Source organism: Coffea eugenioides, chromosome 6, assembly GCF_003713205.1.
Source record: "Coffea eugenioides isolate CCC68of chromosome 6, Ceug_1.0, whole genome shotgun sequence".
NCBI lineage: Eukaryota > Viridiplantae > Streptophyta > Magnoliopsida > Gentianales > Rubiaceae > Coffea > Coffea eugenioides.
Window position 1 is genome coordinate 2,100,948 of NC_040040.1, and position 114,840 is coordinate 2,215,787.

Sequence of the window (114,840 nt, forward strand, 5' to 3'; positions counted from 1 at the left end):
TCGGATCAAATAGTTTGCACTACTCACCCGCCTGAATTTTTTAAAGCAAATCCACATTATAATGTGACAATTGGTGGGAGGCAAGCCTTAAAAGCTTGATGGTGACCACCAGTCCAAAGGCTGATGGTTCATCATGTAGGATACTAACAGTAGGAGTGGTATTTTAAAGAACAGAAGAAAATGTTATTGATCACTCTATTCCTTTTTTTTATTACACCTTATTGATCACTAAACTATTCAAAAATGTATACTTTTGATCTATTGATTAAAATTTATTTCAAACAGCCTACTAGACTAAAAAAAGTATATATATGTATGTATACAAGAAAAAGAGAGCCTTGTATTGTCATTTGATCTGAATAAAATATTACTCAAGTAAAGCTATAAATAAATTGAATCGAATCAAATTTTCATTTAATCAAACCGAGTTTTAACTTAATTTTATCAAACTCAAATTCGAAGTACATTGAGAGCTCTTGACTGGAATTCGAACCCACTCGAGTTCAAAAAGTAAAAAAAAAAAAATTATTTTACTTTTTAAAAAATAAATAAAATACTTATATTTCTTAATCAATAATAAAAATATTAGGAATATATAAATTTATTATTAAAATAAATATATACATTTGTATCGATTTACGAATTAATGAGATAAATTTCTCTATATTCGCCTCAAATTTAACCGTTCAATCTGATTGACTTGAACTTGACTCGTGCTGAATGTTGATCGAATCGATTCGTGAACAATTCAATTTGTTTGCAGACATATAGTCAAACTCAAAAGTTACAGTTGTCTATATTTTTTTTGTTGGGTGAAGGGGGGGGGGGGGGAGATTACAGCTACCAGTGCGTTGATCATTTTCTCAACCGCGGTTCATTTCAGTTTTTCATTTTTTTTCCTTTCTGAAACAAACAATAGGTACAGGAGAAATTGCCCATGACATCTATTTTTTTGTATTTTTAGATTGGTCCAAACAACCCTTTTAAGTTTGGTTGCGGGGGAAAGAAAAAGAAAAACAGAAAAGGCTAGCGCAGGCCCGCAATCAGTCGTCCCGTGGAGAGAGAGAGAGAGAGAGAGAGAGAGAGTTTGTGTGTGTGTGAGAGAAGAATAATAGTAAGAGACAAAGGAATGCAAGTAGAGCTCCATCCAACCCAAAAGCTGAAAAGCAACTCTCCCCTCCCTCCTCTCGCCGTCCCGTCCTGACCGTTGAGTTATCGACAAAACTCATACAACCAACAAAATCCCACACATTTGACAAAAAAAAAAAAAAAAGAAATCCCACACATACACACACACACACACTTACGTACTACTAGTAGTAGTCGTATTTTTTTACTACTACAACAACAACATACTTAAGAGAGATTAAAAAAAAAAAGAGAGGATGATACACACCTTAATTAAAACGTATAAATTATCCGGTCCTGTACTCCGTCTCCTAAGTCCTGCCATAAACAACTGTTAATCCCTATTTATTATATCATATACTATATCATATAGAAAGAAAAAAAAGAAGGAATTAATAACTAACTTAAAATTAGCATTATTATTAGAGAATAAATAAAAGACGCAGTGGTCTGGTCTGGGATGAATCCGGAGGAAGAAAACAAGAAGAAGGCCATTTCTCCACAAAAGCATCTGAGCCGTTACCGTACGCCCCCACTGATTGCTTTTAGAAACAAAAAAAAAAAAAAAAAAAAAAAAAAAGGAGCCAACCCAAGGCCATCTGCCCCCCGTCGACCCACCCATTCCTCTCCTCTCCTTCTCTCTCCTCCTCGCCATTTTTGATCCCTGAACACAAGTAGAGTACCATAATTGGTTGAAGAAGTTGTCTAGACTCCTCCCCCACCTACGCTACTGTTCTTTACTCTTCCAGTCATGTGAAACCCTAGCTCAGGTCTTGGACTAGCCTAGGGTTTTTGCTCCACTCACCTCCAATTTCTTCCTATCCCCGGCTCCATTCCATTCCCATGGGAAACTGCTGCAGATCTCCCGCCGCAGTCGCCAGAGAAGACGTCAAGTCCTCCAACTTCTCTGCCCACGATCACGCCCGCAAGGACAAGTCCGGCCCCGGCGCCGGCAACAGCAAGAAGCCCATCACTGTCTTAACTGATTTAAAGAAGGAGAACGTCGAGGAGAAGTACTTGGTGGACAGGGAGTTAGGTCGTGGTGAGTTCGGAGTGACTTATTTGTGCATTGATCGAGATACCAGGGAGCTATTGGCTTGCAAGTCCATTTCCAAAAGGAAGCTTCGGACGGCCGTCGATGTGGACGACGTCAGGCGAGAGGTGGCTATAATGAAGCATCTGCCCAAGAATTCCAGCATTGTTACCTTGAAGGAGGCCTGTGAGGATGACAATGCCGTTCATTTGGTCATGGAGTTGTGCGAGGGTGGTGAGCTTTTTGACAGGATTGTGGCCCGTGGACATTACACCGAGCGAGCTGCCGCCGCGGTCACCAGGACAATCGTCGAGGTCGTGCAACTCTGCCACAAGCATGGAGTGATCCACAGGGACTTGAAGCCAGAAAATTTTCTGTTCGCCAATAAAAAGGAAAATTCGCCTCTCAAAGCAATTGATTTCGGTTTGTCGATATTCTTTAAGCCAGGTAAATGAATTTGCAGTTTTATGCTTTTTATCCAGCTGTTTTTTTGTCCTGAATTTCAAATAGAGCTTTTGGGAGTCTGAGTATGTTGAAAACTGATGCCAGTTTCACAGAAATATTTCCTGTATTTGACTTTTCGTTGGGCTTCCAGATGCACCATCTGTAATAAGCTAGATACTTTTTTTGGGGCAGAATGATTTAGGTGAGTTCAACTTAAACTGGAGAAACTTGACTTGAGGGTGTTTGGAAGGTGCAATTTCTAAAAAACTAGATAACGAGTGAAATTGCTTAGATATGAGAGTCACGCCCTGTTAAGGACTATTTGCAGCTGATGATCTCACCCTGACCTCTCTGGATTCTAACTCCTATTTGCACAACTCAAGAAAAGCTTGTACCGTGTGGTGCTATCTGAGGTAGCTGGAGTAGTGCTTGTTAATCTTTTCTATTGCAGTAATTGAATCAACTTGTCTTTGTTCCCTTTGTGCATTCTGTCGCACAATTATGAAACCTAGAGGCATCTGATTAGGAAGTAATTGGCCTTATTGTTCTGTCCTTGTGACGTTCACAATAAGCAAGACTTGCACTGAACAGTAAGTTACGACGATGTCATGAATGGTAAATTATGATGATGCCATGAATTGTAAGTGATGATGGTTTTTACAGTGATTGACATTATGAAAAGCTGCTTGAAAAATATGGTCTATAAGAACCTATGCTCAACATTTAGCTGTTTATGCAGTTATTGTGAGAGTGGCAACTTATTAGCTATACTTTCTGTTGATTCCATTTGGAATTAACTCTCATGCCTTTCTGTCAATCCTGAAGAAGTTCAGTTCCTCCAAAGCTAATATCTTATGGTTTGAAGAATCTGACATTTAGCTATAGACTCAATTCTACAGAGGTCTATGCGGATATATAATTTATTACTCTTGCTATTTGTTGACAATCATGAGTTAAGCTCTTGTGCTTGTAGATAATATGCTGTAGTGACCTTTTAAATGATACTATAATGTGTCTACCATTTATCCACCAATGGGGTAATTGGTATGTAATGAGCTTCCAATAGTGTCAGTCTACTAGTTGTTAATGTCACTATGTTGTTTAACTACTTATCTAATAAACTTGTAGGTGAGAAGTTTTCTGAGATTGTCGGCAGCCCGTATTACATGGCTCCAGAAGTGCTCAAGCGAAATTATGGGCCAGAAATTGACATATGGAGCGCAGGAGTTATCCTCTACATATTGTTGTGTGGGGTTCCTCCATTTTGGGCTGGTAAATTCCATTACTAATGTGCTCTCTGTATATGTCTGCCTGAATCCCCTAGTCCCAAAGCTCTTCCTTTGCAACTCTTGACAGAAATAATGATTTCCTGATTCCCTCCTGTCTCACCGTGTTTCATTTTATCTCTTTTATTAGTGAATAGTTCTCATTTTCTTACATGATATTTGTTGGTACAGAGTCTGAACAAGGTGTTGCCCAAGCTATATTACGTGGATTAATAGATTTCAAACGAGAACCATGGCCAAGTATTTCAGAGAGTGCCAAGAGTCTTGTACGGCAAATGTTGGAGCCAGATCCTAAACTTCGACTTACTGCAAAGCAAGTTCTTGGTGAGTTGCTTTATGTATTTGCGTGCTTTCCTTTTGAGTTCCTCAAAACAATTTCATTATTGCACTTCTACTATTTGGTTTGTATGTTGACAATGAAAGCAGTCTTTCGACTTTAAAACACAGCTGTGCACTCTTTTTATGTGCTTGAACTGTGTACATTTGAACCCTTTCATACAGAAGTACTTGTAGCTTGAACATGCCCAAGATTTTGTTATAGAATAGTTTCTGGGATGTTAGGATAACTTCTGCCTGGGTATAATGTTATTTTCCATCCTGTAAACACATTGTACCTAATTAGTGGAATGATGGTTGGGTATTAGATAGAGTTGACAACTTTTGGTCCTGGAACTAAATTGGGTCATATGGAAATGAACAGATGAACAGTTTTTTTCCACCTATGCTTCATAATTGAAGAATTTGAAGCTTTTTGGTCCTCTGGGAAAAAAAGGCAATTTATATTGTTGATGCGTTCTGATCTGTCAATTGTATTCTCTATAGATACAAGACTTCTTGGTCACCTCTATTAATGAGATTGCGTAATGTGGTCATGCAGTTCTTGGTATAGAAGAAAGGGTTTTGTAAGACATTGGTGGAGAAAATATAATAAATACTTATTAACTGAGAAAAGTTTATCTAGTCTAGCATTTTAAGGTTGCATACCATGTGATAGTCAAAATACACAACCTGTAGTCATGATGATGGAAGTGGCAGTTGAGAGTGGATCTTCTCTATGCATGTTATCGATTTCTCAAGTCGGCAGGCAAACCTGTTAATGTTCAATTTTCAATGTTGGAAAACTAAACTAATTTTGGTTTACACTTTTTTTGCTAATGCATGTAAAGTTGAGCCTTTAGGTGGCTGGCAATGCGGTTGATTTTTGTAGGTCTTGGTGATTAATTTCGAGCTGCTTTTTTAGGTTCACAGAGGCATTTTTTCACATTTGAGAAGTTGGTTGCTGTGGAAGAAACCACACTTAATTGAGACTAGTGTAACAGAGGTTGTGGGATCAGAAGTGACGTTCAGATTAATAGTGGATGTTTAATTGGTAATTGAACAAGATTTAGGCCCTAACAGCTGTATGGTTTTCGACTAATTCAGTCATGCTAGACTTTCTTCAGGTTTGAGTCACATAAATGTAGTTGTAGCTTGCTGTTATTTTTGGATAAATGACTTGTGCCATTGGCCTTTGCTCGTGTAGCTTAAATGTTTGTGGTTTATTTGCTCACTAATAGCTTTTCTATGACTACAGAACATCCTTGGCTGCAAAATGCAAAAAAGGCTCCAAATGTACCTCTTGGAGATGTTGTGAAGTCCAGGCTCAAGCAGTTCTCGCTGATGAATAGGTTCAAGAGAAAAGCTTTGAGGGTTGGTTCATCAATCTAGACGTTCTAGTCTTAAAAACCCTTTCTTTGAAACATATTTTTGATTTTTTCAAGAATCTTTTGGAACTTTGGATTATACACAGGTCATTGCTGATTTCTTGTCTACTGAAGAAGTTGAGGATATAAAGGATATGTTCAGAAAGATAGACACTGACAATGATGGGATTGTTTCTGTTGAAGAACTAAAAATTGGACTTCAGAGTTCCAATTCAAAGCTGGCTGAATCTGAAATACAGATGCTTATTGAAGCTGTGAGTTTTCTTCCTTGCCTGTCTTGTTGAATAGAAATAGAATATATTATGCATATGGGCATTCGTGAACTGTACTCTTGCTGTCACCTTGACTCTGCTGGCTAGCGGCTAATCGATGATGTTATTTAGAAGTAGTTGCACCTCTCTATAAAAGGTGGTAATGGACATAAAGTCAAACTACAAGTTAGTTCAGTCACATCTGGAAGTGGGTGCTGCGAGTGGATTAGTGAGTTCGAGTTGGGATTAGTTATTCTTGGTGGACAGTCTCTTGTTTGGAGTCAATTTAAAGACCTGCTGATTCAAGAAGACTGCATTGCTGGCCAAGGTTTAAGGAAGGTGATGTGGGTGAGGTGGGTAATTTGTCTTTTCATGATTAATTCAGTGTCATGACTTGTCTGTGAGATACAGAATATATGGGGAGTGAGGACTTGTGGTGGTTATGCATTTTGCCCCAATTTTGTTATGGTGGTGGAGCAGAATGACAAAGGATATATGTTGGTGGAGGAAGTTGATACAAAATACACATAATTAAAAGGAAAATAGATACTAAGGATGAGGATTGAAATTGGAAAGAAGTAATAGAGCAATTTTTCTGTACAGGGCTTGATTTTGAAATCTATATCATTTCATCTGGTGTATCTTTGGAATCTATGTTGATTATGCATACCTGTCTGCATTTCTTTGATCTTTGGTTGCAGCAGCGGTCTGTGCAGCAATTCTTTAACAAGCTAACTTAGGATACATGCTTATTTTGGATAACAGTGTGTTATTTGTCAGCCCTTACCTTTTGAGACGTGTTTTTCTATTTCTTGTTACATTTCTTTGGTTATGCTTTTTTTGTTTTACTTGCGGGAAATTGTTTATTTGCTTTTCTTGTTTTACTTTATCCACAGTTCCCATCTTTTGGGTGTGATTCTTCTCAATCTTTTACCCCCCCATTAAGTCTTAGGTGAAATTTATATTTACTATTTCATTTTGTTGGTCCTTAACTTTCATGGTATCGATACATGAAGAAGAAAAGCATTGTAGTAAATGCTAGTTTTCTTGAGTACTAGCTTTACAAAGAACTTTTGCCGCTTATGTACTTTATTTTTTAAATCTGGCTACAGTTTCCCTCCCCATTGTAAAAGAGACATGAAATGAGCAAAAAACACTTTGGTTTTCACAGGTAGATACAAACGGCAAAGGAAGTTTGGATTATGGAGAATTCCTTGCGGTTTCACTCCATCTACAGAGGATGGCTAACGATGAACATCTCCATAAAGCTTTCTCATATTTTGACAAGGATGGAAATGGTTATATAGAGCCAGATGAACTACGAAATGCCCTAATGGAGGATGGAGTAGATGATTGTACAGATGTAGCTAATGATATATTTCAGGAAGTTGACACAGACAAGGTGAATATTAGATTCAGTACGGTTCATTGGATTAGATGAAGTAGATTTCAACCTCACTAATATTGATAACAAATGCAGGATGGGCGAATCAGCTTTGACGAATTTGTGGCCATGATGAGAACTGGGACCGATTGGAGGAAGGCTTCTAGGCATTACTCGAGAGGGAGATTCAACAGTCTGAGCATAAAATTGATCAAGGATGGTTCTCTTAACTTGGGAAGTGAATAACGAAACACTTAGCTTCGATGTCATTCAGCTACACGGTATCGAGTGAATGCCCATATGTATTTTACTTGATGCATTTTTCATTGTTTGTGGGTTCCATCTAATTGGTGGCTTATGAGGTTCATACTATGGTGGTAAACTCACCAGCCTCATCGAAAACCGAGCAGGGAACTCATAGTCTTTTGGCCTTTTGAGCTGCCATGTATGATTCTACCCTCGCTTCTCTATTATGGTATAGTGTTATTTTTTGTCAGATGTAATTGTGATCTCGGTGTTGTTAATGCGGACATCTGTTAGCATCTCTTGAGCGTGTGGATGGAACTCATATGTTTTAGGGAATTTTTACTTTTGAAAAAGTTTGTCTTCTGTTGCAGAGAAGGTTTCAATTTTCAAACACACAACACACCCTCCCCCTCTCTCTCTCCCCCCTTCCTCGGGGGTGGCCTTTTATCCATATATAGGAGTTGATGTCATATGAGTGCTTTGCATTTATAGATTTTTTATTTCAGCGTTGCACATTTGGCTTTGGTAATCTTTGTTGGCCATAAGTTAGTCAGTAGTCTATGATGTGGATAAGTTGTTGGTAAATTGATGAAGTGTATATCTGGACCCAATTATAATTTCACAATTTTGGTTTTTTCCCTGTGTTTTGGTTTCTTACTGGCTTAGCGCTTGGAGTCGTGCTTGATGTAGAGGTATCAATCACAATCTAATTATGTTGATCCATGCAAATTAGAAACACAATCTAATTATGTTGATCCATGCAAATTCCCTTTCTAATGATCCATCCAAATTCCCTCACTAATAATCCATCCAAATTCGCTAATTAATTTTGAATGGGTGTAAAGGATATTCAATTAAATTCATTTAATTGATCGGCAGTGAGTTGATTCAATTTATTCATTTATATCTATTTAAAAATAATTACAAATATAAATTTAACTTTTAGTTAGTGTTAAGTAAAAAAATTTGAATTTCTTATCAATCTAATAGTAATAAAATACCACTATCTTTTGTCAATAATATGTGAAAAGATAGAAAAAATAAGTAAACTTTTAACTGACTCGTAAATTGATAATTGGGATATATCCATACTTATTTATTAAAGGGTATTTATTTATATCTATTATCCAATTATGACCTGTTCAAATCTATTTGAATCATCTATTTTGACACCTTTAGTTTTATGGCTGCATTCTAGTTTTTCAATGAAATTCGGATTTCTATCCTTTATACCCAGAATTTGGTCAATAGACAGTGATTAATGACACACAAAATGAAAAATTGTTGAAAATGTGTCTCATGTTTTATTAAATGAATTTTTTTGTACTTCATTTTTAAAATATCGATTTTACATCCTTTACAAAAATCAAGTTAGCCAAATTTGGTTTTAAGTTTCTCACACTTTTTTAGCACAAATACAAAAGGTGACCCATATGTCTTTCATATCCATTTTTTCCCTTAGAAAGTGGGATTTGATCTTTTCTACACCTAAAAAGTTCATTATGTATAAATCACGTGGTAAATTCAGACTAAAAAGTGAATGAAAATCCAGATTGGGACTAGATTGACTCACATTATGCATTTACAGCATTGCATTTTTTGAGCATAGAGCTTGGAATTGTTTCTAAATTCTAACTTCTTATCTATCATGCAAATCTAGTGGAACCTAGAGGGTTTCATGACTACTATATTGGCCCCAACAATTGTACTCTTTTGCACTAAAAATGAGGAAATGATTTTCTTTTTATTTTTGTTTTTACAATAGCGGAGGAAGTTGAAATTGAACTAAAAGTGAATCATCAATTTTAACGAAAAGTTGTTCAAAACGTCCTTCGCATTTAGTCAAATAAATTTTTTTGTCCTTTACTTTTAAAATAGTAACCTTTTGTCCTTTACAAAATCAAGTCAGTAAAATTTGGTTCAATCTAGATTTTTGACCATTTTTTACCCTAAATTCATTACATAACTCGCACATGGTCCTTTTTTTAGAGGCAAAAAGGCTAGATCCATATTTATTTTTGTTCCTAAAAAAATAAGATATAAACAGAACCATCACTATTCTTCTGAAAAAAGTCAGATTCGATTCAATTCATATTCATTTTTTGCCACTAAAAAAGTAAGGTCTAAGTTTTCTATACATAAAAAATGATTGCATGTAGTTAAACAAATGGTCTTTTTTTTTTTTTGCAAAAAGGTTAGATCCCATTTGTAGTTAAATAAATTGCCCAATATATATTCATTTTTACTCCTAAAAAAAATAGGATCTAAGTCATACTGTATACATTATTTTTCTAAAAAATTGAAATTTGACCATATTCATATTTATTATTGCTATTAACAAAGTGAGATCTAACCATTTTGTTTATGAAAAAATGATTGCATGTAGGTTATATGGTGATTTTAGGTTAAAAAAAGTGCTAAAAAAATTTAGATTGAGACCAAATTTTACTAACTTGAATTTATAAGAGATATAAAATTAACATTTTAAAATTCAAGAATGAAAAAATTTATTTGACGAAATATGAGGGGTGTTTTTAACAATTTTCTCTAATTTTCTACAAACTACTCTTGCGTTGAAATGCAAATAATAGACGGCCACGAGATCCAAAAACACAAGGTGTTAGCAGCAGACTTTTGGATAGTGAATTATTTGAGGTAATTTTTTTAAAAAATTATTGTAACACTTTTTTGATATGATGTATATGAGATAGAAAGATAGTTGAAAGATGTGTTGATGATGCAGACAAATAAAATTTGGTAAATAATTTACAATCCAAACAAATTTGAAATCCTCCCATTTTTCCAAGGGAATGACTAAATGAGTATAGAACATCTGTGGGTTGAGGGGTGTAAATGAGTCAAGTTTAATCGAATAACTTGCGAACTTGTTCGGTCAAAACCCGAGTTCAAATTTGCATTGACCAAATTCGAACTGCTTGACGAGTCAAGATTGAACTTAATATGTGAAATTTGAAAGGTCGTTGAGTTTAATCCAATTCAATCAAGCTTCACACACACACACATACATATATTAATTTTTATTTATTAGTATGAAATGTCTTTTGTCCCTTGTTTAAAATTGTGTAAAAAAAATATAAATTTATAATTTTTAAAGTTGATTAGATTCGATTAAGTTCAAAATAAACTTAATTGGACTCGTTGGCCATGAATTCGAGTAACGCAAAATAAAATCGAACTCGACCTCAAGCTCGACTTTAAAAAAATCGAGGAGCTCGAGTCCAAATTTTTTAAACTTGACTCGTTATTCGAATTCGACTCGACTCGGCTCAATTACATCTCTACATGTGCTTGCCGAGAAAGACCATCTACATGTGAGCACATATGAGGCCGTCGTTTCAGTGGGTAGTAGCCAATTTGAATGTGAAATCTGACAGAGTGACAATAAGATTTTTCGATTTTTTTATTGGTTCCCGTGGAAAAATGCAAATACTACCCTCTTCTCTCGCTAGTCCAAGTAAAAGATGTCGGTGAAATGATTTAGTCGTCCTCATATTCATTCGCAAATTCTTTTCCATTCCGACTCACATTATTAACAGGAACAGCCCAGGAGCAAAATTTCAAACCAGTTTGTCCTTTTTTTTTTTTTAAAGCAAAATACTGATCATAATCATTTTTTTCTTTTTCCAAAAAGAAAAGCTGGTAAAAGGAGTAAGTTATCCCTGGTCCCGATCGTCTCAGAATATTTTGTGGACAAGCAAATATTTTCCCCCCGAAATTGTTTAATATAGCTGAAGAACTCTTAAAAATTTGAAGCAGAGCACCAATATCGGTTCTGTCTGAACTGTCTAAAGTGAAATTTAAGTATTCTTGTCAACTATATGTATATTCGTGAAGTTACTAAAAGTGCCAAAAAATAATCGTCGTGGATAATTTTTTTTTTTCTTACAGCAACAATCTAGATGGAGGGGAGCCTATGTATAAGGAGTTAGCATCTAGATGGAGGGAAACCTAAAGAGGCTATGTAGGAGGGATTAGTAAGTATAAGAATCTGATTAGATCAAATAAGTGTTCTGGTGTCTCTTTTGAATTTTTTTCACCTCAGATGGGGTTCGAAGTTCGAACTCCCTCTCTATAACCCAAAGAAGGATTTAGTCCATTTTTTGTGGCGGCTGAGCTTGGCTCAGTGGTTTTTTGTTTTGCCGTGGATAATGAGCCGGCTTAATTTGGTGTTGTTAGGCACATGCAAAGGAAAGCTCGAACGTCTCCAGCATGCAGTACCAAATCTTGACCTGAAATCTGCAGGGGCCTCATCTGACTCTGATCACCTCAGCTGTGCGGCATATCATCCATGTGCATTTAATTTTATGATTGATGTGTAACTTGTAGATACCATTCATCACACAGGCATCACTGCTTTGAAAAATCAATGAACAAGTTAAAAACTAGAACAATTTGATTATTTCTTTTTCTTTGTACACCTTATCTGGATCAGAGCGGTGGAAAGACGAGGAGTCCCACTATTAATAGATGATGGACCAGAACGAGTTCCACGCCAAATTAAAAACTGTGTGTGCTTATTATATTTATTTTGAAAACACGGGAAGATCGAAAGGTTTCTCCGTAATGGAGGGAGGCGTGTGCTGGTTGATAATTAAGGTATGGCCACTTTGTCATTGTCAATGCGTCAGAATGGTGGTGGCATCGGCCTGACATTGAAATTTCAAAGCACATTTTACCTGTTGCTTGCTTGATAGCAGCACTTTCTTTATGAAGTCGGCAAGTATGAAATGGTATGAATCACGGCCTCCTTGTCACTGTCAAATTTTGGACAAATACCGGAAAGGGAATCTGCTTTAATTGAAAAAAAAAAGAGAGAGGATACTGGAGTACTATTTACTGTGATCCCGTCAACAAAATGCTGATGAGATAATCATAATACGGGGTTAATTCGAACTTGGGACGAAGTACTGATAATGAAGGGCCAACCAACTCAGTGATTGGTGCATTCCCATTCCCTTTCAGGAAGTGTGGCTGGGAATGGGAAAGTGATAATTTAGCATTGCCCACATGAAAGAGTTGCCCATGATGAAGATGAACATGAAGATGAACTCGATCCAACTCCAACATTGAGATGAGGACACACACCCCTAAGAATCCAGATCGAGGCACGCATGTTAAAAGAGTTGCAGGGCTTTAGCTTTAAGAGAAGTATAGACCATAGCTGAAATGCTTTGACTGCGTGTTTATTCAACATGGCAAAGATGCTGGCTGATTATACCTTAATACTAATAAGCATTGCCGAAGAGGAACTCAATGATTGATGCTTCTGATCAACATGGCAAATAAATGTGTATCTCATCTCTTCACGTGCGACCGACATGGTTACGTGCGCCCTGAATAGAGAGCACGTCTTTTCTGAGCAATTTGTTTTCAGGTTTCCACTAAAGCACCGGACAAACCTCTCCAATTTCTTGAAAAGACAAGAAAGTATTTGCCGGAGAAAGCTTATACTACTGTGTATCCATCAAAGTGCTCTGCCATATGCCTTCAGCATTGCTGGCATTAACTTTTACACAGTAAAAGTAATATTGAAATCTCAACAAATAAGCCAAGGAACAAGAAGGCAATCTAAATATCTATACAATAAACTCAACAAATGGCCTGACCGTGGATAGTGTGACTTTGATCAGTCACGAATGATCGCTTACAAAAGGAAAGATAGAACATGAACTGATAGATCAGGGATCTTTGGTTGGGCAGAAAACAAATAAGGATAATTTCAGAAACCTTCCCAGCAAACGTGAGAGGTTTCACTCCAGTAATACTCTACTCTGATATCAGCAATTCTAGCAGTTACTGCTTAGGATCAAAGGTATAATTAACCCTTCTGACCCTTCTTCTTTTTTTTTTTTTCACTTCCGTTTCCTAATTAGTTTACTATTACAATTAGGGGCAAAAAACCCCGATGGTCCTCGAACTTTTCATTGGCGCACTTTCACTCTTTCAACAAATAAGTGTGTACATTTAGTGGAAAAAAATCGTTCAAAACGTTCTTCACATTTTGCCAAATAACTTTATTCGTCTCTCACTTTTAAAAGTATAATTTTACGTCTTTTACCAACTCACAGTGATCAAATTTGGCCCCTACCTAAGTTTCCGATTAGTTTTTGGTTGGAATCCACCATGCACCTTGCACGTGATTATTTTTGAAGAATAAAATTGTCAAATCAAATTTTATATAATCCGATCCATAGTCCCTCACATTTTACAAAATAAATTTTTTCATCCCTCACATTTTACAAAATAAATTTTTTCGTCCCTCATCGACCATGTATATGAATAGTTTTTTTTTAAAAAAAAAATTCACACATATATCTATTTGATTTGACCTGAATAGTACGAATAGCATGTAATATATCTCTATTTTATTTCATCTAAACAGATTAATTATAATTGTACACATATTATTCAATAGATATATACATAAGTTTAAAACTAACAATTTTATTTTAAACCCACGTATATATCTATTTAATTTTACCATGTGTACTTGTTCAATATTTGTGGCCTTTTTTCTTTTGAAAATAATTTATTTATTGAGTTATATAATAAGATTATCTTATTAATGGTTTCTAGTTCGAATTCTATAGTCATGCTAATAAATTACAATTTAAATCTAAAATTTCTTCTCGCCACTTTTAAGACCAACAGTTGAATTACTTGTCTTGTGATTATATTAAAATTTGAAAGTGCCAATTACTTACTTCTTTTTATCATACTTTTCCTTTGTTTATTTTTTTGTCCAATTTTAATTTGATATAAACACTCGATAATGTTTAGAATTAAATCTCTTCTTTGTTTTCAATTTTTGAGTAACAGGAAATGAACATGAGTGAGAAATTAATAATTTTTTAAAATTCATGTATATATCTATTTAATTTCATCTGAACAATATAAATAGCATGTAATATATATCTATTTGATTTTGTTTAAATAGCTAATTATAGTCGTACACATGCTATTCGTATTGTTTAGATAAAATTCAATAGATACATACATGAGTTTAAAAAAAAAAATGATTCATACACATGATCAATGAGAGATGAAAATTTTATTTTCTAAAATGTGAGAGACGAAAAAATTTATTTTGTAAAATATGAGGGATGGAAAATTTTATTTTATAAAATGTGAAGAACAAAAAAAAATATTTTGTGAAATGTGAGGGACAAAAAAATTTATTTTGTGAAATATGAGAGGCTATAGATCGAATTGTGTAAAGTTTGATTTGAAAATTTTGCCCTTAAAAGATGATTACGTGCAAGGCATGTGGTAAATTTTGATAAAAAAACTAGTCGAAAGTTTAGATATGAACCAAATTTAATTAATGTAAATTTGTAAGGGACGTAAAATTACAGTTTTAAAAGTAAGAGAGGAAAAAAGTCATTTTACAAAATATGAGGGATATTTTGAATGATTTTTCCTATTTAGTGCTCCAACTGATAATATATATGCTAATAATCCTTCTGTCCAATCCTACCGTTAAGATTGACGAACATACATCGCAGACTACTCACGTGATAAATTGAAGGGGTGATTTTGTCAGCATAGAACGAGGAAGAAAAAACCTAAAAGTCTTCAAAATTTTTTGGGAATTTTCCTGCATGAAAAGATAATCATCAAATATAATTATGACCCAAACCCATTATAATGCCATGCGGTTTTGGGTTCTCGAGCTTCTCTGATGGCCTAAAAAGGTACAACAATAGCAAGAGCTTCAACGCTTTGATTTCTCAAGCGAAATGCGTGACGAATTATGTCATAATGAAACATCAATATTGAAGCCACATCAATAATATGCAAATACGCCCTCAAATCATCTATAACCACTAGGGGTCCAGCAGAATACTACCCGGAAGAAGAAGAAGAAGATTCATGAAGAGAATGTTGGAGAGGTCAGGGTTGGGGGAGACGACGTATTTCCCATCAGCTTTTTCCAATTATCCACCAGATCCCGGCATGGCTAAGGTAAGAAAGGAGGCAGAAATTGTGGTTGTTTTTGTCCAACTACATCTCGTTCAAAGATTTTTTGGGTTTCGCTCATCTCTGTACTATGTTGACAAAATTACCCCTTCGATTTGTCCCTTGAACAATTTGTGATGTATTTTCCGTCGACGTTAACAGCAAAATTGGATGAAAGGGTTAAAAAGAAGCACCCAGAATGAAAGAAAATCTTGTGTACGTCGACCGTACTAAGCATTAAAAGTTGATCGGAATCACTTTTCACGTGTTCCTTCTGGAATTTGTTTACCTATTGTCTTTGCCAGCTAGAAGTCAGTTCTGGCCGGAGGAGTGGGGACTGGGGGGAAGATTCCCGAAGAGGGAGTGTGTGGCAGAGGATGAAGCGATCTTAGAATTGTCAGTTGTAATTGCACCGAACTCTGCAGTGGAAGCTACTGGTAGAACAAATATAGACATTGCACTTATAGATATTTGGAATTGTCAGTGATAATTGTACCGTCCAATATACGTAGATAGACATTGCACTTATAGATATTTGGAATTGTCAGTGATAATTGTACCGTCCAATATACGTAGCTACACATAGAACAAATTGCATGTTATAATTTATTAATTTATCAAGTGTACTTACAACTCAAAAAATACTCATTTAAAAATCAACTAAAATTTTATTTTATTTTATAAAAAATATGAATTATTCTATTAATAAAATAAGGCTAAAAGTCTCAAGAATGTAAATTAATCGTATCTACTTGATTTGTAAGAGTAATTTAATTCTATTAATGTTTTCAATGTACATACGTAACTAACATCATATTTCTATTATCAAGAGGTTCCATAAGTGTAGCCAGAAGTCAGCAATTGCCTTTTGGTTGGGCTTATGGGATTAGTTTAGGTCTTAGGAATTGATATTCTGACAAAAAGAGGTTAAAAGACTTAGAAATATTAAATGTTCCATTTCATTAAATAAATACAATAAATCAAATTAACAACATTATGTGTATAAATGACAAAGAAGTCTTCTTATAATAAACAAACATAAAGTCTTCTCGTATATATCTCATTGTTAAAGTATGGCTTTCCATCTCAAAAAGATATTCATAAATCAATGATAGCCTCATAGTTTAGGAAAATATGATATGTAATTTTAGTGAATTATTAATTTATGATATGAATGGAACCAAAGCATTATATAAGATTTTTTTTTAAAAAAATTATTATTATCTTATCATTTTGTTGAAATTATTATCTTACTAATTTATCGCATTGGCCCAAATTGGGACTAGAAGATATATCAAGTACATATCTCATTGGCTATATGTTATTTGATATTATCAAGTATTAATTTGTAGAGATTTTACTAGTTAATATATCAATCAGACATATCCACCATATCACCTATTGAGTATTTTGTACATGACTTCCACTCTCGTACCGAAGAAGTCCAACCCTCCAATGCCCGTTCGTTATCGAGAAGGTGCTGAATCAATTGCCCATTGCTGTTCATTGGAACTGCAAAAAACATGGCATCACTAAAACTAAAAAAGAAAAGAAAACCGTGACGTTCTTGATTTAGATTCTTTAGTTTTATTTCATCCTCAAGTTAAATGCTGATGGCTCCAAAGTCCAAAATATCAAAGCGAAACTTGACATTCATTCACGCTCGTCAAAATTAGAAAAAAGAGATGAGAGTGGGCCTGGTCATCAGTCTCAGTTTCATCATTTTAAAACAGAGGTATCATCATTTTCAAATGCTCCTTCCGTCTCAATTATTTGTTCCTATTTTGAAAATCAAACTTTTTAAATATAGTACTGAGTGTGTTTCGATTGAGATGATTTGAGATAAAATAATTTGTTTCATAAATTTTAATCACTTTTTTATCTTACACACATCACATCATAAAAAGTGTTACCATAATTATCTCAAATAAACTCCTATCCAAACAAATCCAGTGGTTTGATCGTGATATTTGTATTTTTCTTTTTAATTTTATCCCCACAAATTCAAATTTTGAATTTGAATGATAACATGCATATTAGAATGAGGGGTTATATTAGAAAAAGGGACTAAAAAACACTTTGATTTTTTTAATAAGATAAATATTTTGAGACATTTTAAAATGAAAAATAGGACGCTTTCAATGTAATGCAAGTGATAGGGATAAAATCACCGTCCAATCATCTATCAATCTGAGTAACAAACAATTACGGTGTCTAATTTAGAAATTAAGGCATGGAAGAAGACAAGTAGGATAACTAAACCATATATTTGTCTATGACAAGACAAAAAGTCAGCAGCGGAAAGTGCTGGACTACCACCACCGACGCTCCCCTGCGCGATTGGTAATAAAATCCGTGCGATCCTTCGCTGTAGGCACTAGGCAGCAGCATGACAGTTTTGAACGGTGTGAACCAACGACCTCTCGCGTATAGATGATGCGAAATATGAAATGAGATGACGCTTGATTTATGACGTAAGACGCGCATCATTTTTTGGATCTCTGCTTCACTTCGGTCTAGTCCTGCAATTTTGGTACCATAAACTTGCATCATATTGATGTAATTGTAAAATTTGTCCACTCATATAGCTTTTACTTTTAGTGTATAATTTACCAATATTACACAAGAATTATGTGAATTTATATAAAAATTGTGGGAATTAACACCAATTACACTGAACTGGATAGAACCCAAGAGGCCCCTTTCTATCATTTTTCTGGACGTTTCAAACGCGCCCATGGCTTGTGACCTTGTGTTTGCAGTTGCATTATTAGACTAATATGTATGCGTGCATTTAACACACACACATATATATATATATATATATATGTGTGTGTGTGTTAGTAACGCGCGCACGTTACTACGTACTTGCAAATGGGCGAATCTGAGAATTTTGTTTTCAAACACTACAATAATATATATAAAGACTGATGTTGTGTGTGTGTTTTTTTTTTTTATATATATATTTTTTCGTGCTGGTTGTCGGCTGCCAGAGCTTAAAGATAAAATTTGCTGTCCAAATCCAAATTGAGTTGGACAATTGCCGAACTTGCTCGTGGCAGCGTCGACATGACACATTCTAACTGACTGAGTTGCGCCAATCCTTATCCCTACTTGTATTGTTTGTCTCCATATGATTGATTTTTTTTTTTCTTTGTTTATGCACTTAGGCTTCATTTGAGAGTTGAGGATCTGGGCTGAAAAGAAAGGAAAGTAAGGGAAAGTTTGATTTTTCATTGTTTGTGAGTTTTTAGTAAAAAAAGAAAAGAAAAGAAAAAAAATGGAAGGATAAATAATAGGTAAAATTTTTTCTCCTAAATTAAAGAGAAATGGAGAGAAAGTTGGAGGAAACTTGTGAAATTTTTTTAAAATACCTATTTTATCCTTAAAATGATCTTGAACAAATATTCAATAACTTTCATATTCAAAATCATTCCACTAATTCTTAAAATTCTCAAACAACGTACGTAACAATCCCTTTTCTTCTCTCGTAACTTCAGTTTTTTCTCCTTCTCTTTTCTATCCTAAACTGCCAAACTAAGCCTTAAGTTCCCTAGAAAACTGAAAAAAAAATAAAAAAATCCATGAACACTTTTTTCGGGTTTAGTCTATCATTTCGACATAATCTAGTCAGTTGCCTATGTTGCAATGGCTGCGCAAAGTGGGACATGTCCCTTCCTATCCCTTTCCCCTTTTTTTTTTTTTGAGATTTTTATTCTTTTGGGTGCAGACTGCCAAGATAGTATGGTGAACCTGTATATACGCCATACTTCATGCTTCCCACATTGCTATCCTCCAACAGTCCAACGTGAAGTAATGTGCCTAGCTATGTAGATCAATTCTATATCCATATATACTCATCTGTACCAATTGCCTTCTATCCTGCCCAATTCAATTTATGCTTCAAAAATAGGTAGATCCGAAACCGTTTACCCCGATTAGTCCAGTGATTTTGGATCCATTGCACTCTATCGCTTCCTATAATCATATGATTTCGATGATAAGTTCCTGGGTCATCATATGAAGATTTCGCAGTTCCTGGATGCATCTACCAAGATTTGCAATTTGGCCACGTGAAATACTTACGTGGACATATCTTATGACTCCGCCTGTGTAAGAGTTTGAAATTGAAGTCGGCCAAACATTTATCTTAGACCCTTGGGACTGGCATGATGATGAAGCCAACCCCCCTGTTGATCACCACTAAAGATTTAAATTTTGGTGGGATTGAAGATGAGGGGTTTAAGTCTTGTTTTCGATAAACTATACTAGGAATAGGAGTAGAGTAGATGTTGCTGATTGACAAAAATGAATTGACAAGCACATATGTAGAAATTTCACTATGGTAATTGACTAATGTAAATAGTGAGATAGACATGAGTAGTACAAACTTAGGCAAAGCTCACACGATGTTTTAATATGTGTGTCTACATAATATACACTTTGGTTTTATTTTGATAGAAAGATCGAGAGTCATTTCGTTTGTTATGCTATAATCCTCAAATGAATGTGGACGATATCTGGACGATGGAATTAACTACAAGTTTTATTTCCCTTTTAGGAAAACTGGCAAAAAGTTAGATGATCAAGAATGGCTAAAACACTTACTCGTGATTAGGAAGTCCGAAAAGAAACAAGGAGTCAATCGAAGTGCATGCTACGAATTACAAGCAAGCAACAAAGGGATTTGGCGTGCAATCTTCATTCTTCTTCTGGATCAAATATCAGCAATGATCATTATTATGCGTGGGTCTACATCAAACATGGCATAATTAAATTTTGCATCATTCTTCTTCTGTCGATCCACAATCCAGACGCGAGTCTTGGATTCACAATCAGTGTTCTTGTGTGTCCCAGTTATATGTGCATCATCGGCAACAAGAAGGAAATGCGTACAACTTCTGTCATCAAACATGGCATAATTAATTTTGCATCATCTCTACCTTAAACCCGAGAATTAAAATTATTAAAACGTGCAGTATTAAAAATGAAGCTACTTGTATGCCATCAAGTTACAACAGCATGATGGTTTCCTTTCCTAGATATCTTGCTAATAAAACCAAAACCATCCACTTTGGTGTTTGGTCAACGTGACTTTTGGGCTGAATTTCCAAAGATGAAACCAACTACGGTCAGGTTGAGTTCGATAGATAGCTTGAGGAGATCCTTGGCTGGAAAAAGGTTTAGCGTCTGATAATAATAGCCTGGAGGGTATAAATTCAGTTGATATTCAATCAAAGATTTTATTTGTTAAGCGCTCAGGGTTTTCATAGTCCTACTACTGCAATTCGCGAGGACTTCCAAATAATATTCGACAATACAAATCCTTTCCCATGATGATGATACCACAGAATTAAAATGTATCCACATCCAAACCAACAAGGAAGAATGCAAGGAGCAGCTGCTAACCTAAGCTCCCAAGAATTGTAAATTTTTCCTCATAAAATCAAAAATTAAATTGTAAAATTTCCCTCATGCAGATCAAACAAAATATATAATAAGGTCCTTATAAAATTCAAAATTTGCCTTTCCTCCTTCCACAAAGTTTATGGCGTATGTAATGATCACTCGTACACCTGTGACATCCCAGTAAAGTAACCTTACTCTATATTTGGATCTTTTATTAAAATAATTTTAAGGATAATTTTTTCATACGCTAGATTATATCACAACGCATGAATCAAATTTAAAATTTAAATCATATGCATGTAATATACATCTAAAGCTGCTAGTGTAAAAAAAATCACTACACTGTCAGTGTCAGTGCATAAAAATTTTAATCTTAATAACTAATCCTATACCAAGGGCATTCCATTAATAATTGACTACATGTAGATTCCAAGTTGTAGTGAACTTTATAATTTTTCATTCAATTCATTTTTTACAAAATAAAATTGATCAGCAGAACCCACTTTTGATAAATCAAAATTAATCACCGAAAGCACAAACTTGGGAAAAATTCTAACAGTAAGGACATGAGATAACGGTAAGGACACCCTTGTTGCTGTAACACCAGAAACTATGCCCTGTTTGAGGCATAACCGATCATAGTATTAAATAGTAATCAATACCGGCCAACCAAATTAATAATAGGTGCAACCACTTGGATCCATATCAAGAATGAAGTGGTTGGTATAGGCCACAGGGAAGGTAGCGTTAATGTGCCACTAGCATCTAATCCAATCCAAAATTCTCCATCTTAAACATTTATGTGCATGTGCTTGTACTTGTCCCATAGGCAGAGAGCTAGTCAAAACCATCACGGCGCCGGAAATATGAGCTCCACCATTATTCATCTCTCTCTATCTCTCTGTGTGTGTATATATATGAGTGCGTGTCTCATGTAATGTATATCACAGTTCCATCAGCCATCAGTCACCGCACTCAAAACGGATATTGAGCAGGCAGGTAGCCAGCCATCGAGGCACACCATATAACACGAACTTTGTTAGTTTATTAGTTTATGGTTTTGGTCTGTTTCCTCCTCATCGGTCTCTCCAAGGAGCTTTCTTTGCACAGAAAAGCTCACCAACCCTACTTTTACAGCTCGTGTACTTTTCTAATGTTTTTAGTGTTCATGTAACCTCCATCTACTCTTTTAGTTCAGTTCATACTAGCCAGATCCCAAGTTTGCCCTTAGCAACATCGTTAGCATATATCTTCATGCATAAAGGTCCATCAGGAAGTCGATCATTTCCTTCATTACAATGTCCACTAATCATGCATGTATAAGACTAGCTGTATGGTCTGAGTGAGTGGACAAGTACTGGACTGGACTGGACTGTCACTGCCTCCAACTTTTATGCTCTCTATATATAGGTAGTAGTAGTAATACCACCACTACTTCTATTCTAAGTTTAACTCCACACGAATATCACGTTCACTATCTACTGCTGCTACTCTACTTTACTGCTGCTATTTGCATAGATGCTTCCCTTGCCTTTTGGGACTTTTTCAGTCACGTTGAACTCGTTGGTAGTGGTACTAGTTGCTAAAAAGAACGCTTGCACTTGACTCCAAGTCTCAAGAACCATCCGCCTCCCTACCCCTCCACCACCACCGCCACTATACCCACAACTTTTGGTAAATTTATACAAGCACTACTACGCAGAAGAAGCTCTCACTGAGTAGTAGCTTGTACACCAACTAGGTAGCAGCAAGCATGAACTGCTTACAGAGTTGGCCGGAACCAATTGTGAGGGTCCAATCACTGTCGGACAGTGGCATTCGGGCAATCCCCAAACGCTACGTGAAAGGTCCATCCGATAGGCCTTCCCGGCTTATAGAATCCTCTGCAGGCAGCGATGTGCAAATTCCCGTGATTGACCTCCACAGTCTTTTTTCTGGCCTGCCGCAGGATGACTCGCTGCGCCAAGAAACCTTGGACAGCATAGCCACTGCGTGTCGCGAGTGGGGCTTCTTCCAGGTGGTTAACCATGGGGTTAGCCATGAGCTCATGGCCCGCACTCGGGAGGTGTGGCGCGAATTCTTTCACCTTCCCTTGGAGGAGAAGCAGCAATATGCTAATTCCCCGAGCACCTATGAAGGTTACGGCAGCCGGCTCGGGGTGGAGAAAGGAGCAAAGTTGGATTGGAGTGACTACTTCTTTCTTCATTACCTTCCTACTTCCCTGAGGGACCAAAACAAGTGGCCTAAGCTTCCATCTTCATGCAGGTAATTAATGATCGTGTCTCTTATTTTCCACTTGAACCCTCTTCCAATCCGCCAGTTGTTGCGGCATGGATGATGTTTTTGCATGAGAAGTCTATCCAATCCAACCCTCCCCAAATTGATTTCATGTCATATCGTCTTTCGGAGTAATCGACGTGAGATCATCTGATTTGAAGATTGCTTTGACATGCGTACATCTCAATATTGCATGCTCAAAATATGTCACTCGAGAGTTGAGAGTGAGAGATGCACAGCTACTTTCTACCAAATAAGTAAAGTGAGCTTTCCATGTCTAACCTTACTTGTTTAGTAAGGTAAGATATGCTTGCTGATACTCTGATGCATCATATATACCTTCTTGATCATGCAACATCAACTCAATAGTACCACTTCGAGATTATTGCTAGCATGTACCACTTCGTTTAATACTACGTCGTCTCGTAGCTAGACTTCTGCACCACAATAACTTGAAAAGGAACTGCTGTCTTCGGCCATTAAAAATTGATCCACGGTATATATATCTGAGGCATCTTGTTTATTACAAAACGTGCGTTTAGTATTAATACGTACGGTGAAGTTCCTGCATCTGACTTTCAAGCCTTATCATTTTCTCTCTCTTTTGTAAGATTTGAAATCTCCCTTTAAACTTAAAAAAAAAAAAAAAGGAGGTTAAAAAGACGGCGGTGATTTATTTTTACAATTTAAAATTAAGTTTATCATTAGGAATTTGTTTATTCATTCTAACATTAGGAATTTGTTTGGTGTCCGACGCAGGGAATTGGTAGGCAAGTATAACGAGGAACTGGTTAAACTCTGTGGGAAGTTGACGAAGATTTTATCATTGAATCTTGGACTAAAAGAGGAGTACCTTCAGCAAGCTTTCGGAGGTGAGGAAGTGGGCGCATGCTTGAGGATAAATTTTTACCCGAAATGTCCACAACCGGACCTCACACTGGGCCTCTCATCACATTCTGATCCTGGTGGCATGACCCTTCTCCTCCCTGACGAAAATGTCGCCGGCCTCCAAGTCCGCCGTGCCCGTAATTGGATAACGGTCAAACCGGTTCCTAATGCCTTCATTGTCAACATTGGAGATCAAATTCAGGTTTCTTCATCCTGGCTTGCTTCTTCTTCTTCTTCGTCTTCCTCTTCGTCTTCCTCTTCTTCTCTCTCTCTCTATATATATATATATATGTATATATAAAAGAGAAGAAAAACATTACCAAAAGGGGACAAAAGTGGTTACGTTGCTTTTCTAGAAATTCTGCATTATGTTCATCGCTGTCTTTTCTCGAGCCGTAATTAGTCAAAGTATAGAAAATGAATTAAGCACGCGAGGAATTTGCAGGTCCTGAGCAACGCGAGGTACAGAAGCGTGGAGCACCGAGTAATCGTGAATTCGGTCAAAGAGCGAGTGTCGCTGGCATTTTTCTACAATCCAAGGGGTGACTTGCTTATCCAACCTGCGCCGGAGCTGGTCGCGGAGGACTCCCCTGCCCTATATTCGCCCATGACCTACAATGAATACAGAGTTTTCATCAGAACAAGGGGCCCTTGTGGCAAGTCCCAAGTTGAATCCCTCAAATCCCCCAAGTAGATGAATGATCCATTGTATCTTGTATTGTATTCATCTAAGCGCTTGATTATAGTTAATCAATCTCCTTATTTTCCCAGTTTCACATTGCTAGTGCAAGTTTGACTTCCAGAACAAATGCTATAAAATTAATCAACTGGACGGCCAGCATAGTTAATCACACGTGCATATCTGAGCAAATTTAATTTACATGAGACACATGGCAGGATACAATTCCAATTCTCAAACAAAAACTACTACACGTCATTGACAATATTATAATTTAAACATTATGTTTAATTTTAGGCTAATAACTTATGAAGATGATTAAATTGAACAATAACCTAATCATGTAAGGATCAGAGGTCTCACAAGTTGAGTTGTATCCAGTTCAAATTAACTCGTGTAATTTTTTTTTATCACATTTGGTATAAACTCGTATAATTTTGGTGTAATTACCAACTTAGTTGTATGAACATATAATTTTCTTCGATGAAATTGAAGGAAATATATATTCTTTTCTTTTCCCTTTTTTTGGGGGGGGGGGTGGTCATTGAAGGGCTTTAAAGCCCCTACATTCCAAACGCATATTCAATACAAGTTGCGGCAGAGGCTACTTGTTAAATTCAACTGGGTGAGAGTGAATACATGAATTAAAATTTGCAAACTATTTTACACATCGATGCCTCCGTTCAAAATCCAACAAATGCTTTGTATACTCCTACCAGTATGGGGGCTTACGAGAGCGTAGACTCTAGTGATCTTCTTCTGGGCTCGGCCTGATTTGAACAAACCGCTTGTTTTTTGGTCATATAAATAATTTAAGTAAAATTCTATACTAAGCGACCATGAAACTTAATGATAAAATGAAATTAAAAGATAACACGCCTCCTTGATTTTAGGGATTTCACATTAATTTGTGTCTATTGCTAAAAAATGCCGTGATTTTCAATCGATTTGTGCAGGTGGACTCATATAGTTTAATTAGGTTCGGATGAAATAATAAGTTCGAACATCCTCCATTTAGTTTTAGAGAAATTTGAATTCAAGTTTTGTTCATTCCCTCGTTAATAAACATTATTGTGTAAGAAGTATTGTATGTCTCCATTTGGGACCGCCGAACTTTAGAATCAATAGGCTAATCTCCCTCCCTTTTGAGCTTTACTCTTTCTTTCAAAAAAAGAGAGAATTTGGGACCGGTCGACAAATTGGAATTCAAATTTTTTGATTCTTTTAATCCTTTTTGCTTGGATCAAGTGTCTAACTCCTCCCTTCGTGTTTATCTACTACGCACTGCTCCTCGTTCCTGTCTTCGCAATGCTTCGTCATATGCTGCTGCAGTGTCTTTCGAGTAGATAGCTTGAATTAATCGTCCTCAACTCAACTGAGGCGGGGAGAAGTTACCGGTCAAATTGAGAAAGCATAGCGGACCCTTCGATTCATTGAATATCAAGGTCGGAGGCAATAATGTTTGGAGAATTAGTCAGCTTTGAAAAGTAATACTACTGCCTACTCTTATCCCTGTGGATAGTAAATATTGTAGGGCGGGCGGGCTGGCTGGCTATTTGCCACATTCCAGAGGTTAGGCGCTCTGAAAAGAAGCACGTTTTATTGGCATGGTAATATGACAGTCACGGTCATTCACTTTTCAGCCGAGACAGCTAAGTATGAACACCAGAACTATCACCAAAGTCTCTTCTAAATCCCATGGCCAATCGCCTCAAGCCCAATTTTCCTGTTACTCACCAACCAATGCCACGCAAATTTCCTACGACCTGTATTTTCATTCCCTTTTTTTTTTTTGAAAAAAAAACACACACACACGCATATCCGTGACTATCACGGAAGGTTTTGTAGGATAGCCAGAATGTCCATTTAGTCATTAATTGACCATTGCTTAATGCAATTCAATTTTCAAGCATACAAATCTTGGGAAAAAGGAAACACGTAATTGATCATATTCCTTCTCTCTCTCTCTTTCCCCCCTTTTTAAAATACATCAGAAAGAATATCTCATTTGATCAATGTAAGAGCAACACTTGGCTAACACTAGCTTCGACTTTATGTGGTGTTTGGGTGACTTGCTTTCTTGAGGTCGATAACAAGGAAGATGAACTACGTATTCTTTGCTGAATCTAGCATCTGCGGCTATAATTAATAGTACATTGCTACAGTTGTTATTGCATTAGCTAAATACTTCTCCTTATTTCTCCCTTTTTCCAACTTCTTTCTACTTTTTCTCGTTTTCTTAAAGGCCTTCTTCTCCCGTTCTGATGGTCTTCCTCTCATTAATTTTTTTAAAATTATTTTTAAATAGAGTCTCTTATAAGTAACATGCTTAGTGAGAATTTTTTGTTTCTCTTACTAGTTTCTAATAAGAATTTTATGTTCTCCAAGGGCTTCCTATGGAGATTTTTGCATTATTTTTTCTTATTTTGTTGTTAGATCTAAATTTATTTCAAATCTAGTTGTGAAATTTTTTTCGAATCTCGGATCTGTTTCGACAAAATTGATCGTCATTTTGGAGTTTAAAACTATTGATTAGCAGATCTTGTAATTGTAACATGTATAGAAGGGAGTTGCAGCTATTTATCTTATTAGAAGACAGTTTTAAAATTTATTGTATTTTTCAATCCTGTTCATAATTTTTCAGATTTATTGTTTTTGTTAAATTGTAGATTTTTAATTTTTAGTACATGTTTAACCTATCATTACGACACTGACATATACTAAAGCATGTTGGACGATTTTCAATAATTCGTTAATAAAATTTTCTTTTTACCAAAAGAAAAGCTAAACGGTTTTAAATAGAGCAAATTATCCGGGTAGCCACTGAACTTTCGAATAGTCAAGATTTGACCATTCAACTATTAATAGTATATTTTTATCCACTGAACTATCAAAAGTATGTATTTTGAGTCATTCCATCTTATTCCACCGTTTACTCTGTCAAATTTAAGAGTTCACACGATTCACGAGCCATACTATTAATAATTAAATATGACAGAATTCAACGTGAAGATAGACGGAGTGATGCAAAATTTACACTTTTGATAGTTTAGTGAATACAAACATATTATTAATGGTTGAGTGGTCAAAACTCGATTATTCAAAAAAATTTTAGTGACTATCCAAGTAGTTTACTCATTTTAGATAACTCAGTAGGGCACAAAACGACCTCTTTACTTCATCTTGTACGCCCGTGGGATACCTCGTGCCACCAACGACCTGTAACTGAGTTTCAAAGGCCCAAAAGGAATACTAAGGAACAACCCAAATGGAAAAAGCTTGTTTTACAATGAAATTTAGGTAACGATCTGCTTTGTGAGAAGATATTAGCTGGATTATGATACGGTGTATTAAAACCAAGCACCTATCAACGGAAAATGATGACGCGTCATTTTTTGTCCGGTGTCCGTCACCAGACAAGGAGCGACCGATCATAATATTTCATGGCCTTAGATTAGTACTGGCCATTGCTGTTTGATGCAAATGGTTTCCTTTGCTCATGTCCCAGCCATTTCTTGTGAATAAACTCCAAAACGGATTAAAAATATATTTCCAAAAAGAATGAAGAATAAGTTGGGCGAATTGTCTCAGTGGAGCAAGTAAATGTTGGGCTCCTTTGGTACAGTCATATTTTTTGCTTTCCTATTAGATTTCCAGGTGATAAAGATCCCTTGCCCTTTTTCATTTTTGTTCCTTTTTAAGATTCCTGTTGAGCCATGAGTTTGGGGCCCTAAAACGAGCAGATCGAGTATTTGGATCAAGTGGAAATCCCTCGTCGACTGTAAATGTTCTAAGTTCCCTAGGACTCATCTAAAAACTGGACGCTCAATAATGGATTCGGGGCTAAGAAAGTTGACCGTCTAAGACCCAAAGCTTCCCCTCGCAATAGAAAGAAAGTGTCAAAGCCCATTAGGCATTGTCCATATCCGGATTCCCATTTCATTATTTTTCTTTTTAAATTTGCAAAGGCAATTATTCTTAGTCCTACTCCAAAAGGCAAACTAAGTGTATAACTGCATTTTTTATGAACAAATAGGAAGCACCTATGCTTGCTTCTCTTGCGTGATGCACTAAACAGGATTTGAATCCCGTCAACTCTTATGCTATTCTGTAGAAGAGTTTTAAAGAAGTTCTCCCTAATCATTGGATCAATGTCCAATAATTCCCGATGGTTAAGCACAAATTACAGAGTATAAAGTCGTGCTTAATTATCAAGGAGGAGAGTGTTTTTCCCTTTTTTGGATAATATCCGAAACCTCCCCTGAAGTTTTTCTTAATGTCACTTATAAAGTTCTAAAAGTAAGCATTAGGAATATTTTGATTTAACAAAATGAGCAAAAGGGTACTTTAGAATTTTTAAAAACTCTGTTATGCAAATAACAAAAATAAGAGGTGGTAGTAATATTTTTAAAACATTAGGAGTACTAAATGATATTAAGAGAAAACTTGGGATAGATTAAATCAAGTTTATTGTTGTAATCGCCATTATTTGAATTACACACGATCTGATTTGATTGATTCATGACATGTTTGTAACACCTATACCAGTTAAGCCCATTTCCACCTGGTCCAATCCCATGCCATGGACTGATTCTCAGCAGGAAAGGAAAGAGTAAATGCCTATACTTTCCCGCTGCAAATTTATCTTGTCAAAGCTCTAAAATGCTTTTTTCAGTTTAGAGGATCATACAGTGCCGGCAACATGGGAGACTGGGTTGCAACGCCCCATGGATATCCCATTTCATGAGCCCAACACGGGCTGTTCAATCCTCTGAGGAGAAACGGGCTCTGATGGCCGTTGTTGTAGGATTCAAGGTCGCATTTTTGTAGCAAAGCATCGTCATCTTCTATCCTTATCCTCTTTGCTGCTCGAAATTCTGCAGCAGCAGCAACAGCAGGTCGTATTTCGTTTCTGTCTACCTCAGAGTCGGACTCCTCGCACAGAGAAGGCAGGGATGCAGCTGGAGAGTAAGGCTTGCTTGGTTTTGCATTTGCCGCCCTGTTTTTGTGTTCGTTTGCAATTCTCTCTAGAAATCTTCCTTGAGCCTCGATTTTCATCTTCAAACTCCTTTGAACCTGAAATAGGATAAGAAAGGCAGAATGAAATTCCAACTTGATCTTAAGTTCCAACTTGGGGAATAGAATAAGGGGACGATTTGCTTTACTTCAAGCTGATCACTCAGCCGCTTTTGCACTTCTTTTTGCATTTGCAGTGCTTCGTTAAGTTGAGCGCCTCTGTAATAACAGGGAGACAGGGCAAAAAAAAAAAAAAAAAGGTTGGATCCCCCGGCGCGGGGGGGGGGGGGAGGAGAATAGATTTTGTTAATTGGAATCTGACTTGCTGCTATTCATCTGAAAATCAACAGTGATGGCTGCTACTTACGATGTTGCGCTGAAGTTTGGCAATATTTCAGATATGCTTCTCCTTTCAAACCTGTTGCCCCCTGAATATGAATGGATTGAGGAGACCCATCATTCATCAAATCAATATACTAAACTAAACTAAACGAATGGGAATGGCCCTTTCTCTTCCTGTTCCTGGTGGACGTACGGAAACAGAGATCTGAAAGGGAAATGAAAGCCAAATATATATACTTTTTTTTCGAACTGGATAAACTTACTGTTGGGTGATTCTGGGATGAACTTTGACATCCTGTATTTCTGGAATAATAAAAAAGACACATAGAATACAAGCAAATATATTATTATTAAAGCTATGCCTCCAAAATGGTTGCCAAGTCATATGTACTGAAGTTTCTAAAAATCTGAAGTAATCTACAGGACGCCAAGCAAAACGCTTTGGTTAAACAATTATCTCATTTCAATCCTAAAATAGTGCTCTCACTATTTCGGTTTATCTTACAGCACCATTTTAAAGTGAAGTTGGACCTATATATTGCGCCAAATCAAGAAGGCTTAATAATTATTAAGTGCCATTCAGAGATATTTGACAATTACTATTTCTTCACTACTAGTTCTTAACTATATGCTGATCCTGATCGATCTATATGCATGATTTATGGTGCATCTCAGGCGAATATGTGATGATACCGGCTGGCTGACGACGACGACTTGCATATCGGATTTTATTTTTGATGCATAAACGGTAAAAAAGTGCAGACGGGAGGGAAACAGAGAAACTCTTTAGTGACAGAGACGAAAATTTCCCATGATGATCGCGATGGTAGAAAAGAGAGTTTTAACTGCTTCCGATCATAGAAATGCAAGTCCTTCCCTCCCGCACCATTTAATGCATATTCTATCTTGTTTTCTCCGTGTACAGACAGAAGGACAGGGTGGGAGAAGCAGCAGCAAGATTCCAGCCAAAATGTTGGATCAAATTGAACAATCAAAAAATTTGAATGGAGTGGAGTGACTCATGAAGGCAGGGGAGAGCACCTGCAAGTGGCTTTTAACGTGGAAAATAGTGAGTCCAGGAATGCCCATAGCCTTCAAAATACCCTTTGGTGTTGCCCCTGCAGTATAGACATCAAGAGGATGACAAAATCAATCAGCTGCCGCAACACACGAGATTGTGGAGGAGAAACTCGGCAGGCTACGCAGAAGAACATTAATGCATGCACCAAATTGCGCAGAAGAATATCTCAATTGGCTCACTTACTGTCTGGACCACCAAGCTGGTTAACCGCCTTCTCGAAGAGACTGTGAAGTTCTTGGGTCCATTTCAAGCGCTCTTTCGAAGAGCCATCGGAACGACTCGCCCCCATGTTGACCTCACTAGTCTCCCGGGCATGAAAATGTGCAGCAACCCGCCCCTCCGGACTCGGTATTGTCATGCAGGAGATAAAAAGGCACTAAAGGACTTGTTGCCAGTGAAGATGATGTTATGTGGGCGATAGGCACTAAGCGGGCGTGGGGTGGGATGCCGTAGATTGTCTTCAATTTTCGGAACAAACCAAGCCAACGAAAAGAGTCCTATTTTTCTCAAACTCGAGACTTGTTTCTCTAGTTAGCATCACTTGGTGAAGAAATCTATGGATAAAGATCGGAACAAGAACATAAACAGACAAGATACGTTCGTAAGCGTGATCTTCATGCCCAAATCAAATCTACTGCAAATTATATAAAGTTATGACATAGAAGATACGAGAGTCATTTTTTCTTGTCTACACTCTTGTGGCGTTTACCATTTGAGCCTTGACCTGCGAGATCCTAAAAAATTTGCTTACCTTTTACCAATTGGGGCCTCGACAGACTAGATTCTCTGCAAATTTGCTTACATCGACAATGCCAACTTGCTAACGAACAATTCTAAAAGAAGATAATGGTAAGACTCTAAAACATAAACAAGACTTCACAGGATCAGAAGATTTGATCTTGACCCCGTAAATAAATATTTCTTGCGTGGCCTGTTCACATAGTAATGCAACCAAACTGAAGATAGGCGCACCCCTCATTAAATGATGATGTAACAACAAAACCAACCATTGAAATTGTAAGAATATCTATTAAAATGAAGAGATTTCTATATAACAAAGCATCAGAGCAAGGGTTTGGTAGGGAAGCAGCCAAGCTTTTTGTTCCCTAAATTGCAAACAAACATAATATAAGTCCATTAAAGACATTATAAAGTGATATTTCTATACTACTTTTGTCAAAACACCACTGATCCTGAGTTGGCCTTGAGTAGTGACAACTACTGCCTGCCTCGCTTCAAGCTGCAAGATGGACATTTGTATTGCTTTATATTTTCAGCTTTAGCAGGGGTAATTTTCACACACTTCCCATGGAACCACCTCTCACAAATGTCACAACCAATCCAAAACTCATCTGCATTATAATTTCCCCCACAGCTGCCACAAAGTGTTTCGCTGTGTTCATCGTCATCCTCTTCATAACTTTCATCTGCCAATCTTGGATTGCTTTTAGCCGGACCATCATTTGATCTCTGCAAATAAAGATCACACGTCAAGGATGGAAGTGCAAATGTAAATCAAATATAAACCAGAAGAATGTTCAAAAAATTAGTTTCTTCTGTTTCCGTGACTGAGGGTAATCTAGTTGTCTCATGGTATATAAATGACAATGCAGCATATAGTCCTTGGAAGGAGGACACGCAAGGAAAGGGTAATAGACAAATTTGGGTCAGTTGTGCTGGTTCCTTGAAAAAGCCAGTTGCAGAAATCAAACTTCAAATAAAAGTATCTAAAAGTTACACATTGTTATATAAAATGCGCCATTAAGTGCTGGTCATACAATCAGAATTAGAAGATTATCTCCACAGCATAATTCATCAGCCAAAGAAGTCACCCCAATTTAAATGGGAAGAAAGAAATAAATACAATTAGAGAACAAACAACAGCCACTTGAACTTCATTACTATCGACATACCTTTGTGCTGCCACGAGATCTGCTTCCACTATCCACACTGGGCTTTTCTTTTGCAGGTTTCCTGTCTGTCACAACCTCAAAGACAGTTGGAAGATCGTTGATTAAGCTGAATAAACGCTTCCTGTCCAGAAAGCAGCATAAATAGTTTTGGATTAGTAACTTCATACCACAATCTGTTAATCTGGTTCCACACAGACACACAGAAATAATGGAATCATAAACGATTAACTAAATGTTCGAGGATCAAAAAGAGGCGGTCATGCATATCAACACAACACTACATTAGTTCACGTCATAGGCATATGCCAACTTTCACAATAATATCATGCAACTGCTGATTTGATACTTTACCTCTCTGAAAGAGCTCGAATTAGTATAATATCATGCTTGGTCTGCTAGAGAGAGAGAGAGTAAAAACGATGGATTAACAATTGTTTCTAGTAATGTGGCAAGCTCACTACCTTGAAGATAAGTGCACAACCTATGAAATATCAAGGCATCACAGTATACCAGCCAAAACAGCAGATTAGGACATCTTGCATATTGGAAAGAATTTGACTAATTACCATACCTAATTTTGATTTACTGTACAAATTAAGATCAAGCAATATTAAGAAGTCCCAGAACTGAAAGAGCTGGAGTGAGGGAACAGATAACTGGTTTTGAATCAAGGTATACCAGTCAAAACAATGTGTAGGACATCTTGAATCTTTAGAAGAATTTGATTGCACCATAGCAAATTTAAGTTAAATTTTACTTATTGATAACAAGCCATAGTGGCTGAAGGTGAGATCAGGACAAAAGGCTTAGTCATTAATGCCAAAACAAGCCAATTAAGCATCCAAAACCTCGCAACCCAGCTTCCACCCACGCAGCGAGCACCTCCCCCCCCCCCCCCCGAGAGAGAGAGAGAGTGTGTGTGTGTGTGTAAGCATTTACAGAATAATTAGTGATTGATGAACTTGATTGCGTACGAGATATTAGTAACAGCGCTCATATCTAAGCAAAATATGCTTGATCAGATAGACAAACATATCTCTGACCAATTGAAAGTTTCACAAGGATCATTATATTTCCAGGCAAACTGCAAAAGCTTGATGGCACATCAGAAACGTTGCTTAAACTCATAGAAGATATGCTGTTTTGCCTTTGAGTAATTAAGATCGCTTGCAAAAAGGCAAATAAATCTATATACATTACATTTTCTTCACACATCACACACAAAGAAGCAATCTTGAAATAAACGATGCGAATAATGCAGCCATAGAACATTCTTAAGCATGCAACACCAACTTTGGAGACTACCCAATTCAAATGAGGTCATTGTTATCATTGACAGTCTAATCCCGGAATTCCAAAGACAGTGCCTTGAAACAGCTAACCTTTCATTTCGATTAAGCCTAGCACCAAGATAGAAAGCCACAGAGAGCAACCAACAATCGCTGTGCACAGCAACCAACGAGAGCCAATCTCGACGGTTCATTCCATCCCTAGCAAAATTGATCCCGAGTGCAGGCTCTGGAAGCTCTGGAGGTACTTCTTCAGCCGGAAGATTCACTTCCCAGGTCTCATTTGGGTGACCATACAGGCACAAATTTTCCTTCTCTACACAGCCCAGAAAACAGACCGACTTGATCATACCACAAAGAAAGCAAGAACTATAAAGCCAAAAAATCTGAAGCAAAGTTAGAACATGGAAGTCGAACAGAAGGGCCTAGTTTATGCATATTTAAGAAATGAAAAGGAGTATATATCTCAATCGAAGTACTGCAGGTAGGTGCTTTATTCTTTTTGGTTCGATGTATCGCGTAAAACAAAGCATATAATGCAATTCAACTCAGTAGACAGTTCCAACCGTTTATTCAAGGTAAATGACTCTTCTTGCGCAAAGGAATCTTCACTTGCTGACTTTCTGTCTCATATGTTTTCAAGAAAATAAAAATGCTAAAAATAATACTATCATCATGATCAGTCAAAAGTTTTCCCTAATTCTCCCAGGGAACAGCGATACAATCATCTTTTCAAATCTCCAACGTAAAAGTAATTTAAAAGCGTATAGCTCGATATCAAAATATGAATGTTAGAGCGCAAAAAATCAGAGCACCGGCTTTTAAATTGTAGGAATTCCTTGAATTAACAGAGCCCTTTTGATACGAGGATAAATGCAGTTTTATACTACTATAGGATCAATCTTAAATATTTGTACCTTCCTTGAAAAGCAACTGAGTTTAACCAACACGCTCCGATCTACAGTAAACAAAACCGTAAATCTCGTAAAAGCAGAATTTACCTGGATCGCAAAGTCCATAAAAGTCATCCACATCTGATCACACAAAACCCAAAAAAAAAGAGCTTTTTTGAATACCAGGATAAAAAATGGAGAAAAGGCTGATTGCAGCGTGAAATTAAGCAAAATGATAACAATAAATTAGACACTGAATAACTAAGGAAAAGATTAGAATGGATTAAGAAAGGTAGGTAGGGATTGAGTACCGTATGTTAAAGCACGAACTATTCCGGCACGACGAGCGCTGTAATCTTTGAAGATCTCTTCTACAGTTCGGGGGTTTGAGGAAACCGAAGACATTTTAGAAGCTATAAGTCCTCCTCCTAACAACCCCAAATTAACTGATTTTCAACCCGCTCCTTTTTTTTTTTAATTATTCTATTGAGTAGTATTATTTATAAAAAAAAAAAAACCAATTTAATTTTACACCCACAGGCAGGAGGAGGATTGAGAAGACAAGGATTTTATTAATTACAATTACGAGCACAGCTCTAAAAAATTACCTGCCGCTTCACTTTGTGTTTGCGTAGTAATACTGTACTCTCTAGTATTTACTAGCGTATTATTGGATCCATTCCATGCCCAATCCAATACCGCTAAGTTAAATTTTTGAACTTAAAAAGAGGAGACAATAAAGAAGAAGGGGAAGAAGAAAGAGGACGGAATTTGAGAAGTGGGATTAACGCTATCGCTTTTAACTCTTTCCTGCAAGAATCAATTTTGGAGCACCTAATTTTTACTCAAGCCAAGCTTCTTAATTATACTCTCTTTCCTCTCGTGTCACTTTTTTTTAGGTCAAAATAAATGCGGAGTGTGATAAGCAAAAACACTTTTGAGTGTCGTAAGCCAAAAAAAAAACTTTTTTTTTTTGCCAAAGAAAATTTTAAAACAACACTATACTACTTTTCTCTTCTATTATTTGTGGCATAAAAAAAATAATTGACATAATAATAAAAGGGTGATTTGGAAACATATTTGTAATGCATGTTACCGTTTTGGAAAAAAAGAAAACATATTGTAATGCAACAAAAAAATTTTTAAATAATTTGCCATTCAAATACACCAAATTGCATGATCCGTAAAGAATTCACAACACATGCTTTCAATTAACACAAATACTATTTTTTGTATTGAAAAATATCCCTTTATTTCGTGTTAGTTTCTATAAACATTGAAGAGATTTTAAAACTAAGATAATCTTTTTAACCCACGAATGCATTCATGAATTTTTTTTTTAAGTTCCAAAAGAAAAAGAAAAAACCAACTAAATGGAGATGACTCGTCCGCTCGCAACCCACATCAAACCAGGTGCATGAGTTTTTTTTTTTCCCTATAACTGCACATCTAATCATTCCTATCCTATTTCTACTCTTACTCTATCTTGCTCTAAGGGTGGCCCAATTGAGTCGAGAGAACCCATGAAAACTAAATCATCATCGAACCAAACGAGTGCAACACACACCCGTATGTTGATTTGGTTGCTTTAATTTTCTGCCAAATGGACATTCTATCTATGTGCCACTTGAATTTGTTAGTTTATGTTTTTTTTTCTGGTAATAATTGATTTTAATCTTTTTTGCACATCCTTATATATTGTAAATTGTGACCAATCTATTAATGACCTGCCTTTTATACCTTTCATATGTTCATATTAATTATGTTATTATCTCTTACACTCTTTGTGACACCCCCACTTCTTCCAAGGGCGAATCCAAGGGTATTCGCAGGACGCCTGCCCAACTCTCGTTAGGGCTCCAGACAAATCGATTCAATCTTATCGATACTTAACAATTAATACGAGCCAAATAAAGAAAAGTCGCTTCCATAATCAACCATCCAAGACTCACACCACGAGTTCAAAATACATCAGTTATTCAATCCTTACATCAAGTTCCCAAAAGATACATCAGTTCCCCAAACTATACAACAATCACAAGTCCAGCCAAAACATTTGAAACCCTAATACCAAAATACATCAAAAGGGGTTCCTCCGAAGTTCACTTCCTCTATTCCTGTTAAGGAAAACAAACTAATGGGATGAGCCAATACTCAGTGAGGCCAAGAAACACACATGCAAACACATAATCCAAGTAGTAATAACAATTACATTGTAAGTAAAGCTATCAAATTCGAATAATTCACATTTCGATTAGGAAAATTAAACAGAAACAATTCAAGGATACTGTAACTCTCAGGGGCTAAATTCCACGTAGTCAAGTTAAAATCTTGATCACAACTCATGTTGACACTCTGTCAACCATATAAGTATCAAATCCGTAGATACACCACTTTTCTTCGAATCCCGTCACCGTTACACCCCCGTTACCGGGCCCGCTTATCAAAGTTTTGATAATACTCGAATATATCATGGCAATACTACACGAGTAATGCCGAACAAGATCTCTCCAATAGATCATACTCTACGAATATCTCATGGTTTGCTAAGCTTATCGACCAATCTCATGCTGGCTCGATTCGCAAAGTTAACCAACGAGTTTGGGCGTCCCCCAAATACGAATACGAATATAAGTCGATAAGCAACGCTCGAATCGACGATTCCAAATAGGAATTACAAATACGAATCACAAATTTGAATCATATCCACATTACTATGTACAAATCGGATATAAATTCTCATAGCAAAATACGAATATAATTTCATTTAAAAGAGAACGAGTGCGGTAAAGTACACCCTCCTCTCAAAATTTCAAATTCATATAACGGATAAGAAACAGATAACCACTTAACAACAAGTTCATGCACTTGACACTCACCAATCAAAATATGAGAGTGAGTGTGCAATTAAGCCTTTAGGTGGTTCCCTCGAGATCCTCTTGAATGTCTTCTTGAACACCTGAGCAATTAGTAATTGATAATGAACCATCACTCATAAGACCCAACTATCATGAAAGATCGTACACTGGTACAATTTAGAAGATATCGCAAAAACGAGCATTAATTTCTTTGTAAATCGAGTTCAAATGTGGGGTTCAAAAACCCAAGAAAAATCTAACTTTTATCCTTAAAAATCATTGGATGGAAACAAGTAGGTATGAAATCATGTAAATAAATTTTCAGATGAACGATCGAAATCGAAGTGAAGAGGCCACATCACAATCCGGCCAAGAATTTTCGATTTTTGGGGCATTCTTTGAAAAAATCATAACTCACTCCCTGAATGTCCAAAATTGGAAAACTTGGTACCATTGGAAACTACTTTCCAAGTACTAAAAGTTCTTAGAAAACAATTTTTCATGATTCCAAACGGAAGGTATCCAAAAATTAGCTCAAAGTTGCTGTTCTGGGACATTGAAGACAGGTTTAGGTTGATTTTTGGCCAACTTTGAAAATTCGGAAAAATTTACTTGATCCGAACTAACCTCTGAAATTTGGAATTCTATTAGAGTTGCAATCCAAGCTTAAAACAATACAAACGGAACGAGATTCGGAGTTTTGAGCACCAAGATATGGTAGTTCAAAGTTACTAAGATTTCCTTGTTAATCAAGGGTTTTTCCAAACTCAAATCAGGAACTTTGGAAGTTTAGTTGAGCAGCGAAACGGACACGAAATGGTACCAAATTTAGCAGTATAATACTACCATATAGGGACTATTTCTCTGAAAAATTTCGTAGAAAAATACGTACGGGAAGATGGTTAACGAAACCATTAAAGTTCCAAGGCAAATCTGCCTTGGACTTCCGTTTTTCCGTTTTCAAGCATTTGGCTAAGGAAAATTCCTCAAACATGGTTAATTGGTGTAGACAAGGTCTAATAATCATCCAAGATGTGTTTGGTAGGTGATTTACACCAAAACTTTCAAATAGCAAGACCCAAATCAATATTGGTTACAATCTGCCCATAATGAGGGTTTTCGCCTACAGAGTCAGTTTCGAAATCTGGTCATAATTTACTTAATTTAACTTGGAATTGAGCATGGTTGATGGCGTTGGAAAATAGACTCATAAGGCTAGATTTTCTCAGAAGAAATCATTTTCAAAATCTATCCATAACTAGCTCGTTCGTGAGCATCAAGTTACAGCTCATGTGCTGCCTTCCAGGAAGCAACGAAACAGGACAGCTAATTTCAAAAGAATGGTTTGGCATGCTCAAGTGGGACCAGGACAAGAATTTTATACCAACAGAAAGTTGGGAATGTCTAGTTTCCAGTGCCGTAAACGGCACTTGATTCCGACATCGGAGCGATGAGTTATAGCCAAAACAAGATGACTGCCTGGGCAGTGACGGGAACCGATTCCAGATTTCTAAGCTTCCGAAATTCCAACATTTGGGTGACCAAATCAAGTTATTTTTCAATGAAACTTTTTACACACTCAATATAACATGTAAACAACATAAACAAGCTATTAGAACCTCAAAATTTCGCACCAAAGTGCTCGAACAAAGCAGGGGCAAAATGGTCACTTTTGGTTATTGCACCACCTTGAGTTTCTATCAACAACCCAACATTAATCCACTAGTTTAGGCACTAAATAAACATTATTACCAGCAAAACACTACAAATCAGTCCATATATCCAAGGTGGGAGTTCATAGAACCCACACAACCATTTTTCCAACATAAACAAGCTACTCATATGCATGCATGAGTTTAAATGCGGTCTACTACTGCCATAAATCGAGTTTCCAAGGGTTGATCGTTTCTTACTTGTTTAGATGAACCAAGCAGAAATTTCGGTCCAAATGTGCTCAAGAAAAACCACGGACAACAGCTACTTTTCTTAGCTAGATGTAATCTCCAAGTGTTGAGCTAACTACGGTTGAAATTTGAGGTGAAATGATGAAGGTTTAGTGAAGAAATTGAGAAGAAATTGAGGCTGTTTTACTCTTCCTCTTGGTCGGCTAATTGGAGCAGAAAAAGAAGAGCTAATGCTGAAGGTAAGCTTCCGTGAGAAGCTTTATAAGTTGTGGCCAAAAGTTGCTTCAAAGTCAACTAGGAATAGTGCGTGCACGCGCGCGTTTTGTGCTCGATTCCTCTTCAATTTGTTGCACTAGTGCACTAAACCTCTAATGCACTTACATTCATATCATCATTATTCACTCTTAGTAGTTCCAAAATAAAAATCTAAGGTTCTTCAATTAATCGCGCGCGTAGAAACGCGTACTTCCAATTTATACGTGATAGAGCGAAATCTCTAAGAAATTCTTATAACGATAGTATTACTAACTAATAATTGAGCACTTAAGCATAAAAATACCTATTTTGAGACTAATGTACAAGTCTCCAATTTTTCAAGTTTATTGTATCCTCAATTCAATTATTTACTCCAATCGCGTATTCACTATTTTCACTTAGCGAGCCTTCAGAAATTAAATTTTGAAACGAACCACTCTAAAAATATAAGTAAGTCATAGATCAATGTAATTAGGTCTCAAGAGATTAGAAAATAATATTCGGAGTAAATGGCCAAGTAAATAATTAAATGAGCTAGAATTTAGAGTTTAAAATTAGATAAATTTTGTGAGTCATCACGTGAGTCGAGTTTTAACTCCTCAAATCTCAATTTAACTTTTCTTAATTTACTATTGATCATTCTTACTTCTCCAAAATTAATACACTCTCGATTCAAATATAGTCTCGAAAAACGTGTACTCGTTGTTCCGAACTGAACGAGTTTTCGAAAAGTAAATTTTCTAACAAAACGCTTTAAAAACATAAGAGAGGCGTTTTTCCATATAAATGGATTTTAAGTAGTCGAATTAAATAATTCGGAGAAATGAGTGAATAACTATTTAAATAAACCAGTAATATATGACGAAAATAAAAAAATTTTCGGATCCTCACACTCTTGTGTTCCTATTTTGGTTTCTGCCAATTAGATGCTCTTATCTTTTCGTCATGTGTCAATGTTTAAATTTTTTTTAATTTGAATAGCTTTTAAACATTTTATTTTTTGTGACTGTTAATTCTACTTTTATCTTTTCACCTACTTATTCTCTTTGGCTGGCAATACTGTCAGGATGATAATTTATTGTTAGAGCAATTTTTATTCAAATACCAACGGCACCCTCAATTAGTCAATCCCATATATTCTCATTGATTAATTTGTTGGATTCATTATCCACCAATTACTCTTTTTCTTCTCTTTCTAATTAATTGACTAGTTTGTCTTATTATTCTATCTCTCTAATTTATTTATCCATTATCTTTATAACTCAACCATTGAGCTTTGGCTCTGTGGCTACCAAAAAGGGATTAAGTCCCTCTTTGGACTGTAGGTCGAGGGTACGCATTGAAAAAAATCCAAAGGAGGGCCGAATCACCTATTTGGTTTAGTCAGATCTGTATACCTTGTCGAAAAAAAAAATTATCTTCGTAACTCATTGATTTGATTTTGAGTTTTTACCATATTTTTTTCTTATATTGTGTTTTTACCATATTTTTGTTCTTATATTGTAATTCTTTTACTTTGAAGCACTATTATTTTTAATTTTTTAAGTTGTATTTAAAAGTTACTATTTTTTGCAAATACAATAGATTTAACTCAAACAATTAACAATCTAAAACAAAAATAATCAAAAAATATATATAGACGCACCTCCCCTTCAATATTCATGGGATATAGAACATAATGCAATTTAAACATACTTTAATCTAATTATAAGAAAATATGGACACATGTCGAAGTCAATATTTATATAATAATTAGAAAAGTGAAAAAAAATTGTGAAGTTTGTAAACAGATCAACCACACACAAGTACAATAAATAAGCAAAATTCAGAGAAATAAAACGCGTTGCATGTACCATGCAATTGAGTTGACATCACAATAGCAATCACACAATTTTCCCATGGTCTTTAATAAAAAAGCATAGTAGACTCTCAAGATTGTAATTTTATAATACGGAAAAAAGATTATAGTACGGAGGATTAGATGTGACCTAATGGCCTCTCTCTTCTCTTGCTAACGAATATGAGTTTGTCCATTAAAATAACCATTACACCATAACGGTTTAAGTTTAGCTAAAACTGATGAAGTCGTGCAAGAGTAGATAAAGCGCTTGTAATAAGAAGCACCTGGAACATAGAAGGAGTTACAAGCAAATTGATAAAAATTCATCAATTTGTGGTAATGTAATGGTTGCAGGGAAAAAAAATAATGGAATAAAAGGAAAAAAGAAAAAAATTCAAGAAAATCTTTCTAATAGTGATGGAAAAATAGCAAGAGCACATATTGTAGAGGTCTTAAGAAAATGAAAAGAAATTATAAAAAAAGGAAAGATGTAAAGAGATTGAAAGGCGGGAATAGGAGGGTAAATGAGAGAAACAGACAAAACCTCGTTGTGTTAACGAATAAGAGGAAGAAGAAAAAGAGTAATTAGTGGACAATGGATCCCAACATAATCAATGAAGATAAATGAGACTGACTAACTAAGGGTAATGTTGGCATTCAAATTAAAATTGCTCTAATAAGAAAATTATGGTTTTGGCAGTATCTTCAACGATTCTCCTTTCTTTTTACACGTCCTTAAATTTAGCAACTGTCAAAGCTTTTAAGTATTTTAATTTTGGTAATAATCAATTATATCTTTATTTTTTTCACCTACTTATTCTTCCACTTATTCTCTTTTTCTTTTTCACCTCCAACTTTCAATCAATCATTTTAATTTCTCACTTGATATAAGTTTGTATTGATTATGCCCCTCCAAACATATTTATCAATCACCTCATAATTTCTAAACATGTATAGATTCTTATATTTTTTTGTTAAAAAAGTAAACACATACTATTATATTCCTTAATATATCCCTTCCCCTTCCATTTTAGCTTACCAACAGTGATTAGAGCAAGCAAAATTAAAGAAGCTACTCGTGAATTAATAATTTTTATTTTGTTTAACGTCAATAATTTATTCAGTGTTTTAATTCTTTGATATCAATAATGTTTTTGTTTAAAAAAGAAAGAGAAAAAATTTAGAAGATAAAAACTGGTGCACCGGTGGATACGTTTAGAATGCGGAGGCCGTGCCAGCGCTGACTGCCTTAAACAAGTTAAAAGGAGGAGTAAATGAAGTGAGATTTGGTTTCTGACATCATTCCTTTTGCCTTTCTGTCTGTCGCTGTCGTTTCTCCCTGTTCAGTAAGATGCGGACATTCCTTATACGTCGGAGAACATAAATCTTTAGATTACAAGCAGAAGAAAACTTGTTTCTTTAAGCAGCCTGTGACAATCTGTCAAATCTAAAAATCCACAATGGAAAGTCTCAAAAAAAAAAAAAAAAAATCCCCAATGGAAAGGTCACAGAGGTTCCATTTGCACTACTTAGCAAGATTTTATCTGCATCCAAGTTTTGCTAACAGTACTGCTAACCGAAGACAAAAAAATAAGAACAAGAAATATCTTCGATCAGTTTCAATCAGCATCAAGAATTTACTCTAGCCAGTTGAGAGCACCCACGGGCACAGGTTAAATCATGGCAACTGGTCAATAGGTTCCGGGAAAACTCCATTTGTCAACCAAATATAAGCTAAAGAAGCAAAAGCTTTGGTATCACTCCAAGAACCTCAAACCGCTAAATCTGACCATAATGTCTCAAACAGCAGCACCAAAACCCAACAGTTCAGAAATCCCTTCATTTTAAGCATCAGCTGATCCACAACTCCTTAGCTAGACGTATGAACAGCAACAAGTAAATTTCAACCCTTATACTAGCGCATGAGAAAGAGTAAAGCATCTCAAGATACATGAATTTTGTCCATGATCTTCCATAGACAAATGAAATGGAAAACTACTGACTAGTTCAACTGTAACTGTCAAATCTTCTCTCTCATTTGACATGCACACACGCACATAAACACACACAGGAAAGGATACAACATTTCTTCTGTAACGGTAACCCGTTTTTCTCAGCACAGTGCTTTGAAAAATGAAACAAATTGTTTCGCACAAAAATCTCAATTTGAAAGGAGCCACTTCAGTATACAATCGTGTACTTTGATAAAGTAACATTAAATTAATGATAGGCTACTAAGTTACTGTCATGATAAAATTTCTACTTCAGCAACCTCAAAGCGAGACAACAACTACAAAGCTCATATGATCATAATAGGATCTTGGACTGAGTACTCGCTCCTGGAGTGTCAATAATCACTTCAAGCCAGTTTTTTGTGCAGAGGTAAGCCTCGTAGGGAACATGACAGGATCTTGGACTAAGTACTTGCTCCTGGAGATGTCAATAATCGCTTAATGCCAGTTTTTTGTTCAGAGGTAAGCTTTGTAGGGAATTTGATGTTGAACTTAATCCTTAAGTTTCCCTTTTTGCTAGGTTCCTTGGGAATAGGCATACCCTCTCCCTTGATAACTTCTTCATAGGTAGGGCTTATGATGGAGTTAATAGGTATTGTCAAACTTCGACCATCAAGTGTTGTTATCTGAGCAGTATAACCAGTCAAAGCTTCAACTAGCGAAATCTTCTGGGTAACGACAAGGTCATTGCCATCCCTTTTGAAGACACTATGAGGTTTTTCATCGACAATGAAGACAAGGTCTGAGGGTATAAAACCCCGCTGTTCATTTCCTTTCTCCGGAAAAGTAATTTTTGTTCCCTTCTTCCAGCCTGGCCTTATCTCAATTGAAAGAATTTCCTCCATTGTTGTTGGTCTCCTGCACAAGAGTAAACAATGAGCATCAAAGCCCCAGATAGCATATGTAAAAGAAAGCAACTAAATCATCCTGCATGAATCCCACCCCCACCAATCCCATTCCCCCAAACCTCCCAGCACCCCCCTCCCCCCAAAACACAAAAAAAATAAAGAAATTTTAAAAAATCTTTGCATGTCATCATCTATGGAAATCTGATAGCCTGATATTTTGCAGCACAATCAGCCAGGCTGCATTATGGAATAGCACTGGGCAGAATGGCTAAATTCTATGGACATGTAATTATCCAATAATTTAGAGCAATCATGTACACAAAAAAGAAGTTATTTCAGTTCTAAGAAAAACATTGAGCGTAGAAAATTTTAGAATGACAAGTCTACTAAATGATGAAAAATTATCAGGCATGAAATTAATAATTCCATTCAGATGAGGGCCAAGACCAGCTTCAGAAAAAGGACATCACATTTAACCTGACAAGCCAAGCAAAATAAAAAATATTTCCTTAATTCAAAAAGCGTAAATAAAAGGATGGTTGACACTGACTGCCCACACGGCCATGCCAATCAGAAGCTCTTCTATTCCATCTCACTCAGAAATGGTAGAAGAAGAAGAAGAAGGAGAAGAAGGAAGAGCCAAAATTCTAATTCATTTATTGCACGAGCCCAAAGTCCAAAATTATAGTCACTTTCAAAGCTTTTGGTACATTGATAGGCTTGCTAAGGCAATAAAGCATTGGGTTGAGAGAAATACACCTCAGGTCCTTCTCTATTCAAAAATGAGACAAGGGAAACTAAGCAAAACCAGCAACAAAAACAGCTGTAATAACAACCCTCATGCACCAATGTCACTAACCATTGATCCAAAAACTGAGGTGGCAAATCCACACAACTGTATGGAACGTGTAGGATAGACAAGTTACCCAGAGGTCACAGAGGGGATGTGCCCCTGACCACTGTGAAGTCCAAAGAGGAACCAATATCAATCCCAGTGCTGCATCAGTTTCGAGAATACAATCAAAACCAGTATAATCTGAGCAATGTGTACGCCTGACCATCTTCTCTCTTTTTTTTTGGAAGCGATGGAGGGAGGGGGGAGGTTCAATTCACCTACAACTATCCCTCAAAGCTTTGTGCATATCACAGGCCTTGCAACCGTTGTCCAATGAGTTCAAAAAAGCCATCAAGTTCATGCTTTCTTTCTCCAGGGGTGAAGGGAGCATCCAAATACTCACACATTTCAACCAAAAGCAAGGCAAAACGGGTGCAGTCAGTTGCACTGAAATCCTCTTCAAACGCCGTTATCATGATGAGAGCCCCTCTTTTTCTCAGTGAGATAGAGACATTATTACAATGTGCTAGAACAAGAAGAGACTGGACCAGGAAAAGAATCATTTCTAAAATCAAGACCTGTCCAGGGAGAGTGTAACGCTATAGCAACTGTTAGCTTGCTCAAAAAGCATGTGAACAATGTATGGCCTATATGAGTCGGTCTCTATAGCCAAATTGAAGCCCCTGTCTATCTCATTTTCAATCACCTTGCTTGGAAAATGCAATCATAGAAAGCTGTTCATAGTTTAAGGTTAGCCCTATGTCAATGACAGACTCCAACAAACTTAACTAAAAAAGCTGCTCTATCCTTCCAACTCCGATCCTTTTACAAACTGTCTATTCATCAAAACCCTCGTCCATGCTATTTAAAATTCCAAAATAATAAGCTAAAAAGAATGAAAGAACCAACCCAGGAAAAAAATAAAGCTTAGAACTCAAAAGTACATGCATATATGGGGGCATTGGCTATTGGGTGTCATGCAGAATAAGTGTAATCAATAATCATATAATCTTACCATAAGAGAGTACAAGATGATACTAGGACACTTTTTTTTTGGGCAATGACATGGTTGTGAGTCCTTCAGCATATTAGAGACATCAAAATGCAACTTACAAGAATATATGTCACATATTACTGGAAATTTGAGATAAGAAAATGTGATGGCCTCTTTCAGAATACTAAGACCAATCACTTCAAGCGCCCTAGGAGTGCCATCAAATTTTCCCACAACTGCTAAACTGTAAATGCAGCATCAAAAACCCAAATTGCCAGTATAAATGCGCTTGTGAATCACACAATTGACCAAAAAACCAATCCGTATATGCATAATTCACGTGAACAGATATAACACCTTCACCCCAAAGAAACCAAAATTCCCTAATTAACGCATTAAACCTAAACAAAAAAGACAAACATAGTAATTCTAAATCCAACATTATACTCCAGATTGAATTTTAGGAGTTCTCGCAACAAAAACAATTTTTGAAGCTGAAGTAACTCGAATAAAAAGCTTACCCGTTGGCATCATTTACATCCCTCGAAATTTTCATCTTCTTTGTGGTTCCCTTGTACAAATCTTCCAAACTACAGGGCAGTGTCCGCTCAATGGCGGCGGCTTTCCGGGGGAAACTGCCAGAGGAGCCTTCGCTGGTGGCACTCCTAAACGATGCGAAGATATCATCGCTGAACATACCTCTGGAGAAGCCTGATCCAGCAGAACGCGGGCCACCCATATCTCCCATCCCGCCCATTCCCCCAAAGGGACTCGAGAACCCAAAGAATTCGGAGAAAATGTCATCGGGGTTGCGGGGATTGAACCGGAACATGGTGGGACCACCCCCATCCGACGTAGAGGCGTATGCACTAGGCGGAGGAACCTGCCCCTTTAATCCCTCTTCTCCATACTGGTCATATACCGCCCTCTTCTGCGGATCACTCAACACCTACATTTTCAAAAGGAAAAAACAACAAAAGGGAAAAGTCAATAAACAGATACTAAGTTAGAGGGTTGACAGATTAGGGTTTTTTTTGAGTATGAAACATCTCAATACACTAAGCAAGTAGTAGTACATCGTAGGCTTCGGAGATTTGTTTGAATTTTGCTTCGGCATCTTTTTTATTGTTAGGGTTTTTATCGGGGTGCCATTTCATAGCGAGTTTGCGATAGGCTCTCTTGAGGTCGTCTTCTTTGCCATTGCGGTCTACCTGAAGGATTTTATAGTAGTCCACCCCCATTTGCCTAAATATGAGAGTTTTCTCCTCCTCCTCCTCCTCGTGGAATTCTGTAAATGTAGCACCTTCTCTCTACCTCTAGCGCAGGCACAGTTTCTCTCTTCTTTCACCTCTTCTGATGTCTGTAAATTTCTGAGCTTCGGCTTCATTCAGTTTCCGGGCTGTGCACGGAAATGGGACAAACTACTCTATTTTTTAAATGCAAGGAGTAATTACACATTTTGCCCCTGAAAGTGGGGTTGACTGATATCGACGAGAATATACACTTTTGGATAAAGAATGCTTCGCATTACTAAATATTTAATGGGTTTTTTTCTCTAACGACGACGTGTCCCTATCAACAGCACCCCCTATTGAATATTAGTTAACACATCTAAAATTAACTTAATTTAATGTGTATGTATACATATTAATAATTATTATTACCCCTTGTAAATGCAATTATTATTACTTCTACAAGGGCATTTTTAGCCCACCAGAATAGTTTTTGGCTGACATCGGAACCTTTTCTGGCATCTCAAGTCGACAGGGATTTTTAATAAATGTTTACCTATTCAAAGGGTTGAATTGTTATTTGATCAAACCTTAGGGTTTGATTGATAATTTGGCAAAACCTCACGAGAGGTAAATATAATTAATCCAAAGAAAAAATGTGTCAATAAGAAAGAATATGACATTTTATACCTTTGAAAACTTATAATACTAGGTCAAGTTTCATTTTTTTTTTCTTTTGGCTGGTTTGACCGGCTAAATTGGTCAAGATGATTCTAAAAGCTTGTTTTAGAGAGTTGAGATGACTTTTTTCACTCAAAAAATGGTTCGACGGCCAACCCATACCATTTTAAATTGTTTAATGATCGTTTTGGCCATTTACTTTTCATATATAAGTAACCTTTTGAATTAGACTCCTCTTTTTGTATTAGAGAGAATTTCTTTCCGTCGCACCTTACTAAATTAATTTTAAAAAGTTCTTTTTGTTATGAAATAATGATAAGATGGGGATGCCCATTGATATTCTCTAGATGTGGCTGTCCGTTGATATTCTCAAGAAGGATTACAAGATGAAGATGTCCGTTTGTATTCTCAAGATGATAGTCACATGTATTCACCCTAGATTCATTGGTACATTGGATGAACTCATTTATGGATGTACTTGATGTACTAAATTCATGTATTAGTACTTAATAGGGTTCATGTACCTTTGATCTTGGATCACCTATATATAGGGGTGAATCCTACTGCATTTGTAACCTTGTAACATTGAAACCTGGAAGTACTTTGATCAGTAAATATAATAATATCTCTTCTTCTCACTCTACTATTTCAATCCCTACTTTGGGAGTTTATTTTATTAGTTTCACAACACTTTTCAAAAATTAATATCATTTGTAATATATTTCACTACTTGTATTAGTTATACATAAAATTTCATACAAAAAATAGACCAAGTTGGTTCTGCTGTCTAATTAATCATTGCAAAATTTTCACAATTTTGGCCCATTTTTCACCGTTCAAATATTTCATGTAAATTGAATATCAAAATATTCTAAAAAAATCATTTTGTACTATATTGATCTACAGATCAAAGAAAACTAATGATACAATTACATAATTTTCTAATATTATATGGATTTAGATATAAATAAATGAAAAGATCAATAGAGAGAAATCTCTGCTAGAATTTCACATTCAAGTATGACAAGGAAAACATCAAGATCACAGACATGGTAATTTTGGAGAGTTATGAATATGTAGTGTTTAAATGTAAATCAATTTCTCAATATAATCATAATTTTATTCCTGATCTCTCCCGATTTCTTAAAATTCCGAATGTTTACATTTTTTTTTTTGTGATCTTAGATCATAGTGTGCCTGGTGCATTCACGATAGATTGATGAGACACAACTTTTATTTACTTGTGTAGGAAAAATTTTATGACATTAATCCTTGCTTAAAGCATAATTTAGAGGTTCCAGATCAGCGTACTTGCAACTGCGGACTATTTCGTTGAGATAAGAAGATTTTAGCGAAGGCATGGTTGCTAATATGCTCCGAGCAGCAGCAGAGTTGTCCTGAACGACACCTTCTGAAAACATCTCAATTGAAGAGGCATGTCATCATTTATTTCTTCGTAAGATGTAATCTGTTAGCAAGGTCAAGTGATCTTGCCAACCAAAGGAAAATTTTAGGTGGCTAAAGTTTCACTTCTAACACAATACACAGCCCACAAAAAATACACGCGCATAAAAGCATCATACGTGTGCCATATGCTTAAACCCAGTTTGCCCAAGTGATTCCCATTAAACAGGGCCTATCTATCCAAAAACAAGCCTACAGAATGCAGCTGGATTTGTAACATCACGTGAAGAAAACAAAGCTGATTGCCGAATGACCACAACAGCGTTTCTAACACTTGGCTGGACTGATGAGCGAGAGAATTCGCTCTTGATATGCAACCCTACACTGCTCCGGCAAAACTGCAAGCAGAAGTTGTAGAACTTTGTCCCAAATCCGAGATAACTAATAATCATTATCTGGCAGAAGTTAATTTCCCAAATACATGTGAGCAGCCATCAATTTTCATAAAGAACAGAAAATGATGCAGCTCTTTTTTTAATTTCCTCGAGCACTGGAACAGCAATCATAAAACATTCAGAGCATTTAGGGGGAAGCAGCATAGAGATAATTTCAAGAAACAAGGCTGATGTGCTGTAAGATTGACCGCTTGGACTACATCCCACAGCATCTAAAACTCTGGGAATTCAAGTAGCAGTAGTCCACATATCTAGCGACATTAGATTTAAACCATGCAAGTCAACCAAAAGAAATTCTACCAACCATTATAAAGATTTGCATTTCCCTAGCCACATGTTTCTTCTTCACCCCTATTAGAGATGTTCCAGATAAAATTCAAGATCCAATCAACAGATTGAGCCAACAGATAGCTGCAGATCTTGAGCTTATCACCAAATGAATGCAGACAACTTTTCAGAGCACAAGAAAGCAGAGATTTGGGATAACTGGCCTGCCTTACACGATTCCTGCATGCTGCAATTAACTGTAATGCAGGTAGCAGAACATGCAGCAATTAGAAAACCAAAAATAGCAATAAAGGCTAATAGAACTTCACCAGTAAAAAGAATACAATCTGAGTACCAAAACCATCACTAGATTCACCAGAGAACATTTCAATATGCTAGTCTGATTCAGTATCAATAACGCTGGATTATGAGCAAATTGTCTATAGTACCACCCAAACTATAGTCCATGATCTCCCCTAAACCTCTCTCAGTGAAACTTTTGATGCAGCTGTTTCCTTCTTATTGATTTCCCTTAACTAGATAAAAATCTCTCACCATAGCTACTTGCTCATACATAGCACTATCTAAGCACAGTCCCAATACAAACTACTCTTCTCAAGTAACACTTTAAACTGCAAATCATGCAATTATATGTTACAAGTGAGCACTAACTCGATCATCAATAAAAGTGGACTACTGAATAACAAAATACAAAACCGACCACGTGATTGTTATCTTCAACACAGAATTTATATCTTTGGTTGGAAAGGAAAAGGACCAGAGTAAAAGTTATAACCCACTAAGAGTTTGTACTGTCACAGTTGACCTTTCATGTCAAAATGGCAAATTTTTGAAGCTTTACTTTACATGTTTCTTGACATTTTTTATGTGGAAATCTCAACATTATTCAAGTGCCACACTTGCATTAAGATTACTTTCCCTCATTATTATTTGATATTCTTTTCATTCATTTCTTGGCCCCTCGTGGTGGGGGACAGAACTTGAGAATTGACAGAACTTGAGAATTAGTTATCTCCCTAAATTGTGCTCCTCAGATCCATAATTAAATTTGTAGCATAAACAGATTGTTGGAGAACAAGAATCACAGGGTTTTGGACTTTGCAGTTATTTTAGACTTCATCTCTAAGAGGATAACAGTAGCTTTTTCAGTATTTTTAGGATGACATAGATATTCAGATTTATGTTTATGGATTACTCCTTATTAGATACGTGCACCTTGTACAAAAGTCGCTAGGTGGCATTCAGAATGAAAAAAAATCAAGGAAGAAACTCTAATTGCAAAGTAAACTTGTAAACATCTTTATTATATACACGTTTACAAGCAAACTGTCTGGATTCGCGGCAAATGAAAAATGGTGCAGGGAAGTAGATGAACCAGTGACCACTGAAAAATGAAAAATGGTTTTAAACCTGAATACACGCACCATGCAAGAGGCACATCTTGCCATCTTCCTCAGATCAAGTTGCATCAGATGATTCCTTTGACTTGTCAGTCACCACCTCCTTATCAGACTTGCTAGTCTCTTCACTTTGAGCATGACTTGAGTGTGTATGTTCCGACTTGCCCAACTCTCCTGTCTCAGAATGGGTTGGTTTTGTCAAATCTGAATTATGAAAGTCGGAAGCTAATCCTAGCACCACTAGTACAGACCTGCTCATAACACAGCAATTCAATTCCCTAGTCAGAATAAGTACAAATGTAATTTATAAGTACGACAGAGGTAACTTGTGTGAACCTTGGGAGTGATGATTTAATATGTGGTTGGCTAGCATGTGCAATCAAGGGATCCCTTAGAGCTGGCGTTCTATGTAATACATTTTCCAGGTGTGCTGGTGGAAGCTGAAAAAGCGAAAGCATCTAACATCACATCCAGAGCCCACAGTATGACAAGAATTGATAAAATCACTGCAGTCAACTACAAATATTGGACCAAACTAATCAATATTCAAGTATTACTAAATAACCATAAAGGTCAGTCTCAGCATAATCGTCAAGACTTCAAGAGTCTACAACATTTTAAAGATATGAAGAAAATACAGATAATTGAAGCCAAGGAAGAACCATATCTCAGTGGAGAGCTCTATTACATATACTGTCTTCTCAAAATTTTTTCCTTTTAGCGAATATCTGCTTCAAAAGCAGGGGGAGGAAAAAATCAAGCATATGGCAACTCGAATTTGTAAACAATCATTTTTCAGCTGTTGGTAACTATTCTTCTTCCAATTTTGTATTCTACAACAGATGGCTTGTTAGCAAAAAAAAGTTCAAATTGATAGCCTGACAAGCAACCTGCTCAGCTGAAGAATGCAGAGTCAAATACATGATGTAGCACAAGATTTAGAACCCACCACGCCCCCCCCCCCCCCCCCAAAAAAAAAGAATAATACAACTGAACAGAATCAATTCTGAATTGGCAAAACTCTTCTTATTACAGTCACTTCCAGATCATTCATCATTGAATGTCAGCCACATCCATATCTTTTATATATCTAGACCAGCTCAGGAAGTTTATAAGATAAAGTTTGTGCAAGTACATCAGAGGATGATGAGGAATGGCACACCATTAGCAGGTAATTCACAAACAAAATACCTGTATCTGCTAATTATAAAACACATAGATTTATCAATTGGTTTAGCACTGCAAGATCAAATTAATTATCATAACCCCCAAACACACACTAATTAGTCACACAGACAAAAAAAAAAAAGCAAAGTAGAAATTTACTAGTTGAAAGAAAATATAGTTTAGTGAGCTACATGAAGCATGAACTTAATGTTTTGCTACACATAACAGTACCTGAAGCAAGACACCAAAAGATTCTGGTTTTGTCAAAAAAGCACACTTAATGAATCCGACCCATAGCTTTGGATACTTCCATATCTGCCAGACAACAGGAAAATAAGTTCCCAGAAAGAATGACATGAAACAACTCCATGATCAATTTTTTACCTGCTTCTGTACAAGGCGAGAAAGGATTTCCATTATATAGTCCACCTGAAACACAATTAGGGTAAGGAAGCCACCAATGAGATTATGAGATACTTGACGAAAGATGGAACTTATCATACATTAACCATGACTTTGGATCATATCCTATAATAGATTCTAGCTAGAGTCACAAAATCACAGCAATAATCCTTTAGGTAAAATATCATAGTTGGAACCATAGAAGATCTCAGTTTTTAGCTATTATAGTCGGACACATAGAAGATCCCTCGGTAGAACTGGTCAGAACAGCACTGGACATGATCTACATTTACAAAGATAATCAGCACAGCGTATCCACCACTTTTCCCAACATCAATCTCATTGAGTTGTTTGACAATTACAAACCACTCTTAAAAATCAATGCATGGTTTATTCCAAATAAACATACAATGCCTCAAGTTCAAAGGATATAAACACAATGTATTTGCTCATTCTTGTGGGCAAAATGCTTAAAACTATCATGCTTTTTGAATATTTGTGGGCTATCAAACTTGAATATTAATAAAAACCAATCTTTGTAGTTGAATATAGTGTACAAGACCCCACATGAAATCAACTCCTAAGTCTTGGCTACTCAAAAGGGACTATCATACACAAGTTAATTCAGCTGCAGATCAGCAGGCAGAGTATATGATACAGAAAATACTTTTCTGCAACAGTTTAATCACTAAAAATCATCTTACCAGTGATGGAAAAGCACCAATTGCCTGCAGCACTGTGCGCATAAATAATAGGGGAAGGGGAGTCTGCTCAACCTGCAGCAGTATCAAGTGAGGAATGAAGCCACGTAGTTTGGAGGGTAAGAAAAAAGGAGTGGAGTTAGGAGTTCTGCATACCAATTGATTCAAGACCTTTGCAAGAACTTGCTGAGTGAAGATCTGTCGCTGCTCAAAACAAGTATTACACGCTTCCGTAACCTGTTCTTAGAAAGATGTTCTTCAGTAAGCAACTTTATTCAGATAGGCTAGGGCAGTATTGGAAAATGTCCTTTTTTTGAGTTTTGAAGGTATGAGGAACAGATGTAAAGCTTGTAAAATAATAGACAAAGATAGGAATCTCCCTTACATAGATAAACAGCATACCCTGACTAGCAAAATAATACAGGATTGAGGAAGAGGATAGAAAAATAGAATAGTTCTTTTTTTCTTTTTGGTTGGAAGAAAAATACTGATATTTACTGTCAAAGAAAGTGCAATTTGCAGGTAAGAAGTTTCCACTTTTAAGGCAGTGTTTGTATTTTGTGGGAAAGGTTACCCTATATGGAATAGCATATATGGTAATAGTACAACAAATAACAAAAAGAGCTTATATAGGAATTAAAAGAAAAAGTTACCATAACTCAGAACAGAAAGGCATTTTAGGATTATTCACCAGATAAGTGCAACAGTATATCAACCGAATGTGTGCATTGGATGTGCAAAAGATGAATTTACCACTAAATACTATGCTATAACATCCAAGAGACACCATGGATATTTGATGTTACTTTAGGCTTGTTTTAAACGGTCCAGGGAATTAGTTGTGTGATGTTCTTGCAGACTGAAACTCAGCCTAATATCATGTGACTAATGTGCTGCTATTTTCAGATAGGGTGGGTCTCAAAGATTTTCTATGATGCCCTTAACCAGAACAAAAATGACAAAAAGACCACAACAGCATGACTAAGCATCTAAACACATGGTAGAACAAAATATGATTCACATATGGGGTCCTAAAGCCAAGGTGATGAACTGATGCTGCCAGGAACTGTATTGTAAATCATGCAAGAAAAGTATAAGCTTCCGCACCTTCTTCAAAGGGATCCCATCTCTTTCTGGATCAATTCCATGGATTGCAATCAAAGCTTCAGCTGGAGTTATTGCCGGACAGAAACTAGAAGACCCCTGTTCAAATTGTTGCTGTCAAAATCATTACATAATGGTGGCATAGTAAAATTAACAGCCATATGGAAGAAACAACCAATTCAAAAATCACCCAAAAAGGTACTAAGACAAGGGTCAGATAGTAAATTCTAGGTTAAATCCAAGATACAGCCAAGAGAAATGATCCAAAATGTAACACATCCAGGGTATAAATATGAAAAAGTCTCCAACATATTTATTAAAGGAAAGTTCACACTTGCACGACCAGATTCTGAGGATAAAGATAAGAAAACTGTAAATATCATGTGTTAAAAAAAGGAGTCTTTCGTACACTAACAACGTACACACTAGCAAACCTGGATGCATAACACATGCAAACCTGGATGTATACACTATCAGAGTAGGAAAGTAGTTATCGCAAAAAAATCCCTAAACTAATTAGATTATCTAGAAAAAGTTCAATGCATTTAGATGATTACTAAACCAGCTCATAATGTTATGACTTCTTGAATGAACAAAGACAGAATATCTAAGAAATTAAAACTAAAAAAAAAAATGCCAACCACTACTAATCATGATTGCTAACGGAAAATTAAGGCTTTGTTTGGATTGCATTTTTTTGGATTTTTTGTAGAAAAATGACACTAGCAATTTGATATATGTGAGGTAAAAAGGTGATTGGGAAATATGTTCACGGAAAACGTAGCAATTTTTCTTTGGAAAATTGCTGTCCAAACAAGGCCTAAGTGTCATGAAAAGCTTCAATTTAATAATCGCTCAAGGGCGAGTTTGACTTGAAGAAACATTACGTACCTGCGCACAAGCACTTTTTTCTCTCCTTTTCTTTCAGAAAGCTACCCATTAAATGGGTGGTTTAGAATGAACTCATACCACTTATCAAAAAGATAGAGATGTACAAGAACAACATAGAACCAAAACAGCAGAAACATAACAAAAAAAATCACCAATACCTGAAGCACACGTGCAAGGGCAAGCTGAAACTTCTCCAATGGGGAATTCACGAGATGTGGAAACATTGCCAAAACCTTCAAAATAGAAGATAACCAGTTATAGGGAAGCACAAAAGGCAAAATTCAAGTCACTAGGGAGAAAATATATATGGTATTATCACAATTTCTATGTCTCTATCTATAACAGCTTGATGGACACTTTGCATTGCATAAGCTAGTAGACCATAAAACAAAGCCTTCCATGAAAGTCATACATGTTCATACACTACCCTGATTCTAATCTTCTCAATTCCAGTGTAACTAAGTCAATTGACCAAACCAAAAAAAAATTGGAGAGACACAGACGCCCACACAGAGAATGAATCTGATTACTACCAAATTTAGTCGTGATATTTTTGACAGGTCAATATTAATAATTTAAAACATCTTTAATAATTTCCCAAGCATATCTTAGAATATAGTTGTATAGCTTATGAGCAAATCTTGCATCTTATTAGATGATGGTTTCACATCAAAATTTAATTTTCTTGGTTTCAATGCATATCTTACATAAATATCACATGTATGATACACTACAAATCATCTGATTAATACATGACTAAGCTCCAAATAACACACAGCTATTAATCTCATACAAAAAAGCCAGACCAAAGTTCAAATTCTATCACTAGTGGTTACAGAGATTTGTCCTGGTGATTAATACATATGCCATGTGGTAGTTAGCTGACATTTAAAGGTAAAGGATCTCATTTGGGTACATAGACCCAGATAAAAATAACTGATCCCGTGTCTAACTGCAAGATCTGTAAAAAGAAAGTATGTTAAAATACTCGAATTACTTAAAGTTATTCAAGTAGGCAATTCCAAAGGGCCATAAATAAAAGTAAACTCTGCATAAATATGAAATGGAAGAAAAAGAAATCAGAATGTAAAGAAGAAAATTAAGACCTCATCTTTTGGCAAAAATGGCAGTATGAGAATTAGAATCTCTACATCCTGTATAAAGATAGGAAAAATCAGCAAAGTGACAGAGTGAAGGCAAAAATCACTTATCTAAAAAGGGCATCTCAACAGAGAAGGATAAAGCACTAAATGTACTTATAAAGTTTATAGTATGCAATCACCAGTGAATTAACACATTTAAAATGTGGGAAATGCTACCATGCCATTAGTGTGCACATGTCCCTCTTTAACAAAGCAGAATTGCAAATGTAAAGTACAAGGATTGAGCTATTTCTCTGTATATACTCAAAGAATTCCAACTTTTGACCAACCCTATCACCCAACTCCCCCACCTTAGAAGAAAAAGAAGAAATAAATAAAACAGCAACAAGAAGAATTCAGATTAGAAGTAACTAGGAAAAGAGCTAAATTCTACACCTTTACTTTAGTATCATACAACTTCTTAATGGTAGATAACAATTCCGAGGAAGGCGTTGTCCCATCTATCAATGTGTGTAAAACCTGGAAGATCATCAAGACTGAGCCGTACTTTATAAAAATTATTACTCAGTACTCTATAATTAAGAATATTCACAAATCTAAAAACCTGCATCACAAGCTCCATGCTTCCAGTTGGTGGATCAGGTAAGATTTGAAGAAGCTCAGGCGACGGGCCAATTGCTCGAACAAGCTTTGGGATGTGGTGTAATACTGCCTGTAACACACAATTGGGTCAGAACATCTAAATAAATTTGTTAAAAAGTACACAAAATGCCTAATTATAATATATTAGTTTGAGATTGTACAAAACCTGCTTTACAGCCTTGGATGTACTCTCATAAATAACAAATATTTGGCGAAAGAGGGAGTGATTCTGTGCATCAAAATTGAATACGTACAATGAGTGTAAGAAGAGACGTATAACAATCTATAATATACTCACATAGAGTTCATTTCTGTGGCGCAATTTTTGAAACGAAACTAAGTTTACACCTTTGTACAAATTGCAAAATACAGAGCCATGCGTCGCTGCCCCTCAGCTAGTAAGGAGGACGATATACTTTCAGATATTGAAAATGAATCGGTGACTGCTGATAACCCTTTGGAAGAGGTACCAACAACAGGAAGTTCATTTGATGGTTTTCCCATATCAGAATCCTGAATAAAAATGGCTTCTACACATCATCAAATTACTCCAACACAAGCAAGCTATTTAATCATTAATTCAAAATTTGCAGAATTAGATAATTGTTCAACAAAAATGCAATGCAAGTCAAACAAAATAGCTGCATTTAAATCGTGAAATCACTTTTCCATTTTCAAAAGCAAGACCTTAAATTCAGCATTAGCTCCATCAGCATCACATGACTCCAGTGCAGTATTGGCATTTGCAGCTGATACCAACACCTCCCAGGCAAAAGCTTCTATTTGCCGTGACATTGAAGGCTGAGGATAAAGCTTGTTCACCACCTGTAAACATAGAAGCAATATAAACGAACATAATATGCAACAAATATAAATTCAATTCAAAGTGACTTGAGCAAAGCATACCAGACGTAAGGCCTTATCTCGCACTTCTTCAACCGGATGAATTGCACTCTATCAGAAATCAAAATAAAATCCAAGTCAGAACTGAAGAACTTAAGGATAGTTAGTAGCCTCCTAAATAAAATAACCTGAATACCGTTCAGATTTCATGAGAAGCTCTTCAGCTTGAAATAAAGGACTATTTCTAAAGGATGTGCACAATAGCTTCATAAACCCAATACCCTAAACTCAGCAATTTCACTATCAAGCAAATTCAAGTGAATGAGAAGACAAGCACAAGTAGAACATACAACCGCCCCCTCAATCAATAAATTTAAAGAGAACTTTTAAAAAGAGTTATCACTCTCCAATCCTACACCACATACACATATTTAGTAAGAAATTTTAACTTCTAATTAACCAACACCTTCGCTTCTTTATAACACCACTCTGCTTTTCAACAAAAGAAAGGGGAGAAAAGGTACAAAATAAGTACATAACAAAGCATGAGAGAGATAACTGTGTGGTTAGCTTTATTAAGCCATGGATCCTTAGCCAATAGATGTCCTCTAATTATACTTGAGCACAGCTTTGTCCAATATTCTTCTTTGAGATAATGAGCTGTTCTATCAATTATAGCATAATTACAAACATATTTCAACATTTTCCATTATAAAAAAGCAAAGAAGGTTAAAATAAGTCATTTACAAGCCAAAAGCCCATGACAAAAGAGCTGCATATATACAAGTCATAAATCTTTTCATAGAACTTTGAACAAGATAAATTAGGAAACCATTGAAGCATATATTAAAGCAAAACTAATAATGTTACAATAGAAGAGAAAAACCTTCAAAGCAATTGTTAGGCAGGCATCTCGAATAGGAGGCCTCAACAAAATCAGACTCCATACAATACTAAGACCTTGCCGAACTCGTTCCGGATTGTTGTTATCTTTGTTACTGCCACCAGGGGAACACATGCCCTCAAGCAATTTCAAAATGGAATCGGGCAGGTAAGGAACTTCAACAAGCAATCTATTTAGACATTTGTCAGGCCATGGAAAAGAATCCCTTAATGTTTCTGCCTGCATTTTAGAAGATAAACAAGATGGTATAAATAGCTACCATTCACTTAGGCCAAAGAGGTAGAAAAGATCACATACCACGGTAAGAAGAAACATCTCATATACAGATTTAGCAGTGGTTGAGGAAACAAAGTCGTGGTCCTCTTCTGCTTCACCATATAACCTGTAGAGGACACGCAAAGTCAACTCGTGCCCCTGACAACTTCCACTGGTTAGCCATCTTACTAGAAACTTTAATATTGCAAATACAAAGGCAGACACCAAAAGGTATGGAAATAATTTTTACAGCTAAAATATCTGGAAAGGAGGAAATGGAAAAATTTATGACTATTCTATGCTAGAGATCACATGTAAATTTGCATATAAACATACTAAAAAATTTCGATAAGTTTTCAGAATATTAGAACATGCTAAAAGTTGAGATAAAGTACAAGCCACAAAGCAAAATTTGAGTAGCCAACCAAACAAAGAAGGCTTATGAAGATTGACAGAAGTGACAACCAATAGATGCACTGAACTGCATATACCACCTATGCTACACAGCCTTTAACTAAAGTTAATGACCAATTACTGATATTCCATATAAGGCCTTGGTTAAAGTACCTGCTTTCCAATCAAACAAAGAAAAGGTAAGAGAAAAAGAAAAGTTCTTCAAAGATCATTGAATACATTCTTTACAACTTCCAATGTTTGGTGAGAAGTCTCTTAAGAATAACCTATAAAAATTTGCAATGCATTTAAATCATGTTGCATCATTAATGCCCATAGAATAGGAAGTGGAAAGGTGATTGATGTAAAGATTGGAGAAACTTGCAAGCAAGAATCACTAGTTATAAAGTGCCAATGGAATAACAGCCTAAAAACAAAAATCATATGCTGTATGGCTTCAAGCCATCTGCTTTTCGAAGTGAGGACAGCATAATGAAAAGAGTGCAACATTTCAAGAACCAATCTGTCTCCAGACACATACAAACCGAATATATCAACAAAAGGTATGATTACCTCATGATTTACATAGTCAGACAGTATATGTGTTTGTAGTAACTTCCATGGCTCTAAATCCAATGGAAACTGCATCAAGAAGCACATGAAACAATCTTGAGCACCTTTTGTTTTCAAGAACAACATCTAGCACTTCTTACTACAACCATTATAAGAACATATATCAGACAAAGAAATCTTAGGCACAGTACCTTAACTCCTAAATAAGCAAGTACAGAAAGGCAGACTTGAGAACCTCCAGCGGTAGCTATTTGCTTGTAAGTATCAGTTATGCGCAAGAGAATCGGCTTCTGTAAGTTATCTAGCTGGTCATCACTAAGACTTATAACCGGGGCAGAAATCTTGGGCAAAAGCAACTGTGTCGATAACCCAGAAGAAGTTGCACTTAAGGAGTTGACACAGCTTAGGTCTGTGACTGTAGCTCTAGGGCTAAGTTCCTCAGACCTATCAGTTGACACTGAAGGAAGTAATTCTAGTGATGACCTAGCTAGACTACTAACTTGTTCTTGACTTGCATCCTTCAATTCAGTTGAACCCAAAGAAGTAATAACTAATTCATCCTTGGGAACTGGTAAATCTAGACCAGGTATCTCACTCTCTTCATTCCCAACATCAATAACATCAGAGGGCGTCCCTGAACCACCATTCTCTGTGTCACATGGGACATGTCCACCTGAAGAAGCTGGAGTAGTTGTAGGCACTGAAGCCTCTTCCATCACATAGCTCATACCAGGGACATCAGTATTACCCGAGGTCCCTCTTAGCTGCAGTTAAGGGGATATTGATCTTAAATAATGATGCCCAATCAGAATCAACACAAAAGCAGTTTGTGGAGAAATTATAAAGAACTGATGGTTAAAAAACAGATTCTAGACAGAGTCAAATGGCCATCATAAGAGAAGTAGGGTTGCAGATTGAATGATACCAAAAAAAGAAAAGAGAAAAACAGACTGAGGATTCAGAAGCACCTCAAGCTCATTTGCTGCAGAAGGTAGAGAATCCATCCCACTATCTTTCTGTGGGACAGCACTAGATTGTGAAAGAATGTTGGTGAGAAGCAATGTTAAATTATCAAACTCAGAATTGCTTCCTGACATGCCAGGACAAGACCCTCTGCCAAACAACTGCTCATTATCTCCTTCAATTTGAGGGCGATTTGAAGGAAAATTTCGCATGTTAGCAATTACAACTTCAGCAAGCAAGTCAGCTGATATACTAGAGATGAGAATCTCTAATGATGCAATAGCTTTTTCTCCTTGAGCAACCAATGCACCAAACATACCAACAAGTTGTTGGACAGGGCCACTGTCTTCTTCCATTTTACAAGCCCCAGATCCACCAGAAGGAACTCTGCCCTGGTCAGAACTTAAATCATTTGTTGATCCATCAGAGGTGACAGGCACAGATTTCATGCGTTTTACAGACATTTTATCCTCAAGTAGATCAGTACTTTCTTCCATTCCTGTTCTTTTCCTGCTGGCGTCATTGCATATATCATCAAGGGCCTTGCTTGTAGGTTTTCGATCCTATAAAAATTTGATCCTAGAAATAAGTGTTGAAAAAAGGAAAGAAAGAATGCAGTCCATAAAGATTGATTTTAAGTCTACTTTTATGTACTAATATACATATGCAGAAACATAAAGATGTTATTAACTATAGTCAAACACGGCTACAGCCAACAAAACACATACCTGGGTTATTAAAGAATCATTTTTCCTCTCTAAACTTCCACTATTTTGTGAAGCTAGTTCTATAGCAGCATGTTCTGCCACTCCTACAGCTTTTAATTCTCTCAGAGCATCAATTAAGCGATCACGCCACTGAAAAGTCAAAGAGTCAATTAAAGTTAGTGATGCTCAAAATCAAAGCCACAAGTCTGTAAACAAATTCACCTGAAAAACTACTTGAGAAGACATCCTAATCCAAATGAACAGGAAGAGAAAAGTCAAGAGAATTTCAGTCTTGAGCACTGAACCATTTCAGTATTGATGGCTGAGGAGAGAGAATGATACATATATATAGGGAGAGAGAGTACATGCAGCAGGTTTCACGCTATACATTTCACTGTACTGCCTATTACCCAATATTGTACGGCTAAGTAATCAGTGAATCGGTATGAACATGAAATCAGTAAAATTAACAAAACAGGACAACACTGAGACACGATAAAAGTAGAAGAATAAGACTCATGAATGTATTTACATCTGAAAAAGTCATAACTAAAAAAAATGATCCCAATCAAGAGACTCAAGAATGCTCATTTCAAAAATAAAAATTGAAATTAAATACCGGGACAGCACCCGGATGAGTACAATTCAAGCAAGAGAGGAAGGCACTCTTCAAAGCATGATGCACCCCTTTGCCACTGGAGCTTGAAGGGTCCAAACCAAGTAAAACTGGCAGAATACGTCCATAAAATGCAGGCCTTTTACTTGCAATTGCAGAGAGACTGTTGGAAAATGACAAAACGAAACAGCAGTTAAAGAGAAGAAATGAAAAGTGAGAGACAGCCAGACAAACAAAGATGCATGCATGCACGCACACACATTGAGAGACGAATATGAAGTGAAAGAGGAAAAAAAGTTACAGAAATTTAAAATTACAAAACTGAAGCAAAGTAAGATATAAGAACTACCTGTTGATAAGCATAATGATAATCAAGTTGTTCAGTGACTTTACTGTTGGAAATCTCAACTGATCGAGCAGCAGACCCAAACTCTGACTTGCTTCAATTGACAAATCTCCAATATTTAGTATAGGATGACCCCCTCGAAGCCATGTTATGTTAAATTCTTTAACACTGGCTGCAGAAGGTGAGAAGGTTTCAGAAGAAATACATATTTAGTAACTTAAGAAATGCCTTCAGGGATAGGCTAAGGAGCAAATGCATACCGAAAAGATGCATATCTAAAGTACCTTCTGAATCTAGATCAGCAGGTGGATCTGAGGAGCCATTAGGATCAGGTGTATAGAGTAGAACAACTGTTTCCATAAACTTCAGTGCAAGCAACCTTCTCCCATCACTTCCTGGCTAAAGATTTTATAGGAACAAGTTAAACAGTGCACAGAGGCTAGATAGGTGCATCCCATGTTTCTAGAGTCTCATTTACCTTAAATGCCAACGAGCATATCTCATCGCGAAACTTTAGCATCCATGACCAAGATGATTCCAGAGAAGTATCCAACTCGTTTGAATACATTCCCTGCAAAGTACACAAAAGAATATGCAATACGTACATTTTACTCAAGAACAGAAGATTCAGCAAGAGGAAGACTTCTTTCAGCAAATAAGTGATTAAAACGAGCTCAGCAGACAAAAAATTACGGGTACGACAAAATAAAATATAGAGAATAATAAAATCAATGACAATGCTTACACAAACTTACCTTCTTTTCTTTTTTTTTTTGTTTCATTTTAATATCTTCTTATATGCATGCCTATATCCTGAGGAAACAAAATTAAGATCTGCAAAATATAGGCAATAAACTTATCCCATCCAAGCAGTAGACTATTGGTTTCAAAAGCGGAAGTATAAAACATCAAAGCCATGCATCATAGTGTTTGGAGTCTATCACTGAACCGAACAGCACATACAAAATGGTAATGAACAACAAGTCATATGAAATAAAAGCCAGAGGACATGGGAGGACAGGAAAATCTCCACAAGGTAGAAGATAGACAATGCGAGCAACTGTAGGACCAACTATCATAGCACTGCGAAAAAATTAACTAAATCAAGGTCTTCCACAAGCAAGGGACAAATATCTAAACTCAATGGTGTGCCCATACAATTCCAATTTACCTGGAGCGCAACTTTGAATAGAACATAGCGAAAAATCTCCATACCACACCTAATAGCCTGTCGAGCAACCGCTGGGGTATCATCCTTCAACACAGGTATTAATACAGGTACCATTTCAGGTATGGATTCTGCAAACTTCAATCCAATGTCGCCAATCATCCTACAGCGGAAAGAATCCAACACAAACACATTACTCGTCTAGTACTTTAACCTCCTTTGACAGGAAACCTTTTACAGGCCAATCAAGTCTCCAGCACTGGCTCAAGATATGAATCCAGCTTATCACATCATGCGAGTCCTAACCTACCAATATCACCCCTAATTCGTCTATGTCAATGTCATCATAATTCTGCCAATGAACCACGCATGCAAAATCCTATAGAGGACCAACTCGTAACAAAAAATGAATGAAAACTGGTAGCAGATGCTAAAGTGGCAGCATGGACTGAGTAAAGGAAAAGAATTACATTCTAAGGTCAATTTGTCTTAGTCTAAGACCTTCACTTGAAAAAAAAAAAAAAAAAGTTGAGCAACATTTCAGTTATAAATAACTTCCAGATGTTTCTTTAGACAAATGTCCTGCATTTCCTCCAATTTCATTAAATCGAACACGAGCATAACACCTTTCAAGCATCCGCACATACAAAGATTTCTTACTCAGCAGTGAATTTACGAACGGGACTGAAGCGGTCCGAGAGGAGGTCCAGAAGAGGGGAGAGAAACTTGGAGAGCAAGACAGAATCGGCATTCGAGAGTTCGTCGCTCAGCGAGCGTAAGTGTTCCAGCTTCGAAGGAATATCAGCGTCAAACTTCACCGAGTTTATGAGACTCGAGATTTTGTCTCTGGAAACTGTCGCCATTATTCCTACCATTGCTTACGAAGAAAAAAACCCTAATCCATAGAACGTCATCTACAACGATGGTCTCACTGATTCTGCCCAGAGAAACGTGAATTAGAAGACGCCTAGAATCACGGGAGAACGGAGGGAGAGCGCAGTGGGAGGTTTGAAACTTGGTATAAGTTGGATGTGAATGGGAATTAACCTTTTTGCGGGAGAGTGATTAGCGGACCAAGGTCCTCACTCCTCACTTGTCTGAAACGAAACTCTACTCTTGGTCGTCTTAACAAACCTTGCCTGGGTATTCCGTAGTATTTGGTTGATTCGTTTGCGCCCTCAATGGCTACTCGAGAGCCGAGACTAGCAGTTTGCCTACCAAACTGGCTTTGAAACGCCTGCCCCGTCGCGTCACTGGCGTATGATGTTTTTCCCATCCAAGCCCTAGTTAGTAAATATTCGTATAATACATGTTTGTATCTATTATTCACAAAAATTTCATATTTTGTACACCATAAAAATGCTCCGAAAAATATTCGCATATACCACGAATTATTTAAAACACATAGTGAACCACGAATGATACTTCAATTTTTTTTAAATATTTTAAAATTTTAGTAAGGATAATGGCATGCCTTTTAAGTTTTATATATAAAAAAATAAGAGCTACATATATTATAATTCTTGTAGATCTTATAATTTCATGAGAAGTACGTTCTTGCGTACCAAATGAGAGGTAAGAGTAATAAAATGATCTAGATTTAATAAATTTAACAACTCATACAATAATAAAAAGGTTTTAAATTAGTATAAATATAGTATAATCTTTGGAAAATCATTGCAAAATTTATCGCTGCTTTAGTTCCGTAATTTTCAAATATATTCGTATTATTCACTTATGAATTTTTATATATACAATTTTGTTGAAGATATTTTTTACCCCAAATTTTTAATCATACTTCTAAAAAGTATTTTGCATATGTATAACACTCGTATTTTACCATTTTTGTATTTTACTAACTATAATCCAAACTAATAAAAAAGATAAATGCTCGAGTTAGTTTTTATCTATAAATGTTTATATCATCATCAATTTTGTTATGATCCACTCTTTACCCCACCCTAAATTTCCAAAGGATTTTTGTAAATGCCTTCTAGTGAACTTTTAATTTAATACATAAAGATAATATTTTAAATATACACACTTACATTTACTATCTCCTATATTTTTATAAACCTTTTGGCTTTAATCATATACTTACCAAAAATAAATAAATAAATAAATAACAACTAAAACCTCGTGCTAGGCACTTGTTAGAATAATCAGTTGTCGCCAACCTCAAATCATAACCATTTAAATAACAAAAGGAGGTAAGCTTTTATTGTCGTTTGTAAATTGTTTTAATTCCTGTTTATTTGTTGTTAACACAACCACATTATTTCCCCTAACAACACATATTTTAAGAACAAGCAAAACATCACAATTGAGGGCGGGCTCCAGCCTCCAGGTCCATCCTTGCGAGGGGACCAATTAATCATTCAGGATAGACTTCCAAAACGAGTAAAACTGCTCTGGCTCAAGATAAGAGAACTGGGAATGGCAATTCAACTGACCCTGCAGCTCCAGGGTTCCTCTGTGAAGTGCGAGCATGACAAAGAGCCCAAGTTACCAGTCTACACCAACTCTCGACGTTTGAAAAGAATCAGAGTGAATGCAGTTTCCGGGAAGGCTCTGCAGCTGATACAGTCGGGCGAAGTGCGTCCCATATTGCCAAAAGATGCTGCCGCGGTCATAGAGTCGGAAGGCTATGCATTGCTGGACGTTAGGCCGGAGTGGGAGAGACAGAAGGCACGCGTTGCAGGGTCAGTTCATGTGCCGTTGTTTGTCAAGGACATGGACAACAGCCCCATAACTCTCCTCAAGAAGTGGGTACATTTTGGCTACATCGGACTCTGGACTGGCCAAGACTTGACCATGATTAATCCCGACTTTGTCAAGCAAGTGGAGAGAGAACTTCCTGATAAGGATGCCAAGATTATCTTAGCATGTGGAGAAGGTCTAAGGTAATAAGTAGCATTTTCGTTGTGGATGTGAAATATAGAGTAAAACTAGCTGGAAATTAAGGCCATCATTATTCATTGTGGATGTGAAATACATATATATATATATATATTTGTGCTGGGAAAAGGGAACTTGACATATTACCGAGTACTGATTCAAATTTGCACCATCAGGTCTATGATGGCCGCTTCAAGATTACATGGAGAAGGATACAAGAACTTGGCATGGTTGGCGGGGGGATTTAGTCGTGCCGCAGATAATGATTTCTCGGCAGTTGAAGGAACTGAGAAGCTGCAATTTGCTACGATAGGGGGTGTCTCGTACTACTTTCTTAAATTACTTATTCTATTACAAGCTGTGGGAAAAGAAAGTTAATCCAACAGGCTTCAAATCCTTGTCTGTAATTCTATATATATATTTTTTTTGGCTCATTGAGTGATGACATTGTAGCTCAAACTGCAGTCCCTTTAACCTTCCTTTGTCAATTACTCCATGACTGGAGCTTAAATGGAATAAGCTCGGGGTTTTACCAATTGGTTAGTACAGAGTGGAGCAACCAATAGATGATTTGCACATGAACAAGACTAATTTTTTACATGATCGAGAGTATGGGGTATCAGAAGGTGGAAAGGCAGCTTTCTTATGAATTAATAGATGTGAACCAAAGTTCACTGCAAAAAAAGAGATACAAATCCCTATATACAGTGCCTGCACCGAGGATCAGGTCCCCCTTATTCAGCTTAATTATAAGTGGCTTCTGAAGGAAATTTTTTCAAATGTTTGATTTCACAAAAAATCAAAGCGCATGAGCAATTTCACGGATTTGTATTTTTCTCCCTTCTGATTGTAAAGAGGTACACCACGGATTCCTTCTCTCAACTCTGAAACAGGAAGACAGGTTTGGCCTCCAAAATCATCCTTCTCTGACATATCATACTCGTGAACTTCAATCCGGAGCAATGCAAGTTCTGGAACCCTCAACTGGAACTCAAACTCTTCTTCCCATGTCGGAACCCAGTTGTCTTCCACTATCTTGGTCTTCTTAACAGCTGAATCATCAGAAACTCCAGCAATTCCAACCTACAAATGGAGAATGCCGTAGCACCAAAGCACTTAGCATGGGACATGAACATTTTATTTTTTTGGGCAGGTGGGGACATGAATTTTTCTTTGTTGTTAGTTTTTTGCCGGTCATCAAAAAGCAGCATGAATACAGTCATTTGTATTTTCAAGTATCTGGGGAAGAATTATGGTCAAATGATAAGAGGAATTTTTTGCTAAAAACCAGGGTCTGGTTACCTTCACATAAAAGTCAGGCGGAGAATACATGTCGAAATGTGTGTGATGGAAGTCCAAATTCCATCCATCACCCATATAAACTTTAACCTGATATATAACCAATGTGAATCTTAGAAAAGCTTACAAATCATGAGATATAGCTTGAGACCACTTATGGCAGACATGTACCTTTAAAGTCTTCTTCACAGGCAAAGCCCTTTTAGGATCAAATACCTCATTGTGCGGACCAATCTGCAGTAGAATATCTGGTTTTTTCACATATCCACACCCACCATTTGCTCTGAACAATCCTTGCATCAGCCAAAGGTACCTGCCATATCCCTGGCATAGATACAATTTGGTAGTTGGAAAACGGAAAACATACACAAGAATTTATGGCAGTGCACATATGTCCGAGTCCTGTAACAACTAAAAGAGTTCACACTGCAGTGCACACTGTTCCTTCAATTTGTTTCGGGTGTTACATCTCGAACCTTACCACACGAAGTTATATCCTGTATCTACAAACTCCCACCTCCAAAGAAGAACGAAGGCCTATTTGACTGAAACCCAGAAATACGTATGTTTTCAGTCACTAGCCTCACAAGATACGATTTGCTTTGGGTGCATAAAAAATCATGCCAAGGATGAGGTCGTGTTTCTGCCTAGAGGCATGGATGGACCACCCAAATAACTGAATATCTAAACTGTTAAGTGATAACAAAAATTGTCAAGGAACCTGCATATTGAGTGCGACCATTTGAGCTCCATGTGTCCAACCGATTAGGGGATTGTAATTTGAGGAGTCAAGCCGCATAGCTTTTGGAAATATTCTCAGCAAGTTTCTCTGAGTGAACCTATAGGAAAGCAATCACCAAATCAAATGCTTTTGTCATACATGAATCCCTATCTCCTCTGCACCAGATGCTATGCGTATTGTGACAAAGTTAACCAGTCAAATGTACATGATCTTTGTGTGGCTAATTTTATATCCCGCAGTATTGAGATGGCATTTCGTAACTACAGAACACGAATGAACTTGATGGCGGAATTCATAAGTAAACTTGTCAGCATAACAAGCTCAAAAATCAGTACATCGTATACATTTTTGCCAAGTTCAACTTTATTTTCATACTTATGATTACTTTAAGAATAAAAAAGCTTTCTAACATTAGAAGCTGAACCATGAGAAGGTTAAAATGGTTTACAAAAATTTTTGTGATGAGTAGTTACAATGCTGGTCTAATGGTATTCTCACTTCTCAGCCCGGAACACCAAAACATAGTCACATCCTAGAGTAACAAATTCCATACCTGACAATATCTCCTCCATGAGATAATACGGCTTTTTCAAACTTTTCTTCACTCAAGCTGATACGTGTAACATTGTTAGGATCTATCTTCAGCCAGTCTTTGATCCCACCTTTTCTCTTTCGTGCATGGATTGCAATTAGATTCTTGTACTTTGGTGCTGCATTTTGCTGGAGCTCTTGAATATCTTCATGAGCATCTTCCTCATCTTGAAATTCTCCATCATCTGGTTCGTTCTGCAGCTAAAAACATTGAATGTTCCCAGACCAGCAACTGATAATTTTTTGGTGTACCAAAAGAACGAGATTTTGCCGCATGGATGTTTAAGGTAATGCAAGATAATTAATATCTGATCTACCTCATTGCGGATTTTTAAGTGATCTGCAATATCTGAGACTTCCTTTCCCCAGGCTTCTTCTTCTGACAAATTTTTTGCCTTGCGAGAGTGATCATCTCTCTCCTTTATGCTCTTAGTTTCAAGATACTCCTTTGGGGGCTTCGTTGAAATGATAATTTTTCTCTTCAGGGACTCTGGAGAGGGGAATTCCGAGGAGCACTCGGACCCCGAGGAGAAGAGTACATCTCCAAATGTGCGGGTGACCATCTACAATTGAACCTAAAATTGGTTACAAAAAGACCAAAACACGAGAGCATCAACCAAGTAATTAGGGGGAAGACTCGTACCCACCTCTGCTACTTTAGCTTGAAGATCTGGAGTGAGATGGTCCTCTAGAGTTAAAATTACTGGAAACTCAGACGCAACAAAAGCATGCTTCCTTATCGAACTTAAACACTTGATAAGATCCACTGGTGTTGTTAGCGTCCTGCATATTGCAAACATTTGCGGTAACGTAACATAATTAGAACTCCTTGAACAAGCACTCCCATGAAAGCGAGAGCAATTAAAGGAAAATTGTTCATGAGGATAGAACTGGATTTAAGGGTGAATCGAATCAGCTTTAAATGTTGCAGAGGATCTTGACTAGCTTCATTGCCATTGTTAGATAGTTCTGACAAGCAAGAGAAGTTCGCAGTGGTTCATACCTCCCATGATAGATATCCACATTGTCTTTAGTGGAATTCGGCCACATATCTAACTCAATAACTCTTACGCCTTTCTCCAGTGCTTTTATAATCGGGACATCACTGCAATCGCTATTGATTTGGTTTCCCGTCAGGTAGGAATTGTGACTCGTATACACGAAATAATGCGACAGCGGAGCAGTCATGTCATGGTGCACCTGGGGTGAAAGGGAGTAAAAACAAAGAAATCATTTTCTTGCAGACTCTGAATAATAAGCTCTCATCATATAAGAGCAAGAGTTTTGTTGTAGTAGCTCTTTATTAATGGATACCAAGGCAAGGACTATCGAAAAAGAAAAATGTATGCAGATGGGTTGAATACAAAATGGACCGTCGCTTCTTTTCAGATTTCAGAGGACATCTTCGAATTACGAATTCATGCTCTGTCTTTCGTACGATTGTGTGACCTGATGCTGGAATCGACATTCGAATTCGCATTCTCAGAGCGTTGAGTAATAGTAAGAAATTTGCATTTGCCAAATTGTTAAGAACGGCTGAAGAATGAGGAGAGCTAGACCATACATAGATCATTTGGTACGGTCAGTTGGACTCGGCCAGTTACGATACCAACAGTGTTTTTTTTAATGTTTGAAATCATAACAAAATTTGCAATAGTTTTTTTATTTTTCTTTTTGATTCAAGTGAATAGTTTTTTTTTTTTTGTTAATTTTTTCTTTTTGATTCCAGCAATGGGAACAAAAGATGGTCTGTAAAAAACGATTGATCTAGAGCCGAATATCGGCCTAGGAGGAGGAACATAGAGCGCCGCAAAGCCTTCTTTTTCATTTTTTTTTGGGTTGGTCCACATAATGTATGCAGAAACTAAAAATTATGGGCCTAGAATTCGTGTAACAGACTGATCCTACTGCAATGGGTCCAATTGTCCAACAAATTATCCAAAAACTGCAGACACCATAAAACAATTTAAATTATGGAGGAACTATTTGCGTTTGAACCAATGGTTATTTGTTTTTGGGTAAAAAAAAAAAAGCTCCCTCGGTAAATCTAATATACGGAAAAATCTTCCGTAGTTTCAAAACGTACAACACGAGACCTCATACTTTGAACTAAATTGTAAATGTGACGGAATCCGTTATACTTAACGGAAATGGACGAAATGACAAAAATGACCTGATATAATTAAGCAAAAGACAACTCAATAAAATCATTTGTTTATTCTATAGAGAAAGAAAATTGAGAATTAAGGGGTAGAACAAGTATATTTGTTAAAAATTTAAGTATAAAATTTTTTTAAGTTCCAATAAGTCATTTCCATTAAATTTAACGGATTCCGTCATATTTACAATTTAGTTCAAAACATGAGATGTCGTGTTATACGTTTTGAAACCACGGGAGGTTTTTCTGTATAATAGATTTACCACAGAGGATTTTTTTGTTTTTTACCCTTTGTTTTCTCAAAACAATTGTCGGTGGACAGTGATGTAGTAAAGTTATTATATGAGACAATATTCAAAAAATATATATATATAAAGTTATAAGAGACTTATAATAAATCTATAAAGTAACCAAGTTTCAGAACAATCATTGTTGATCCCACATTGTTTTCTTTTTCTAATTTAACTAATTAACGTTGTGAATCCTCTTGTCGGTTGAGTGTTCTTGAATACTACTTTATGGAAAATCCTATGCGTATGACTCAAGCTTCTTTTTTCTTTTTTTTTTTTAACTCACATGCTTAATCCAATCTGCAAGCAATAGGGGGCAATGGTCCAATTGCATTCTGGAAAAAGCGAAATTAAGTAACCAACCAAAATACAACCATCAGCTTAGGCTGACGGTGGCTGATGGCCACCACCAAGCCTTTAAGGCTTTGGTGGGGTGGGAGGCAAGGGTGCTAATTTTGCCTCCCACCAATTTGCTACAATTGTGATTCGCCCCTCATGGGCAGCTTGATTGGTCTCAACAAGTCTCCTTAGAAGCTGATGTTTAGTGTCTGCAAGGGTTCGAATCCCGTGATTAACGTATTCAGGGGGATAGGGCCTTTTCTCTCGGGCCGGAGTGGGATTAATCGGGTCCCGTAAGAATGGACCCGGACACCCACTCCATCAACAAAAAAAAAAAAAAAAAAAAGGTAACCAACCAAAATACGAGAGCCTAACAGTTAATGAAGAACCCTCAGACACTCAAGGAAGATTGGAATTCTACTTTTGACAGGTCCTGGAATCCGTCAGTCAATAGCGGAAAGGAGACACTGCTCAGCCTGACTCGCTCCGATTCTTTTTTTTTCTTTCTTCTTAGTAAGTGGAAGGTCTTATTAATTACAGCTTTCCCACCTTACCATCCAACCAAACCCTCCCCATGATTCATTATATCATTATATCAGCTAATGGGTTTCTGCAGGCCGATTACAGTGCGTAGCAGATAATTAATGGATACGTTAGATTTCATTTCGTGATTATAATTGTAGAGAACAAAACAGCTACAGCAAGCAGATATATATGCAGCACGTAAAACTACAACGATCATTTTCCTGATGAGCTACTACACAGAGCAGAAGGTGGTATAGGTAGCAAGGAAGTCATTCATGGTATATACTGACCTTATTGGAGGAGATGAGAGGGTAATTAGCATCACCGAAGAGGTACCGAAAGAAGGCTTCCAGGTTGAGAACTTTGCGGTGGAAGACGTGGAGATGTTTGAGGTCTTTGATGATGGATTCCATTGCAGATTCTGCTTCTTCCATGGTGACCGTCTCTTCACCCTGGACCTCCTTCAAGAACTTGTGCAGGTGATCAACCGTCATCAGACCATTTTCTGAGTACCTCCCAAACAAAGCTTTGATCTCATCAGGCGCTTCAGCTTCTCTGAACTTGAATCTCCTTCGGAAGCAGCAACATACCTTGTAAGCTTGCTTTGACATCTCTTCCTAGATGGTCTCGCGCGGTAACTTCCTTCCAAATGATTGCGCGATCGAGAAAACCTGAACCTGAAGGCGTATGTATGTGATTAATGGTATCTTTTTGACGACGGGCAGGTTAGACTATTTATACGAGCATAGCTAACTGAGCTCTCTCTCTCTCTCTCTCTCAGAGTCTCATCCTGAAGTGGAACGCTGAAACTGGTGAGGCTAATTAAATAATAATACTCGACACCATCATCAATACCACATGTAGGGTGGAAGTATGGGAAGCAGCATTGACCAAGGCAAGGATTATGTAAGGCCTGATAAGTAAATCCTAGGTCAAAATCTGAATTATTATTATTATTATTTTTTTTTGAAGACAAGTCCGAGTTAGTTAATTTATATCAACCCCTGGATTTGCGGATGGTTATACATTTTAAGTGCTAAACATCTGGCAGCAGATGTTCTCATTTTGGCATGGGACCGCGAATTAGAGAATCTGAAGCCTTTACAACACAGTTTAAGTTCTTCCGAGTCCACAACCGCACCTCCACATTCCTACAACTATTGCCGGACTAGCTAGCAGCTGTACTTAACGTCCGATATATATATATATATATATGTATATATAATCAATGGAACAAACAAGTGGACACCCTGACCCCTGTGTCGACAAAAAAAAAAAAAAAAAAAAACAAGTGGAGAGCGATCGAATTAGCTAGAAAAGAAAAAAAAGACAAAGTACGTACTACAGGGTTCTCCCAGAAGGATTAGGAAAACGCTAACTTTTAGTTAGTTGCAACGTGAAACACAACAAGGTGTGACAAATAAAGTCATCCTCCACAGTGTGGACGGAATTTATTCGTTAAATCATGATTTGGCTTTTTTTTTTTTTTTTTAATCTTTGTGTGTGTTTTTCACTTGACGGCAAGTGGGTCACCCCCAGCAAATTGGTTGTTGTGAAAATGAGTTACTGCGTGCTTGCTAGCAAAGATGCTTGATGTTATGAGTTATCACCTGATGCATGGACTAGCGCAGGCTTGACTCCTCTCGAGTGGATTTTATCTCCATTTCTTATATGCGTTCATTTATTAACAAGGGTTATAATTAATAAAATTTAAAAATTAATCATGTCTGAAGGATTAAAATTAGTCGAATTTAAAATGATCATGTCTGTTCGTAGTAAACGAAAATACGTGTAATGTATTGAGATATGTGCTATGAAAAATAGATAGAGAATTCATTGGAAAGGAACCAAATCCAAACTAGCATCGCATTTCCTACAACTTTCTCAAGGAATTCTAATTTATAAATGGAAGCCAGCGCCGCATTTTATGGTTTTTGAGTATAATTGATTGGCTTCAAATTAGTATCAGCATTAAATTGACGTGCACATAAATTATTAGGATTCGAATTTACGAAAAGCCTGATTGAACTCTCAAATTTGTCTACAAGTGAATTGATGGATAAAATTGACCATTAACAAAAGTGGATTATTTCTACAAATTTATTTAATTACTCACTTTTTATTTCACATATATCACATTAAAAAATATTACAATTTTTTTAAAAAAAATTATGTCAAATAATCTAGTATCCAAGCGCACTCATTGGTCACTCGGACGAGACAATGACTATTTCTAGTGCAGTCTCCCTCTAGCAATTTCCAGTTGAACGTTCCAACTTGAAAGGCTTTGCCTTGCTTTGTTGTCTCGTCAGCTATCAATTCTTTATCGCTCTCGAGTTGTTGGGACGAAAACCGATAGCTAGGTGCATCACAAGGATGCATGCTTCCTTATTTTTAAAAAATTCAGAGAGTTGCATCACTGTACTTGTTTGGCCTAGTTGTTTATTTTTAACCCTCATACAAGCTTCTTTTGCCTCTCCCCTCTCTTTTTCCGTTTCTTACGAATGTAAGGAATTTCGCAAATAAACTTATTTCCAGAGGTTGACCTCAAAAGCTATCAACTTTTAAGGTTCTCCTGAGAACTTATCTACCCAATCCCCAAGGAACGATATGGGATAGAAACCCCACAGGAAAGCCTGTAAGACTGGCTTTTACTAAGAGATAAAGACCCCCACCAACCTCAGAAACTCCCTGCAATGTTTTTTTCCTTTTTCCGTTTCTTACGAATGTAAGAAATTTCGCAAATAAACCTATTTCCGTTTCCTTTTGCCTCTCCCCTCTCTCATAGTCTTGATTAGTATACGAGTAGAATAGGTGTTTGTCGTTGCAGAAATAATAATAAAAAAAAAGTCTGGACCAAAACCGATGGGAACATGACGCGACCTTTGAGCGGCCAAACATGTGATTCGAGGCAGCCCTATTTTCAACGATATCAAGACAGGTCCTCCTTCAGTTTTGAATTTTTGTCCAGCATGGAGGAGTCGATGTAATTGATACAATATCTGTCGTCACTCCTTTTGATGGCTGTCGTTGTTGAACCAGCTGAATCGCCAATTAAAGACTCGCAATGACGTTGTACTGCTTAATTAAAGCAGCACTACTGATAAGTGTTCCTAAAAGCTTAATGGAAATGATTAGGGCGACCTCTTTTTTTTTCTTTTTTTTTTTGCCCTTTTCAGCATCTAAAACGAATAATCTCAACCCATAGGCTGCTGCTGAAATAGTTTGTTAGGTTCTCATTTTGAAAGGTGGATGATCACCGGACCAGGCATTGCTAACTTGCTATGCCCACATTGTGGACAGCCTGGTAACAGGGTGGCCCATGCAAGGAAATCGGCCCCTTAGCCTTTAATGCTCCAAATGGACCGGTGGCAAATAGGATACAACATAAATGATAAATCAGAATGGAAAAAGCACCACGTCTTCAACCGTCTTGAATATATATGTACACCAGATTTCCCCCTTCTCTGATTGCATTGTGGAACAATTATTTGGAACAACTCATTTCCTTACAGGAATAGGAATTGTTCCATCTATGAAATATATACCACAAGATTTTGCATGAGCGGCGATGCAAAAAAAAATTTAAATATAAAAAAAGCTGCCGCTCATGAGCCTTCGCCGCTAATCAAATGAGCGGCGATAGTTTGAAGGAATTTTTTTTTAAAAAAAGAGAAACTGAAGCAACCCAAAATAAATTAAAATTAAAATTATTTTTACTTGAAGCCGCACATCGGAGTTGCGGCAACCCCTAATTAAGAGCCCTCCATCGGACAGCACCAATTTTATGACGCTTTTTAATTTTAACAATATTCTGAGAAATTCACCCTTTTTTGATATATATGAGATTGAAAAATGCATTGATGAATCATGCAAATAAAGTTTTTGACAAATAGTAATAGAAGAATTGAGACTTGACCAGGCATCACAGAAGTTTAACAAGACACAAGAGAATTTTCTCCCCTTTGCAAGCTCTAAATCGGGAATTTAATGTATAAGAAGCTGTAGTTCTCGTAAAGTACTCTCGACTGTGTATTTCAATCAGTGTAGGCAGGGGAAAGAACACGACTGTGAAGCTGTAGCAAGCTCCACTATAACATGTTCAAAGAGTATGTCAAGAGGCCAGCACTCTCGTGCGTCATTGGAAACTGAAGAAGAATAAAAACTGTCTTCACATACATATTCACAAACATTAATATTTGTAGGCTAAAATGACTGTAAATAATTCTTTAGAGCATCCGTACCACCAATGGTTCATGGAAATACAATTATAAATGGTTGACACACGTCAGAATAAGAAAATTACCTTGTCATCCAAAATTTTCTAGTCTGTTAATTATCAAATTCTTGGTGAACATAGCATTTGGTTCAACATCGTGATATGTGCAGAAGGCAGCGTAAATGTGACATGATTGCTTAGCTGCTCAAACTGTGAATATCTTCCTGACTTTCTTCATATTTCTACGACAGATAGGACAAGCACCGGCAGCCTCTGCTATCCTGCATGTTTGGAAGCAGTTCGAGATTATAAGAGATGTCTGAACTTGCACTTGTTGCCTCCTCAAGTACAAGAGCAGCAGTGAACAAATGATGCAAACCACAAAATTTATCACAGCCAATTATTCTAATTTGAATCAGGAAAATATCAGTCCATTTTGTAAAAGATTTGGTAACAAGCCACAGAAAAAAAGCAAATATTTCCTTTTCATTTTCTTAAGCGCCCTTGGTCTAGTGGCTAAGGTTGAGACTTTCAAAATTGGGAGGCCCTAGGTTCAATTCCTCCTTCTCATTCCCTGCTTCTTAAACTCATCCATTTTCATGCTTAAAAAAAATTGATAAACCAAAAAGGGAAACGAAATCCCAAATCTTTGTTTTGGATTCCCATATGTAGCCTCTCATCAGATGCCTAGAATGACTTCCAGACCCAGAAGTATTTAATCATTTATTTACTTGGACCAATTCAGTAGATCTACTTATCCAGTTACATTTTATATATTGGGGGACAGAAAGAGGATAACTGTTTACAACTTGGTAGACAAATTCGTTGACCTGTATCACTGACATTTTATGCTCAAACATTTTGGAAAAAGAACTCCAATAGTAAATTTAATGCTGAAGTGAAGATAGAAGAGTAGTGACCTCGTGCCACATGCGAAACAAGCCACACAATGCCCACATGGAAGGAAGAAACAGTCCCTAGGAGCATCAAAGCATATTGCACATAGACGTCGGATATTATTATTGTATTCACCATCTTTTGCTGATGTACCCTCAAGTGAACCCGCTGCCTGCCCCTCTTCAGCATCCACATCATCTTGTGAGACAGAATCATACGAGGAACCCCAGCTCGAGATATCATCATCTTTGTTTTCAAGCAGAGGGGTCCTCGCAGATCCTGTTTCTCCAGATCGAATTCTACTTCCATCTTGATTTGTGCACCGGAGATGGATGAAGAAGTGGAAGGCCACTAACATGAGAATTGTCATTCCACCTGTATGGCTACAGCATTAGGAACTTCAGGGAAAGCCAATTGTCATTCTGTTCTCTCTTTAAGAAATGGAAGGAGAAGGTACCTATGCCCACAACATATGTCACCCATCTGGGCCCATAGGAGAGATTCACATGGGACTCGTTATTTCCTCTACCCTAAAGAAAAAGAAAAATAACCTGTATGTCACTTAATTTGGAAGCTGATAGGAATACCATAGGAGACTTGCTGGCCTTGCACAAGATTGCACATGGTATGATCTTTCAATAAGAAAACATGGTGCCTATTTGCGCTTGTTGATATTAAGCCAACAAACATCTCAGTGACTCAAGCACATAACACTCGATGCATGGTATAAGGAGATTTAGAGGATAAAGTATCTTAAATTGTCCGGCAGTCTTGATTCATTGAGTATTAAAACTGGAGTTTCACACAAAAATTTTGGTTCTTTACAAGGTAGTGGCTGCTAAATACTTGTTATACGTGAAAATCTGTGTAAGAAGAAGCTGTCATTAGAAGTGAAAAACAATCAAACCAGAATATATACAGCAATATGGAAAATGATTGTTTTGTATGTACTGGGACATCTAAACAGGTAACATACTTACGGGTGTTGGAGCAGGAGAGGTTAGAAGAGCAGTATGTCCACCAGTAAACGAGAGTTTAAAACTACATCCACTTTCAGTAAGACCACACTGGTAGTAAGCCCCAGTTGTATTATATAGATAAGTCTTTAATCTCATATTCAACTGCACCTGTTCATGAAAAGTCAAGCATAAGCAGGAATTACAAAACGCGAGACACCTAGAAAGCTATGATAAACTGGACTGAAGCACATAGAACATTGGTAACCAGAACAATGGGCCAGGGCTGAAAGAGATAGAAGAAACGAGCAGGTGTAGATGCACTTCTGATTATGATTCTTACTAATGCCAGCTAATTTGTGATATAATATTTGGGGCTTCACAATTTCCTGTGAGTGGTTGTTCTCTATGTTCCTCAGAGAAGAAGACAACAATTAAAGAGGCAAACTAAGATGGCTTTGTTTTCCCTGGAAGGACCAACTAAAGACCACACTCTTCCAAATTATCATGCCACACCTCCATAGGCTACTCACTTCTAATTATAAATTGTCCAAAGCCACTTCATTAGCGATGTCAACACAGATAAGAATCTAACATTAGACTTACCTCCACTGCTTCAGCATTCAAGTTACCAATTGCAACATAGTAATTAGAGGATGTTAATATATCCTGCTGGATCAGGCCACTGCCTACAAATAAAAAGTTGGTTATCACCATAACAGACTAAGTACTGAAACCCATGTACACAAGCTTCTCAGCTTTGCCTCACCTCGTATAATTTGCCATAATAAGGTGGAATTCGGGTACGATGGGTCCTCAAGCCACTGATTAAGACCTTCACTACCTGCATTGGCTCAACTTTCACAAGAAACATCTACAGCAGCCACAAGCTTACTGAGGTTACTAAATGCAAATAGTTAGACTGCATGCAATACCAGATTAATTATCATAGAACTTGCATTCTATTTGACAAAAAAGCTTGTGGCACTGTGTGAATACTAACATTTGAGCACTCTATATCTATTCAATTCAAACATAATAATGAAAAAAATAATGAAACATCAAGCATTGAGATGGTTGATGCATTCCCCCCCTCAATTAGAAATAAGGATGATAGAAGTTTTGATCAACAAGCCTAAGTCAAGGATCAACACAAACATGATTAACATCCAACTTTAGATCAAGCATAAAGCACAAGATTTGATCTCAGAGTCCACTAAAATAATTGTAGAAACACACAACTGTCAATAGTGAGCATTACAAGAGAAAAAACCCTACAAAAGAGCTTCTCTTGAGAAGTACAGACTTACCTTGGGCAATTACAAAGACTAAAGAAGAGGAGCTTGGAGAGTTAACATCGTATGAAACATTTACTTGAGATCCTTCATTTAAGAAATATATCCATTCCTGTTGCACCAAGAAATTGACTGAATCTACCAGAACTAACAAAGATGAAAACAGGCAGCAAATTAAAGCTAACAAACTTGCCTTGTGATTGCGGGAGAAGAGAGTGGTTTTATGAGTCTCAGACCAGGAGGTTACAACATCCAGTGGTGGGTCTTTGTGGAATCCATATAGCATAACTCCATTAGCTGCCTCGTGAATTTCCGCTATCTAATAAACTCAATTTAGGTTAAAGCGGGGCACTGCAAGGATTTTTAGAGAAGAGTGAACAGTAAGCAAAAGAAAGTACCTTTACATACTCCACGAAAAAGGAATTAGGCTTTATCAGGATCGAAGAGTACGGTCCGAGCAATAAACTTGCAGGACCATATACTCCCATTATCATAGTCATAGATACTGGAAAAGAACATAATCAAAATCAAGAAGACTTTCCTGGACAGGAAAGGAGAAAAGAGTTGGTTTCTGTAACGTTTTTCCAACAACTTCCCAAAGCTAAAAAAATTACTAAAAAGGAACAGTAGTTGACATTTAGGTAGACAACAGAATATAATTGCTGCATGTGCTGTTTATTATTTAGATTCAAGACGGACTTCTACAAGTGTGCAAAACAGATAGAACAGACAGGTATATTCAATTTATTAATACGTTCTTTTCATGGTAAACCATTCGTACGCGCATCATTACCAGCAACTTCAGTGGAAAGTTTTTTGCAAGAGAGCATTTCCCAAAACTACAATTACTAATATAAAGTATAAACTAACCTTCAAAAGTGGAAATGAATTTAAGGCGGAATGTCAAATAATAAAAAGCAAAAACACAAATGGTATTCAAAACAATTGAACCCAAAAGGTTGAAGGAAATTTATACCGAAGAACCAGTAGGCGAGGATAACGACAAAGCAAGACAACGAGTCGCCTCTCATCCGTCCCACAACATCATGTGCGTTCTCCGTTACCGTTGAATATGCGTTATAGGACAAGCTCGTCCTCTGCTGTATCAGCTCCGGATATCTTAGTCCGTTACCCTCCGCTTCCTCTTCGGCAGCGGCTGTCTCCTCCTCTTGCACCTGCGAATTCGTCGACGACGTTGATGCAACACCAAAATCTTCTCCGTTTCTGGTTGAGTCCGTCGACGGCGAGCTCGAAGCAGCCGAAGTAGTCGGCGGAGATTGATTATTGTTTTCCATTCTGAAAAAAGTTATAAATATGCATAAATATACGGAGAAATTAAAATTTGAAGCTTGAAGATATGGAACCCCAATTACGATTTTAAACTTACCGAAAAACTGGGCATTGGGTTTGGAATAGTCCATGTAAAGAAAGACGAGTAACTGATTTTTTCTCGGGGTGGGCGTTTTCGGTCTTTAGTTCACCAAGCAGTCAGCTCCAGAGCTGCTTAGCTCAACTGTTAGTTATGAACCGAATATAGCGACGGTTAGGTAGACCGCGATTGTTGACCGACAGAATTGTATGATCAATTAGAATGGATCAGGTTCAACATATTTGGCGCCAATTATACAGGTTGGCCGCCCTCCTATCTGCTCTTCCCTTCTACTGGTAAGAATTGGGGGACGCCCAAAAAAATAAATAATAATAATAATTACATTTTCCACCCCTGAGGTTTGTCCAAATTACGGAACAAATCTCATAGTTTGACCAGATTACATTTACCCCCTACCATTAATCTTGTCAACACCCAACCAACAAATCTAATCTAATCTAATAAGATGACAATGATGCCTTCTGTACATTTGAAAATAAAAACTAAACAAAATAATATAGCATTTTGTTGTAAAAAAAAAAAAAGCCAAGGGGAAAAAATCAATAAATTAAGAAATTTATAAACACCATAATATTAATTTCCCAAAACATACGCGTATGTAGTATAATATGAAGGGAAAAGGCAGGAATAAAGAGAGACTAAATAAATTGAAAAGGAAATAGAAATAAAAAATTAAACAAAAATCGCCTTTAGGAAAAAATGGTAAAAGAAACAAGAATGATAGTCTCTAAGCCTCCATATCCCTTTCTTCCTTCCATTATAGATTCCAACTTGTTCTCCACCATTAATGCTACCACCATCGTCTTCCTACTCCACTGTAAAAGCAATAAGATAGTTTGTAAGTCGATGGTTTCCCTAACCAAAAGTTTCAATCTCCAAACACTTGATTACAAAAGCCACTTAATATAAAGAAACAAGCTACGCTTCATGACTTATATTTATCCCAAAAAAAAAAGTCAAGAGAAGAGATTTGAAGTAACAATCCATATAAAAAGAAAATAAGACTAGTACTCACCCAACAATAATTTGTGAGTATCCCCAATATATAGTAGATTTAGTTTTATTAGTCTATCTGTTTTGTTTCATGTGTACATGCAGATGAAAAGAAAATAGATGGTGGAAGAAGATGGATTGTGGCAGATGAAATAATTTCTATTTTGGGTCTTGGAGTAAAGCTAATTGTAAGAAGTGCTGCAAATAATGATAGAAAATGAAGAAATTAATTAGAAAAAAAAAAAAGGAACAATTCCATTAGATATCCAAATGGTCAAGAAATCACAATAACTTATGGTGCAAACTTCCTTGTCAAAGTGATAGTGATCTTTAAGGTTCTAGATTTTAGCGCTGCTTGTTTTGAAGGGAAGTTTGGATAAGTGTATGATTGTAAGGAAGTAATTTTGAATTTCTTTTGTTAAGGTTTACTCGAATCATTAGCAACTCGAGAGTCAACGTTACTTGACTCACGGTGTGGTGTATTTGTTACACAATTTTAGGATGATTTAATTTTTTTAAATCTAAATGGACTTGTATGAGTAATATGCTAAAATTGTGTAATATATATTCATTAAATAATACAATTTTTCAAACCTTTAGAATTACAAATAAATAATCAAGTATAATAATATAGATAGAGTGAGCGTAATTAAAGAAAATTAATAAAAGAAAAATTGTTCGTTGATTGATAAAAAAAATCAAGAAAGAAATAATCATTGTAAACATATATAAAGTAGGGAATTAATAAATTGAATTTTACTACACATGAAGAAGTATAGAATGATTAAAAAAATAAAAGTTTGTCTGTATTTTAGTAATAGTAACAAATAATCAATGTAACCATATACAAAGTAGCGAATTAATAAATTTCTATAAATAAGAAAAGTATAGAATAATAGGAAAAAATAAAAGTTTTTCCAAATTTTAGTAATGGTAAAAAATTACCAATCCAATAATAAGGATAGAGAATGTGATTATAGATAATTAAACTAGGAAAAAAATTGACAAAAAATACATCAAGGCGTCAATTATAAAAATGCATATAAAATATGTAATTAATAGATTTTTGAAATTTACTATAAATAAGGAGCAAGAAATGATTGTAATTTATTGTTATAAAAATAGATAAATAATAAAATCCACCGAGAAATATAAGCAAACACAATTTTTTTCACATGGAAAAAGATAAAATTTTTATTTGAGAAAATACAACTAACTCAACAACTTACTAGAGTGGAAAATAAATAGTGACATGCTTTGTCCAAATAGCACTAAATAATCAAACCAATAATAGGAATTAAGAACATGATTGAATATGATTTAAAAAAAAAGATATGAGTTTTTTTATTTGTCAATCAGTATTTTTTTTACACTACGTCAACCTATCTAAAGGAAAACCCAACTAGGTCAAGAAAAACTTGTGGAAGCTACGTAAGAAAGGGCCCAACTAGACCGGGGAAAATCAATGGAAAATGAATCACTATTGAACCAAACCAAACGAGTATGCACTACAAACATGTTTAAATTGGAGAAATCACTATTAGTAGTAAGTGATGAAAGACAAGGGTTGAGAGATCAGATCTCTTGGTCTGCATTTTAATATCTAGACTTTCTTTAAAATGTTTTATCAGTGGAATTGGGATGATTCATTGGATTTCCCTTGATCTCTTTAGATTTTCTTTCCCCTAATGTTGAGTAATTCATCGGGTTTCCTTCGATCTCCTTCGGTCCCCTCCCAATGTAGAGTAAAAGCCCTTTAACCTCCTCAGTCAGTCAGTCTCCCTCTACACTAGACCGGTGGTGATTCACCGGCCGAGCGGAGCCAACGAGCAATCCTACAAGCATATAAAATACTACTCGTTGAGAACCAAAAAGCCTCAGTTGGCCAGGCTGCTCGAAAAGCTGTCTCCGTTACAAAGCCTATTACCCATTACAACCTCCAGGACTACCGCGTGATTGACCAGATATTCCTCTTGATAGTTGATAACCGTATTCTTAGCGTCCAAATTGGTAATTTCACTCCCTCGTCGAACCCACTCACCCCCATTTCCTCAAATCAAACCGGCACCGGACCACTACCATTCCCCCAACACCCCCCTCCCACCCGGCCCCTCTCTTCCAAGCCCTTCCCCTTTTCTTCTTTCTCTTGAACAGAAAGACAGAAGGAAAAAGAGACAGAAAAATCTCATCAAGAACCAGATCCACTTGCGTTCCCTGAAATTTATATAGAAAAACCCTACCGTTTCAATTTGAATCAATCAGCATCGTATTGATTCAATTAAAAGAATTGGAGAGAGAGAGAGGACTCTCTCAACCAGCAAGAATGGGAGATTTCAATTTGGCGCTGGTGATTGTGGCAATAGTTGTCTGTGTTTTGGTGTTCATCTTCAACATTTACCTGCTAATTAATTATCAGCATCCCGATGACGTCAACCAGGCTTATTTCCCGAAATTTGTTGTCGTTTTGGGCCTCTCCATTGCTGCCATCTCCATTCTCATGCTGCCTGCCGATGTGGCTAACCGGCAGGCATGTCGCCACGCTATTTATAATGGCGCGTGTAATTTCACGCTACCGATGAAGGATCTCTGGCTTGCAGTCTACATTGCTGATGCGATTTTGGTTTTCTTCGTTATTCCTTTCGCTATGTTTTATTATGAAGGCGACCAGGATAAGTAAGTACATCGCCTAAGGTTTCCGTTTCTTTTTCCTTTTTTATTTTGTTTCTTCTTTTGATACTATTTTTTAATAGCACGAATGCTATGCAATGGTGCATTCTATAAGGAGATTTTAATCATTTTTGTTGGTGCAGGAGTGTGGGCAAGAGGATTAAAAGTGCATTATTGTGGGTGATAACTACTGCGATCGTTTGTGCCCTGGTGCTTGGCATTTTATATGGTTAGTTGTGGTGGATTTTTTTTTGTTCTAAATAGCTTTTTTCCCATCAAAGCTTAAAATGCTTTTTTACTGTGATCTATTGTATATATATTGAACTCACAAGAAAGGATATAATTTGCAAGATAGCGTAGAATGTTGTCCTCAAAGACAATGTAATGGGCACATAATTTCTAGGTGAACTGATTGAACTAAATTTTGAGAAATCAGCCGCTTTTTCCCCATATTTAATGATAAACCCTTGCCCAAAATAGCATTGTTCGGTTTGGAGCACTACAGAGCTTATGTTGCTGTATATTGTCCACTCTGTATTTGCTTATTTTGACCTAAATAATCCTTTATCCGCTCTAGCTCTTTTGGACTAGGAAGCAGAGTTCTCTTTGACATCGCTTCTGGAAATTAACCAAGATTGCTTCTCAATTTACTTTAAGAAAAATTGTTTCTTTTAATTGAGCTGTTTTGTGTTTCTTATCCCTCTACTTTATATGCGTCCTTTTCACTACTAGGACTGGTTGGAAAGGTGGATTTCACGGTCAGACACCTCTCCTCGGGCACAGCTTCATTTCCAAGTTCATGGGATTTCTCTAGTGGTCAACCATGTATAGGAAATGGTGCACGCCAGGTGAGCCAACATATTTATTTTTTAATTTTTATTGGTTTTGCTTATTATAATTGTGAAATAGGCGTTAATGTACAATGGCTGATTGAACTTTGTGAGAAATCTTGGGCTCCTAAGTTTGGAGCATGACAAATGATTAACATAAGCAGTGTAGATGGAGCCACAGTAACAGCTTTTACTATTTAATACATTTTTTAAAGGTGTTCACCAATCAGTGTTTGTGTTGAACCATCTTTCAAAATTTACGTTAATAATTGATAAAGACTAGGCTGACTTGTTTCTGGTTTATACATATTATTGTTCAAAATGTGTATTTAGATTATATAATTTTTTTGTGGCCTGCCTCTCACAAATTATTTAGAACATGAATATGCTGTTGTGGCTTCATCTGGTCCACTTAGAGTGGACGGGGCTGGTACTTTATGATAATCAATCTCCTAATCTCAACGTCAAAACTATGCAGGCCTTATTTCATTTTTGATATCACTCATTCCATTCAGTTCCTAATATTAGATTATCTCAATTTCAGTGTTCTGCATATTCTGCAAGTCCTTCATCTGAGACCACATGGAGCATGCGCGCTACCTTCCCAGAATATGTTGTTGCTTTGGCAACAATAGTCGGATCTGTACTTTTTACGGTACTTGTCTCTCGAAATGTTTAATACCATGATTTCTTTGTGACTCAGTGCGCTGAATGAAATTTTTGGGATTTGACTTTCCTTTTTATTGGGTTTTTTTTTGGGGGGGGGGGGGTGGTGTTTGGAGTTGCTCCTACTTTGTTTTATGTGGAGTCATCCTTTTAAATTGTCATGGTGCTATGTTAACAACCTATTGACTCTTGTTGTTTTTTTCTTTTGTAATATTTAAATACTCATTTATGGTCATAAGCAATTAACTAGTTTACTGGTTGAACATTGTCTGCAAAGAAAGAAGATGTAACAGTTGGATTGAGATGAGTATTCTAGTTATTTTTTGTGCCCTAATGTCTCATGCTGCTCTTCAGATTTTTGGAGGGGTTGGAATAGCCTGTCTCCCACTGGGACTGATATTCTCCTTTATTAGACGTCCAAAGGCAGTTATCACTCGCTCACAGTATATCAAGGTACTTGGTGCTTTTCACAAAATGTTTAGTGTTGCTGAAGTGAGAAAGTTTGGTTCTAAAGAAAAGTAATGAATTAATTGTTTTGTGATGGTGATTAATGTCACTTAGGAAGCAACTGAACTAGGTAAGAAAGCAAGAGAAATGAAGAAGGCGGCTGACGCACTTCATCAGGAAGAAAGGAGTGGCAGCAAGGGAAGGAAATGGCGTAAAAATGTCAAGGCTGTAGAAAAGGTATGCACTGTCTCTGTACTTCATCTGAAACCCATCTCGTCTTCTTGGCAGAAAATAGTTGCAGTTGTCACTAGCTGTTTTTATTTTGTTTTTCTTACTTTCGCAATTATTGTTTAGGTGGATATTGTATTTAACCTGCCAGGACAACAAAAATCTTGTGTTCTTTAAAAAGCTTTTTTTTTCCCTCTATGGTGCGTGTGCGCAAATATCTTCCTTTTTGAATTTTATCGTATTCATATGTGTTGTGGCTTATTCTCTGTGTTTGTATAATGCAAAAGAACTAGCATGAACAAGTCGACTCGTTGATATTATGACTTATCTGAAAACAGTAGGTTATGTCTAGGAATATTTTGGTTCTTATTCACCTTTATGAAATAAATTTAGAATCACCTAAGGCAACACACTACGGCTTCAGCGGCATTTCAGTTAGAAATGTTTAGATTTATACGGCAGGGGGAGGAGATTTTTCAAATCAACATGTAAATCTAGTTGAGAGATAGAATGAGAAAATATGTTTACATGACTTTTTACATGTTCAACCCTTAGGATTAAATGAATGAGACCCTTGTTTTAAAAATATCGAGTGGTTTTCATAATGCATTAACCACAGTTGGCATGATAAGAAGATGTTACATTTGTGTCCACAGTGGTTATCATTGCTTTCACCACTGAATCCTCCTTGGAATCTCGTACTTCTTGGATAGTAATATTCCAGAGTTTTTGTAAATATACGTGCATTACCTAAATGGTAACTCCAACTATGGAGCTAATCATTTGGTAAGCCTTTTTATCTGAAGTTTGGGTACATGGTTTTTTCACTTTTATTTTATGTAAGTATGCTTTTGTGTTTGATGGCTGGTGTCAATGGGGACATGATATTTATTTGATCTCTTCTCTGCATTTTCCTCTTCCCATACTTATTATATTATGATGTTGATGTGCGCTTGAATATTTGTCTTTGTATTATCATTAAGGATATTCGTTTTACATACTTAATTCTCCAGGAATTACTACTTCTGGAAGATGATGTCAAGGCTTTAGAGGAGATGTACCCTCAAGGTGAAAAGGTGATCAACCGTTCTTTGTAACTAATAGAAGTGTGTTGAGTTTATTCTCTCTCTCTCACACATTTAATTCATGTTCAATCTTTTTTAGGCTGAGGCTGCTTGGGCCATGACCGTTCTTGGCTACTTGGCCAAATTTGTGTTGGGAATCTTAGGGTATGCCTTATTTTTTTGTTTTTTCAAGTTGTTCTACTGAAGTGTGATTTTACTTTATGCTATGTTGTTGTGCCTTCAGGCTTTATGCAGCTTTACTGCATAAAATAGTTACATGACAGTTATTCCCGAATAAGCTTTACCCTTTATTAGTATCTTAAAAAGCTACTTTTGCCCAAAGGAAGACTCATTTGCCCTTTTTGACTTTGTTTTCTAAGTAACACATTTTAGCTATAACCTGGACATTGTTGGGCCTTTTAATGAGAGTTATCTGCATTGTCAAACATCTTAGGGAACAGAGCTTAGGACTAATTGAGTGTAGAAGTTTTACATTTAGGCTGCCCTGAAGCAAAATCTCCTTAATTAAGCTTTTTTTAAAGGAAGCAGAAGGTAAGAAGATGGATAGCCTGCTATTGAGAGTAAGACTTATTGGCATTAACTGTGAGCACATTAAATTGATTGATATTTTGTTCCTATCCTTGTTGGGGAAGTCTTATGCTATATATCATATCCTTGTGCCCTTTTTGGTTGGTGTACAAACTTGCACTCTTTGGTGCCCTAACTTTGTTGCTTTGAGATATTCATGTGCTGTAATATGTCATATCCTTGGGCACTGTATTAGATTTTCTCATCATTGTATAAATCACATGTAATTACAGACATGTACTATAATGATACTAGTAGATGAAATTATTTGTACCATACATGTAAAGCTGAAGTATTTTCATAATTTAATATTTTCCCTTAGCCTGAAGTGCTTAACGAAATTGGTCATCCCTTGTTTATTTTTTGGCCTTTGTCCTCTCTTGTATGGTCTTTAGTAGAGCTGTTAAACTTCACGAGTAGCTCGAAAGCTCGTTAGAGCTCGGCTTGATAAGGCTCGAGCTCGGCTCGTTAGTTGCGGTAAACGAGCCGAGCTCGAGCTAGAAATGTGCTCGTTTAGTAAACGAGCCGAGTAGCTCATTAGAGCTCGTTAATAAAGGGCATATTTGTCATTTTAGAAGTCAAAAGTATAAAAATTGAAAATTATAGATTTTTATTGAGGTTAATTTGCACGAGCTCGAGCGCGAGCTTTTATAACAAACGAGTCGAGCTTGAGCTCGAGCCACATGTACATTTGACGAGTCGAGTTCGAACACATTTTAAAGCTCGTTTGCCTAACGAGCTCGAGTCGAGCTAGGCTCGAATTAAGCTCGAGTCGAGCTCGGCAGCCAAATACTCGGCTCGATTAACAGCTCTACAGTCTTTAGTGTCGCATTTTGGGTGTTGGCATGGTTTTACATTTTAGGCTATGCAATATAAACATGATAGCCTCCCAATAGTAAAGTCATGGTATATTGTACATGGAAAGTCATGGGAACACTGTTTTGCTTACACGGTTGTCATTGTGTATTCCCCAGTCCTGCCCAAGCTCCGTACCTAATCTGCTTGAATTGCCTTGCCCTTTAGATTTCCTCCCAAACCTGAAGAAAAGGTAAATTTGATTGTTACAGCATTATGATGGAAGGAACAAGTTTTGGGTGGCTTTCAGGCTTTCAATTTCTATGAGGTTCACCTTCTTCATGACCTGTTGCTCTGGCATTGTTCACTGATATGGGGTTTCTATACTATAATACTTTCTCCTGTAGATACGCCATTTTATCAGGTGGATGGACTATTTTTTGTGACCTGTAATTTTTTGCTCTCTTCTGACAGGTTGATTGTTTCAGTTGCTTGGGTTGCACATATCATTATATATTTGTTGGTTAGCCCTCCGCTTTCTGCATTCCTGAATGAAGTTTTCATCAAATTGGATGACGTTTGGGGTACTTTTTTAGACTTCTACATATTTTTGTACATTGCCATCTGATTGATTAGTTCTTAACTGACATGATATCCAATTCTGCTACTACTTAGGTCTTTTGGGTACGGCAGCATTTGCATTCTTCTGCTTCTATCTACTACTTGCAGTGATTGCTGGTGCCATGATGCTTGGCCTGAGATTAGTTTTTATTACAATTCATCCTATGAAGTAACGACTTTTGGCATCTCAAATCTTTTTTTCCCAGCAATTTTACCCATTGCTCCCCTACCCCTTTCCTCCAGAGCTGGTTTCCTGCAGCTCATGATGGTTGCTCCAAATCTCTACAGGTGGGGAGCTACACTCATGAACTCGTTTCTTTTCAATGTTGGCCTCATCCTCCTTTGCTCTATCAGGTTTGCACTGTTCTCTTTTTATGCTTCAATGCCATGTGCTCATGGAGATCAGTAAGAATAGGTAATGATAGAATAATGAGGAGTGGCACCTGCAGCTTCTAATGTCTGATTTCGGAATTTGGTTGTAACTACTTTGGTCGTCATTATTGCAGTGTAATTCAGTTCTGTGCGACTGCATTTGCATACTATGCTCAAGCTACTGCAGCTCAAGAAATATTTGGTCACACATTGCAATCACTTCGGGGAATTAAATATCTATACAAGTTGGTTCCAGCTGCCTTTCTATTCTTGCAATTAATTATATTTTATATATTTCAGAAGCTGTTAATCACGTCTATACTTGTGCAGGTACAACGTTTTTCAAATTGCATTCATTGTTCTAGCTGGGCTGACCTTTGTGTACTACTTAGCTTTTGTAAGTGCCCTTCCTTTTCACTCCTACATTCTTGGCTTTTGAAGGCTGCACCTTGAACGTAATTCTGCATGCTTTTGTACCTGGCCAGGGTTGGAGAAGAAAGAGGCCCAGTGGCAGGTTCCAGCTGTCGTCTTAAATTATTCATTTCCTCAAAGTGCATGCTTCCAACAATGGACCTTTTGGAGCTTGAGTTTGGACATTGTAAGAGCAGTTTGATATTCGGATATGCGCGTGTCGTTTTGTTTTATCTCTTCTTCCTGAGCAGACGGGCATCATCCATGGTCGAATTTGGTTGCTGTAGCGATACTGCTGCTTGACTGGTTTTTCACTTTTTGTATGTATTGTTGGTTTGATTAAGTTACACACTAGCTTGTGTAGTTTGTTGCGGGTGGGGGGCTGCTTACAGTTATACATGATGTATCATATGGTCAACGAGAACGAATCATTTGTAGTCAACACTAATCAGATTGTCACGTCTTTTTCGTTTCCTCTTCGACCTCGAGTAACAGATGCTTTGATGGATTAAACATTATATGTTGTAAAGCCTGCAAACGAGGTTGGATGCTTTTAATTTGGATAGTTTGATTCTGCAACTTTAGATTTTCTATTGAATTGAAATTTCACGGTTCTGTGATTTATTTTACATGTTGAGATGAAGTTCAAATCACTTCGATAGCAATTCAATGCACCTCACGGCAACTTCCTCCAAAGAAAACTCAAAATATTCATCATGTTACTGAAAGTAGACTAAAGCACAAGTGCGTTTTCATTCTTAGTGGATTCTAAATGATGAATGCAAGCTTTCACTGTTAGGCAAAAGTATAATTGGGAAGTGCGACTACAAATTGTTCGTCTGAATTCATGGCAGTGTGGAAAGGTTTCGTGTGATTTGGGACGAGCTGACAACTTTAGGATGCAATTTGTTTGGAGTAAAAGTTCTGACGTTCATAGTCGATAAATTTGCCGTGAAAACTACACGTTAAAAAGTCGAGTAATTGAACACATTTTGACATAGATAAGAATCTATAACCATTCAGAGATTAATATTGCTTGCCCTTTGAAATGAATGGAATAGAATCTATATACCATCCAGGAATAGATATTACCTGCATCCATGGTTTGCGGATGCTCCAGAAAAGGATCTCATAATCTGCTCCAGTTCTCTTTTGGCAGATATGGCAAGCAAGAAGTGATTTTGTCATTGGAAGATTATAGGGTGGATCATTCCCAGATGGCAAAAGTTAATTGGTTTTCTGTTGAGTCAATTGATCATTCGAGACTTCCAAGTAGAATATAATACAACCAAAGGGTTGACATAAATGGCAGAAAATGATACAAAACAATCCTGTCTCAAGGCTTTCATGGCAGAGGGTTGAACAGGGAACCAACAGACTACTTTATCCTTACTCCCACTGGATCTGCCAGTGAAGGTTGAGGTCAGCAAAATTCTTCGTGTCACCAGTTGGACCAATGACATCATAAGGTGAGTCCTCAGAAAATTCAGTTGGCAATGACTTCCAGTGCAGACATGGCTCCCATTCAGCCTCTTTGAGAACCTTCAATATCTCCTGCACCACAATCTTGCTTGCTTCCGATGACAGATGAATTCCATCCCTGCAGAAAGGAACGGAATTAAGTCAACAAAACAAGCATCTCAATTTGAAAAGCAGCTCTAGTGAAACTCCCTTGACACAGTTTTTCACCTGAATTCTAGCAATACCTATATGTTTTTCTCTCTGGCTTTCGTTGTTGGTGATCCTATTACTTTCTACCAGCCAAACCAGTTGCATCAGCATGTAAATCTTTAGATAGTGTTTGTTACCACGGAAAAGCATGGGAAAGTGAAGGAAAGTCAGTTATTTTTTCCCCCAAGCATGTTTGGATGGTAACAAACTTATGGTAGAGAATACATCTACCATTATAATTTCACTCTTCTTGGTGGTAGAGATAGGTCCATAATCCTTACGGCACAATTTTACGAAACATGATGCATTGAATAGAAAAACAGAGAATTGATGAGAGAAATGCTATACATAACCAAAGTCTTTATCAGGCTGAGGACTGATTTAAAAAGCATGATCTGGAGCTTGACCACATGAAAAGCTTGATTAGAAAAAACGACAGAAGGACCAAGAATTCACGCAGAGACGCATACTTACACAAAACAGACATCCAGCCAATTATCCCTCTGTTGAAGTGCAGTCCAGAGATCAACAACCTTAATATCCAACTCTCGACACAATTTTATGCAGGCTTCTGAATATATTCGGCAGGATTCATTTGTTCGACAAAGCTGATCACATGTTCGACTAAGGAAAACCATTCAAACACTTCAAATTGATAATGTTCTTCATAAACCACTAAAATTCACTGAAAATTAACATTTCCTTACCCAAAAAATTCACAAATTTGAGCCTCATTCACAGGAGGGGTGCTAAGGAAGAGTACACGAGTCTTGTCCGAAAGAGACTGCCAAAGGAACATTAGTCAGTCGGAAAGCCAGAAAATAATTGAAAAGTTAAAGGAGGCCCAGAATAATTGGATTTGCTCTTGAGGTTCACGTTCACAGAACTAGATGCAAATACAAGATAAAGCAAGCGCTCTGAAACACGGAAGGGAGTGTAGTAGGGCAGAACAAACAGCTGCCATTAACATACGTTACCAGTGATTGACAATTCAGGTATCAGGTCAGTCCAATGCAAAATAAGTATTTAAAACAGCTTTCTCCAAAAAAAGTCACCTTAAGATGAAAGGCAATTTTCTTCATATTCTCCACATATTCTGCAAGAGGAACATGAGGTCCTTGACCACTTGGGTCAGGTCTCATTGAATCATTACCGCCAAAATAAACTATAACTAGAGAAGGCTGCACGGCTGCATGCTACAGGAAAACAACTTCAAGGATAAGTTTACTGAAAGGTGAAATAGTTCTTGAATATGTTGACGAGGAACATTGGATTCTGATGAAATACTAAAGAGAATGTACCTTGGGGAAAACTTGTTCCAGGACTTGAAGAGCACCCCGTGAGTTCCAACCAGCATATCCTCTCAATAATATATCAGCCTGCCCCCACCAGTTTACACAGAGAGAAAAAGTAGGTCAAAAGAAATTGGCAAGGAGATAACTCAGCTATAGCATCATGAACAACGTTAGTCAACAACCATGGTACACAAATATTTGCTAGGCTCTCTCTGTAGCTACCTAGCTGAAAGTGGAATGAAATTATGTGCAAATTCCTAGTTCCTGGGGAAATTAGTCAAAGGGGTATCATTGTACAAGGTCCCTTTTACTCAAGCAAATAATTTTTGTCTCAATATCTCTCACTCTTTATACCTGTAATTATTCAGTCAAACAGATAAGGGGGCCTAATCTGATGATAACTAACGAGGAAAACTAAGACCAATGGTATTACTAGGCGGAAATATTCGTAAACTGCAAGTGCATACATGTCCAAGGGAGGAAGGCACGCGGCACCCAGCACTAAAAAGTCATCGTCTTGGGTGGAAACTGGAAAGTAGCGACCAAATCGGCGTTGAAATGACGCTCGTACAGATATGCTAACAAGAAAGCAAAATCCTCAAAAATGATAATTTATGTTTACCGTTTACAGGGTAGAAGAAAACAACAGAAATATGTTTCTAAGTTTCCAACAGGGGTATCGTCGTGCAGATTTGGCCTGACCTTGACTTGGAATTGAAATCGCGAAAGCAAAACGTTAACCCGTCAAATTACTAAAGACCAGGAAAAACAAAAATCAAGAAATCTTGCACGATTAGAGGCGCCCACCAGGAAGGAAAACAAAACAATTGCTCCAAAACGGGGGAAAGACGGAGAAGAAGAGGGATGTACCTTGCGAGCATAGATGTCAGTGAGGATTGCACCAAAACCGTCTTGGCTGTAAGCAAACTGTACGATGGATGAGCCAAACAGAACGAACTGGGGGCGTTCAGGTCCTACCATTTTCCAAATTCCGACCGGCAAAGACCAATGATATATACAATTTCTGGTTACGGTAGTTACCGGAGCTGGTTAAGCAATTGTGAGTTGGTTAAGTTGTATGAGCTGTCAATTAGTTAGTTAGATAAAGGAGCTAAACCGACTTAATGGTAGCTTAAAACAGAAGCAGTAAGGAGAGTGAATTCATTCTGGATTGTAACAAGAAAATTCTTTCAATTGTACATCTCTCTCATCTCTTCCATCAATACAATAGCATCTTGAACTTTCGAATTGCTGCTCCATTTCTCCTGCAATTCCTAAGCTTTGGTTTTCTGGTCTTCACTGCCTTCTGTATCAACCAACCCGGCCCCATCTGTTGTTTACACCTTTACCCCTCGCCCCACTACTACTTCTACTGTTCTACGACAGCACGAGATCGGGTCTTTTTTTTTTGGTAGTGATTAATGATTGGTGGTTTGAAAGGTGAAATGCATGTGATTGAAAACTGTGCTTAAAAATTATTATAAAAAAATTCCAAATGCCGCTAAATCCATATCCCCTTTTCTGTTTTACTACAAATATATTCTTTTGGTTTAAGAAAAAGAATGGTTGAGGGATTTTGACAGAAGATTGAACTTTGAAGGCGATCCTGCTAGTCCCCGTAGAATGCTAAAGATCTATCACTAATTGATCAGTGGCTTCCCAGCTCAACCTTTAATAACTAATATGTAAACCTCATATTCTACCCTTTCATTTACCTGTCCGTTTTGGTTGTTATCGTCATCACCCTTTTTGGTAATACGTTGAGATGTTTTCAAACTACGCACAATGCCCGTATTACATGAACGATTCTAAGACCATAAGTGGCTTTTTTATGTAAACAAATAACAAGAACTAGCCCTTTGGGGATCAATGGCGCGATTGCTATCCTATGTTTTTAGACTCGGATCGGGTATTGACTCGGTGAGCTCAGGAATCACGAATCAATGGATTCGATCGAGTTGAATCGGATGACGTCATAAATAAAAATTAAAATATTTTATGTGAGATACCTAAAAGCATGTTAATATTAATAAAGGTCTATTCGGATATATTTGATATTTCAAATATATTTAACAAGAAAATACAAAGAAATTAGAATGATCAAGTAGCAATTTATATTATTCAATGAACATTAACAAGTTTAGAATTAAAATTATGGACTTGATTGAAAAATAACACCAAACTTTAGGACAACATTTATAAAATATGAAGTATTTGAGATATATTAATAATTTTTAACAACTTAGGGGTCAAAATATAATATTAAAAATGCTTTGACCTTTTAACAACAAAAAAAAAAAAAGAAGAGAAACATCATTTTTAAGGGTAAAAAGAGAAATGCTTTGACCCACCATAATCATTTTTTAAGGGTAAAAAGATTAAAGTTAAAGTAACAATTCTTATCTAAATCCATTTAACCATCCATATCCACCACCCTTAAATGGTTTTGGATCTACCAAAAAATATTTATACGGACACCAATGGTTTTGTTCAAGTTAAACCACATAAAAGACAAACTACAGATTATCATCCTCACTGTTCTTGCATCGTCGTACCTTTATGCGTTTCAGGTGTTCGCATGTACTGGCCACGGATATGCACTTATTCGCCTCTCTAATTCAAGCAATTTTTCTATTCTAGTTTTGTGTCGAGATTGAGGATTTAATGTTCTTCAAGTGTTAATAGAAGGGCAGTAGTAGAATATTTTGTTCCTTTTCTTTTGGTTAACAATTGGTGGTCGGTTGAGGAGAATGCTCAAGTTGGTCTCAAATTGAAACTTTCTGGTGAGCTTTTTTGAAGTTTTAGGATGGAAATCGGGTCCAAAACATTGAGACAAGACTGGCACCATGAATTTCGATCGTCTTTTTTTGGTGGCTGAGTACAGGCGTAACACAGTTACGCGGCGGCGATGGTGTTTCATTTGCCTCGAGAATGAAAGAGGAGAAGAAACGAAGGAAAAGAATTACTAAGAAGAATTAAGAAAAAAAAATCATTTACTAAATTATCCATTTATGTCTGGTCCATGTATAACCATTTACTATTAGATTGGATCAATTTGATCCACGATGAATTTAGTTAGAATCACGACGATTTAAGTATCCATTTTATCATCTCTAGTTCACTCAATTTCTATTCATTTTAGTTCCTAATAAAGTTAGATCTGATTCGAACAATATTTATTTATTTTTTCTAAAAAATTTAGATGAGAATCAATTCATATTTTTGTCATTAAAAAAGCGAGATTTGAAAAGTGCTTGAATATAAAACAAAAAAGTGCTTAAATATTTAATATGCGTTTTTATACATAACACATGTTTTATGCATCCTAATCGTATACTTAAAGGTATTTAAATATTTAATACATATTTTAATTAAAAGTTTTATTAAGTAAAGCATTTTTTAATAACATGGAATAAGATGCAGTTCCATACTTACCCCATGCCACAGTAAAAAGTGCTTAAACGAAGGAAAAACTTGTTCCTTTTTTTTTTTTTTAAATTTTAGTTAGTCGATAGGATATAAAATAAAAAAGGGGAAAAAACTTGTTCCATTTTTTGCACTCAGTATTTAGCGCTTCCCTTTGGTGAAAACTAACGAGAAATAGCCAAGAGCAGTAGGTCATCGTCGGCGCCGCTCTGTAGTAGTATTGGCATCTTCTTCAGCCCGCTTGTCGCAGTTCTCACAAAACTAGTCGCAGTAGCCTGGAAAAGAAATGGATATTGCTTTATTTTCTCCGGCTTCTCTTTTCGCTGATCCCGACGGCGATTCCAATGGTCATCTCCTTTTCTATCTCATATTATTCTCTATTTCTTTCGATGTATCTCATGCCCTGTGTTTTCTTCTCGTTATTTTGCGTGTTAATTAAAATTCTGTTATTATTTGTCAGATGAGGAAACTAAAGAATCCCATCAAAATTTCGTGGAGAGAAAGCACCAATTCCCTGGAATGGTCAGCATTTCAATCTAACTAGTGTTATTTTCTTTTTCTTTTAAGTAACATTTATTGTTTGTAAAATACTCTACCCAACAATTAGGAGGAAAACAACAAATAACGACTAAATATTAGTTGGATTTATAGAGCCGCTTCTCTCTGACCTTATTGTTTTGGGCTTGTAGTTATTATTGGGTAGAGCAACTTTCTAGAATGATGTGAGCTACAGTGGCTATTTGTTGCAGCCGTACACTAGTCTTACCTTTGGACCTTTCTTTTTTCGGGGGGGAGGGGGGCGGGGGTTCTGCAGGAATTGATCATTCGGGAGTTTTCGTTTCACCAGCTGAATGCTAATTTGTTGTGGCCTGGAACGTTTGCATTTGCAGAATGGTTAGTTCAGAACAGATCATGGATGGCAGGACGGCGTGTAATTGAGCTGGGAAGGTATACCTTGTTTGTGGTTCTTGTGTTTAAACAACTGCACTGCATCTTTTAGCCCTATGGAAGTTTATGATTAGGAACCTGAAAAGCTGCATTCCCACTGCATATATTGATAAACTATCCTGCATATATTGATAATCAGCATTCCCACTGCACGTATTGATGATAAGCAAATATCATCCGATTGAAAAAGATTAGCGTTTGTTGAAAAAAAAAGAAAAGATTAGAGGATCAGGTCAGCTATAGATGTTAAATGATTTAGCCTGTGCTGGGGCAAGATATAGTATGGATGTACATGTAGGGACTAACCTTACGTTTACAGAATTTTTTTTTTAATGAGTTGCGAAATTGTAGACTTGTAATTTACATAAGGATCTTTGTAGAAATTTTACTACATTTTGTCAATAGAGACCAATACCATTTCTAAAGTTTTGGAGTCCCACATACTCCTTAAATCCGCCCTCACTAATTAATTTGGATGCAAATGATATACTGAAGAAGATGCTTCAGAGAGTAAATTCAACTTAATTTAAATTTGTAGCAAAACTTGAATAATTTGAGAGAATGTGGATCTTGCTTTAGTGAAATAAGTACTTGTGATAGATTAAAGCATGCTAGAGGAGCTAGATGTTAGAATAAATTATCAACTAAGTCAATCACATGAATTATAACAATTTTTACTTAGGGTGCGTTTGATAAAAGTGAAATCTGAAGTCTAAATTCATTAAGGTATTGAATTGTTAAGTATTAAATTAAATAGATTTGAGTATACATCACATTCAATGATAAGTAAATAGCTTATCACTTATTTTTTAGAGTAAGTTTTGTCTAGAAAATTCAGTGCCACTTAATTAATTCAGATGTTCAATTTTGGTTGTCAAACGCGTCTAACATATTAAGATCTGAATCTATTAAATTTAAGTGTCAAATTGGGTTATCAAACAAGATCTTAGTTTGTTGAAGAATCGCAGAGTTGAACTCTCTCCAAGTTGGCTTGCGAATACTCCCAGACTCTTATCTTTAGGGGGAAAAATGAAAATTTGGTGGACAAAATTGTTAAAAAATGTCTCCTCATCCTGCTGATGTAAAAGACGCAGGATAATCAGCAAATTAATGTAACACATAATCTGTAGATTTGCAGCTTCTATCCACCTAGGTTTATTGCCTGATGCAATTGCTATCTAGAGAAGCCTAGGGCTTGTCTCCCCTTGTTATGATGATCTGGACTTTTCATCTACTGTTGGCAGCTCCGTTTCCACCTTTTCAAACTTGTGGGGAGTTTGGAGGTGTTGCTGATGTTTGTTTCGTTGCTTCATCACAGTGGAACCGGAGCCTTGGCAATCTTCTTGCATAAATCATTTAACCTCGATATTACAACGTCAGATTATGATGATCCTGATATTGAAGACAACATAGCTCATAATTGCAGATTCAATGGGATTATTCCTGTACTTCCTCACATAAAGCGTTAGTCCTTCTTTATCACTTGTTACTATTGCAATGAAGCCATTTTTCGGGGAAATTTCTATAAGCCCTCAATCTGTTGTACTCGCAATTGACAAATCATTTTACTGGATTTCAGAACCAATTATCTACTTGTCTTTTCAGATTCATGGGGTGAAATTTTCCCCATAACCAATCCAGACTGGAACCTGGTAATTGCTAGTGATATCTTATTGTGTGAGTGCCTAATACCATAATGACTTTTCGAAGTAACTTGATTTTTTGGATATTCTTCGATCATCTCTATAATTTTTTGGGTTGTGTTTATCTTTCATCTTCTTGCTATTTGACTACTTGTGGAGCATTCTTAGTGGTCTAATATGGAGTTGATGGTTTGCTGATTTTTAGATGTGAAGCAATATCCAAACTTAATAAAAACTCTCTCCTTCCTTTTGAAATCCTACAAGCCACAAGCTAGTGAAGAAGTTTCTCAAAAAAGTCAATCAAATGGTAGTATTTATTCCTGGTTATTACTGAATTATAAATCCTAGACGCCAGTTAACCTAAACTAGTTGATGTTCTGTGGTTTGCACCTCAGATGCATGCCTGCTCCCCCGACCTGCATTTTTGATGAGCTGGAGGCGCAGAATTCGGAAGGAGGACGAGTCACTCTTCTTCAATGGATGTGATGAAGCTGGTCTTGAAGTACAGCATCTAGGAACCCGCGTGTACTGCATTGTACCTAGAGAAGTAAACTGTTGATGAAATTGCTGAAACACAGGTAAGTTACTCTTCATGGAAAATAGACACCGTCAAATTTGAAAGAAGATTTCTTTATCAAGGTTTGTTCATCTAGGTACTTCTTCCAAAAGCTTTTAGATTTTCCCTACCATTTCTCTGGGGACCTGTCTTAGTTTTAACAGGGTTTTTTTACCTTAGCACGGGGCAGATTGAATAGTTCCTTTGAATTCATGAAGGGTTTGTGTTATCAATAGTTCTCCAAGGCCTCCTCCTGAGCAATCGCTTACATGTTCTCTCTTGGGCTGCAAACTGCAAGCAAGTCTGGGGCAATATAGAATTTTTTTATTGTCTTGGCATATGATGTTATATTATGAAATTGTATCCTACTGTTGTCAGTGGTTGATTAAAATTTGGTTAACTCGAAAAGAAAATAAAAGTTGATCACCGTTTTTTTTTTTAAAAAAAATAAAAGTCGGTACTAAAAGTGACTTTTATATGCTCGTCCTAAATCCTAACTGAGATAAATGATGCCGAATGACCATTACTGAACCATACCATTGAATCACATTATGAATATGTCTTCATTTTTTGTTTGGTGAATTATATTTTAGAATTTACCGTAGCACTAAAAACCCAAAAAGAGTGAACTCTAATAGTCATCTACTGATATCTTGAGGAACAGGTCACGTTGGACTCTCATGCTATTGGACCATCCTGTTTTCGGTTTTCCCATTGAAAATTGATTGATTTGTGTGAATCATAAGCCACTCAAGACTTCATAACCATTATAGTCAAGAATATGAGATAATTTCAGAAACCTCTCCTGAGGTTTCTAACACTTTCATTGACATCCCTTGAGGTTTCAAAAATTATACTAATTTCCCTTGGACTTAAAGTTTTAGTAACAAATCAGTCCAATTCAGAAAAACTACTATTAAAAATGTATTTTGAGGAGTGAGATGATAGATTTCTTCCATATATGTGCTTTTCTAATTGTTCTCAAGTTGTATTAGTAAAGAATAAAATAATTAATAAAAGTCAAGAGATATATGTAAAATTTAAAAAGATGTAGCATTTGATAACTTGAAGCAACAATGGTCTCTGCATGTAGCTGGTGCAAATTGTAATGGCCATATTTTTTGTCATTTGCAATTACCTATAAAGGACACAACTAACTTTATAATGCTATAAATTATTATTATAAGCATCTAAATTTAAATTTGGGTTAAAAAAATTAATCTTTTTATTTTAGTTGACAAGGTAAAAGTAAAAGTATTGATACAGAAAACATACAAGTTTTAGTCAACAAATCAACAACAAAAGGCATGAATAGTTTTGTTCAACACAAGATTTAACAAAATAAGTTAATCAAAAAATTTTTCTATTTTTCTTGCTCATAAGATCTATGCGTGCAGATTATATGAGGTTGTTTGTTTTGATCATTGTCAAGTGATATCAATCACAAAAATAGCACCATCTTAGGATAGCAATTGATGCTATTTTTTTATTGTAATTATGGTTGCTAATTTGAGATGAAATAATCATTTTTTTGGTTTAATTAGTTAATCTTATTTATTTAGTGCCCTAATTTTTTTTGGTCAAATATCTATTTGTAATAATGCATAACGTCTTAGGACAAAATAGTCCTTTCATTATATCTTATGTAAGTAATGGGTCCAAATTTACAAAATAGTCCTTTCATTATATCTTATGTAAGTAATGGGTCCAAATTTCTAACAACGGAGGTTAGTGTAATTTTTAAAACCTTAGGGGAGGTCAGTGAAAGTGTCAGAAACCCGAGGGGTGGTTTCTGAAATTATCCCTAAGAATATTGCCTGAAACGAAACCCGAGGCCTCAGAACTAATTTTCTCCACTCGCCGGTGAATCTAATGCGGGGAGATCCTCCAAATCCTTCCGAAAACCACCAAGAAATAGTAGAAAGCCGTCATTTTTTGAGTATCAAAGTCGATGTCAACAAAGTACGGGAACTAGTACCATTCATTATTGTCCATTTGAAGCCCACCACCACATGACTGCTTCCTCCCCTGCACCGGTCGGGATTTCCTGACGTACAAACTCTGGAGCCTGAGGTTGTAACGGTGGGATGCCCCGAATGGTGGCCCAATTTGGATCTGGAGGGGCCTCTAAATACATTTCTATTGGCCAAGCCAATATTGGGACATGTCCTGTGCAGGCAAGACATCGCCGCTCCACAACAAATTCACGGCGTGTTGGTTTCGCATCCCTTGTAAATAAATACATAAACATCAGTCGTCAAGAATTTGAATTCGAATTTGTGATTTTGTCATCATCATCGGGGAGAAACTTCGCAGAAGTCGGCTCTATCGATTCCGCAGTCCCCACACTCTGATATCTGAAACTGAGCGACAGTTGATCACATGGGCTAGCAGTTGCATTGTTTTGGATTCATCGTCAAGTTCATGATGACCATACAACACAGTAACTACACGACGCAACCCACGACGGTACCGCTTTGATATTTGAAAATATCATGCGTTTCAAAAAAAATCTTGCGATGCGCAGCACTAGTATCTATTATTCCAATTCTGGTGGGATCCCGATGTAGAACCAAGGTTTGTAAAATCGGGATCCCACGTAGGATCGATTTTAGTTTCACAGGATCGGATCGTAGAATCGTAAGATCCTACCAAAAGCTCCTAATTGCAATTAAAGGTTACAATTCTTTGATAAATTACAAATATACCACAAATATTTTCATTTACTTGCAAAATGGAGCTTCGTATTTCACAAATTTACAAAAAAATTGTAGGATCGTACGATCCTACCGATTCTACGATCCTACACGATCCTACCGATTCTGCTACGATTCTATGCGATCCTACAAAGATTAATATGATTTGCGACTCTGAATACGATCCGGATCGATTTTGGTTATCCGGATCGTACGATTCGGATCGCGATTTTGACAACTATGTGTAGAACTAGGGCTAGGGCCTCACCCAAATTAGTATCCGCAATTATGCGTCTGTAAGGGTTGAGTGAGAGAGTGAGTAGCTCTAATACTGTGGGTGGTTCTGCGGCGGCTTTACCGTCAACAATAAAGGGTCTTATATGCCATTGCATGTTTGACAGAGGAACGCATGGAGATGGGAGGAGTTCTGGGACTACAAGAAAGAAAAATGGCTGATGCCAACTGATTCCTGAATCTGAAGATCCGTGAGGATGCGAATGAACAAGAGTTCTTGGACCCGAATGAAAATAGGCCCACTTGTTTTTGCTCTGAACGTCCGTGCGTAAACGTACTGTGTACGTACATATGGCAGCAGCCTCAATTTGCGCCGACCACAAAAAAGACACGTTCCAACAAAGCCCGGGTGGAGAAATGCTAGGACCGATTAACTAAGCAAATCTGTTGTAGAGCTGTGGTCAGAAGATTTCGATGATGATGACCTGAATTAAGCTTATATTAGATACCATGGCCATAATATTTCTTGCAGGCAAATGAGGAAAAAGCATAATAGATCACACAAATAGATATGTCAATGAGTCGGATCTTATTTAAATTCAATATATTTAGGTAGGATTTGAGTTTAATTTATTAAACTTAAATCCTGTTTAGATCCAAACTCAGACACTATAAAAGAGTCATGGATCTGGATTTAGATAGGGATTGATTTTCTACGATCTAGTCTCAAATCCAAATCCATACCAAATCCTATTCAGATTCATGTATAAATAAAAAAATGTGTGTGTTATCAATAAATTTATATAATAATCTAATATTTTGTGTCATTGTAATTGGCACAAACCTTTTTAAAAAAAAAAAGAGAAAAAGTAAAAGCGAATAAGTGAGATTCAATGTAGATGCAGACAAAGTTTAGAAAACAAATAATTTTAGTTGATAAGTGTTCTTTATTTGAGTTTATAATATTGCATTCAACATCTTCAATGTATTTGAAAATAAAAATTGGATGGCATTTATATTATTCTAAATATTTTTACTTTAGTTCTTTACTGTATTTAGAAACGTATCCATGGAATTGAAAATGGATACCCAAACTCATGAGAGTCCAGATTTGGGTTTACTTTTTAGACTCAAATAGGTTTGGATCTGATTATATTTAATGGGTGGATCTAGATCTAAGAGATCTAATCCAAACCCTACTTAATGACATGCTTACACACAAATCAAGAGAAAAAAAGACTTAAGGGACAAACTAGAAAGTGGAAACAGGACCAGATATTAGTACGAGAGCAAGGGTTGATTTTGGAAGCTTCACGCACGCCCGCCTTCTTTATTTTCGCTTGGTGATAAGCAAGGTACTACTAATTTGCAACTGGCCAGTTAATATTTTCTGAATTTGTACCGCTCGACGGAGGATGGTGCGGTTAAAAGTTAAAAGTTAAAAGTTAAAACCAAAGGGGTGCTACACTTATTTTGCCCTCAAAACAAAACAAAGTCTCCTTAATTATCGAAAACAAAAAACATTTGTGGTTTGATGGAAGTTTGGCAATTAGGTTTACATGCTCGGCTAGTGCTGCTGTAGTGTGCCCTTCATCCATCATCGGAAGCAAGCTGGTGGGAGAGGGTGTTTTTCAAACTTCAGATATTTGTTTTCCAAACGAATGGTCGAGAAACTGAGATTGATTATGTATTGTATATGCAACTTTCGACAAAATCCACCTGTCGATGAAGTACGTTAGTTAGTGACAGAAGACAAGCAAACTAGAAATACAAGCTAAGTAAACTACTTATCACAGAAAGAAACTCCCCTTTTTTACTTCCTACAACTGTAATAGTAACTATTAACAAGATGTCTTCAATATATGAGAACAAAATAATTTTTTAGCTCCTGGCCTCTGCTAAACAATGTCTATAATGCCAACACAATGTAGAATAATATATATATATATATATATATATATATATATATATATATGAGGAGACAATTTACAAATATAAAAGGGCAAAAAATTCGGCGACCACTAAACTAATGGTCGGGTCAAGTTTTGATCTTCAACCAATTTTTTATCACAAGTTGGCCATTAAACTAACTAATCAGTACACACATGATTATTGCGTCAATTACAACTCTTAATCTATGAAATAAGCAGAACATATGGCATAGTTTTGCTCTTAATTGTGTAAGTGGTGGACAAAACTACCCCTGTACTTTGCTACATGTTCTACTTATTTCATAAATTAAGAGCACCCAATGGTCACGAGTGTACTAATTAATTAATTTAGTCGCTAATTTGTGACAAAAAATTATTTAATGGTCAAAACTTGATTCGACTAATGGTTTAGCGGTCGTTAAGATTTTTTATCCCACATAAAAATATGTATAGGAGAAGAGAAATAATACCAACAATAATATATTAATCACACATTATAATAGCAAGCCAATCAAATCTTCACTCTTCTTAACTAAATACAATAATATGACTCCTTATTTATAGACAAGATGACTTGATAAACAAGTTTTACAATCATAAAAAAAAATTCTAATAAGATACTAATTGCTAAATAATAAAATTACCATAACTTGATTCCAATAAAATTATTAAAACCCTAATTTAATAAAAATACTACTAAATAATAATATGAAAATTTCTAAATTTGAACTTGATTTAATAAGCGCCTCCCTTAAATCAAACTCTCTCTTGGATCAGGTTCACCACCATCATGATCAATAATTTTCCTTGATTTTTGCTGCTGCAATATTCCATGTACTTAGACAGATTTATCTTGTCACTTAACTTATTATTCACTTGCCAAAATAATCACCCTTCTGGATAGACTGTTTTCATCGTCCAATTTGATGTTAACTTATTGAAAATTCACTTTGTGATTTTCATAATCATGATTCAATTGACAAGATTTTTCTCTATTCTCCGTCGTAACATCCGCAATCAATTTGATAATTCTTGAACCAATCTTATGGTTTAATTCTCACAAACTGGACACTTTATGACAACCTTGTGATCGAATTCGATCAACTAATTTTTTCACAGCAATTTTTATGCTCTAATTTTGACAGCAAAAAACACCCACAATTAACTTTCGTAATTGGGTCAATTCTTCAATGTCTACAAGCACTCCAGCATTAATTTGAAACCTAGGGTTTTGATACCAAATGTAAAATACAAAAAAAAACATGGGGTGACAATTTACACACACACAAAAATATGTGTGGGAGAAGAGGAATAATATCAACAATAATATATTAATCACACACTACAATATCAAGGCCCTCAAATCTTCACTGTTCTTAACTAAATATAATAATATGACTCCCTATTTATAGATAAGACGACTTGATAATACAACCATAAGAATTTTTCTAATAAAATACTAATTTTTAAATAATAAAACTATCATAATTTGATTCCAATAGAATTATTAAAACCCTAATTTGATTAAAACACTACTAAATAATAATTAAAAATTTCTAATTTTAAACCTTAATTTAATATGCCAACACATAATGTGTGTGCAATACGATTTGCATGACGTTTGAGCAAGATTGATAATAAGATCAACTGATATAATTGACAAATGCTTTTCTAGTCACAGAATTGATGCAGTAAAAAAGATTTGAAGTTACTTAAGATGGCCCTTTGAAAATTGTAACCCGAAGAATGGTAATTACGTTTTCCAACCTTGTGTACATTAATGTTCCGTGACAACTTAGTACTTAACCCCGAAGATGCACATGATAGTAGGCACGAAAATAAAAAGAAAAAAAAAAAAGGGAAGCCACGCGGAAGTTTCCTTTAGAACTGAGTGATGACTGATGAGTATGATTCCGGATCTAATATATGTGTATATACATGATGCAGTAGTATTACATCTGTGTGCACCACCACATCGAAGCAGCAAGCCCTAGTTACTTGTGACTCCCCACAATTTAGTTCGAGGAATAAATTTTGCTCACTTTTGATTTCGCTAGGTTAAATTAGCCAGAATGGCTTCGAACGCAGAAACATGGCTGTTGGAGAATGGAAACCTGAAGTGCTTGAGCAAGGAGATGAGGCATGGTGTCCGGACAGCCCATAACATGTCATCATCCTCTTTGCGCAAGAAATCTGAAATTGCCCTAGTCTCAAAAGTGCCTTACCGTTTCGTTAGAGACTTTCTGGCTAATCTTCAAGAAGTCATTCTCGGAACAAAGCTTTCTGTCCTCTTTCTTGCAATTCCATTTGCAATCGCCGCTCAATGCAACCACTTCGGAAGAGTAATAATTTTCCCCTTCCATTAATATTTCTAAGCTTATTATAATTAACCACTAGTTCATGTGATATGTATATCTATATAGTGCTATATACAGTCATTAATTTTGAAAAAACCCTCATCACTGATTTACTAAAGTTTTCCGAAACAGCCGTGGGTTTTTGCGTTGAGCTTGCTTGGACTCACTCCGCTCGCAGAACGCGTCAGCTTCCTCACAGAGTAAGCTTTCCATACGTAAACCGCAACTACCCTAATCGTTCGTTCTTGCATTAATTAATTCCACCATCTTATGATTCTGGATTTCGGAGCTGACATCTGCTAATTTACTTTTCTGTTGTATGTGCCCTCATTCGAAATGCAGACAAATAGCAATGTATACCGGACCAACAGGTAGATTCTCAATTCAGTATGTTGTTGAAATTAGTATTAAACGTGCAAAGAAAAGAGTGTCGAAAAGGTTCGACTATCTCCTGAGCACGGGGATCAATCCTTGGCTAATTGATTTTCTCCTCCTGTTGTTTGCTCCTTTTCTTCTGGTTCCCCATGCTTCCTGCATGGTACTTGATAACTCAATTTCCCAGTCTTGTTTATTGATACAAGGGAAAACACGATTATTGGCCTGCTACCTAGATTACATGTTTCTTTCTTTCTACTGCCCTCTACTTAATTTATACGACCTTTGTTCTTTTAAATAATGAAAAATGGGACTTCTGGATCTTCTCAACTCAAGATGTTCGACTGAAAACATCTGGTGTCAAATGCAATCAAAGCGGTTCGAATGGAAAGATGAGTTGCATGCACTCAAAAGTGGTGGCAAACAATTCTTGAAGGACTAAATACATGGCTTTATTCATTGATGGGAACTGGAAAGGCCTGGACACATGGATGAAGCCTATCACAAATTCACGGTTTTCGAAACCCTTCTTGACGAAAGACGGGAGCTAATTTGAGAATGCGTTGTCTTTTAGCTCTTAGAAAAAGGGTTTTGGTTCTCTTGTAGATAAGAGGACAAGCAAAATATGGAACAACTGCAACCTGACGTCTTTCGATGAAGCGGCAAGATTTGGCTTTCTCCAACTTTAGCATGCATATGCTAGGAATGTTTACCCAGCATAGCACTAGCCAGTCCCCGGTCCCAATACTGGAGTCCTTTTTTATGTAAAATATTAACTACTAAAACTTGACACTGGTTTTCTTTTTCTTTGTTTAGAAAACTTGCGAAATCAAAGAACAACATTTAATTTGTCGAAGCTAAATCGTCCTCGACTGTCATTTGAGGTTAGCCGAAGAACTCAGGCACCTAAACCTGTACGTTTGGAGGATTTTAAGTTGCATCTGAAACCCTAGTCTATAAATCAAGCACCATGTGGGAGGACTTGAGATCATTGAAGTGAAAGTCCTCGATGATTGATCCCTCTCGTTGTAGTTTATATATTTATTGTTTCTACATCTAGTATATATCGTCCATTTTCGCTTCAGTTTTTTTCTCCTTTAATTGATACAATGTGGTAGATAGCTACTAGCTGGCATTAATTTGAACTAGTAGTAATTTTTTTTTTTTTTTCAAAAGAGAAACAAAGTTAATTGGTGATGGTTTTTCATTTTTGCAGTTGGGGGGCTCCTAAATGCAACCTGTGGAAATGCAACGGAGCTGATCATAGCAATACTGGCACTGGTCCAGCACAAAGTAGACGTGGTGAAGTACTCTCTCTTGGGTTCTGTGCTTTCCAACCTCCTCCTGGTGCTCGGAACCTCTCTTTTCTGCGGTGGCCTCGCCAACGTCACCAAGGAACAAAAGTTTGACAGGGTAAAATTGAATTACGTTACTAATTATGAACTATGCTAATCTCATTGATCACATAATTTTTTTTATACATTGACAGAAACAAAGTGATGTGAACTCCATGCTGCTGTTGCTGGGACTGTTATGCCACCTGCTGCCCCTCATGCTTAAATACTCCCGGAATTCATCGGATGTTTTCGCCTTGGAGACAACCGTTGTCTCTTTGTCGAGAGTTAGTTGCATTTTGATGCTCATCGCCTACTTGGCCTATCTTGTTTTCCAGTTATGGACCCATAGACAATTTTTCGAGGCACAAGAGGTACGTACGTATATATGTATATGCAGCTAAGCTATACGTGCAATTACTACATATGTATGCGGCGGGGACTGGATGGATGTGCATTTTTCTAGAATGTAAATCATTTTAAACACAAAATATACATAAAAAAACATAAATGTCGAGAAAATTTTTGTAAACGTCACATAAAATATAAAAAAATTCTAAAAATATCAATCTTGATCCTTAACTTTTAGGGATGCTTATCGTAACAACCGTTGCTGCCCCGTTCTCTACCTATGGATAGGTGGTTGTTGTATTTATAGATCTCATATTATATTTTGCTGTACGTATAAATTTATTTGTTGATTTCATTTTTTGGTTAAAATGGTGAATTTTAATTGTTCCTATGTTTCCTCCTCCCGCATATGTTAAGCAAAAGTACAACAGTCAACGTGAAAATACTAGTATAAACCAATACTATTAATGCCCTAATTGAACACTAGTGCTACCTCATCAAAACCATAATTGCACTCGTTCTTGCGTATACCATACCCACAATCACCGTGCATGTAGGCGTTGAAGTCTATATATATAACTTGTTTTACTACTGCAGTAGCTAACTGTATGCATACTTGTTATATATAACACGATATTGATCAGGATGAAGACGAAGACGGTGACGGAATTGCAGAGGAAACACCAGTGATTGGATTTTGGAGCGGATTTGCTTGGTTGGCAGGCATGACTGGTGTCATTGCTTTACTATCCGAGTATGTTGTGGCCACAATCGAGGTGCGAGCCGCTCCGCTCCACTGCTCCACTGCTCCACTGCTCCACTGCTCCAGTCCAGTGGCTACTAATTCTCTTAGTCACACTGGAGCAGCATATCTGTTTATTAATTTTTGTGAAGTACTAGTAGGATAACCCGCGATATTATACACCTTTGAAATCTTTCTGGCTTCCTTTCCGTCAGGCTGCATCCGACACCTGGGGTCTCTCTGTCAGCTTCATCAGTCTAATTTTGCTACCAATTGTTGGAAACGCAGCAGAACACGCCGGAGCCATCATATTTGCTTTCAAGAATAAACTGGTGATTAACTTTTGCCAGCAGTGAATTCTCTTTCATTCCTCATCTCATTTCACATGCAGCACCTATTGCGTCAATCTTCAAAGAAATGCAATTGAAAAAGAAAATTCATATTGCAGGATATCTCTTTGGGGGTCGCTCTAGGTTCGGCATCTCAGATTTCCATGTTTGTGGTATGTCTTACGTTCTTTAGATCCATTCTTAAATTAAGTTTCAATGCCTGATCACAAGTTTGACCTAAATCGTTACAAATGTCCTTCATATTGCGTAGCTTCCCTTGACTGTGATTGTTGCTTGGATTATCGGCATCAACATGGATCTTGACTTCAATCTCCTCGAAACCGGTTCTCTTGCTCTATCCATAATTATCACGGCCTTCGCTCTGCAGGTAAAACTAATTGATCGAGTAATTGCCTCTTAGTCTGATTTGTACAATGATGATTATGGTGATGAAGAAAAGACCGCGGAGTGCTTAAAATAAAAGGAGCCAAATTGATACTTTTCTCAGTTGTCTGTCCATATAACTCCTCTCCTCCTAGGGTAGTGCAACTGGTGTGGTGTCAAAAGAACTAGAGAGCAAATTAAAGAAAAACCTTAGCGAACGTGGCTGCCGATCGATTTGTGCAAGTAATATCAGTACCTTGGAAGAACGAACATGAACTTGATCATCATCTCTTTGTTCATATGTTTTTACTTTACAGGACGGGACATCTCACTACATGAAAGGATTGGTACTTCTCTTGTGTTACGTGGTTATTGGAGCGTGCTTTTTTGTTTCCAGATCCCCACCCAGTAAGCCCCCACCCTGAATTTGGGATAGTATTAATGCTACTAGGTAATACGTAATAAAACTAGTTTAACTTTATCCTGGCTAATCAATCCATCCATGATATCAAGTACCAATCTTGAGATCGATCCTTCCTAATACTAAATGCAAGAGTTTAGTTTACTTGGATCATGATGTTTGATTTAATCCTTTCATTGCTTCAGACCAAGACCCAGCAAATGTTGTCGACTTCGGTATGAAATCATCTGCCCATGGAATCTTGAGAGTTTGAGCAGAGGTTACTGACATCGTATCATGATTCTTCTAAAATTTAGCAGTTGTTGTTGTTGTTGTTGTACAGTTTCATTCTTAACCCTAACAAACATTCGGGGACTGTTCACTGCAACTTTTGCTGCAGGAGTCGGAACGTGATCGCCATGGGGTGCTAGTCTATGCTGGCGGCCGACGATAGTAAATAAATAAATAAATCAATCAAGTTTACATCCATCCACCCATCCATTTGTTAATTCTTTCATTTGGATTGGTTTTAGTTGCAAGCAGCATGGTGTCGGAGGTTGGAGATGACGCTGTGGTATTACTACTATGATATCGTTCGGTCCATTTACGAGTCTTTATTCGCTACCCGTATTTTCTTCAAATTGAGTTGAGACTTGAGAGTGTCGTATATATACTGCTAGTAAGGTCTGGCTGTGCTCACCCTAAAGTGTTTAAGGGTACTACTAGTAAGGCATGGCTGTGCCCACCCTAAAGTGTTTAAGGATAACAAAGATTGTTTATGAGTTGAGTATCATGTGTAAATATATTATAAAGAGCATCTTAATGCATTGCTGGTTGATAAAGGGAAAAAATTCGTTGTAATAAAAAGCAAGTATTAACGTATAAATAAAATAAAATAAAATTGAATTGAAAGGAAAAATGTATATTTTGTTCGGTGGCAATTTCAGTTGGTTTACATAGGTTTAACTGGTGCTAAATAAAATAAGTGAAGTGACTAATCTGGAGTAAAGTGACAGGTTAAACAAAAATTTTGAATTCTAAAAGTAATGCCATAAAAGAAAAACACAAAACATGCAAAAGAAAGTATATGTTACTATAACAAGATATAAATGCATAGATTTGTTGAAGTAAAAAATAAGAAAAATTGTGTTACCAATCGAGAGAAAACAAGAAAGTGAAGGAACCTTTCTCTCTGCTATATGAGAACGAGAAGGAAATAAAACAAGAAGAAAATGAAGTACAATAAAGATTGGTAGTGTATGTAAGAGTGTGTACTATACTATTCAAGATTCGTTTGTTGATAATAATTTCATCTAAAAAGATAGTCTACGAAAGTTAAACTAAACTAGTACTTTGTCTTCCAATCTAATAGTTATAAATAGATAAAATACAATTGATAATTCATCAAAAGGTTGACTTTTTTGTAAAGGACAACCTAACTTTGAAAAAAAATATAATTATCTAATTTGATTAGATACTTGAGAAAAAGTTGAATAGTTGAAAAATGATTGCATTATTTGACTTATGATTTATTACAAATAAAGCAGAGGAAAAATAGGAGAACCAAACAATTTATAAGCTGGCTTGTTGAATAATATAATAATATTAGAAAAACGTTTTTCTCTTGAAATTAGAACTTATAATAAATAAGCTTTATTGAATATTTTAATAATTTGACAGCATAGAAAATAAAATTATGTAAATCTAACAATTACCATGAAAAAAACAACAAAGAGCATTTTAATGAAATATAATAGAGATACACTCATTTTTATCATTTAGACGTTAATGCATTCGTTTGACTAGGAAAGGAAAAATTAATTGTAATAAAAAACACTTATTAAGGTATAAATGAATTAAA

At 36.6% G+C, this 114,840-nt stretch overlaps 13 protein-coding genes across 26 annotated transcripts; 6 read left to right on the forward strand and 7 right to left on the reverse strand.

Moving 5' to 3' along the window:
* Positions 1 to 1,710: 1,710 nt before the first annotated feature.
* On the forward strand, positions 1,711 to 7,850 carry LOC113774583 (calcium-dependent protein kinase 13). The gene is made up of 7 exons (XM_027319143.1): positions 1,711 to 2,608; positions 3,734 to 3,877; positions 4,063 to 4,215; positions 5,465 to 5,580; positions 5,681 to 5,848; positions 7,017 to 7,247; positions 7,326 to 7,850. The coding sequence occupies exons 1-7, from the start codon at positions 1,972 to 1,974 to the stop codon at positions 7,473 to 7,475; spliced, it is 1,599 nt and encodes a 532-aa protein (XP_027174944.1). The 5' UTR covers positions 1,711 to 1,971; the 3' UTR covers positions 7,476 to 7,850.
* Positions 7,851 to 21,727: 13,877 nt separating this feature from the next.
* On the forward strand, positions 21,728 to 24,816 carry LOC113775180 (probable 2-oxoglutarate-dependent dioxygenase At3g111800). Its single transcript, XM_027319946.1, has 3 exons — positions 21,728 to 23,129; positions 23,901 to 24,231; positions 24,475 to 24,816. The coding sequence occupies exons 1-3, from the start codon at positions 22,618 to 22,620 to the stop codon at positions 24,721 to 24,723; spliced, it is 1,092 nt and encodes a 363-aa protein (XP_027175747.1). The 5' UTR covers positions 21,728 to 22,617; the 3' UTR covers positions 24,724 to 24,816.
* A 4,563-nt stretch (positions 24,817 to 29,379) lies between these two features.
* On the reverse strand, positions 29,380 to 31,436 carry LOC113772834 (myb family transcription factor PHL7-like). Its single transcript, XM_027317312.1, has 6 exons — positions 31,331 to 31,436; positions 31,108 to 31,184; positions 30,330 to 30,369; positions 30,092 to 30,152; positions 29,874 to 29,943; positions 29,380 to 29,784 (listed from the first exon to the last, which is right to left on the reverse strand). The coding sequence occupies exons 1-6, from the start codon at positions 31,434 to 31,436 to the stop codon at positions 29,380 to 29,382; spliced, it is 759 nt and encodes a 252-aa protein (XP_027173113.1).
* A 702-nt stretch (positions 31,437 to 32,138) lies between these two features.
* Positions 32,139 to 36,095, reverse strand: LOC113775400 (PHD finger protein ALFIN-LIKE 1-like). Of its 2 annotated transcripts, none has more exons than XM_027320255.1 (6): positions 35,851 to 36,095; positions 35,554 to 35,670; positions 35,351 to 35,383; positions 34,443 to 34,665; positions 33,061 to 33,181; positions 32,139 to 32,617 (listed from the first exon to the last, which is right to left on the reverse strand). In XM_027320255.1, exons 2-6 carry the CDS (start codon positions 35,645 to 35,647, stop codon positions 32,366 to 32,368), a joined length of 723 nt encoding a protein of 240 aa, XP_027176056.1. In that variant the 5' UTR covers positions 35,648 to 35,670; positions 35,851 to 36,095; the 3' UTR covers positions 32,139 to 32,365. The 2 variants fall into 2 exon arrangements, with proteins under 2 accessions (XP_027176056.1, XP_027176055.1); XM_027320254.1 differs by having other exon boundaries at positions 35,554 to 35,725.
* Positions 36,096 to 44,233: 8,138 nt separating this feature from the next.
* LOC113776494 (dnaJ homolog subfamily B member 13-like) lies at positions 44,234 to 48,180 on the reverse strand. Its single transcript, XM_027321673.1, has 3 exons — positions 47,865 to 48,180; positions 47,310 to 47,737; positions 44,234 to 44,969 (listed from the first exon to the last, which is right to left on the reverse strand). The coding sequence occupies exons 1-3, from the start codon at positions 48,027 to 48,029 to the stop codon at positions 44,516 to 44,518; spliced, it is 1,047 nt and encodes a 348-aa protein (XP_027177474.1). The 5' UTR covers positions 48,030 to 48,180; the 3' UTR covers positions 44,234 to 44,515.
* Positions 48,181 to 50,113: 1,933 nt separating this feature from the next.
* LOC113773317 (symplekin) lies at positions 50,114 to 66,252 on the reverse strand. 5 transcript variants are annotated; one of them, XM_027317931.1, is made up of 28 exons: positions 65,687 to 66,252; positions 65,030 to 65,189; positions 64,337 to 64,429; positions 64,143 to 64,257; positions 63,862 to 64,030; positions 63,516 to 63,675; positions 62,918 to 63,046; positions 62,195 to 62,752; positions 61,418 to 61,990; positions 61,227 to 61,295; positions 60,303 to 60,419; positions 59,988 to 60,224; positions 59,165 to 59,212; positions 58,946 to 59,083; positions 58,607 to 58,771; positions 58,425 to 58,487; positions 58,221 to 58,328; positions 58,052 to 58,135; positions 57,620 to 57,667; positions 56,672 to 56,746; positions 55,626 to 55,736; positions 54,675 to 54,755; positions 54,522 to 54,593; positions 53,800 to 53,844; positions 53,647 to 53,730; positions 52,585 to 52,688; positions 52,273 to 52,499; positions 50,114 to 50,560 (listed from the first exon to the last, which is right to left on the reverse strand). In XM_027317931.1, the coding sequence occupies exons 1-27, from the start codon at positions 65,899 to 65,901 to the stop codon at positions 52,307 to 52,309; spliced, it is 4,014 nt and encodes a 1,337-aa protein (XP_027173732.1). In that variant the 5' UTR covers positions 65,902 to 66,252; the 3' UTR covers positions 50,114 to 50,560; positions 52,273 to 52,306. The 5 variants fall into 5 exon arrangements, with proteins under 5 accessions (XP_027173732.1, XP_027173731.1, XP_027173730.1 ...); XM_027317930.1 differs by having other exon boundaries at positions 50,114 to 51,084; positions 52,259 to 52,499; XM_027317929.1 differs by having other exon boundaries at positions 50,128 to 51,084; positions 65,687 to 66,251.
* Positions 66,253 to 67,387: 1,135 nt separating this feature from the next.
* Positions 67,388 to 68,460, forward strand: LOC113773321 (rhodanese-like domain-containing protein 10). The gene is made up of 2 exons (XM_027317937.1): positions 67,388 to 67,929; positions 68,101 to 68,460. Exons 1-2 carry the CDS (start codon positions 67,463 to 67,465, stop codon positions 68,300 to 68,302), a joined length of 669 nt encoding a protein of 222 aa, XP_027173738.1. The 5' UTR covers positions 67,388 to 67,462; the 3' UTR covers positions 68,303 to 68,460.
* An 81-nt stretch (positions 68,461 to 68,541) lies between these two features.
* On the reverse strand, positions 68,542 to 74,821 carry LOC113773318 (phosphoinositide phospholipase C 2-like). 2 transcript variants are annotated; one of them, XM_027317934.1, is made up of 9 exons: positions 74,159 to 74,821; positions 71,560 to 71,756; positions 71,204 to 71,339; positions 70,874 to 71,119; positions 70,519 to 70,757; positions 69,945 to 70,062; positions 69,395 to 69,547; positions 69,227 to 69,313; positions 68,542 to 69,007 (listed from the first exon to the last, which is right to left on the reverse strand). In XM_027317934.1, the coding sequence occupies exons 1-9, from the start codon at positions 74,477 to 74,479 to the stop codon at positions 68,714 to 68,716; spliced, it is 1,791 nt and encodes a 596-aa protein (XP_027173735.1). In that variant the 5' UTR covers positions 74,480 to 74,821; the 3' UTR covers positions 68,542 to 68,713. The 2 variants fall into 2 exon arrangements, with proteins under 2 accessions (XP_027173735.1, XP_027173736.1); XM_027317935.1 differs by having other exon boundaries at positions 70,519 to 70,751; positions 74,159 to 74,820.
* Positions 74,822 to 77,923: 3,102 nt separating this feature from the next.
* On the reverse strand, positions 77,924 to 82,767 carry LOC113773320. 2 transcript variants are annotated; one of them, XR_003468805.1, is made up of 12 exons: positions 82,623 to 82,767; positions 82,212 to 82,531; positions 81,634 to 81,740; positions 81,429 to 81,554; positions 81,251 to 81,347; positions 80,710 to 80,784; positions 80,547 to 80,629; positions 79,965 to 80,111; positions 79,442 to 79,514; positions 79,008 to 79,359; positions 78,175 to 78,368; positions 77,924 to 78,016 (listed from the first exon to the last, which is right to left on the reverse strand). XR_003468805.1 is itself a non-coding variant. In XM_027317936.1 (11 exons), exons 2-11 carry the CDS (start codon positions 82,528 to 82,530, stop codon positions 78,293 to 78,295), a joined length of 1,455 nt encoding a protein of 484 aa, XP_027173737.1. In that variant the 5' UTR covers position 82,531; positions 82,623 to 82,723; the 3' UTR covers positions 78,035 to 78,292. The 2 variants fall into 2 exon arrangements, 1 of the variants encoding a protein (XP_027173737.1); XM_027317936.1 differs by lacking the exon at positions 77,924 to 78,016 and having other exon boundaries at positions 78,035 to 78,368; positions 82,623 to 82,723.
* A 2,502-nt stretch (positions 82,768 to 85,269) lies between these two features.
* On the forward strand, positions 85,270 to 92,900 carry LOC113774665 (LIMR family protein At5g01460). The gene is made up of 14 exons (XM_027319262.1): positions 85,270 to 86,291; positions 86,429 to 86,514; positions 87,018 to 87,133; positions 87,660 to 87,770; positions 88,136 to 88,234; positions 88,343 to 88,465; positions 89,470 to 89,532; positions 89,621 to 89,685; positions 91,378 to 91,487; positions 91,579 to 91,693; positions 91,813 to 91,878; positions 92,031 to 92,141; positions 92,227 to 92,293; positions 92,382 to 92,900. The coding sequence occupies exons 1-14, from the start codon at positions 85,942 to 85,944 to the stop codon at positions 92,427 to 92,429; spliced, it is 1,530 nt and encodes a 509-aa protein (XP_027175063.1). The 5' UTR covers positions 85,270 to 85,941; the 3' UTR covers positions 92,430 to 92,900.
* A 567-nt stretch (positions 92,901 to 93,467) lies between these two features.
* Positions 93,468 to 96,622, reverse strand: LOC113775552 (GDSL esterase/lipase CPRD49-like). The gene is made up of 6 exons (XM_027320484.1): positions 96,144 to 96,622; positions 95,280 to 95,357; positions 95,034 to 95,174; positions 94,686 to 94,762; positions 94,453 to 94,602; positions 93,468 to 93,907 (listed from the first exon to the last, which is right to left on the reverse strand). Exons 1-6 carry the CDS (start codon positions 96,252 to 96,254, stop codon positions 93,697 to 93,699), a joined length of 768 nt encoding a protein of 255 aa, XP_027176285.1. The 5' UTR covers positions 96,255 to 96,622; the 3' UTR covers positions 93,468 to 93,696.
* Positions 96,623 to 98,856: 2,234 nt separating this feature from the next.
* LOC113776512 (protein N-terminal and lysine N-methyltransferase efm7) lies at positions 98,857 to 105,494 on the forward strand. 6 transcript variants are annotated; one of them, XM_027321694.1, is made up of 8 exons: positions 98,857 to 99,046; positions 99,160 to 99,221; positions 99,514 to 99,647; positions 100,966 to 101,111; positions 101,253 to 101,324; positions 101,496 to 101,597; positions 101,686 to 101,868; positions 104,944 to 105,494. In XM_027321694.1, exons 1-7 carry the CDS (start codon positions 98,986 to 98,988, stop codon positions 101,847 to 101,849), a joined length of 741 nt encoding a protein of 246 aa, XP_027177495.1. In that variant the 5' UTR covers positions 98,857 to 98,985; the 3' UTR covers positions 101,850 to 101,868; positions 104,944 to 105,494. The 6 variants fall into 6 exon arrangements, with proteins under 6 accessions (XP_027177495.1, XP_027177496.1, XP_027177497.1 ...); XM_027321695.1 differs by lacking the exon at positions 104,944 to 105,494 and adding an exon at positions 102,511 to 102,528; XM_027321696.1 differs by lacking the exon at positions 104,944 to 105,494 and having other exon boundaries at positions 99,495 to 99,647; positions 101,686 to 102,291.
* A 3,158-nt stretch (positions 105,495 to 108,652) lies between these two features.
* Positions 108,653 to 113,806, forward strand: LOC113776393 (vacuolar cation/proton exchanger 3-like). 2 transcript variants are annotated; one of them, XM_027321536.1, is made up of 13 exons: positions 108,653 to 109,049; positions 109,197 to 109,264; positions 109,407 to 109,435; positions 110,656 to 110,852; positions 110,929 to 111,147; positions 111,769 to 111,900; positions 112,082 to 112,198; positions 112,315 to 112,368; positions 112,467 to 112,583; positions 112,897 to 112,987; positions 113,186 to 113,259; positions 113,380 to 113,398; positions 113,464 to 113,806. In XM_027321536.1, the coding sequence occupies exons 1-11, from the start codon at positions 108,780 to 108,782 to the stop codon at positions 113,251 to 113,253; spliced, it is 1,362 nt and encodes a 453-aa protein (XP_027177337.1). In that variant the 5' UTR covers positions 108,653 to 108,779; the 3' UTR covers positions 113,254 to 113,259; positions 113,380 to 113,398; positions 113,464 to 113,806. The 2 variants fall into 2 exon arrangements, with proteins under 2 accessions (XP_027177337.1, XP_027177336.1); XM_027321535.1 differs by having other exon boundaries at positions 108,654 to 109,049; positions 113,380 to 113,806.
* The last annotated feature ends 1,034 nt before the right edge of the window (positions 113,807 to 114,840 follow it).

What these genes read in the sequence shown, in the direction of transcription:
- LOC113774583 (XM_027319143.1), top strand. Translation starts at nt 1,972, where the DNA reads ATGGGAAACTGCTGCAGATCTCCCGCCGCAGTCGCCAGAGAAGACGTC. An exon ending in TACTGCAAAGCAAGTTCTTG is followed by an intron (nt 4,216 to 5,464) that starts GTGAGTTGCTTT and finishes CTATGACTACAG; the next exon opens with AACATCCTTGGCTGCAAAAT. An exon ending in TCAAGAGAAAAGCTTTGAGG is followed by an intron (nt 5,581 to 5,680) that starts GTTGGTTCATCA and finishes GATTATACACAG; the next exon opens with GTCATTGCTGATTTCTTGTC.
- LOC113775180 (XM_027319946.1), top strand. Translation starts at nt 22,618, where the DNA reads ATGAACTGCTTACAGAGTTGGCCGGAACCAATTGTGAGGGTCCAATCA. An exon ending in AAGCTTCCATCTTCATGCAG is followed by an intron (nt 23,130 to 23,900) that starts GTAATTAATGAT and finishes TGTCCGACGCAG; the next exon opens with GGAATTGGTAGGCAAGTATA. An exon ending in ACATTGGAGATCAAATTCAG is followed by an intron (nt 24,232 to 24,474) that starts GTTTCTTCATCC and finishes AGGAATTTGCAG; the next exon opens with GTCCTGAGCAACGCGAGGTA.
- LOC113772834 (XM_027317312.1), bottom strand. Translation starts at nt 31,436, where the DNA reads ATGGGGGCGAGTCGTTCCGATGGCTCTTCGAAAGAGCGCTTGAAATGG. An exon ending in CCAGCTTGGTGGTCCAGACA is followed by an intron (nt 31,185 to 31,330) that starts GTAAGTGAGCCA and finishes TCTATACTGCAG; the next exon opens with GGGCAACACCAAAGGGTATT. An exon ending in GGCTGAGTGATCAGCTTGAA is followed by an intron (nt 29,785 to 29,873) that starts GTAAAGCAAATC and finishes ATCCTATTTCAG; the next exon opens with GTTCAAAGGAGTTTGAAGAT.
- LOC113775400 (XM_027320255.1), bottom strand. Translation starts at nt 35,647, where the DNA reads ATGTCTTCGGTTTCCTCAAACCCCCGAACTGTAGAAGAGATCTTCAAA. An exon ending in TTATGGACTTTGCGATCCAG is followed by an intron (nt 34,666 to 35,350) that starts GTAAATTCTGCT and finishes TGGGCTGTGTAG; the next exon opens with AGAAGGAAAATTTGTGCCTG. An exon ending in GATCTCGTGGCAGCACAAAG is followed by an intron (nt 32,618 to 33,060) that starts GTATGTCGATAG and finishes CTTTATTTGCAG; the next exon opens with AGATCAAATGATGGTCCGGC.
- LOC113776494 (XM_027321673.1), bottom strand. Translation starts at nt 48,029, where the DNA reads ATGGGGGTGGACTACTATAAAATCCTTCAGGTAGACCGCAATGGCAAA. An exon ending in AAATCTCCGAAGCCTACGAT is followed by an intron (nt 47,738 to 47,864) that starts GTACTACTACTT and finishes TTGAAAATGTAG; the next exon opens with GTGTTGAGTGATCCGCAGAA. An exon ending in GATGTAAATGATGCCAACGG is followed by an intron (nt 44,970 to 47,309) that starts GTAAGCTTTTTA and finishes ACTCTTGTGCAG; the next exon opens with GAGACCAACAACAATGGAGG.
- LOC113773317 (XM_027317931.1), bottom strand. Translation starts at nt 65,901, where the DNA reads ATGGTAGGAATAATGGCGACAGTTTCCAGAGACAAAATCTCGAGTCTC. An exon ending in TATTCAAAGTTGCGCTCCAG is followed by an intron (nt 64,430 to 65,029) that starts GTAAATTGGAAT and finishes TGTACTTTGCAG; the next exon opens with GGAATGTATTCAAACGAGTT. An exon ending in ATGGGATCCCTTTGAAGAAG is followed by an intron (nt 54,756 to 55,625) that starts GTGCGGAAGCTT and finishes TTCTAAGAACAG; the next exon opens with GTTACGGAAGCGTGTAATAC.
- LOC113773321 (XM_027317937.1), top strand. Translation starts at nt 67,463, where the DNA reads ATGGCAATTCAACTGACCCTGCAGCTCCAGGGTTCCTCTGTGAAGTGC. An exon ending in GCATGTGGAGAAGGTCTAAG is followed by an intron (nt 67,930 to 68,100) that starts GTAATAAGTAGC and finishes TTGCACCATCAG; the next exon opens with GTCTATGATGGCCGCTTCAA.
- LOC113773318 (XM_027317934.1), bottom strand. Translation starts at nt 74,479, where the DNA reads ATGTCAAAGCAAGCTTACAAGGTATGTTGCTGCTTCCGAAGGAGATTC. An exon ending in CTCTCATCTCCTCCAATAAG is followed by an intron (nt 71,757 to 74,158) that starts GTCAGTATATAC and finishes CTTTCACCCCAG; the next exon opens with GTGCACCATGACATGACTGC. An exon ending in CTGTGAAGAAGACTTTAAAG is followed by an intron (nt 69,314 to 69,394) that starts GTACATGTCTGC and finishes GTTATATATCAG; the next exon opens with GTTAAAGTTTATATGGGTGA.
- LOC113773320 (XM_027317936.1), bottom strand. Translation starts at nt 82,530, where the DNA reads ATGGAAAACAATAATCAATCTCCGCCGACTACTTCGGCTGCTTCGAGC. An exon ending in TTTTCGTGGAGTATGTAAAG is followed by an intron (nt 81,555 to 81,633) that starts GTACTTTCTTTT and finishes TGAGTTTATTAG; the next exon opens with ATAGCGGAAATTCACGAGGC. An exon ending in AGTCTTTGTAATTGCCCAAG is followed by an intron (nt 80,785 to 81,250) that starts GTAAGTCTGTAC and finishes GAGCCAATGCAG; the next exon opens with GTAGTGAAGGTCTTAATCAG.
- LOC113774665 (XM_027319262.1), top strand. Translation starts at nt 85,942, where the DNA reads ATGGGAGATTTCAATTTGGCGCTGGTGATTGTGGCAATAGTTGTCTGT. An exon ending in CAAATTGGATGACGTTTGGG is followed by an intron (nt 91,488 to 91,578) that starts GTACTTTTTTAG and finishes GCTACTACTTAG; the next exon opens with GTCTTTTGGGTACGGCAGCA. An exon ending in TTGTGTACTACTTAGCTTTT is followed by an intron (nt 92,294 to 92,381) that starts GTAAGTGCCCTT and finishes GTACCTGGCCAG; the next exon opens with GGTTGGAGAAGAAAGAGGCC.
- LOC113775552 (XM_027320484.1), bottom strand. Translation starts at nt 96,254, where the DNA reads ATGGTAGGACCTGAACGCCCCCAGTTCGTTCTGTTTGGCTCATCCATC. An exon ending in TGGAACAAGTTTTCCCCAAG is followed by an intron (nt 95,175 to 95,279) that starts GTACATTCTCTT and finishes GTTTTCCTGTAG; the next exon opens with CATGCAGCCGTGCAGCCTTC. An exon ending in AAATTGCCTTTCATCTTAAG is followed by an intron (nt 94,763 to 95,033) that starts GTGACTTTTTTT and finishes TTCCTTTGGCAG; the next exon opens with TCTCTTTCGGACAAGACTCG.
- LOC113776512 (XM_027321694.1), top strand. Translation starts at nt 98,986, where the DNA reads ATGGATATTGCTTTATTTTCTCCGGCTTCTCTTTTCGCTGATCCCGAC. An exon ending in TGTACTTCCTCACATAAAGC is followed by an intron (nt 101,112 to 101,252) that starts GTTAGTCCTTCT and finishes TTGTCTTTTCAG; the next exon opens with ATTCATGGGGTGAAATTTTC. An exon ending in TGCTAGTGATATCTTATTGT is followed by an intron (nt 101,325 to 101,495) that starts GTGAGTGCCTAA and finishes GCTGATTTTTAG; the next exon opens with ATGTGAAGCAATATCCAAAC.
- LOC113776393 (XM_027321536.1), top strand. Translation starts at nt 108,780, where the DNA reads ATGGCTTCGAACGCAGAAACATGGCTGTTGGAGAATGGAAACCTGAAG. An exon ending in AATGTATACCGGACCAACAG is followed by an intron (nt 109,436 to 110,655) that starts GTAGATTCTCAA and finishes TCATTTTTGCAG; the next exon opens with TTGGGGGGCTCCTAAATGCA. An exon ending in TCACGGCCTTCGCTCTGCAG is followed by an intron (nt 112,584 to 112,896) that starts GTAAAACTAATT and finishes TTTACTTTACAG; the next exon opens with GACGGGACATCTCACTACAT.